The sequence below is a fragment of the Lissotriton vulgaris genome, chromosome 2_1 (genome assembly GCF_964263255.1).
Source record: "Lissotriton vulgaris chromosome 2_1, aLisVul1.2, whole genome shotgun sequence".
Taxonomy (NCBI): Eukaryota; Metazoa; Chordata; class Amphibia; order Caudata; family Salamandridae; genus Lissotriton; species Lissotriton vulgaris.
In genome coordinates, this window is record NC_141687.1 from 1,246,580,320 (window position 1) to 1,246,724,498 (window position 144,179).

At 44.1% G+C, this 144,179-nt stretch overlaps 1 protein-coding gene across 1 annotated transcript; it reads right to left on the reverse strand.

Annotated features, from left to right (window-relative positions):
- Nucleotides 1-14,462: 14,462 nt before the first annotated feature.
- Nucleotides 14,463-108,314, reverse strand: PANX3 (pannexin 3). Its single transcript, XM_086958811.1, has 4 exons — nt 107,892-108,314; nt 101,622-101,764; nt 35,446-35,660; nt 14,463-15,692 (listed from the first exon to the last, which is right to left on the reverse strand). The coding sequence occupies exons 1-4, from the start codon at nt 108,070-108,072 to the stop codon at nt 15,029-15,031; spliced, it is 1,203 nt and encodes a 400-aa protein (XP_086814937.1). The 5' UTR covers nt 108,073-108,314; the 3' UTR covers nt 14,463-15,028.
- Between the last annotated feature and the right edge of the window lie 35,865 nt (nt 108,315-144,179).

The window sequence follows — 144,179 nt, forward strand, 5'->3', positions numbered from 1 at the left end:
CAGTTAAAGGGTATCTTTCAGCCATTTTGGTTATCTTACCATTGTCGTATCAACCCTCCCTGTTCAAGTAACCTGTTGTAACTTGTTTCCTGAAGGACTTCAGCACGTTCCCCCCTACTCAATTCATTATGCCCCATGTGGGAACTTAATATGGTTTTAGCTTCTTTGATATGTTCTTCTTTGATATGTGAATTTGTCTTCTTGGTATGTTCATCCTCCAAACCCATGCATAGCTTCCCTCTATGTCTCATTGGAGATAAAAAAAAAGTCTTCATGGTGGCCATTACTTTGGCCAGGATGTAGCGAGTATCAGGTGCTTTCTGTACACCCTCAATACACCAGCTTCTTCCCTGACATACTGGTTCTCTGCAACCATACCTTTTTTCTACCGAAGGTGGTGACACTTTTCCATGTTGGTCAAAGCATCATGCTGCCAACTTTCTTCACTCTTCTTCAGCCTCCTAAGGAAGAGGAGAGACTCCATTGCCTGGATCTAATAAGAGCACTCTACATTGATTGCACCAGAGAACACCAGGTGGATGATTGAATCTTTTTTGGGTTTGCTGTGGTGAAAAAAAGAGAAAGCAGTGCAGAAAAGGACAACCTCCTGATGGATTGTGCTCTGCATTAAGATCTGCTACGCACTGACCAAGAAGCAACCGCCTGAAGGCTTGCATGCTCATGCAACCAGAGCTAAGGCTGCAACCACTCCATTAGCTCACGGAGTCCCTGTCCTGGGCATCTGTCGGACTAAACTTTACACAACACTACTGCCTGCACAGTCAGGTCCGTTGTGACAGGCACTTTGCCCGTTCGATCTTTCAGGACTTTTTAATCTAAACCAGTTCAAGTGGAGGATTGCTTTGGTATCTATTCTAAGATAAGGAATCTGCGGCTAGAAGTCTCTATCGGATGTGCAAGTAATTCTTTACATGTTAGAGGCTTTATCTAATGGAGATTCCTTAACAACCCTCCCAACGTACCAGTTACTGCGAACAGGTTTTTATGCCTAGAAAGTTCCCCGCAGGTTCTTAGTATCTGCACACTGGCACATCAATCTTCTGACATGGTTCTGTGCGTACAGGAAAAGAAACTGAAGTCAGTACGCTATGGTGGGCACCTTTATAGGAAGGGCACACATCACTTCTGGTGGGGACGACGACAACGCGGAGCCAATTGTCGACACCTACTGGCGTGCAGAGGTACTGCTCAAGAATGTAAGTAACTTAATCTTTAAGTGCAAATGCAGTCAGTAGTATCATATTTTAGCTTGCAGAATAGTTCACCTATTACATTTCTGCACACAGAAGTTATTACAATCCCTCGAGATCTGTGACAGTTGTATTTTATTGCAGCTTTTGTCTAGCACATAGTACCACTATGTGGGCGCACTGAAGCACTTATTTATATGTGTAGCATGCTGCGCCATGTTGGGTGTGTGGTTAAAACGGTGTTTGTTGTCTTTGTTTTGTAGTTCTATATGGGAACTGTTTACATGTTGTGCGTGAAGACCACTCAGGTATTATGTTCTCATGTTATGGGATGCAACACGTAGGATGATAAGGTGTGGGAAACAGAGGTGCAGGTTTATGGTTTTCATTGTGCCGGCAGCCTTGAACAGCTCTATAGGTCCTTTTATGGTATTACTTATCGTCATAGTCTGCTTAGCCTGTTACTGCATTGGGTTGTCCAATCTGAGATTTTGTGTATAATTGTTGTCCTGAACGGGCATGGTTGGATATTGAGAGAAGCAGAGAGATCTGTTGGGATGGGCATTTTTACTATCATTCAATATCTGAGTACCTTTACAAGATGTAAAAACGTGGCCAGAGTCTATAGATATTTGGACCTACAGTAGTGGACTAGATTAAAGTCCTCTGAATTGTCCAGTAGTGTATAATAGATCTCTACAGTTAATTGATGTCTGTTCATCTGATGATGTTTGTTTTTTGGCTGCACAATGTGGTGTTTGACAACCCTCATGCAAGATATAACTCATGTGAATGTAAGATGTCTAAAATACAATTGGCTGCTGACCACTGGGTATTATCGTCTTAGTATTAATGTGGGGTATAAATGTTAAATATAAACTTACATAACTTTACAATGCCCTGAGGAAGCATAGGTCAGCCCTTCTTAGCTCACCTGCATATCACAAGTAATTTGCTGGTTAGTTTGTTTCCAATCTGTGAGTTGTAAGCTGAAGGTTGAGCGTGAGGGTGCAACTGTCTTTCCGTGTTCTGTTGCTGTGATGTAACATGGTGTAGTAATCTGGGAAATAAACATGGGTTCAATTGTTCAATTGTCTTTTGAAGTGTATATACTACTGGATGCTTATAATGCTGGTGGGTAGTGAGTTTCAGAGCTAAGCTCCTTGTGCTGAGAAAGCTGTGCCCCCTTTCTTGTGGTAAGGAGCACCCCCAGATTTTTTGTGGATTTTTAAAAAGTTATGGATTTACCCCACATGTAGGAGTAACCCTATGGGATTTTCCCTGGAGGTTGTGTGAAGCTAACCTGTAGTCTACTTTCTGCACAGACATTCCATCAGAAAGACCTATCTGCACAACAAAGATTAATATCAGAGATACACCTATGTTTTGAAACAAATCTTAAAGAAAGATGGCAGAGCATATGAATTGATTTTAATTCTTGGACTTTGAGAAGAGTCAAAGGTGTAGACTCTAAAGTTCACTCTGCAAGCAAGACATACAGATACAGAATCATATTTTTACAATGGAAAAGCATATTTAGTGCAGGATGAAAGAAGCATTGGCGATGCCTGCACTCATAAAGGGAAACTGCGCATCTGGCTTTCATACACCTCTCATCCTGCAATCACAGAGCCACATGTCACACCGAATGTAATACACCTATATAGACACATAACTTACCTTTGCACTCACAGGAGCATATTGCTTGCCCTACAATCACACAGGTAAACCTCACCATCCACGCATACAAGGACACTGCTGACCCTGAACTCATAAAGGCACAATTCTTAACCTGCACTCGAAAAGGCACATACCTTTCTACTCACACTGGCACACTGCTCACCTTGCACTCACATAAATACACCTCTTACCCTACTCTGAAATGAGCACACCACTCACCATGCACTTAGAAGGACATGCTGCTCACCCTGCACTCCATGGAACATACCTCTCACCCTGCCCTCTCCTGAGAATACCACTCTCTCTGCACTCTTACAGGCACAGTGCTGATCTACTACTCATACAGACACACTGCTGCACTCACACAGGTACACTGCTCACCCTGCACTCACACAGAAACCCATCTCAACCTGCACTCGCATGCACACACCCTTCACCCAGCACTCACAGAGGCAACCTCTCAACTTAGTATGAAAATCCCCCCTTCTGCACTCATACGGGCACACTGCTCACCCTGCACTCACATGAGTAAGCTAGTCGCCCAGCCAAACAAACAGGCAGACTGCTTACTTTGCAATCATAATAGCACATCCCGCACTTTGCACTCACACATGCTCACCCCTTCCCACAGGGAGACTCGTGCCCTCACACAACCACACAATGTATGTATGTATGTATAGGCATTTATATAGCGCACTACTTACCCGTAGGGTCCCAAGGCGCTTCGACCGCTGCGAAACCCTTCCTGGCTTCCCTGAGAGATGGTTCCTTAATGGGTATCTCCAGGGTGAGACCAGGCATCCCCGGCGGTCTGGTGGGGCCGTTAGTGAAGATGAGGCAAGCTAATGCCCAGAGTTGCCGAGTGTGATCGCTGATCAGAGAGGGCACCGAGGCGAGAGAATTATCGAGTCCGCTGACCCTGGTCCAGAAACCTGCCGCTCCGGGAATCAAACCCTGGTCCCGGGCCGTCCTCTGCTCTCGGGTCTGCCGCCTCTAACCAGTGAGCCACACTACTTCACAATGAAACGTGCACTCCTCAAACTCACCCAGCACTCACACAGGCACCTCATCCTAAACGCACACTGACCACACTGCTCTCACACTGGGGAGTCAAGGAACATGGATGTGGGGGTGCAAAGATGGAAGGTAGAGTGGGTACCATAGTAGGAGGGCAGGGAACACCAGGACAGGGATAGGAGGCAAAGATGATTGTCAGTATTAGGGGAATAGACTGGAAAGGGAAGGAGGTAGAGTGTTAAACAAGCATTTGCAATGCAATCATTCTCGCCTTTGGGACCTTATATTTATTTAGTTATGCAGCACATTAGCCTGGGTGCTGAAACATCTAATGTTCTTTAACATGGAGGGAAAGTAAGCGCCAAACTGCGTGACACACCAGGTATGGGAACACATGGAGAGAAATATTGCCTTTCAGCAGGAAATGGTATAGTCCAAAGCTCTGTTTTTTATGTAAAAGTCAGTGATTGAAATTAAGTACAGGCGAGTAAGATAAGAGACCAGTGAAAGACAGAGCCAGAGAGGCAACATTGGAAATAAAAGTACAAAAGGGGGGAGCTGGTTGAGAAGACGGAAGATGTGATAGATAGTACAGATTATGGGAGCAGGTGAAGAGAAAATAATAAAATTATTAAGTCGGTACAGACAGATATCAAGTATTATCGTTGCAAGGGGCAGAGAAGAAAAATGGGGACAGTGTGCTTCACATTTTGCACTTACATTCAAACCTTTCATCATGTTACTTTGCCTTTAAATGGATACCGATATTGCTCACTGTTACTTCCTGGATTGCTTACATAATTTGAAAATGCATTTAGAAAGGTAACATATCCTCAAATACCCCAGTAGCAGAAATTCACAGGTGGAAACTGGCGCACTTTAGCAATTAAAGCATCATGTAGCCTGGGGTTTTATAGCGTGGATTACTTATATAACTTAAATATGCATTTGGAAAGGGAACAATCTCCTTAAATACTCCGTTTTCAAAAATTCACAGAGGGAAACTGGCACACTTTTGAAAGTAAACTATTATATAGCTGGGTTTTCATAGCCTGAATTACCTATATAATTAAAAAATGCATTTGGAAAGGGAACATCTCCTAAAATACTCCACTAGCAGAACTTCACAGGTGGAAACTGGCACACTTGGAAAGGAAAGTATCATGTAGCCTGGGTTTTCATAGCATGGATTACTTATATCATATACATATGCATTTGGAAAGGGAACATCTCCCTGAATAATCCATTTGCAGAAATTCACTGGTGTAAATTGGCACACTTTTGCAAGTAAAGTATCATATAGCCTGGATTGACTCCTGTCAAGTATAGTAGCTCGTGAAGGATGCCTGCAAGACTGAAAGGAATGTTTAATGTAGAAATGTGTGAGGGACAATATTGGTGAGCTGTGTTTGAAGGGGAAGTGTTCATCTATTTTTCCACTGTGTGTGAATATGTGTCGATCGCTTATGTTTGTTGTACCTCCGTTGAATGCGTACATGTGGAGACGCGGGACAAGAAACCATAGTTTTTATGTCCATTTTCAACAGTAACTGCGCTGTGTTATTTTAAGTTGCCCTTAATGAAAAGAACACGTTTTAAAAACAGAGTTTTAAAAGAAAGCAACTTTTAGTCCAGAAAAAAACATGCAATTCGTTTTGGTCGGGTGTCTGCAGTGAGAAACGGCTGCTGCGAGAGAGCCTGGCACGGTGGTCTGCGATGGGGGCCCTAGTAGGTGGGCAGCCGCTTCGGAGTCTCCGGTGGGTGGGGGGGTCATGGGATCTGCGTGCAGGCTGCTTGTTGTCAGTCGAGAGCCGCCACGGGGAGCGCACTTAGCTCGGTTGCTGGGTCAGGTGACCATCAGGTTGCAGCAGCAGGCGGCTTAGGGACATAGAGGGGGCTATTTGGTCGTGTGGGCTGGTGTTGGCAATACACAAAAGAGGGGGAGAGAAATGCTGCACGAGCGGCCTGGATTCTTGCAAGTAAGAGAGAGAGTGGGAGGCTGAGGGAGGTGGATGGCTTCCATGGAGGAGGCACACACAGGGTTGGAGGAGGACAGGGAAAGCAGAGGTGGTGGGGGATCGCAGAGGAGGTGGAGGAATGCAGTGGGGGAGGCAAGAGATGGAGTTTAAACAGGAGGTTAGTGGCAGGGCGAGCACACAACAGTCTGCTCTGCATTAGAAGCAGACTCTGTAGTTTCGCAGCCTCCCCTGCATTCTGAAGTGTTCGTGCAAGACCAGCAGACGGCTGGAGGCTTTGCACTGGTCTGCCGATCGTGAGTGTGGAGTCAGCCGCTTCCACTTCTGGACCGTCTGCTACTCCTGCACTGCACTTCATCTGTGGTCTGCCGGTTGAATACTCCGGAGATCTGCTGTCTCGTCCGTGTCCACACAGGCGGCAGAGCCAGACAGGTAGGAAGCTATCGGTGCTCGGTCTCACCCCCTTGGCCGCACACTCACTCTCTGCAGCCGGCAACTTTCACTTTAACTAATGTGAAATGTGCAGAGTGAAGCAAACCCCCGGGAGGCCGAGAAGTTATGGACTGCAGGAGGGGACGGGGGAGACACAGGAAGAAAATAGTGTTGAAAGTAAAGGGGCCAGTAGCCATGGAAGGATACAAATGACAACATGCTTGTCATATGGGAGGGACTTACAAGCCTAAAACAAATCGGAAGGCAGCATTTAGGACGTCACCCAATGAAAAAGATGGGCAGAGAGTGAGCGGAGCTTTCACAAAGCTTCCACGCTATACTGAATACTGCATGCCTCGCAAAGCGCACAACACATGCGCTGCAACGCTAGGCTTGACCTAAAAAGGGGAGGTCGGAGATAAAGAAGAACAAGCATTGACATAGCAAATAGTTCTCACCTTTGGGACTTTATACATGTTTAGCAGGAGCTATTGGGCTTTGCCAATGTCTTTAAGCTATCTTGTAGAGCATTGTGGCTGCTGTGCAGCATGTTGAAAAGTTATAATAAAAAAGTGTTATAAGCATTTTTGCTAACTCATAAATAACCAAGTAGACATTATGTACGGCTGAACAACCATATTATTCATCCATTCATTATTAAGTTTATTCGATTTTTCCAATAAAAATCATGAAAGCAGAAACAATACAAAGCTGGTATGTATCATCGTACACATTTCATATATGATACACAGACACACATATTCATACATTGTTATACACAGTGGTTTACTCAAAGTTCGGATCTTGTATTGTGTCCTTAATGTAAAAGTTAATGCTTTCCTGCATCCAATTACGTTCCTTAAGAATCGTGCTGTGGGCCTTGTAACAACCCTATTTGCCAATGTCTTTAAGCTATCTTATAGAGAATTGTGTCTGCTGTTCAGCATGTTGAAAGGTTATAATCAAAAAACTGTTATACATATTTTTGTTACCCTATATATAACCAAGTAGACAATATGTACAATATGTACTACTGAGCAACCCTATTAAACAAATAATTAACATAAAGAATGTCTCCTCTCGTTTTTTGGTCCTTGAAATGCTGGCAACTTCTTCCTGCCTGTTCTAATTGCAAATCTTACTTGAAGAATCCACATGGCTATCCAGAATTTTTTTAAAGGACAGCTGGCATAACTTCCCAAAGCCAGGTAGAGTACTTCTGTTTTCATAAGTGCCCCTTTAAAAGTTATAGCTTTCTGTGCATATTTTGCTGAAAATGAACCCTTTGGTACATCATTTCAAACTTTTCTTCAGGAAGGCACTATGTAAACCTACCTGAAAACAGAAGGATTGCTAATAGCCTGTTTGTTTTGTTCACTAACCACCACTATTGGCAAACTGCTGCTATGAAACCTGATAAGAGAGTGAGGTTTCATTATTGTTAACGGCAGGGTTGACTTCTTAAATAGGGCGCTGCTAAGTGACCCTGAATCATTTCTCTTTCAAGCTGCAGATGTCACCACTAATCCTCCACGTTCAAAGGGGAGTGGTTGCCTTAACCTAACTTCACTAGGGAGGCAATACATCTCACACAGTCTGCTAATCTCATTCTAACTGCTGCAGATATGTACACATAATGTACTTTATGCAGGGTCACTGGAGTTATGTGATTTTAGGGCTGCAGCATTCTGCACTTAATTATGGGGTTTCACACTCCAATCATAATCTACCATTTGCTCCCTAATTTGGTGATTTCATGTAAAAATAGTTTGCTTCTACATCAAACGGCCCATCAATTACATGACTGCTGCCATACTGCAGTTGAGTTGTTGAACTGGTTAACTATTCAAGTCTGCTGTTTTTGATGATAAACTTGAACTAATAAAATTAATTTTTTGTCCGGACAGTATTAATAAGACAAAGGCAGAGATTTATGATGTTTGATTTAAGTACACGCCTCTGGTCAGTTGTTCAACAGGAATCTTAGTGAAAGGGCAGTATGATAATTAGAGCAGAATGACCAATCCTTCTCAGTTTTTACAGTCTCTCTCAATACAATGTAGAAAGTTGTGAAAAATAAGTAACTATTGTCTCAAGTTTACATTTACGCAACCATGCACTTTGTCATACCAAATCAGTCAGAAGTGGTAGTTCAATCTGGGTGAGCTTCCAAGTCATTTGTTGCATAGCTCCTAGGGCCAAACCCTGTTACTTCTCGAAAAGTTAAAGTAATATGTTGGGGGATCTACACAAATACTAATAACAAGTCATGTTGTTTTTTTGTTTTTTGTTTTGGTATGACGAATATCTGAGACCACCAGCGACAATCTGTTCTGCTTAATAAAATGTTAACAAATCGGACTGCATTTATTCTTTAAACAAATAAATAACAAAGAAAACAGTACAGCAATAACTGGACTCAAGTGCAGCCCCTCTGTTTTAGAAGTACTGGTGGCTGAATCAGCAGTTCAATGGGATGACCCAACCTCTTCATTTTATTGGATGCAAAGGGGTTAGTCTACACCAACATTGCCGAGCTTATACTTGAAATCGAAAGCGAGGTCTAGACTTTTAGAAGAGGCTCAGTGTTAAAAAAACAATGAAGACACAGTGTGTTATTTAAAAACTAAAACTGCACCAAAGTGTAATAAAAATACAGGTGAGGCAGCTGAGCAAATTTACTTTGTATAAAAAATGAGTAGACTGCCTTTAGAGTCCCCTCGGGTCTAATCCACTTCGCATACTAGTGCACATGAAATAACACCGGCATCGTCTGTAAGCGAAAGCGTGATCCAGCCTTATAGAGGAGGCTTGGTGTAACAAGTTAAGTGGGCTGTTTTGGGGTAACCCCAAATAAACAAAATTACCACAAGATAAGCTCTTTCTTGTAATGGGATTAAAGCGAACAGTAAAAAGTCTGAAAAACTAGATAAGCATGGTATGGTCATGCGACGAAGACGAGAATCATAAAGCTACAAAACAATATATGTATTTTTTGCTTGAGGAAGTGCATTGGTCTTGTGCTTGTTGTGCTCGGGAAGGGCGATGTTATCGTGGATCGCAAACAAGCTGCGAAAAGTTACCAAAAAAGGGTGCTCACAAATTATCCTAAATAAGGTGAAGATTGAAAGCGCGTGTAACAGGGGCAGTCCATATGGGAGGTTACAAAAATCCAAAAGGAGGAACTAGTAAGCGTATTCACCAAACAAAAGCTGCAATTTACAAAGAACAGTAAGAAGGACCAATTAAAAAGATGGGCGGAGCTTGAAGCCTATATTGTAGCTACAACATATCTCAAAGAACAGCAAGCATACGCTGCCTAGCCAAGACCTAAAAGTGGGCAATGAGAAGAGGGTATTAAAGAAGAGATGGGTAGAGTGTACACAGGGCTAGTTAAAGAGAGTGACAGAGGGTACATTGAAAAGACTGTGAGGTGTGGTCTCCGAGGATCGCATTTGAGATCCACCATGCCTGAGGGAATTGCCCCCAGACACAGATACAGGTCAAAACAGGAAGGGGGGGGACTAACGCTCAGTAGCCTAAAAAGGAGAATGATGCAAGGTACCTGAAAGGATTTGAAAAGAGAATCCTTCCATAAGGGTGTGTGAATGCTTAAACAGTTACCGTCAACTTGAGAGGCTGTACTACTTCAGGAAAATGGTGACAACATTGCCCTAGAATGGAACTTTGACACAGGGTCTCTATAAAAGGGGAGGAAGGCACCAACAGCAAGGCCACATCTGATGAAAAATAAGGGAGTAACAGAACGTGGTGACTAAGCCCCTCTGAATGAAGTCATGGACAATGAGCTGACCTCATTAGACATGCTTGAACCAGAGAACATATATCACCCTAGTTCTGCTGATTGGGTTTGATCCATGAAGATAGCAGATTATGCGGCCAGAGTTATCCGACACCCTAGATAAAGAAGTCAGGGCAAGGCTGGGGCTGAAATGCCAAAGACCATCATGGGGCGGCAAGGAGACTTTGACACCAGATAACAACTCCAAGCTGTGTATAATTTGCCCCAAGTATACAAAAGGTACCAAGAATGGAATTGATTGCTCATAATGGCTCTGCCCAGACATACTTTTGGACGTGGTTGGCCCTCTCAAAAAATCCTAGATCTGGCTAGCGAAGCCAGACCCTCTGGAAATCATTTGCCCTCAGATGTAGTCTCTGTTTGTGCCTAGCGTGAATGTGCGTGTTGGTCTACACCAACGACACATTGTTGGTGAAAAGCTGCAGGTTCCTCCCTATAAAGATCAACCCCAAGCTGAGGGATCTGGCCACTTTGGTGCTAGGGTCTATAGCCCAACGGAACCTTTTTGGAGATCCCTTTGACAAAGAGCTGGGGAAAATTTGTTGTAACTTTCCTGCCCTGGACAAAGTGCAGACATCTATCAAGAATGTCTTCCTCTGAATGGTTTTTGCCAGAGCCTGAAGAGGAAGGGCCAACTTCTCTGGCTGCCCCTTTAATCAAAGCTCATACAGGGGCATGACAAGAGGAATAACAGATGGCAAGATACCCACCAAGCAGGAACCTCCTTCCCTTGACAAGGCTTCTCGAGAGACACAGGTGGAAGAGAATCATTCAAGGGTACCAGTGCTCCAGGTGGATTTCCCGTTAAAGACTATAGATTTATTTTTCTTCTAGAAATGGGGGGCGGTCGAAGGTGTTTCAGGAAACGATGGGAGGATCTGATGAGCGACCCATGGATCTTGGAAATTATTCAGTGTTTCCAAAAATTAAATTTTATGGAACCCCCACTCAGACTTTTTTGGATTAAGAAATGAGCCTCATGGAGGTAAAGGAAATCCAAAGGCACAATTTACAAAAGGGTTTCTAAGCAATATTTTCCTGATCAGGAAGAAAGACAAAGGTTTCTGACCAGTAATAAACCTAAAAGATTCGAACTGGTTTACCACAACTTAAACAAGACCTATTGAGAGTCATGCTTATCACAGGAGACCTGTTGGTCAGACTTAACCTGAAGTATGCCTATGTAATGGTTCCCATCTTTCACCCACATGCGGGATTTCTTCAATGAAAGTAGAGGCACTTGGTGTATTAAGGTTCAAGCATTGCAGTTTTTGATGGCCTCATCTCCTGGTGCTTTACCAAGTTCCTATGTCCTGTATTGGAATACTTGAGGACAAGATGCTTCAGACTGATAATATGCATAAACAATCTCTTACTGATGGCTCAATGTCAACAGCAACTACCATCCAATCTGAACATGACCATTGCTCTGCTGCACGACCTGCCTGGGACTCTGCGTAAACAAAGAGAAGTCGGAACTGGTCCTGAGCCAGACCAAGATGTTTCTAGAGTGTTTCAAAGATTCAGTGAATGCCAACCTCAGTCTACTAAAGAAGAAGATTCTGGCAATAAAAAGGAATTGCGGACCGTCATTTGAAGGGCCAGTGTATCCTTCAGACAACTAGCCAGAATTGTGAGTCTTCTGTCTGCTTTGATTCAGACCATCTTCCCAACCCCCCTTCAATACAGAGCTTGTCAGAGATTGAAAGTAAGTAACCTCATGAGAGGTGTGAAGACATCGGAACTCATGCAACCATCGTCAGAAGACAGAATGGGGGTCTGGTGGTGGCTGGATCATATGGATGCATGGAATGGGAGGGCAATCATCATAACCTCCCCAGACATAGTTATAAATTCAGTTGCCAGCCAGGTGAGGAGACATCTCCTGGGAGTAAGATGGGCAGAAGATGAGCTGAAACTCTGTGCCCTTAAATGAATTGAAACTTTCCTTTTCAATAGCTAGGAGTTTTTACATTAATGTGCACAATCATCATGTCATGAGACTTCTGCAGGCTATAGCTCTGCTGTCTCATTTCACATGACAAGGGTAAAACCCTCTCAATCAACATTACAGTACACTGGCAGCTCCTCTGCTAAGGCAGAGGAGCGTCACCTCACAAGAAAAATAAAATTATTACAACAATGTTATTACCATTTTTTTTTCATTATTGGCTATGCACAGCCGGTGCAGACGGGAGGGCGGGGCTGTACTTCCCGCAGAGCAGGGGAAGGAGTGGTGTCACTCTCCTGAGTGTGTATAAGGGGTTTTGCCAGCCGTCTCGGGACAGCCAAACCCCTCATGTGGTCTCCACCGGGCTGTATTGTTCAGCCTGTTGGAAAACATGCCCTGCCTCCCATTCCCTGGCTGAGCGACGAACAACGGTGCTCAGACCTATCACAACGCTGTATTGCAGCTTTGTTATTGGTGAAAGGAATTGGGAGCCTGGGTGCTTCCTGGTTTGCCAACCTGAAGAGGATGAGAACAGAGGAAAGCGGCTGCCAGCAAGGTAAGTTTTTTTTGTGTACTTTGCCTTTTCCCCTTTTTTCTTATATTTTTACCCCCCACTCCCTCCCCACTCCACGACTACTGCCCAGTAGCAGCCGCAACTGTTGCAGTATGTTGGAGTTTGCTGCTTGCCGGGCATAGTGTCATTACGTTTGCTCACAGTGGCCATAACAGGTGAGGGAACACTTGTCATGAGCCAATAGGAGTGGAACAAGCAGATGGTGTACTAAAGGTATCCAAAAGAATATCTCTTATTCTGTTAGTCACATAAGCTAGAGCAACAGGGGGACTATCAAGTCAAACCTAAAAAGCATGGTGCGAATCATGAAAAGAAAATATACTGGACCTGATTTAGGCAAAAATATAAAAGTACAGGTGAACTTTCTTTTACATTCTTTTCCGTTCTCAAACATTCAAATAAATATTTGCAGTGGACTCCTATCCCTCCTGTGCGAGTATTTGCATAGTATAGATTTCTGCACAGGGAAAATAAAGCTCACTTTACTAAAGTATTTTTTCATCAGCAGGGATTTTTTTTCCTGCACCACATGTGGGGGTAATTAATTCCCTTTCCTATCTTGGAAGCAGTGTTTTCAACCATTTCCACGGTGGGCAAAGATCTTATCGCAGTTTGTGAATGAACACACAACCGTACATGAGGCAATTTTTGAGACATTATAAAAGTCGCGGCTGGCACGACACGCGGTTGGGGGGAGCGGGTGAGGGGAGTTATTTTAAATAAATTTTAAAAAATGTAACTTACCTTTGGGTCCCGGTCCGCATCCACCTCCTCCACACAGGAAGCAGGCAGCCTCCCTTCCCTTAAGCCGACGACGATTGCACAGACGTCTATGGGGAGGCCATTTGTTCCATGTAGGCTGCATGCAAGAGTGCTAGAACCCTTTCTAGACTTTCACACTTTCTCCAAGTGTTTTATGTTAGTTTTCTTTTCTGTGAGAATATGCCAAAGCACCATTGTTCGCTCCTGAAACCTATAAGCAAATTCTGGACTTGACATGTGGGATGACACTCGAACGTTATGGCCAGTAGCAACTTATGTTCTAAGTAGAACATATCAGTATGTAGGTGGGTGGACAGAACAAACCAGCATGTTGTTAGATAGTCTGCAGGTAAGTGGAAGCTGCCTCGCTTTCAAAGGAATTATTAGTAGTATAGAGAGTGAGAATGTTGTTGGTAGTGGCTCAGAGGTGTCCAGTGCTGGTCCAGGAGGGCCAGATCCATGCCAAACATTTGGGATATCTATAAAGGACAAATGTGCATGCAATTAACTAAAAGGGACATAATTTCAATACATTGTATCTATCTGGAGAAACTGGTCTGGATTTGCCCAACCCAAACCTACGTTCCACACCACTGCTTTTTATGGTTGGGTACAGGTGTTTAAAGGGCAGTCAGCCAGTGCCATTTTAAGGAACATGAAGGCCCTGGGTAGTACATACCATAGGAGTCCCTGCCTGGAACAGATTTGCATGTATTGCCCATTTTCTGCTAATCGAAGCCCCATGATGACAAATAATATTGAACATTACTTTAGGCTGAAATGGAGAAATAAGCAGATGTGAGATAGAGAGGACATTCACTTTCCTAGGGCGGCCTTTGGAAGGTGAGGGCCCTGGGCAATTACCCATTTAGCCCATGCCTTAAAACGTCTCTGCAGCCAGCTCCTCCTTCCAGTATTACTCAGACACGGAGTACTCCGTTCGAAATGTTACATTTCAAGCTTTTATGTGTTACCTTCCAATTTATAAAAGCAGTTTTTCATAAAAACACTAAACACATAACTTAAAAAGTTAAGAAATCTAGGGACTGATTTATTGTAAAGATCATCACAAAATAACTACTTTTGAACCGCATTTGAATTCGTATAATGAAGAAGGGTAAATGACCCAAACATATATGTTCTGTACACAGTTGCTGCTAAAGTTAACATTCCCTTACTACAGCTTTGTTACATGGATATGTTAATGAATACCTCTATATAAAAAGATTAGCATTTGGCTGGGCAAAAGTCATACTCTATGAATACTGCCCTTTCTTGGCCTGATATTGAATTGAGTAGAAAATGGCTGTGCTCAATTTGCAAAAGAATCCACAGGTGAAATCACCTCCATATACTATAAATTTGGTGGAGGACATGTGATTAAAGGAGCCACCAGGTGAATGACGTTACAATATACCTCTCAATCCAAACGGCAGCTTTCAACAAAGTAGCACTCTAGAATGCTTCTGGTTGGTGACTGTTAGTGATGCACGACTGGGTAAGGAGAACTGTTTTTTTCTATTCACTCACTAGCACCTTTAAGCACTATTTGAGGTTCTACCCATCGCTAATTCATGCCCCTTGTCTCTCATGGCAAATTTTCTAAATCCCATCCAGATGTGTGCCGTCTGATTCTGCGGTATCAAGCGCTCCGTCCATGAGTTTAGGTTTGGTTGTGTCCATGCCGGCTAGGAGAGTCATGAAATCCACCACTGTGTCAATGTTTTGGTCAGCAGAGGCGGTGTCCTTCAAGGTACACAATACCGTCAAGCGGCTAAAAGACTTGAGTTCTGAAATATTGGCACGGAGAAAAAGAAGGATGATATTCAGGTCGTTGACAGGACAGCCAAGCATTTGCTTACTGAGCAGGTCAAAGGCTGGTAGCATCTCATAGACCCACAAGAAGCGCTTGTCCCACGTACAGAGTCGAACCAAGTTGTAGATTATCACAGGCGCTAACAGGACATAGACAACGCCGGTGGCTATGCTGATTATCTGGAATATGGACAGTGAAACTAGCTTGCAATTGATTAAGTCTGGCACCTCCGTTTCATCCTTAAGTAGTCCAGTTTTTATGAAGCAGGCAAATTCATCTTGGTAAAAAATGGTCATATGGAAGTGTCCCAGGTAGAGACAGGTAGCAACAGTGAAAAGCAGCAAAGAGAGATTCCTCACAAAATAGCAAGCCACGAGGTAATGGGTGCGCTGTTTACAGGTCAGGTATCTCTCCAGCAGAGGAAATTCAAAGTACCTTTCGCTGCGTGCCCTGAAAAAGAAAAAGAAATGGTAGATGTATTAAGAATGCACACCGGCTGCTTTTTCAGAGGGGTAATCCACCAGAATATCACCTAGAAAAACATTGTGGTGCCAAAATAGCCAGCACTGAAATATTATGAAGGTAAGTCAATATAGTTTTACTACTCTTAATTGTACATATACGTACTTCGATTAAATATTTAACTTCAATGTACTTCAAGGTAGTCGACATGCAACATTTAAAGGCGTTCTATTTTAAGATATATTTACTATAATCATCCTCTAAAGTTTTGAGGTTTTGCACCACAGGTCCCTTGAACCATGGAAACTCTGTAACAGAATATCAAAAATAAAAACAGATCAGGTAACAATGCCCTGAAATGTGGTAAAACGTGTGTTTCTGGCTGTCCCACTTGCTATGCCTCACAGTGTAACCCTAAATCCTAGATCAACATTAAGCTGCATGTTTATTACTGAATCTGCGTATTATTTTCAGAGAATTTAAAGCAGAACTTTAAAGATTCCTGCCAGGATGAGTTTAATTGTATTTCTTCTTCAAAATCTACTATCTACTATGTACAAATGTGTAAATGTACAAAACAATACAAGCAGGTATGAATCATAACAGCGAACCATGCATTTAGGTCCAACTTAACCATTTAAGGTTTCTGGTGATAACTTGTGCTTTAATCAAAATCAAATCAAAATAATCTTTATTCGATTTAAACAATCAAATTATAAAAGCACAATACATAAAAGTTGACATCATATTTTACACGTCCGTAAGCATGCTAAATCTGAAGATACAGCCATACTGGATACAAATAAGCATCATAGATTAAAATTACATTGTTTTTCTGCTTCTGATCACGCCCTTCATGTTTTTAGTTAAATGAGGAATAAATACTTCATAAAAAAGGCAGGACGACATTGTCTCAGGCCTAACTTCCTTAATATTGGCAGAATCCATCTTTTCCGAAGTAAGATATAAAATGTGCAGAAATACAGGGAATGTATAGTTGACTGGGTCCATATGTCATCACATGGACAGGAGCATAAAAACAAGACCAATCATTCATATTTGGAAACAATATCAATCTATAAAAATTGCCTAAGTGAAATCTAGTCAACAACATCCTGTCATAGCCTCCCTTTGCGATTGTTAAATATGGTTGCACCCCTGACTGTATTAGTAGCAATTGGTTCTCTCTAACCGATGGTTTGATTATGTTAGTAGAGAATCTAATAGTCTCCAGATTGGCTATACAAGCAATCTTTAGGTATTTCCGGATTTCCTTGAAATTAAAGAAATGCAGGCCGGGATGGAAAAATATTCTAGGGTATCCCAGGTCGGCCATAACTTTTTTGATGTAATTAAGCCATGGAATACGAGTCAACCGTTGCAACTTGACAGTCATGTATTACATCGCGGTTAAAACCGGTAGTGAGCCAGGCCATATCTTATGCCTTAGTAGGATCGGCTGAATTCTAATTAAACTGGTATATACAGAAGTCCGAGTTCCGCATGACAAATATATGTTGCTGTACTGTTGGGGACCGCTAATAGGTATCTCAAAAAACATTCTTGACTAACTGTAAAGATTGTACATCAGCGCAGCCCCAGATTCCGGTTCCACACATGGCTGTGGAGATACATTTGGCTTTATATATTTTAATCAAATGAATAATAGGTAGTTTTCCTTCCCAGTTTTCTGGCAAAATTCACCAATGCTACAGTAGCTTTTGCAAATAGCAGTTTTCTTGATGTTATGGCGTTTGCCCAAGAGCCCCTTTTTTCGAAGGCAATTCCCAAATATGAGACGCAATTGGTAAATTCGACCTTATTATTGTTGATAAAAATATCCTGTCAACGCAAACAAGGTAACTGTGGGTCTAAACGCTCTAATAGTTAAGCCCTATCCGACCAAGGCCTCCTAAAGGGTTTTCTAAACGTGTGGGAATATAATTAGATCCAAACACAATGGGATACCTTTAATAGTATGAAAAATACCCATCAGTTACCATTCGGTACCTCCCTAGTCATCATATGGGACCTTCCACACAATGAAAAGTAAACCACGCAGTCATCTGCGACCATGCGGAGGTGGAAGTCCCAAAGAAAGGATAATGTATTGAGCGCGTACCAGATAACTGAAATGGCAGTGCATAAGTGTGTGGGAGTGAAAAAAGTGTGAAGGTAGTTAAAATTGAGAACTAGGAGGAAAAAAAGGAATTTATTAAGTACCTCTCAAGCTTCCAACCCGTAAAAACCAGTGCAAATACATAGTAGTTTTAACAAATAGCTACTATATCAATAGGTCAACATGTTTCAGAAGTCTTAGGACCCATAGAGTTGTCCGCTGCTTTCGTCAGGACCATGATTTACTACTGCCAGTGATGAAAGGGTAAAAAACAAAATGATATCACTTGTAGGTTCTAGGTGTACAATAATCCTCCTTTTTGGTAGGAGGAAAGTACTACGCCTCACCTGGCAGCGGCTCATGTAGGTGAAGCACCGCTCTGACCGTTGGTACTCCGGGCGTCCCTCTGGGCCGTCAGAGCGGTGCTTCACCTACCTGAGCCGCAGCCAGGTGAGGCGTATTGTACACCTAGAACCTACAGGTGATATCATTTTGTTTTTTACCCTTTCATCTCTGGCAGTAGTAAATCATGGTCCTGATGAAAGCAGCAGACACCTCTATGGGTCCTAAGACTGCTGAAACATGTTGACCTATTGATATAGTAGCTATTTGTTAAAACTACTATGTATTTGCAGGATCACTGACAAAATATCGACCTACAAAATATCGATCTACAGGAATATCGAGTCAAAAATATCGAAGGCAAGAATATCGACATCCTATCTACAACATGGTAAGTACAAAAATATCAAAAATATAATATAGATGTTAAAAATATCGTTATTTAAATTTTTTAAATATAAATGTAAAATAAAGTAAATAACACCAATAAATAAAATCTACCTAGTTAAAAGTATCTAATAATGTTTAAAATTAATAAATAATACATATATAATAATAATACATTAATTAAATATATACAGTAAATATATAATATATATATGTACTGAACAATAAGTTGTAATAATTATTTTACTAATTTATAAATTAATAAAAAATATAAATTACAAATACATTTACAAACAAAAAACAATAACATAAATAAAATGTAAAAAATATAAAAAATTAAATATACTTTTAATAGTTTTAAAGTTAAATATATATAACGTTGGATAGCTTAAGAGTAAAGATTACTATTCCCACTCCAGAGAGTGCAACAGTAGAGAAAGCGTTGGATAGCGTACAGGTTAAAAACTTACTATTCCCACTCCAGAGAGTGTAACAGTAGCGAAAATGTTGGATAGCGTAGGGGTACAAATTACTATTCTCACTCCAGCGAGTGCAACAGTAGGGAAAGCTTTGGATAGCGTAGGGGCATAAATTACTATTCCCAATCCAGAGAATGCAACAGTACAGAAAGCGTTGGATAGCGTAGGGGTAAAAATTACTATTCCCACTCCAGAGAGTGCAACAGTAGGGAAAGCGTTGGATATCGTAGGGGTAAAAATTACTATTCCCACTCCAGAGAGTCCAACAGTAGGGAAAGCACTGAATAGTGTAGGGTTAAAAATTACTATTCCCACTCCAGAGAGTCCAACAGTAGGGAAAGCATTGGATAGCGTAGGGGTTAAAATTACCATTCCCACTCCAGAGAGTGCAACAGTAGGGAAAACATTGGATAGCGTAGGAGTAAAAATTACTATTTCCACTCCAGATAGTGCAACAGTAGGGAAAGCGTTGGATAGCGTAGGGGTAAAAATTACTGTTCCAACTCCAGAGAGTGCAACAGTAGGGAGTCAAGTCAAGTCAAGTCAAAACATTTATATAGCGCACTACATACCCAGAGGGTTTCAAGGCACTTAGGAAGGGGAGGTGGATTATTTGTCAAATATCCACGTTTTAAGCTGCTTTCTGAACGCTAGGTGATTCTGGGTGAGGCGAAGGTAAGCGGGGAGTGAGTTCCATGTTTTGGCAGCCAGGTATGAGAAGGATCTGCCTCCCATGGTGGTCTTGTTGATGCGAGGTACAGTGGCGAGGGCTTGGCTGGAAGAGCGAAGTTGGCGGGAGGGGGTGTAGAAGGACAGTCGAGAGTTGAGGCAATCTGGTCCGATGTCGTAGAGTGATTTGTGTGCGTGGGTAAGCAGTCGGAAAGTGATCCTCTTATTGACGGGTAGCCAGTGGAGGTCTTTAAGGTGACCAGAGATGTGTTCGTTGCGTGGGATGTCTAATATGAGCCTGGCTGAGGCGTTTTGGATTCGTTGTAGTTTCTTCTGGAGTTTAGCGGTGGTACCTGCGTAGAGGGTGTTTCCGTAGTCCAGACGGCTCGTGACTAGAGCGTGGGTGACTGTTTTCCTTGTTTCGGAGGGGATCCAGCGAAATGTTTTTCTGAGCATGCGAAGAATGTTAAAGCAGGAAGAGGATACGGCGCTGACTTGTCTGTTCATTGAGAGTGAAGAATCCAGGATGACGCCAAGGTTCCGTGCGTGGTCTGTCGGGATGGGTGCATTTCCGAGGGCTTCCGGCCACCAGGAGTCGTCCCATGCAGAGGGGGATTTACCTAAGATGAGGACTTCTGTTTTGTCTGAGTTCAGTTTCAGACGGCTTTGTTTCATCCATTCGGCGACTTCTTTCATTCCTTCGTGTAGGTTAGTTTTAGCGGTGCTGGGGTCTTTGGTGAGAGATAGGATCAGTTGAGTGTCATCCGCGTAAGAGATGATGTTGAGGTTGTGTTGGCGGGCGATGGCCGCGAGGGGGCTCATGTATACGTTGAAGAGGGTGGGGCTGAGTGAGGATCCTTGTGGAACGCCGCAGATGATTTCAGAGGTCTCGGACTTGAATGGTGGGAGGCGGACTCTCTGGGTTCTTCCGGTGAGGAACGAGGTGATCCATTCCAGTGCCTTTCCTTGGATTCCGATGTTTCTGAGGCGTTGTAAAAGGGTGCTGTGGCAGACTGTGTCGAAGGCTGCAGAGAGGTCGAGGAGGATGAGGGCGACTGTGTCTCCATTGTCCAGTAGAGTTCGAATGTCGTCTGTTGCTGCGATGAGGGCGGTCTCAGTGCTGTGTTTGGCTCGGAAGCCGGATTGTGAGGGGTCGAGTGATTTGTTGGCTTCGAGGAAGGCGGCGAGCTGGTTGTTGACAGCTTTCTCGATGACTTTGGCCGGGAATGGAAGAAGCGAGATGGGGCGGTAGTTTTTGAGTTCGGTGGGGTCTGCTGTTGGTTTTTTCAGAAGGGCGGTGAGTTCGGCGTGTTTCCAAACTTCTGGGAAGGTAGCGGAGTTGAAGGAGCAGTTGATGACGTCTCGGAGGTGCGGAGCTATGACGGAGTCAGCTTTGTTGAAGATGTGGTGGGGGCATGGGTCTGTGGGGGATCCAGAGTGGATGGAATTCATCAGGCGGATGGTGTCCTCAGTGGAGATTGGGTTCCAGGCGCTAATGGTGTTAACGGGGGGAAGATGGTCAGTTGATGGTAGGGTGGGTTGGTCTCCGGGTTGGTTGTCAAAGCTGTTGTGGATGTCAGCAATCTTGTTGTGGAAAAAAGAGGCTAGGGAATCGCAGAGGGTTTGAGAGGGGGTGATGTCGTTGGAGTTGGCCGAGGGGTTGGAAAATTCCTTGACGATGTTGAACAGTTCCTTGCTGTTGTGGGCGTTGTTGTCAAGTCGATCTTTGAATGCTGTTTTCTTGGCTTTTCGGATCAGTTGGTGGTGAGTACGGATGGCGCTTTTGAAGGCGTCCTTGTTGCTGGTGGATGGGTCTTTTTTCCAGGCCTTTTCAAGGGAGCGGCAAAGTTTCTTGGATTTCTTGAGGTCGTCGTTGAACCATGAGGCCTTCTTGGTGCCAAGTTTGTGTTGACGTTTTTTCAGTGGTGCTAAGGTGTCGGCGGTGTTGGATAACCAAAGGGTGAGGTTGGAGGCGGCTTCGTTGGCGTTAGAAGAGAGGGCTGGGGAGGTTTGAAGGAGTGATGTGGAGATCTGCTCTGTGGTGATTTTGTTCCAGTTTCTTCGTAGAGTTGGTTGGAGGTGGATGATGGGTTTCGGCTTGTTGTAGGTGAAGTGAACGCAGCTGTGGTCAGTCCAGAGGAGATCTGTAGTGTGGCTGAAGGAGACATGGTTGCTGGAGGTGAAGATGGGGTCGAGAGTGTGGCCTGCGATGTGGGTGGGGGAAGTGACCAGTTGTTTAAGTCCGAGGTTGGCGAGGTTGTCTAAGAGGGTGGCGGTGTTGAGGTCGTTGATCTTTTCAAGGTGAAAGTTGAGGTCTCCCAGAAGGATGTAGTCTTTGGAGGGGAGCGCGTGTGGGGTGATGAAGTCCGTGATGTCTTCACTGAATTTTGCGCGGGGTCCTGGTGGTCTGTAGAGGAGGGTGCCTCTGAGTGTGGTCTTGGGGTCGATGTGGATCTGGAAGTGAAGGTGTTCGGAGTTGGCGAGGTTGGCATCAGAGCTGGTTGAGATGCGGATTGTTTTCTTATGGACGATAGCTATTCCACCTCCTGTATGGTCGGTGCGGTCCTTGCGTGTGATCTTATAGTCATCAGGGATAGCGATGGCGATGTCAGGGGCGGAGGAAGCGTTCATCCATGTTTCTGTTAGGAAGGCGACGTCAGGAGAGATGGTGTCTAGTAGGTTCCAAAGGTCAATGGCGTGCCTGTGGACCGAGCGGGTGTTGAGAAGGATGCATTCTAGGTGGTTGGGGTCGGGAATCTGTGGTGTGGTCGTAGCGGGGATGTTGTCGGTGCCGCTAAATTTGCAGGAGAAGCAGGAGAACGGTCCATGGGTGTGTCCAGGAGCGGCTTGGACGCAGTTGGGGGCGCGACCGGGGTTAAGGGCTAGGAGGGTGGCGGCATCGTAGGTAACGCGGGGGGGTTGGGCAGCGCGAGGGGCAGGGAGTCTGGCGCTGGGCGCGGTCCAGGCGCGGACGGGCGTAGACGGGCTTACCTTTGGCGCACCTTCGGCGCGGGTTGGGCGCGGTCGCTGCGCGTGAACGCTGCGCGCGGGAAGAACTGTCATATATGGATGGTGGAGGGGGAGGGGCGAGGGCGGCTCAGCTGGGAGGCGTGGCGGGCTCAGGGGAACACAACAACAGCAGGGTCAAAATGGAGGGGAGGTCAGAGCAGGGCGCCGGGGGAAATCACACACAACAATGCAGTCAAAGCAATGTAAGCGCTGTGGGATAATAGCGCTATGAAATTACGAAGCTTACAAAATACTGGCGCTATGCAACTATTACAACTTGGCTACAATGCGCTATGCAGATATCACCACTTGCTTACAGTACAGCAATACGATACCACGCTGTGAGGAGCAGCGAGGGGAGCGATCACTCAGGGCGGAAGCAGCGAGTGAATCACAGGGCTGTGAGGTTTGGGGAATGCTTTTCAGTGCTTGTGGGAGGGCGGCTCAGCTGGGAGGCGTGGCGGGCTCAGGGGAACACAACAACAGCAGGGTCAAAATGGAGGGGAGGTCAGAGCAGGGCGCCGGGGGAAATCACACACAACAATGCAGTCAAAGCAATGTAAGCGCTGTGGGATAATAGCGCTATGAAATTACGAAGCTTACAAAATACTGGCGCTATGCAACTATTACAACTTGGCTACAATGCGCTATGCAGATATCACCACTTGCTTACAGTACAGCAATACGATACCACGCTGTGAGGAGCAGCGAGGGGAGCGATCACTCAGGGCGGAAGCAGCGAGTGAATCACAGGGCTGTGAGGTTTGGGGAATGCTTTTCAGTGCTTGTGGGAGGGCGGCTCAGCTGGGAGGCGTGGCGGGCTCAGGGGAACACAACAACAGCAGGGTCAAAATGGAGGGGAGGTCAGAGCAGGGCGCCGGGGGAAATCACACACAACAATGCAGTCAAAGCAATGTAAGCGCTGTGGGATAATAGCGCTATGAAATTACGAAGCTTACAAAATACTGGCGCTATGCAACTATTACAACTTGGCTACAATGCGCTATGCAGATATCACCACTTGCTTACAGTACAGCAATACGATACCACGCTGTGAGGAGCAGCGAGGGGAGCGATCACTCAGGGCGGAAGCAGCGAGTGAATCACAGGGCTGTGAGGTTTGGGGAATGCTTTTCAGTGCTTGTGGGAGGGCGGCTCAGCTGGGAGGCGTGGCGGGCTCAGGGGAACACAACAACAGCAGGGTCAAAATGGAGGGGAGGTCAGAGCAGGGCGCCGGGGGAAATCACACACAACAATGCAGTCAAAGCAATGTAAGCGCTGTGGGATAATAGCGCTATGAAATTACGAAGCTTACAAAATACTGGCGCTATGCAACTATTACAACTTGGCTACAATGCGCTATGCAGATATCACCACTTGCTTACAGTACAGCAATACGATACCACGCTGTGAGGAGCAGCGAGGGGAGCGATCACTCAGGGCGGAAGCAGCGAGTGAATCACAGGGCTGTGAGGTTTGGGGAATGCTTTTCAGTGCTTGTGGGAGGGCGGCTCAGCTGGGAGGCGTGGCGGGCTCAGGGGAACACAACAACAGCAGGGTCAAAATGGAGGGGAGGTCAGAGCAGGGCGCCGGGGGAAATCACACACAACAATGCAGTCAAAGCAATGTAAGCGCTGTGGGATAATAGCGCTATGAAATTACGAAGCTTACAAAATACTGGCGTTGGGTCAAAATTACTATTCCCACTCCAGAGAATGCAACAGTAAGGAAAGCGTTGGATAGCGTAGGAGTAAAAATTACTATTCCCACTCCAGAGAGTGCAACAGTAGGGAAAGCATTGGATAGTGTAGAAATTAAATATAACAAACTTATAAATAATTGTTCTACATAAAATAATTAAAATATTTATTTTTAAATAACTACATCATTTGCTAATCCCCATTGATAATTTCTGAAAACATAATTACAATTAAAAAATTATTTAACAATAAATGAATAAATACCAATAAATATTAATTAATAAATATAAATAACCAAATAATATTCAACACTAAAATATTTTTCTAAACAAAAAACATTCATCATGAAAAATTGATTAACAATTAAAAAATGGTAAACAGTACATTTACTTTTGAATAAAAATTATTTTTTATTAAAAATTATTTACAAATTAATAATATAAATGTCCAATTAATAAAAATTAATTAACAATAAAAATTATTATTTACCAATTACAAAAAATTAATTACCAATTAAAAAAATTAATTATCAATTAAAAATTGTAATTACCAATGACAAACCTTAATTACAAATTACAAAAAACTATTGCCAATTAAAAAATGTAATTACCAATTACAAACCTTAATAAACAATTAAAAAAAATAATTACCAATTAAATTAATTAATTACCAATTAATAATTAATTAGAAATACAATATTTATCAATACCTATCAAAAATAAATAATTACTTAATTACAATGAAATTACTTCCCACCCTATTCCCCTATAACCCCACAACCCGCTACAGAACTTAAACACAAAAATTAATTAAAATTAATTTACAATTACTAAAAATATACAAATAATTTAATATAATAAATTACTTCCCGCCCTATTCCCCTATAAACCCACAACCCGCTCCAGTACTAAAACATGAAATTAAATTAAAAATAACATTTTTAATATATAATAAATAGTACACATATAATTTAAAACAAATAAACTACTTAACAAACACATATAACACATACATATAAAATACATAATAAAATACATAACAACAAACAATTATCGATATTAGTAACATCGAAATTAGTGACATCAATATAATTCATATCGATATTACTAACTTCGATATTACTTACATCGATATAAAAAAATTCGATATTACTTACCTTAGGGTCGATATTCTGTCCAACGATATTCTTGACCTCGATATTCTTCACCTTCGATATTTACAACTGGATATTATGGTAGGTCGATATTAGGGACTCGATATTTTGACTGTGCACCGTATTTGCACTGGTTTTGGAAGCTTGAGAGATACTTAATAAATTCCTATTTTTCCTCCCAGCTCTCCAATTTTCACTCCCTTCACACTTTTTTCACTCCCACACACTTATACATTGCCATTTCAGTTAGCTGGTACACGCTCAATACATTATCCTTTCTTTGGGGTTTCCACCTCCGCATGGTCGCAGATGACTGCGTGGTTTACTTTTCATTGTGTGGAAGGTCCCATATGATGACTAGGGCGGTACCGGATGGTAACTGATGGGTATTTTTCATACTATTGAAGGTATCCCGTTGTGTTTGGATCTAATTATATTCCCACACGTTTAGAAAACCCTTTAGGAGGCCTTGGTTTGATAGGGCTTAACTATTAGAGCGTTTAGGCCCACAGTTACCTTGTTTGTGTTGACATTAGTTTCTTGGAGGGCTCATTAAAGATTCCCTCGGACCCTTTTTCACGGCTTTGTTTATAGATAAAAATATCCTGGCATTTTACAATGTTGTTACCACACTTCATAACATATGTTTTAGTAATATTTACATTTAGTGCTGGATTTGACATAAAAGTTACAAAGCTAGAAACAACTCTCTTCAATCCTATGACGACGCATCGTCCGCGTATAATAATGCTGAAATATGATGATTGCCAATGCAGGAGGAATCCTGACATTCCCTAGACAGTACTGTGCTTAGACTATTTATATACAGTGTAAAAAGGAAAGGGGCTAGCACACACCCCTGCCTTACCCCCTTCCTGACAGGGAATTTGTAACTACGCTCGCCTGTTTTTAAATATCTGACACTGGCCTGTGCGTCTTGATTTAATTGCCTTAGGAAATTGACAAGTTGGTTTTCCACACCCAGGGCCTCTAAGATGTGGCCCCCTTGGCAGAAATAACCAGAACCTTTGGCTTCTGTCCAGTGTCCTACGCTGATGATACGCAGCTACTCCTCCCCTTTAAACATCTTACCCCTGAGATTATACAATCTTTCTCTGATGGGATGAAGGCAGTAGCGCGATGGATGTCTTCCAGCTTTCTCCAATGCAATGTTGGGAAGACCGAGGTGATGCTCTTCGGTAAAGCCAGGATCCAATGGTCTCCTGACTGGTGGCCTCTAGACCTAGGCCCAGTCCCTGAACCCAAATCAATAATTAAGAATTTGGGGGTACGTCTGGAACCGGAGTTGACCATGAAACAGCATGTTAACGTCACTGTAGGATCATGTTTCCACTTGATAGGTCTCCTCCGCAGGATATTCCCTTTTCTCCCTGACTCCCACAGAAGAACTCTAGTTCAGGCTTTGGTGATCAGCCGTCTAGATTACTGTAATGGTCTTCTAGCAGGAGCTAATGAAGAGGTTTTAGATCGTCTGCAGGTAGTACAGAACACAGCAGCCAGGCTGGTGCTTAATGCACCCCCCAGATCTCCATCTAAACCTCTATTGCGTAAACTTCATTGGCTGCCCATACGTTTACGAGTAAAGTTCAAGACCTGCTGTACTATTCATAAAAGTCTTCATGAATTAGGACCTGAATATTTGTCAAAAAAATGTGTCCCATATGTTCCTGCCCGTACCCTTAGGTCCAGTGAACAGCTGCTATTAAATGTACCCAAGATCAGTAAAACCAGGCTAGGCGGCAGGGCCTTGTCTGTGGTGGGTCCCAATTGTTGGAATATGATTCCATTGTCATTGAGACAATGTTCTAACCATCTTCGTTTCAGAAAGAACCTGAAAACGTTTCTGTTTAGCTCATTTTAGCTAATTTCCCTTTCTTCAGACTTCATCCTGAATAAATACATTTTAGATATCTTGCTACCTCTATAGCTTCTTAGGCCGGCTGTCATAAGCGTGGAGATACTCCTCTGGGAGTCTATTCATAGTGCTATAAAAACCAGCAAATAAATAAATAAATAAATAAGATGTTCCAGAGTTTAATATGGCTAATGCAATTGAATGCCGAACTCAGATCGACATATGCCAGAAAAAGGTTTCTGCCTTTCCCTTTCGTGCATTTGCCCCAAATTAGATTCAAATTTAGACCTTGTTCGATAGTGCCTAATACTTGACGGAATCCGTATTGCAGTTCCGTGATTACACCCATATCCCCAGCCTATGTCTGCAATCTATTTAATACAATTCGCCCAGCCACTTTCACAAAAGAATGCAAATGTGAAATTGGTCTGTCGCATACTGGATGGTTACGAACACCCTTTTTGAAAATAGGTACGAGAATTGACTCAGACCATGTGGGAATAAAATCCTGCTTACAGCATATTTTTAAAACAGACAATAGTGGACCCCAGAGGAAGAGAATGGTTTGATATAAATCCACAGGGACTCTGTCAGGGCCAGGGGCTTTACCTCCCGCACTTGCTTTAATTTCAAGTATGACTTCATCCACAGTAAAATCGATGTTAATTGGGAGACAATTCCCTGGCTGAGCTCCCGGGTCATTACAAGAAGTATCTTTATCACTTTCACTATATAATTTTGAGCAACGAGTCACCCATTGACCTTCACTAATACATATCTCAATACTGGGTTGGTTAATGTGAGCCAGGAAAGTGGCATTTACAGCTTTCCATAAGCCTGTGATATCCTTTAATTTAGAGGCTATTTGAATGGCTCACCGTGCTTCTGATCTAATAGCCTTCTTACGCACTTTAAGTGCGGATCTATATGCCTTTCTGGCCATCTTGATTTCAGATTCATCTCTAGTTGGTTTCTTTAATGCATTTTTCAGTGCTGCATGGGCTTTGGAACAGTTGGTATCAAACCAGCCCGTCTTCTTACTATATGGTTTGTTGTGTTCTACTAATAGATTCCTCTTTATCTCTAATGATATAATCAAAAAGGAATAAAAAATGTCGTGGACTGTAGCAGTCTCATCAAGACAAATTGCAAAATCAAGTTCGCAGTCGGTTAGGAGAGTCTTAGTTAGTGCCAGTTGGTCTGTTCTGGTCCACTTAATTGAATATCCATTAAGTTTTTTCAGGGTGATGTCCTGCACTGGGTGTTCGGAATGTTTTTTTTTATATTTAACACATTAGAAGGAAGATCTACATTGACACTGATAGGGAAATGGTCACTAAAGGCGACAGTGTGAGTTTTAAAATTATGTATTCTGCTTGCATATCTATTGGATACTAATATGTAGTCAATAATAGAATGCATTCCTTGTCCGTTAAAGGTACAGCTAAATGATATTGGGGCAAACGTAGTTCGTTAGCAAAACCCAAATCAGCGGAGTATTTAATAGTGTTTAATTGGTCCCCAAATGGAGAATGTAAGAAGTGGGTAACATCTTTCCCATCATCAGACATTAGACCACAAATACCTCTATCATCATGAGTACACAATACAGAGTTAAAATCCCCTCACCAGATTACACAGATATCCGTATGTATCTTCATCTGCATAATGTTCATTTCCTTCTGTAGGTGTCTCCAAACCACCCCTGCCTGATCTTTCGGAAAGTTGTTATAACAGTTCCGAAGAGGGGTACAGTGTGTGCTGTCGATATATAATTTCAGTACCTGGTAGAAAGTGTAAGTAGTAAGTAAGTTTGAGACCGTAAAATCTAATTTTATGACATTCACCCTTTGAGAAACAAATACATAGACATCCCTTCTTCCTCCCACGACTGGATGATGACGCTGGTGTGTGAAATGTTTTATAACCAATAATGTGCAGCATGCCTTCTACACAGGTTTACTGAAAACATAATAAATCAAAAGCTTCTACAAAGTCTATAAATGCGGTGTTAGAAAGTTTAGCGTGCAAGCCTGCCGCATTCCTCCCTGACCTTGATTGTTAGACTCCGTGCTAAGTTTACCAGTATCTGAACTAGTGTGGTGATTGATAAGTGGCCTAGGTTTGTAACAGGGAACAGGGATGTTTGTGTTGTTTATTATGTTTGTATCGGCGGGAGGGAGTTCCATCGAGACATGTAGGATCAATTCAGATGTAATATTGTGCATCACCTCCACCCTATTTGGAGGTGTGCAATTACCCGGGATATCAAGTCAATCAATATCTTCTAGAGTGAGCAATATATCAAATCTATTCTGCGTGGAAAAACTAAATATGTATATTGGGACACCGTAAGGACCTCTCGGCCGGGGGTACATCTGCATCCGGCTTGGTGGAGGTTAAAAATATCCGAGCTGTAATACATTAATGTCCCTGGTCGAAATGCAATCATTGTCAAGTCTGGACCGAATCTCTTGTGTCAGTTGTGGCGTTCTGAATGTCAGAACTATGCAATCTCCAGGGAATGTTTTTTCCTTCTCCCTTCCCACTCGACTCTTTTAGCCATCTTAAAGTCTCCAAACAGAGCTTCTTTTTGCCCCGTTTTAGTGCCAAGCCGAAAGAGAGCCTTGTTTCTCAATGCTTCCCATATTTCGGTCGCCTGTGGTGGTATATGAGGGACATTGGCCGGGACTATAGTATAGGGAGTTACCACGAGTGGCAGGTCCAACCTGGTGCCTTCCTTTACTGGAAGAATTAAACTGGAAGAGCCAATAGACGGATTGGGCCCAGTATCAGAACGGGCCTTTGTCCCTATAGAAGTATGGCCGTGGCCATTCTTATTTCTTGCAAATAAATTCAAAGAATTTCGACCAGTGGCAGTTTGGTTGTTCACATGAGGCTCTGGTAATCCTTGCTTAATATGCAGCACAATGTGGTAATCCCCCTTTGGCGAATGGTCAGCATGGAGAAGCGGTGCTTCATTATGTTATGTTATGTTAACGTTTATTTATAAAGCGCGCGGCTACTTCCAGGAGTGTCCCGGCGCAAAAACGCCCAAATATCACGTCACATAAAGCACAGCCGATCACCACCAAAGAATCACAGCTGAAAGACCCATGTCTTAAGACTTTTCCTAAAGGAAAGAAGATCCGGACTCTGTCTGATCACAAACAGAAGTCTATTCCACATCCGAGAGGCAATTACATGAAAGTATCTGCCCTCTATCCGGGCACATGACACTCTAGGAGTGATGATCAACAGTTGGGTCGAAGATCTCAAAGTGCGCTGTGGGAGATATGGCTGGAATCTATCTCTAAGATACGGGTCTCCGATCTTATGGAAAGCCTTAAAAACCAGGACCAAGGCTTTAAACAGAATTCTTTTCCGTACTGGAAGCCAGTGAAGAGAGGACAAGAGCTGGGTCGCATGGGTTCTAGAACATGTCAAGAAAATGGCTCTGGCTGCCGAGTTCTGAATCACTTGAAGTCGACTCAGAAGATATTTAAGAAGACCAACATAGAGGGAGTTAACATAGTCCAATCTGGACATTATCAATGCCTGAACCACTGTCTTCCTGTAAGGGAACGAAAGCAATGGCAGGAAATTTCGCAGCATTTTCAACAGCCCGAAACAAACCCCGACTACCGAGTGTACTTGGGTCTTCATAGAAAGGGTGGAATCCAGCCTAACTCCCAAATTTTTCACTGAGGAAACGGCCGACACAGGGGGCGACATTATCTTGTCCAGCTGCCTTGTTCAGTGTATTAGTCATGGAGTTATTAGGGAGATCCCCTATGCATCTCTTCAAAGTGTCTTCAATGGCTATTACACTTGTCATTAAATTCTTTAGGGCATCAGCAAATGTTTTTTGCAGACTGTCTATTTTGAAACAAATTTTGTCATAATGCTCGGTATGGCTAATTTTGCATGTGGTAGAAGTTGATGGCCCTTTTCCCCCAGTATCAAGTTTAGATTTATTATTAGTTTTCTTTCGCTTTTTAGATACTGTATTGGGTCTAGTTATAAGTGTTTCACTAACCGGAAACACCGGTGGTACCTCTGGGTTCCTGGGGTGCTTAGATGGTGGTTGTGTCTTGCGTTCCTGATCAGATACATATATGTGATCAGACACGTCCTTAACGCACCCGTTCGTAATATTTGGGGTGTTTTGGTTAACTATAGTATCAGGGTGCAAGGTACTTAGAGCGGGATGCTCTGAGTTTAAAGGTCCTGTGAGTCCCTCTCCGCCATGATACCTTGATTAAGCATTACTTCTACTGACTGGATTTGTTTTGTTATGGCTCCCATTGCACCCGATAAATACTTCATTAAGGAGTTCTGAGAACCCCCTGACGCCTGTAACATACTTTTGGACTTTCTTTTACCCATTTGCGCTCCCACAAACAATTTGACTTGACCTCCTGTAAAAAGAAGCACATAGGTAATATTTCTGGCAAACAAATACTGTAAAGTTCCGGAAAGACCATATATGTAATTAACAGTCAGTGGTAATGTGTGGCAGAACGTATTACGTTAGTTCTAATAATCTCAGGCTCAGACAGAAGGAAATGATGTAGTGTCTTCACAGTCCCCTTACTAATCGCTGATTTCAGCTCACTTTTTACGATCAGCACGTGATCCGGACTAGAGACTGGCCCGGCTCAAGGAGTTTTTATTTGGACCGGCCAAGGATGCATTCGGGTGGGCCACTGCGGGCCTGATTTGTCACTTATATGTCTAGCCAGGCCTGCTTCAGGGCCCTCCTTTATCTCTCCTTAGTCTTACAAGGCCTTGTAAAACGCACTCTTTTCCTTCCAAATCTCTTTCTAAATGCGATCATCCTCAAAAAGTGTTTTTTTTCCATGTAATGTCCCCTTGATGGGAAGAGGTGGTTTCTGAGGTGGGAGTATCAGGCAAGTGACACTGCTCGGGCATTGACCCCATTGACCTCCTCCTTGGATTCCATCACTGCCACCCTCCACCAATGCTCATTATCTCTCTGTATCTCCCCCTCCCCCATTGACCTCCTCCTCGGACTCCCTCACTACCTTCCTCCGCCAGCACCCCTCATCTCTCTGTAGCCACTCTCTCATATGCATTCATTTATTGTATAGCGCTACTCATATCAGTGTAGGGTGTCACAGTACTTTACATAACGCACACATTATACAGAGACTAGCTATCATGCAAGTATGTCAATCAGTTTACAGGGAATGTCACATAAGGCAATGAGGATTACAAGGTGTAGGATTGACGTCATCCGTACTGGTGGGCAGTATATTTTAAGAGGGTTTGTTCTGGAGGAGCACAAACGCACAATTTAAAGCATACTCCAGTGGCTAGGGGCTGGCTTTACTGACCAAAATGTATATCTTCCCAAACAAACTCTTTTTAGCAACATTGGAATAATGAAAGACTGGGGAAGTTCTAACTATATCACAACACAATAAAAGCTATGTTCTAACTATACCATTCAGGTTTGCATGCAGCTCTTTGATGACGGTTCATAGGTCACTGTCCTATGATAGGTTTGTAACTTCTGAACTGCAAGGAACACACAAATCTCTTTGAAAAAGGCAGTAACCCACTGAGCTATCCACAGAAAATACAGTTTATTTCAAAACTACCAACAGGCAAATTATTGCTCTCCAGCAGGATCATAAATCACCAGAGTTATCTTTTAATTTATTGTTAATGAAGCATACACGAAGTATGTGTCTTGCTGGGCATGCCCTGATTTTAAAAAGAACTAATAGCCACACATTCTCTTACCTGCTCGGTCCGTCCTCACAGCCGATCTGATAAACTGCTGCAGGGCCATGAAAGGTGAATCAGGATAATCAAACTCTTTTTCTCCAGCGTGGAATAGAAAAGGAAATATCCACGCAGCAGGAAGGTTAAGGTTACCCGGTGCCAAAGAAAGGTTTGGCCCCTTCCCATGCCCCTATTGTACCTGCACGAGTGGGTGGGGACACAGCCAACCTTTCTAAAAGGAGATGCGTGATTGGGCGTGCCTGAGAGAGAGACCCCAGGCCCAATCACTCATCTCTCAGAACAGGAAAGAAAACAGCGTTCGGAGGAACGTTTTCAATGAAAGTGGTCATTTTTTACGGGCCTTCGTGCCAGCACTACCAGGGCCAAGGCTCACGTTTGGGTGGGACTGGCCCACGCGGCCCACCCTCTAGAACCGGGCCTGACTGGAGATTGGATGAATTGGGTTTCGATTTAGACAGCAGACTGGATAGCGTCCTGTGATATACAACAGGAGGTTTTGTAAACTCACCCTCTGATGACCCCTGGAGCAGACCTCAAAGATGTGGCTCAGCCCAGCCTCGTCCGGTCTTTGACGGGCCCAGGCACGCCCCACTCAAGCCCCGCAATGCAGGAAGCGTTGGCGTCTTTTAAGGCGCTCCTGCGCTCGTTCCCAGGTGCTGCTGCTGCACTCGACCCCTCCCTCATGGCCAGACACCAGGGGGGAGCTCTCTAAAGTGCAAAATACTGCATTCCGAAAACAAGGACAGTAGGTTAAGGTACGAAGCAGTCCAGATTTAAAGATAAATGAAAGTGCTTTAATAAGATTGTGGGTACTGTAATAGGTTGGGGTTCTCGTAATAATTCCGTTGTGAAGCTTTTTGATCCTTAAGGATAGTCTTGCCATTCGAATCTCTACTTGATCACATAATAGACTAGATCTAGCCTCTTGGTGAAATTTAGAGGGCCCAATTCACAATGAAAGTAATAAATCAACCCTCGTAGATTTACACCTACATGCCAGTGCAGATTTAATACATTTTAAAAGTCACAAACTTTCCCAGGAAAAGACATGGAAAACTGCACTAGGTTCAAGTATCCATGCATAGACAAGGAGGATCATGAGACACTACCAGCGGAACATCGTTTCATACTGTATAGGTTTCTTTCCGTCAGAGAATGCCACAGAGGGCAAATGGGATTCCTCGGAAAACAATCTTTTTTATCTCAGTGAGGACAAATTTTCTGACAGAGATCCTCATTTCCTAAACCGCCGCCAAATCCTGGGTGATCCGTGCCCATTCCCACACTAAAAGGAGAGTTATGCCAGCCGTTGACTGTAGTGAAAATTCAACCCTTTCCAGAGTGTATAGGGGAACAATAGTAATTTGTGAATACTGACAAGCCTCCACGTTTTTGGGCATTCACAAACTAACAAGGCTAACTACGCGTAGGATCAACCACCTCATCACCGCTTAAGTGTGATTTAGTGATTTATGGGTGTGGGGAATCTGTACCAGTGGAAGAGATCTCAGCACACTTAAATGGATTTACACCTGAGAGCAATGTATTTGTGAATCCCAGGCAGCTGTAGAAATACTCAATTCAATTGTAAAGTTACATTTTTGACTGAATTTACCTTGGTCAGTAGGGCACTCGTATTCTAAATAATAAAAGCACAGCACATGTAGTACCTTGCATTTAACTTGACATATACATATCTTAATCTTCTCCCCTTTCTGTTTACAATTTTTGTAGAATCCTTGGTGTCAAAAATAAATTTTTCCAAAGTGTCATTTCAAAATATAAAGTGGTTTAGCATATTGACATGAGATAGTGACTTATTGTCACGCTCTAAGATTTCTGCATCCATGTGAAATTTGAAAACAGAATGCTCAGCCATATGTTCACTTATGCACTGGAGGTGACCGGGACCATTTACAAAGCAATAAATGTTTCCTGTTGTAAGATTAATTTAACTAACGCATCACTCCAAGACCATGGGATACAGCGCTGTAAGACAATACATATTCTAAAAATAGAACTCAAATAAGCTTCTTTACTGTTATTTAAGAATTTGGTAAGAATCCATTCACATCAGTTTAATAATATTTTAAACAAATATATATTGACTGCCGTTTGATTTGCTTTCATAACTTTACAGGGCAACAAAATCTATCACATTCAATCCAACTTCTACATTCCCCTACAACATCAAAACAAATTAATTGTGAAATGAAATTCTTATATACTTACTTTTCAAACTCATCCCAGAATATCTGTGGGTCTGGGCATGACTGCTGAATTTTCATGATATGCTGTACCAATCTAATGGATCGATTGTAGGATTTGTCCAATTCGTCAATTATAAAGAGAAGATCTGAGTTTAACGATGGAGCAGCAATATATCTCCAAATCAATGTAGGCAAGTACATTGCTACTGCAAGCACGAGTAATGAGTATGGAAAAACCTGCACAAATTTAGAAAAATCTTTTAGGGTACAGCATGAAGATACTGATCGGACAATCAGTGAATTTATTTTTTAGGTGCAACATAATCAAAAGAATTCACAAAGACATTTACAATATTTACAAGATTGATATCAGGTGGGGTTTGCAATGTATCTCGTATTGCTCTATATCGCTGGCCCAAGAGGGCTCCAAACACCAACATTTATAAAGTAAGATCACCTAGTTTCAAGTGGGAACATCAATGATAGGTGAGCACTTATTGATTTTATTAGTTTAGTGGCCCAGGATTTCTCACAACTAGATAATCTACAAGCAATAAAGTCTGTTACTTCAATTAGTTTTATTAGAGTGTAATGACCAAGTAGAATTGAATGAAGAATCTTCTATTAGTGAACAATGCTGACTGTAACAAAGTTTCTTCTAAGTTTGGTGTGAAACAACATACCATTATTTCCTGTCTATTCTATTAGATATCATAGATGTAGCTGAATCTGTTAACATCTAAATTAATAACAAGGACCAAACACATGCACAACTTTACCATGGGCCTTTCCACCTCTGAATCCCCACTACCAAACCCTTAGATTACATGTCATACATTGATGGAGATGTTTCTGGACCTTTGCTACTTTATATTTATACAATTTACAGAGTGTGAATCCTGCAGAAATCAAATATGTCAGTGTTGGAAATTACCCTCTCTGCAGAGTCACCCCCAAACAGGAATATTTAATTTACTTATATAAGTCCATAGTGAAGTGGTATATCACATACCCAGGGAACTGTTTTTTAAGAGCCCAACCCCTAAATTTCCTATGCTTGAGAGCGGGTAAGCACCAGTGAGGGAGCGTTCCAATAAAATAAGGAGAAAAAGAAACCTCAATACGTAAAATTACCTGGCTAGCCAGGGCTGGCCTGCCACAAAGGATGTCAGAAAAGGAAACACTTTAATATTCAGAGGACCATATTCTGAGATCAATCGCAACTCCTTCACCTTTTACCTCAATCACTTTAAGTACAGAAAAAATAACAAGACTGAGGAAGAAACAGATGCGAAACAAATTTCATTGATATTTTCTATTGGAGCATCTAAAAGCAGGAACAATCCTTTTGAGACTGAAAGTCAAGAACACACCAATAATTTTTACCAAAGACCTTGAGTACAAAGAAGGTTTTAGTTACATTTGTACAAAATATAGTAGAGATTTGATTGTACACTCAATTGAAACCACCCAAAACATCTGTTAAAAGCAATTTGATGAGATTTTGGCTCTGGAACAATCCATTAGAGACAGTCAGACAGTAGCAGAAGCCAAAACATTGCTGAAAATAATTGAGAAATAAATACATGCATTCAAGGACAATATTATAAATCTCAAAAATAATAAAATTGAAAAAGACAAAGAAAGCTCAACTTAGCGACAGTATACCCATATTTAAGAGAATATTTTTATACAAGACCAGGGTCATGAAGAGTATTACCAGACTATCATGGGAGATTAAAAACTTGGGGCCAGATGTAAGTAACCAATACCAGTCGGTAACGTCCGAAAATACCGAATTTCGGCCTTTACCGACCTGTATTTGGCTTTTGAGATGTAATTTCCGAATCGGTAAATTTACCGAATCGGTAAATTTACCGATTCGGAAACCTCACCGAATTGTTAAATTTACCGAATCGGTAAAGTTTCAGATTCAGTAAAGTTTCCGATTCGGTAAATTTACCGATTCGGAAATTAGGAAATGGTAAAAATTACTATTGAGATGTAGGTAACCTCTTAAATACCGAATTTGCATGAAATTCGGTATTTAAGAGTCGGTATTTACCATGGAATAAAATCAGGTGGTAACCAGGTGCAGGCTATAAAAAAGGGCCCAAAATGCAACAGTTTCACCAGAATGGCGGCATTCTACATGATTGCGAGGCGGCTACGGCTACAGGCAGAAGGAGAGAGGGTCAGGAGAAGGGAGGAGCAGGTGTACAGGCAGAGGATCACCCTATTCCAACTAACTGAGCCAGAGATCCTACAAAGGTACAGGCTAGACCCCCAAACCATCCTGGACCTAATCAGTGACCTCCACCCACTGTTGGACCACCCAACCCCAAGGGCGCATGCCATCCCACCCCATGTGCAGGTGCTGTGCAGCCTACACCTGCTTGCATCTGGGAGTTACCAGAGTGTGGTTGCTGCCGTAGGTGGGGTGTCCCAGAGCTGCCTGTCCCGTTTTTTCAGGAAATTTCTAGACGCCATGTTGCAGAGAATGCATCATTATATCAGCTTCCCTGCAACGTATGCAGAACTGCTCAGGACTAAGACAGACTTTTATCAGATGGCGCATTTTCCCAACATCATTGGGTGTATTGATGGCACCCACATACCAATATGTCCACCTGTTGCCACAGAGTACATTTATAGGAACAGGAAGTCCACCCACACCATAAATGTACAGGTGATCTGTGATTCAAAGTACCTCATCACGGACATAGTAGCCAAATTTCCCGGGAGTACCCACGACTCTTACATCTTCCAAATCAGTGGGATCTACGCATGCCTGACAGCGGGGGAATTTGGCGAAGGATACTTGCTAGGTAACACACTGTGTGAAACCCCCTTGATACATATTGCCGATGGATGTGTTTGTGTGCATGTGAGTAATGTTTTTTTCTTGTTTCAAATAGGGGACAGTGCATATGCCCTCCGGTCCTTCATCCTAAATCCCTACCTCAACCCTTCAACACCCAGCCAGAGGAGATACAACAGGGCACACAAATCTACCAGAAACATTGTGGAGCGCACCTTTGATTTGTGGAAGAGCAGGTTCCACTGCCTACATAAAAGTGGAGGGGCCCGCCAGTACACACCAGTCACCTGCTGCAAGATGATTGCAGCCTGTGCAATGTTGCACAACCTTGCAGTTAAGAAGGGCACCGAAGTGGAGTTACCTGATTATGAGGACCATGATGACAACCAAGCAGTGCCTGAACCTCACACATCTGGAGTTGCAACACCAACTGATGGCAGACACAGACGGGAAGAGATCACACAAACTTTTTTTAAGTAAGTAAAGATACACAGTTAGGTGGAGTATGCAACCAACATAGTTTAATTGTGTCACTACGTAGGTTTCTAAAGCACAAATATGCAACACAAATTATTTACATTCGATGATGTGAGTACTGGGTCACTTCCCCATGAACTTAAATACTCATTTGCGCCCACGCCTACCACTGCCGGATGTTTGGTGCTCGCTGTGCTCACTTTGCGTTTGGGCTGTAGCCTCAGCGTTGTGCCTGCTGCTCCTCCTTGTCTCTACGACAAGGGAGCTTGCCATGCTGCTCCTACTAGTGCTCCCTTCACTCTCTGCCACATCCAGAGCAGCAGTTTGTGCTGTTTGTGCATTTATCAGCACCTCAAGAGCACTGGTCATCCTGGCTATGCCCCTAGTGACCTCATTACTGTTTTGGGTTAGTCCCTCCTGCATGTTTATGCTTCTCCTGCATAGCAGGGATGTGGCTGTGGCCAGGCGGTTGAAGGCTTTATTTTGTTGATGCACACGCTGCCTTTCCTTGCTCCTTGATGCAAATTCATTGTCTAGTTTGGTGCACAGGAGCTGCACCGATTGTGATATTTCACGCATCCCTGCAGCCATCTCTTTGTTGACATCTACTCGTTCTCTGATGCCCTTTCCTATGTCTTCCATGTTGTTATTCAGGTTCCTCATTTGGCGTTGGCAAGACATGATGGCCTTTCCCTGCATCCTCTGGATTTTTACCATGCTCCCCTCCAGGCCACAGAACACACTTGAACCCTCCACATGTGCATCTACACTGCTTTCTTGGACTCTGCGGCGTCTTTCGCCAGTACGGGACACCTCTGCACTGGACTGCAGTGTGACAGAGCTACCATCCCCAGCCAAGGTGTGTGTGTCTTCCCCCTCCATGTCACCAGCTGATGAGTCCATTTCCAATAGTGGTGCCACTACATGCCTCCTGCTTGGTTGTGATGCAGGTGTTATCTCATGCAGTGATGCTGGCATATCTGGGGATGACAGCAACAGAGGGGATTGTGAACGTTCTGGAGACGCCTGGGGACACCTGCAACTCTGGGGCTACTTGGTGCACCTGTGTCCTGTGATACGTTCTGAGCACTTGGACCTGGCTCCTGACTCTCATCCCTCTCTGGTGCTGTGCCTTCAGTCTCCTGGGAACGCATGTGAGATGTGTCACCTGTGGACATATGAGCCTACATTAGCTAAGCGCTACTGTCTCACAGACACTACAATTAAATCTTTTTAACTTTCGCTTCATTCTGTCTGCAATAATTTCCCTAATTTGCTGGTTGCTGTGCTGTATGACATGGTATTTCATTTCCTGACTACATGTCCCATGATGCATTGCTCCTGTATAGTGCTAGCAGTACTGGACTGGGATTCACTTAGCCACTAAGGGTAAAGGTAAGAATGATAGTGTGGGGGGGATTGCTGTGCATGCGTCTTACCTTTTCTGCTTGCAGCTCTGGCTGAGCTGTCTACTTCTCCCTGTCCGCAGACGCTGTCAGGTTCAATGGTTGAGGCCACCATCTCCTCCAGGTCAGTAAGGGGGGGTGCTGGGTTCTTCCCTCCACCAGTTTTGGTTTCCCTGCTTTTGGTGTTCAGCCAATTTTTTTTTTGTTTGGCTCCTGAGGTCTTTGAGCCAGGCGGTTGAAGGCTTTATTTTGTTGTTGATGCACACGCTGCCTTTCCTTGCGCCTTGATGCAAATTCATTGTCTAGTTTGGTGCACAGGAGCTGCACCGATTGTGATATTTCACGCATCCCTGCAGCCATCTCTTTGTTGACATCTACTCGTTCTCTGATGCCCTTTCCTATGTCTTCCATGTTGTTATTCAGGTTCCTCATTTGGCGTTGGCAAGACATGATGGCCTTTCCCTGCATCCTCTGGATTTTTACCATGCTCCCCTCCAGGCCACGGAACACACTTGAACCCTCCACATGTGCATCTACACTGCTTTCTTGGACTCTGCGGCGTCTTTCGCCAGTACGGGACACCTCTGCACTGGACTGCAGTGTGACAGAGCTACCATCCCCAGCCAAGGTGTGTGTGTCTTCCCCCTCCATGTCACCTGCTGATGAGTCCATTCCCAATAGTGGTGCCACTACATGCCTCCTGCTTGGTTGTGATGCAGGTGTTGTCTCATGCAGTGATGCTGGCATATCTGGGGATGACAGCAACAGAGGGGATTGTGAACGTTCTGGAGACGCCTGGGGACACCTGCAACTCTGGGGCTACTTGGTGCACCTGTGTCCTGTGATACGTTCTGAGCACTTGGACCTGGCTCCTGACTCTCATCCCTCTCTGGTGCTGTGCCTTCAGTCTCCTGGGAACGCATGCGAGATGTGTCACCTGTGGACATATGAGCGTACATTAGCTAAGCGCTACTGTCTCACAGACACTACAATTAAATCTTTTTAACTTTCGCTTCATTCTGTCTGCAATAATTTCCCTAACTTGCTGGTTGCTGTGCTGTATGACATGGTATTTCATTTCCTGACTACATGTCCCATGATGCATTGCTCCTGTATAGTGCTAGCAGTACTGGACTGGGATTCACTTAGCCACTAAGGGTAAAGGTAAGAATGATAGTGTGGGGGGGATTGCTGTGCATGCGTCTTACCTTTTCTGCTTGCAGCTCTGGCTGAGCTGTCTACTTCTCCCTGTCCGCAGACGCTGTCAGGTTCAATGGTTGAGGCCACCATCTCCTCCAGGTCAGTAAGGGGGGGTGCTGGGTTCTTCCCTCCACCAGTTTTGGTTTCCCTGCTTTTGGTGTTCAGCCGATTTTTTTTTTGTTTGGCTCCTGAGGTCGTTGAACCTCTATTTCAGGTCCTCTGTGTCTCTGGTAGTCACTCCCACTGCATTCACTTTGTTAAGTATGTCCAGCCAGAGTTTCCTTTTGGTAGATTCTGCCACAGTGAGGGACTGCCTGCCAAACAGTTTTTGATGCACCTTCAACACCTCCTCAACAAGGACCTGCAGCTCCATGCTGCTGAATTTAAGTTTCCTCTTCCTCTCTGGCTGCTCTTTGTCTTTGCTGCTTGCCATTTTTCAGATTTAAAAGTGCACTAAACTGTTTCTGCTGCTCAGGGACTCTCTGGTCCAACTGCCTCTCCAGAAGCTTCTAATTAGTTGCGGCTGCCTGTGTAGCTACTTCCTGGTAGGGATGGGGAGGGTGGTAGCACCTGATTGGCTGCCTACTTACGTTTCACTTTTGTTTGCTTTCCGATTCAGTATTTACTGATTCGGTATTTACCGAATCAGTATTTCCCATTCATTCCTATAGGCCAAAAGGCCCATTGGAATGAATGGGAAATACCGATTCAGTAAATTCTGATTCGGTAAATACCGAATCGGTAAATACGGAATGACCGATGACCGATTCCGATTTTTACCGATTCGGTAAAAAATACTGATTTTTTACCTACATTGCATTTACGGACTTATAAATACCGAATCGGTAAAATTCAGTATTTAAGAGTCGGTAAAATGCAATTACCTACATCTGGCCATAGACTCCTTACTATTTCATAAACTTCATCATCCCAATCTACCGGAGAATCGTACTCTGGAGCAGATCCCTCAAATCAAAACATACAAAGACAAGGTTCTTTTTAAGCCAGAGGCCAACAAAAAAACTGAGGATGATACAAAATACAACCATGGAAGATGCCAATGTTATAACAATTCAAAAAAACTTTAGTAGTCAATTTTTCATCTAAAGTTTAAACAAAAGAAAAATAATCTATTCTTGAATTGGGTCTTTCATTTGTGCCTTCCAAACTTACAGACTATGTATGATTAAAATCTGAAGCCCTGGAATTCCTCAAATAAATAAGACTCAAGACCTACTTTGCTAACAAAGAAGATTGTCGCACCGAGGAGCCAACTGCCCTAAGTAAGAAGTCAAACTTCCGCCCACCCTCAGATACTGTGCCAAAAGAAATTATCGCATTTGAGCAAGTGATATTTTCATCTTTAAAACAACTTGAAAAAAATAAGTATTATAGTAAAAATAACTTAACAAAAAACAAGTTAATGCCATTCAAGAACTACACAATAACAGTACCACAGTCACAAAACAAGCTGATAAAGGTGGAGTGGTAGTCCTATGGGACAAAGATCAATATCTAATGGAAGGAAGAAGTCAAGTTTATATTTAGGATTTTTATTGTCAAACTCCAACTGATCCAACGAAAGAAATTCAAAATGAAAGTTCTAAAATCTTGCAAGAGGGATTCAACAAGGATTTTTTAGGCCTAAGGAATTTCAGTTCTTAAAGAAATCAAACCCAAGGATCCCTGTTATTTACTTTTTGCCTAAAATTCATGGCGATGGAAATAATCCTCCAGGAAGACTGCTAGTCTCCTAATGTGTTTCCATTCTGAAACCTATTTCCCAATATGTGGATGTATTTTTAAAACCTTTCTTCATGGAAGTTCAATGTTACTTGAGAGAAACAATGCCTTTTATCAATAAAGTGTAAGGGCAACAATTCACCTCAAATAAGCTTTGGATGGCCACTTTTGATGTAATGTCATTGAGTATGCAAATTCCTAGAGATGAACCATTAGAGGAGAAGGAATTATACAAAAATGACAGCCATAGCCCTAAAAAAGAACTACTTAAAATTTGAAGATTAATTTTTTTTCTAATTTAAGCAGACTGCCATGGGTTGGTTGTTCTTTTGCGCCGGAAATGGTAGCACTGTTCATGGCACTATTTGAGGATGAACTTATTTTTAACAACAATCTTTACTCTATCTATATAACGAAATAGCTCAGGTATATAGACATCATTTGGTGACAATTGCTTGGTGATGAAGAAAGTTTGTCAGCCTTCCATGAGTGACTTAACAACAAAAAGCCCAACTGTAAAGTTCAGTAAGTCAAAAAGTTGAAGTCAATGTTACAGACAAAACGTTTGTAACAACATTCCACCATAAACCAACTGGTAAGAACAATGCATTACACTACACAAGTTTTCACCCTTGAAACATGCAGGACAACTTCCCCTATGAACAATATTTGAGAATCAGAAGAAAGTGCACCAACAAAGAAGATATTTGTGCAAAAGCCGCTATTCTGATAGATAAATTGAAAGAAAAAGGCTATCCATATAAACTCCTGGAACACTCATTAAAAAAGCTTGGTAAACACCAAGACAGTGCCTTTTAGTCCAAATACTAAAAAAAAGTGTTTGAAAAATCGGTATGTGGGTATAGATACTGTCCACAAACAAACAATTTCAAAAAGATAATTAGCAATAATTGACATTTGATAAAGAATTCTGAATGTGCACTTGAGTGTCCACTTTTTGCCGTGAAAAAGAATGCAAGTCTTGGAAATCATCTTATAAGTGCATGCAGCACCCAGAAAACAAGAAAAGGTGCTCTGAGAACTCAGTGAAACCTTTGGAAGGCCAACATAAATGTGGTAACTGCGTAGCCCGCAGTCAAACAATTGAGAGGGAAGTGTTCCAAAAGGATCACATCAAATTGAAGCATACCTGCTTTTCAAACTGCAGAACTAAAAATTTAGTGTACACAATCATCTGACCATGCTTAAAAACTTTACATTGGTAAAATGATTCAGGAAATAAGACGGCAAATAGTACAGCATAAGTCACATATCAGAGCAAAAACTATGACAGCCCCTCTAGTTAACCATTTTATCTCAAAAGGCCATACCGAAAAAGACTTGCAATGGGCAGTATTAAGTGTACTGTTATCAAACCCAAGGGGCAACCTGGAAGCAAATCTTATGAAAAAGAAAGTTTATTTAATTTTGATATTCAATACAGTAACTAACGGTCTCAATGAAATTTCTAAACTACATAGATTTTGAGTGAAAGCTAGTTCATGGTGCATCTATCAAGGTGTGATACAACTATTTCATTAGTTCAAGAAATTTCAAAACACTGGAATAATCAGCAATAAAATTAAATTTAGAACACAATAAAGAAAATGTTTACTTTGGATGATCTTTCCATCAAAAACGAGTAAATGTGGGCGTGGCTAGAAGCCAAGCATGGTGGCTGTGTAACAAAGGGGATCCGTGGGGAGAGCGGCCCGTCCGGTAAATCCGTACACTAATCTGATATCAGCATACCTCTGAGGGCAGATCCCGAAGTCGGGAACCAAGCGGCACCGTCTGGTGCAACTACATATGAAATCCGAAGCCGGGAACCGGAGAAGTGCGACGTCACCCACTGCGGCCTGCGCAACAACTGAGAGCACCGGCCTGGAGTACCCGTTTGCCCGACCAGAAGTGAGGGCGAGGCGGGGGCATCAGCCGGAAGTTGACCCTGGCATCTATGGCTGGAAACATCCTCGCTGCCACGCAACTCAACCGATAGCAGTAACCGGAGCGCAATACCAGCGCAGACCTAGAGGGGTGAAGCCAGAACACCTGCGCAACGCCGAAGCCTTGATGGGCGATCGAGATATCAATCGCGCTCCACCGTCGTGACCTGAACGGTCGGACTTGGCGGGGGAGACACGAGGCGGCACCAGATCCTGCCCTGTGCATCTGCCGCCATACACATGCTCCTCCCCCCTCCCTCCATGAACAGTTACCGAAACTCAGAAGGCGCACACTGTTATAAGGTGGAACACCGGGGAGTCAGGGGGTACGTGAGACTCAGACGGTGGTGGAGGGCGTCCACGCCCGGCGGCACCGACCGGAATATAACCAAACCCCGCAAATACGCCGCAACACCCGGTGGGGAGGCGAGTCAGTACCACAGCCAGAAGGGAACCGTAAGAGGGCTCGAGCCTAAAGAGACGTACCGTACTTCGTGGACCGGAGCCCTGCATGCCAGGCGGCCTGTCGGTGGTGCCGGAGGTGGGTGCAATACCACTGTCACGAAGAAAGACACTACTCGGGCAGTGCCTCCCTACCAAGAACCTACTACAACTGCCCCTGATGGCGGCAGGACTCGACCTGCCTTGGGAGACCGGTTTTCCGAGAGAGACACGCAGTTGCAGACCACAGTAGCACTTATCTGAGGGGAGCCTTCACACCGAGATATTCGCTGAGGCACGACTCAGAATACCAAGAACGATACCTGAACAAGGGACATGTCACCTGTCTCCTGCCTATCTGGAAGAGCAGGTACAATGGCAGGCAAGGGGTCGAGAAATAACGCGACGCAGGCGAAGTTGGATAAATATGCCTATGATAGGCATACCCCGGCACAGGTAGAAGGTCGCACCTCCACAGGGAGAGGCCCAGAAGGTGAGGGGGCCAAAAAAGTTACGCTGGAGGACATAATGAAAACCCTATCCAATGTACAGACAATGGTGGGGTCAATCTCCGCAGACGTTAACCTGCTGCGTGCAGACTTTCATAAAATGGCAGAGCGAGTGGCACAAGTGGAGGTGGCCACCAAGTCCCTGGTGGAAGACACCTCTGAGCTACAATTGGCGATGGAGCGCATGGAGGCCGTGAATAAACAGCTGCAAGAGAAGCTTGATGATCAGGAAGGGCGCTCGAGACGAAACAACGTCCGAATCCTTGGAGTGCCGGAGACGGAAGGCAGACAAGCAATGGATTTATATGTTGAGGACATGATCAAAAGCAAGCTACAACCCAAAGGACTGTCGCATTTCTTTTCAGTGGAAAGAGCACACAGAGTACCAGGGGGAGCGCCACAACCCGGGGCGGCTCCGAGGCCGGTACTGGCCAGACTACTCAATTTCAGGGACATGGATGCTATCCTTCAAGCTGCAAGGACCTCACCACCAATCAAGATACAAAACTCGACAATTGCCTTCTTTCCGGACTACACGGCTGAGGTGTCCCATCGCCGTAAAACTTTCATGGATGTGAAGAAAGCGTTGAGAGCGAGAGACCTGCCTTACTCGATGCTGTTCCCGGCAAGACTGAGAGTAGTTGCCAACAACAAGACATGGTTTTTTGACACTCCTGATGTGGCACAAGACTGGTTGGAGGGGTGGCGACAAGTAGGAGCTCCGCGCCGGACCAACAAAAATCAGCGGGACCAACAGGGCGAGGACCTCGCAGAAGCGAAGGCATCGGGCGGAGCAATTTGGAAAACCCGTCGGAGGCGGGATCGGTGGACGGCGATCAGAGACCAAAATCCTGAGAATCCAGTTCTCGCAACAATAACAATTGTCCTTTGATAGGAAGGGCGTGATGCCCTTGTGTTCCGGACAGGGAGAAGCTAAGGAGGGCAGGAGGGGCCGCTGCCTTGAAAGGACTCCTACCCCAGCAAGCAAGTACACTGGTTTGGGATGGGGATGAGCACTCTGCTAATTTGGGGAGGCGGGCGGTTTTATGTCCGTGGAGCAGGGAGGCAGGCAGGGGGGTTGGGGAAAGGGATTTAGTTGTTGTTGTTCAAGTTACACACATTCCGGCAGGCTACGACAGAAAATACGTGCACACTACTCCACGGGGAAGCAGATTTATCATACTGATGGGGATGACAAGGCAGGTCACACTCAGAACACCCCATTATGGTACAACACTCACAATCTACCACACATTGTGGTACGATACAACCGTCCACAGTTCCACCTCTACGAATACTAACCTGGAATGTAAGGGGGTTGGGAGACAAAATCAAGCGAGGGCTGGTACTGCAGGCTATCAAGCGACAAGGCCCAGCATTGGTCCTGTTACAAGAGACGCACCTCACAGGGTGAGCACATCAAGCACTAGACAGAAGGGGCTACCGAATGGCAACAATTTACCTCAGGGTCTAGGGGGACAGGTATCCTGATGAAGAAGTCCTCTCCTTTCATTCTCTTGCAGACCAGGGTGGACGACCAAGGCCGCTTCGCGGCGGTTCACGGACAATGAGAAGGCCGACTCCTGAACGTTGTGTCGGTTTACATACAGCATGCAGTGAGCTAAAAAACGGTGATGGATCAAGCCCTGATCTTTGGACTGGGTAAGAGTCGTCTGCTTAATTCAGACACTCTGTTCATCACCACCCCCTTTTCTGAATCATTTTTGTCCACCATAAGCGTGGAAGGGTATACTCAGATGTGAGTCCCTAGCTCATTGCACCATCAGGATTCAAGCAAGCCGGGCCGAAGACGGCTGAAATGCCAGAAACCGGTCCCCGGTAGCTTGTTTCCTTCCCAGTATAAGAATGGGCTTGGTAGTTTGGTCTGCCCTGTTCCCATGATGCACTGGGCCAGGGTCAGACTAATTTGCATATAGCCAAGTTCTGAGCTGGGATGGTGCAGTGAGCTAAAAAACGGTGATGGATCAAGCCCTGATCTTTGGACTGGGTAAGAGTGGTCTGCTTAATTCAGACACTCTGTTCATCACCACCCCCTTTTCTGAATCATTTTTGTCCACCATAAGCGTGGAAGGGTATACTCAGATGTGAGTCCCTAGCTCATTGCACCATCAGGATTCAAGCAAGCCGGGCCGAAGACGGCTGAAATGCCAGAAACCGGTCCCCGGTAGCTTGTTTCCTTCCCAGTATAAGAATTGGCTTGGTAGTTTGGTCTGCCCTGTTCCCATGATGCACTGGGCCAGGGTCAGACTAATTTGCATATAGCCAAGTTCTGAGCTGGGATGGTGCAGTGAGCTAAAAAACGGTGATGGATCAAGCCCTGATCTTTGGACTGGGTAAGAGTGGTCTGCTTAATTCAGACACTCTGTTCATCACCACCCCCTTTTCTGAATCATTTTTGTCCACCATAAGCGTGGAAGGGTATACTCAGATGTGAGTCCCTAGCTCATTGCACCATCAGGATTCAAGCAAGCCGGGCCGAAGACGGCTGAAATGCCAGAAACCGGTCCCCGGTAGCTTGTTTCCTTCCCAGCATAAGAATTGGCTTGGTAGTTTGGTCTGCCCTGTTCCCATGATGCACTGGGCCAGGGTCAGACTAATTTGCATATAGCCGAGTTCTGAGCTGGGATGGTGCAGTGAGCTAAAAAACGGTGATGGATCAAGCCCTGATCTTTGGACTGGGTAAGAGTGGTCTGCTTAATTCAGACACTCTGTTCATCACCACCCCCTTTTCTGAATCATTTTTGTCCACCATAAGCGTGGAAGGGTATACTCAGATGTGAGTCCCTAGCTCATTGCACCATCAGGATTCAAGCAAGCCGGGCCGAAGACGGCTGAAATGCCAGAAACCGGTCCCCGGTAGCTTGTTTCCTTCCCAGTATAAGAATTGGCTTGGTAGTTTGGTCTGCCCTGTTCCCATGATGCACTGGGCCAGGGTCAGACTAATTTGCATATAGCCAAGTTCTGAGCTGGGATGGTGAAGTGAGCTAAAAAACAGTGATGGATCAAGCCCTGATCTTTGGACTGGGTAAGAGTGGTCTGCTTAATTCAGACACTCTGTTCATCACCACCCCCTTTTCTGAATCATTTTTGTCCACCATAAGCGTGGAAGGGTATACTCAGATGTGAGTCCCTAGCTCATTGCACCATCAGGATTCAAGCAAGCCGGGCCAAAGACGGCTGAAATGCCAGAAACCGGTCCCTGGTAGCTTGTTTCCTTCCCAGTATAAGAATTGGCTTGTTAGTTTGGTCTGCCCTGTTCCCATGATGCACTGGGCCAGGGTCAGACTAATTTGCATATAGCCAAGTTCTGAGCTGGGATTGTGCAGTGAGCTAAAAAACGGTGATGGATCAAGCCCTGATCTTTGGACTGGGTAAGAGTGGTCTGCTTAATTCAGACACTCTGTTCATCACACCCCCTTTTCTGAATCATTTTGTCCACCATAAGCGTGGAAGAGTATACTCAGATGTGAGTCCCTAGCTCATTGCACCATCAGGATTCAAGCAAGGCGGGCCGAAGACGGCTGAAATGCCAGAAACCGGTCCCCAGTAGCTTGTTTCCTTCCCAGTATAAGAATTGGCTTGGTAGTTTGGTCTGCCCTGTTCCCATGATGCACTGGACCAGGGTCAGACTAATTTGCATATAGCCAAGTTCTGAGCTGGGATGGTGCAGTGAGCTAAAAAACGGTGATGGATCAAGCCCTGATCTTTGGACTGGGTAAGAGTGGTCTGCTTAATTCAGACACTCTGTTCATCACCACCCCCTTTTCTGAATCATTTTTGTCCACCATAAGCGTGGAAGGGTATACTCAGATGTGAGTCCCTAGCTCATTGCACCATCAGGATTCAAGCAAGCCGGGCCGAAGACGGCTGAAATGCCAGAAACCGGTCCCCGGTAGCTTGTTTCCTTCCCAGTATAAGAATTGGCTTGGTAGTTTGGTCTGCCCTGTTCCCATGATGCACTGGGCCAGGGTCAGACTAATTTGCATATAGCCAAGTTCTGAGCTGGGATGGTGCAGTGAGCTAAAAAACAGTGATGGATCAAGCCCTGATCTTTGGACTGGGTAAGAGTGGTCTGCTTAATTCAGACACTCTGTTCATCACCACCCCCTTTTCTGAATCATTTTTGTCCACCATAAGCGTGGAAGGGTATACTCAGATGTGAGTCCCTAGCTCATTGCACCATCAGGATTCAAGCAAGCCGGGCCGAAGACGGCTGAAATGCCAGAACCGGTCCCCGGTAGCTTGTTTCCTTCCCAGTATAAGAATTGGCTTGGTAGTTTGGTCTGCCCTGTTCCCATGATGCACTGGGCCAGGGTCAGACTAATTTGCATATAGCCAAGTTCTGAGCTGGGATGGTGCAGTGAGCTAAAAAACGGTGATGGATCAAGCCCTGATCTTTGGACTGGGTAAGAGTGGTCTGCTTAATTCAGACACTCTGTTCATCACCACCCCCTTTTCTGAATCATTTTGTCCACCATAAGCGTGGAAGAGTATACTCAGATGTGAGTCCCTAGCTCATTGCACCATCAGGATTCAAGCAAGGCGGGCCGAAGACGGCTGAAATGCCAGAAACCGGTCCCCAGTAGCTTGTTTCCTTCCCAGTATAAGAATTGGCTTGGTAGTTTGGTCTGCCCTGTTCCCATGATGCACTGGGCCAGGGTCAGACTAATTTGCATATAGCCAAGTTCTGAGCTGGGATGGTGTAGTGAGCTAAAAAACGGTGATGGATCAATCCCTGATCTTTGGACTGGGTAAGAGTGGTCTGCTTAATTCAGACACTCTGTTCATCACCACCCCCTTTTCTGAATCATTTTTGTCCACCATAAGCGTGGAAGGGTATACTCAGATGTGAGTCCCTAGCTCATTGCACCATCAGGATTCAAGCAAGCCGGGCCGAAGACGGCTGAAATGCCAGAAACCGGTCCCCGGTAGCTTGTTTCCTTCCCAGTATAAGAATTGGCTTGGTAGTTTGGTCTGCCCTGTTCCCATGATGCACTGGGCCAGGGTCAGACTAATTTGCATATAGCCAAGTTCTGAGCTGGGATGGTGCAGTGAGCTAAAAAACGGTGATGGATCAAGCCCTGATCTTTGGACTGGGTAAGAGTGGTCTGCTTAATTCAGACACTCTGTTCATCACCACCCCCTTTTCTGAATCATTTTTGTCCACCATAAGCGTGGAAGGGTATACTCAGATGTGAGTCCCTAGCTCATTGCACCATCAGGATTCAAGCAAGCCGGGCCGAAGACGGCTGAAATGCCAGAAACCGGTCCCCGGTAGCTTGTTTCCTTCCCAGTATAAGAATTGGCTTGATAGTTTGGTCTGCCCTGTTCCCATGATGCACTGGGCCAGGGTCAGACTAATTTGAATATAGCCAAGTTCTGAGCTGGGATGGTGCAGTGAGCTAAAAAACGGTGATGGATCAAGCCCTGATCTTTGGACTGGGTAAGAGTGGTCTGCTTAATTCAGACACTCTGTTCATCACCACCCCCTTTTCTGAATTGGTTTACATACCACCAGCACTCCACACAGATGCCCTGCCAGCACTGGGAGACTTCCTGTTGAATCTCCCAGCAGGAGATACCATCATTGGGGGGACTTCAACTCAATAGTATATTCAGCACTAGACAAATTCCCGACACGGACCCCTTTGACCGGTATCTCCGGCCTCCGGGGTTTCCTGGGCGCAATGGGTTTGGAGGATATCTGGAGGCACAAGCACCCCACCACGAAACAATAAACCTATCATTCGGCAGTTCACAACAGTTTGTCCCGAATCGACTATTTCTTGATGCTCGGGGACGGTATGCACAACATAGACACCATAGATATATTGCCATGGGGCATATCCGACCACTCTCCGATAGTATTGACTCTCTCCAGCAGGGAGAAGACTCGTAAAAGAATTTACCCCACATACCCTAATTATTTGAAGATCCCCGTATTTAAGAAAGACCTCAAAAAAACAACCACATTTTATTTTGACGAGAACGTAGGGTCGGTGGCCTCTCCCTCCCTACTTTGGGCAGCCTACAAGACAGTCCTCCGGGTACAAGCAATAGCCTCCATTACGGGGTACAAAACGTCACAACAGCAGGAACTCTCCGATCTAGAACTATCATTGCATACAGTAACCATGGCACATATGGCGGACCCCACGGAGACCTCGGCACACACTCTGCAGTTACGCCAGCAGCGATATAAGGAACATCTTCCGCTACGGGTAGTCGACAATATCTCGGCCACAGCACATAGAGTATACGATGTGGGTGAAAAAGCTGGAAGGATGCTCGCATGGTAGGATAAGAAAGGGGGGGTACTAGAGGCATACAGCGGGTACACACAAGGGAGGGGAAACTTCACACGCGCCCTGAGGAGATTGTGTGCACATTGGCAGAGCATTTCGAAGCGGTTTACACACCGGAAAGGACAGTCACGGAGAGCGAAGCACTAGACTCCCTCAGTCACATCGTGACTCGCACACTTCTGCCGGATGCGGTCAATGAACTGGACTCCGACCTCACGGTCGAAGAAATACAACTAGCTATACATGCGATACAATCAGGAAAAGCACTGGGCCCGAACAGGATTCCCATAGAGTATTATAAGCTCATGTCTGACACGCTTAGCCCTCCGCTAAGGGCAATGTACACAGAGAGCCTGTCGGCTGCGTAACTACTGTTGGACCAAAGAACCGCAACGATAGTGGCAATCCCGAAACCCGGTAAACCACAGGCGGACTGCTCGTCCTACCGCCCCATCCCTCTTCTTAATGCAGAAGCAAAAATTCTAGCGAAATTTCTAGCTAATAGATTGATGGCCCATCTTCCACTGCTGATACACCCAGATCAATCAGGCTTTATGCCCAACAGGAACACTGCTCTCAATCTCAGGCGTGTACATGTAGTTCTGGCTCGGGCCCCCTTATTATTAGAACCGGCAGTAATCCTTTCCCTAGATGCCAGGTTGGCATTCGACATGGTAGAGTGGGGACACCTTTTTGCCGTCCTGACACACATGGGCTTTGGTCCCAACTACATGGCTTGGATATGCCTACTGTACACCAATCTCGTAGCTCATATCACTGCCAATGGCCACATCTCACGCACATTGCAGCTGGCGAGGGGCACCCGTCAGGGCTGTCCCCTATCACCCTTGCTGTTCGCTCTTGTTCTGGAGCCGCTGGTGACGCTAATTAGGTCGACTCCCTTACTGAAAGGGATTAGCTGGAAAGAGGGATGGGAAGATCGTGTATCGCTCTACGCTGACGATATGTTGGTATACTTGTCAGATCCAAACAGGAGCATACCGCCACTTCTCACACTCTACGATGCCTACGGGAAAACGTCGGGCTACACTTTGAACTGGTCAAAATCTGTACTCTATATCCTGAAGGGACCAGAGCCCTCCCTCGCGGCTGACTGCCCGCTTGTGCGCACCACGGGCTCCTTTAAGTATCAAGGCATATATATCACCGACAGTCCAACGGACTTCTTTGAAAAAAACCTGAAACCACCCCTGGAACGTCTGCGAAACGACGTGAAACACTGGGCATTATTGCCCCTAACGCTCCTTGGCAGAGCGGCACTCTACAAAATGATGGCTCTCCTGAGATTTCTGTACGCACTAGAGAACACCCCATATCTGGTCTCGCCGCGATACTTTCAACAAGTAACGGCTTTGGGGTCCAATCTATTGTGGAGCAACCGCCCGGCACGCATTGCACACGTTAAATTGAACAGAAGTTGGTATGAGGGAGGGATTGCGCTGCCAAACCTGCAAATGTATTACTGGGCAACACAACTTAAGACTATTAAGCAATGGCTTCATGTACCTCAGGAGGATCCAGCCTATCGGGCTGACAGGGTACAATTAGGCACGGACAGCATGCTAGCGGTACTCTACAACAGAGGCCAGGCCGCAAAACTGATAGGGCCCACGAAGCACACGACCACGATATGGCATGCAGCACAGGTAAAACTGGGTTGGAAGGGAACAATTACTAAACTCGCCCCACTCTGGGACACCAAGGCATTGGGACAACTGAGGCATAGCAAGGGGTTTGCACAGTGGGACAGCATTGGAATATCTATGGTAGTAGATTTGTTGGACAAGGGAACAGTGATCCCATTCGCCCTACTCCCGCAACAATACAACTTAGGACCGAACAAAACTTATAGGTATGTGCAGATTAGACACGCTTTGCTACAGGCCATACCGCCAGACACAGACGGTCTGGAGTCCTCCCAGCTGGAGGACAGGTTAGTCACTGATTACATGCAGCATGGGGCTACCTCACTTACCTACCAAAAGTTGACCAATAACCTAGCAGACCCTACACTGAAATTACGAGAGAGATGGGTGGAGGAGGTGGGCGACATGGATGATACAGAGTGGAATGAGGTACTGGCGTCCCCGAGGGAGGTGGGAATTTCAGCCATGTTTAGACTGGTACAACTCAAAATCTTACACAGGATATATTACACTAGAACCACTCTCCACAAGCTGCAACGGGCGCCGCATCCCTATTGCCTCCGTGGATGCGGAGAGGAAGGGACACTATTTCATACCCTCTGGGAATGTCCGTTGGTAACCGACTACTGGAGGCAGGTGATGCGTACTATTTCCCAAACACTTAAGGTTTCTCTGACACTAGAGCCACATAGATGTATTTTGAACGTGTGGGAGCCGGTGAACAACCTTTACAATGAAACTTTTACAATGCACTACCATTACAACGCGGTCATTACAACGCAAACCATTACAACGCATTGCGCTGGGGGGCGCTCTAGGATAGGGAATAAGTTTAATTTTCTATCCAACACCTTCCCTAGTGTCCACGGGGACTGGAGTTGGAATAGAAAATTTAACTTTTCACTATCCAGCACCTCTAAGCGCTATGCGTTGTAAAGGTCTGCGATGTAAAAACCGCGTTTTAAAGGCAGGCGTTGTAATAGCCTGCGTTGTAACGTCATACATCCGTGGGAGCCGAATGACTAATCCAGATATGGTCAAATATGGGGCACATTGGGCATCATGGTGGCAAAAAGGGACATAGCGCAGAAGTGGGACGCATCAGAACTACCTACTTTGGTGCTGTGGTGCAAGCACATGGACATGCTTATGATTACTGAACGGGCAGTATATGTAGCCAGGGCTAGCCCTCGAAAATGGAACAAGGTATGGACTCCGTGGAATGTATACAGAGGGGACATATGTGACCTATTGCCAGAAGACGATAATACCAGCTCCGACGAGGAGGAAGAGGAGGAATAGGAAGGGTATTACGGGGTAATGAACCTGCGATAAATGATTAGTGATCCGTAGTAACTGTTGCTGTAATGTGAAGCTTCAAATGTGGGGAATAGTTCTTTGCATCTTTGCAGTATTATTGTCGTATTGAATGTCAACGTGTATTTTTGTTACACAGAAAATAATAAAAAATTGTTTTACAAAAAACGAGTAAATCTGTGAGTTAGAATTCATGCTTCACCAATAAAGATTCTCTCAGGCCAAGACATCTTGAGCAAAACCAATGCTGGGTGAAAAAACGGCATAAATGAAAAATATATAATGTTAGAAACAAGCGCCAGTTTAATCAGTGTAATTATGAAAATAAATGTGAATGAACCACATACTTGGTGCAAAGATATACATCAAAGGCTTGGACCGTATCAAGATACCAAAGCGTCCCGCAATATATTGATTAGCAAAAATATGAATAGGTACAGCATCAACCAGCATGCAAACCGACACTGGAGGCGTGTTCTACTGCTTAGGTCTGACAGTTCACATTTTACGTCAGCAACCAGAAACTCCGAAAGCCATGAGAGGCGCTAAACCTGATTAAAAGAAGAAAGCAAATAACGTTTTTAACTTATTGGCAATTTAGATAGTGTTTCACCAATGAGAAAAGAGTGATATAAAGGATAAGAGCTGCCACTGAGAGCGCACAGTGCGTCTACACTGAAACTATAAATTCACCAATGAGACAGACTAGCTACGAACTTTCAACGGTACAGCCAAGATGAAAGCAATATAAAGTAGTGAGCGCATCCTGCTCTTTTATCTAAATAATACGTTGGAAGATGCAATGTTAGCTTTTGAAGTGTTTAGCAGCTGCAGTAATTAATAGCCTGACCAACACAGTTGGAGAAGTTAACCTCAGCGGATCTAAAACATGGTTTGTTAACCAATAATGTTGACGAAATACGGGCTAAAAGCTCTTTCGAGGGTGCAGCTAAACATGAAATTGAGACAAAGTCTTTATTTAAATAACAAGTCAGAAGAAGCAATGTAAGTTTATCAATGTTGTTGAAGTGTTATACAGCTGCCGTTAATAATGACTTGAACGAGACAGACAGAGACGGTCACTGTAGCGGGTTTAACACGTGGGCGGATCACTGCAGTTGCAACAGCTCATATTTAAATAACGTGTGAATATTGAAGAGAATGATCACACCAATTGAGTTAAACTCATCTCCGTGTAATTTTATAAAAACGAACATTTCTTAATCATAAATATCCTAGTGTGCGACAGCCTCTCACAAAATGGATATGTAAATACATTGAACGCTTGGTTTATTTCTATATACTAACAATTAAATCCTTCTTCTAGAAGGAAAATCAAGAAAGAAGCAGTTAATAATTTTAAGAAGATGACTCAAGACAAGCCACAAACAAGGTGAAATAGAAGAAAAATGATGAGGTCAATTCAAATGACAGAGGAAGTGACATTCAATAACTTTTTTGTAGAAAAACAAATCACAAAAAGGAATGTTGTTTGTTTCACAGAGGCTAAACCAGCCAGGGCCCTGAGAAGAAACCGTAAACAAAGAAGGGGTTCGAAACGCGTTGATAGATAAAGGTGGCGAGTGCACACTTGATTAAGAAATCTTTCTGTGTGCAAAGTGGAAAATATGAGAGCCTACTTATATAGAGTGATTTCTTAATCCCCTAAGAGACATTTAAAGAAAGAGGTTCATTTTTGGAAGTCAAAACATTGATGGTTACCTATACATACTGTATTTTTAACATTGAATATAAGACTGGTATAAATAAATAAGCAGGCTTGATATTATGTGGTAATTTTGAGGTTTAAATATACAGTGTCAATAATTTTGTAAAGTAATTCATGAGTATTTAATGTTATATGTTTTCGATTTTTGAAATGTGGCCTATAAATATGTTTAAGTGTTTATCAAGCATCTAAATGACATGATAAATCTATGTAAATAAATGCATGTTCCAAGACAATTCATTTTCCTGACTTAGATGCTAAAAGTGCCAATTTAAATAATTACTGTTTGGGTAAATTTTCATTTGTATACTTTTAGAAAGTTGGCATTTTCCTGTCATTTGCAATTTGATGCCTGCAGCCTGTCCTAGATCACATGACTGGGTGTAGTTGGCAGTTGAACTTTGTGGATGCCCCCCATACATTCACACAATAGAGGAATTAGGTGTGCCTGAACGGGTAATTTGCTGGCTGGATGGGGGCGCTGCTGGGTACAAATCCATTTGCAACTAAATAGGCTGTCCTCTACCTTTGTACAAAGGACTTGTCACCACCACATTGTCCCTGCAGCCAGCTTGGGACCAAGGCTGTGGAATCAGTAAATTCAAGTGCTTCAAAAGAAACTGTTCTATAAACTTCTACTTCAAGGAAGGCACAAGGTGTAAAAAAGAGAACCTCAGCCCCACCCTGCAGTTCACTTTCTGGACCTTCTCAAGGACTCTCAGAGGACTGCCTGCTGCTGTGGCCTACTGTGTACTCCACAAGACTGTTTTGCTGCACATCAGAGGACTGTTTTGCTGCCTGGAGCCTACTTTGAATCCTCGGAGACCAGTCCTGATGTTTTAGCCCTGCTTCATTATCTGAACCTAGCACTTCCAAAGTAATTCCAAGAGGTAGTTTGCTGGCCGCGTGTACAGAGATGAAGGAACATAAAAGGCTCCCATCATTTAGAACCCGCACTTGGACCCAGTGTGATAGAGTCTTACCCCGCCCCCAAGTGGTGCCCCTCCAGTCCCGAACCCCTGGTCATGGTGCTAAATCGTCAAAATCCCAAACTTGTGTCTTTGAAACTTTTTTGCTAAAAACTGGTCTGAGAACCGAGGAAAGACCATGACCAACTTGCTTGTCGATCCGCCCAAGGTGCATTGTCAGGTGCCCTGACATGGTGGTAGCTCCTACAATATTCTCTCTGAAGCAGCAAATCCTCTTCAGCTTTGCCTCAGTGAAGCGGTATCCAGCCTCTTGGAACTCTCGTCAGCTGCAGCCTCCAGCTTTGTCAACTGAAGATTTTTTATTTCAAAAAGAGATTGACGCGAAATGTAGAAATCTTCACCGTGGCCTCGTCCAGCAATTCGCCAACAACAACGCTTCTTGAACATTTTCTTAAAATTGTCTTCTAAGTCTGTAGGTAAGCGCTGACTGGGCCCAATCAATATCTTGTATCCGACCTGCGCTCATTCGTGGCTGGATGTATTTCTGGACTTTGACCCGGTCTCGTATGACTAGATGTCTGAGGTTGGCGATTTGATCTTTTAGGGGCTAGTTTTTAATAAAAAACTTTAAAAATTAATAACTCTGGTTCTACTGAATGGAGTTTTGTCATTTTAGTGTCAAATAGCTTATTAAAATGTAATCGATTTTTCTAAATTGGTATGGGATTTTTCTTGTGTTATTTTTTCACTTTATCACTGTTTTTGTGCCTCATAAATACTTTACCCCTTGCCTCTAAGATAAGCATGACTGTGTTTTGTGCCAAGTTACCAGAGGGTTAGCCTCAGGGTAATTTAGAGACTTTTGTGGTTCACCCTGACAGGGGTTGTGGCTTATGTTTGATCAGGTTTGGCACTGCAGTAAAGCAACAACCCAATTTCTCACAGTGACATCATAAAAAACGTATCCCTTGCCTGGGACACCTGCACTACCTGTTAACTGCTTGCCATAAAAACTCTCAAAACAAATGAACCAGCAAACGGTATGGGAGAGAATATTTACCACCCTATTGCTAATGAATCTCTCACCTTTGGATTCTAAAAGCAATGTATAGTATTTAGGTTGGTAGCTCTCCTCAATATTCTCCAGTATATGAAATAGAGTCATGTCTTCTGTTTTGAGTCCTTCTCTATATATAATGGTAAGTAAATCTTTGCCCCAATCTGCACAATAGAATTTTCCTCTTGATCCCGATGACCTATTCACATAGCCGTTGTCCTGGGATATCTGGGGTCCCCAGTATGGGCATTAGTATTATGTAACTTAGTTTAACTGTATCCTAGCTATGTAGAAGCACAACTCAAGCCATCTTCTACCAATATGATCTTCCCAAAAGGGTTCTAAAATGAAGGTCATAATCATAGATATTTCCTACTTGCCAAAGTGCCATCTATTTAATAACAACTCCATACAAGCGACTCCTACCCCATCTCAGAGACCTGACTGCACTTCCAATAGGAGGAGTGGGAAAAATGATCATTCATAAACAAACATAAAAGAAATAAAAGAACACAGATATCTATCTTGTACAGCACCCTCCTTGTCAATACTGGGCCTTCTCTCCTTTGAGGGAAAGGTTCAGCTGATATCTGATCTAACATTCTTTTCCATCTTCCTGTTATTGCTTTTAAATCCGGTCACCATCTCTACACTGTTCTTCAATCACTTCTGCCACTTATCATCTTTTCACACACTCCCTGAATTTTCTTGCAATCCATAGTAAACATGTCACTATGCCCCTTTGCATCTGCTCATCACCAACGCCACTGCTTTGTCCGAGGCCTTTTTCTTGTCCCCTTCCTTCTAGATTCCCTTGAGTATTTATGCAGGAGAATTACACATTTCTATTTCTGATGCTGAAACCTGCCTTGTTCTGTGGCATTCACCCATACATAGGCAGGTATGTTAGGAACATATAAATCTTGATTCAGTATATTTGCGAGATTAATGGGGGATGTCTAATGCTGCTACTATGAAGAATGAGGAGGAACCACTGGTAAGTAAAGACAGTCAAGTTTGCAGCTAATGTGCTATCTGCCCATTCATTGCATCCAGCACCATCTCAGGGTAATACAATTTATTTAATACACTAAAATTAATATTGAGACATCATTAGCACTCTTCAAGGTGAAGTTCCCCTTTTGGGATTTCTCAGAAGAGAATATCATTTTTTTTTGTGCCCAACTCTTCCTGTTGTGCTTTGTGGCATAGTCAACATGTTTGTTCTATGTGGTTTTTGGAATTTTGTGCCAAGCATGCTCAGCACAAGAAGATCATCTTAAACTGTAATTGGAATGTTTAATGGCTCAGTCACAAGTAAGAAGACAACTTACTGATGTCCATCTAGAACCAAGGATGTGCTTGCAAAAGTAAGGAACATCACAGGAGGAGGTGATAAATTTCAGCTATCCAGGCCCACTATCAAACTTCATGTTCAGATCACTCCTGAGATGTACAGCGCCTCAGAGAACTAAAGAAGACTGGACAGATACACAGATACCAACAAATGAAAGGACACCAGTAGAGAATACCAAGTAACCCCAATCAGGTTCGTCCTCAGCAAACATTTTAATTTCTGACTCAAGTACCAATCCACCACATGAGTACACCACAGGACAATCGGGCAGGCACTTAGAGACTCACAGGGTATCAGGCAGAGTCCAAACTGCTGGGTGCAGTGCAGGTCCAGCTGCCAACTTCATGTTCAGATCACTCCTGAGATATACAGCACCTCAGAAAACTAAAGAAGACTCGAGAGATATAGAAATACCAACAAATGAAAGGACAATAGTAGGGAATACCAAGGAACCCCAATCAGGTTTGTCCTCAGCAAACATTTTAATTTCTGACTCAAGTCCCAATCCACCACAGGAGTACACCACAAGACAATCAGGGAGGCACTTAGAGACTCACAGAGTATCTGGCAGAGTCCAAACTGCTGGGTACAGTGCAGTTCCAGCTGCCAATGGTCAGCTGGGGAGTTGCAGGAAAAGCCCTTTTGTAGCTTACTATGTCCTTATATGTTAAACAGGAGGTCAGCCTTAAGACTCTTGGAGTCCACTTCTTTGTCCTTGGTACAAGAGAGAGAGCAGGTCCAGTCCTCCAGAGTTCTTTTCAGGTTGCAGGTTCTGTCCTCTTTTGATATTCCTCAGGTCCAGGAATGTTCTGAAGTGGGTGCCTGGAAATGCCACATTATTGCCATGCACAGTTAGTTGGTAGGTATTATCCCTGTGAATTTCCAAATTAATGAGATAAACAATCTTCGGTCTAACTCTATCCACTTTGGGTATTTTCAAAATGTGTTAAGTCCTCGGCCACACTAAACTTAGGCTTTGAATTCTGGGGTTTTCTGTGGGGAGTGTAGTTAGGTAATCCTTTTGTCCGTACACATTCACCACCAAAATCCGTGGTTAGGCAGTCCTTGTACTCCAACAAACTACAGAGGTCTGGTAGAACAAATTTATTTTTTCAGCAACTGAACAGTAGATGCACACAAAGTGTGTTGCCATTCCTTTTCCCTCCTATGAAGAGTGCCCCAAATGTGAAACCCTGCAGAATTGTCAAACAGTATTTGATGCTGTAATGACTAAAAGAGGCCCACTGTGATAGAGGCCTGATTGGCTGGGGAACAAAAGATGGGCCTTGTCAAAGTGTCAACTAACGTGTGCTTGTGACAGGGGAGACCTCTTTGAACTGTGCCCCAAGTGCTATATGAAAAACTCAAGCAGACATTCAATCAGGTCTTGACACTCCAGCAGGATCTGACATAGTGATATCAACAAGGGGCCCTCTGTGATGGGGCAGGTCTGGCTGGGGGTGGCAAAAGAAGGATGCAGGCCCGAGTGTTAGCCACATCTGCTTGTGGCAGGCTAGGCTGCTTTGAAGCTAATTGAGTGCTTGTGCCCAGCCCACATGCCATCTTGCCAATGGCGCAGGAACATCTCTCCACATCCAAGGCATGTTGTCCCTGTCCTGGGAGCACCTACTGAAATGCTAATTACTGGCATGTCTAGCTAAAGAGGGAGAGCAAAATACAAATTTAGTTTCCTGGGACATCGGGCAGGGCAGAGGTCACTTTCTAAAAGTTCCATTTCCAAAATAGTTATGGAAAATCCAACTTCACCTGTGAATTGGGCTTGTAACAAATATTTTAAAAGGTAAAACAATTAAATATGTAGCTGTTTCCTAAATGAAGATAACATTTATACCACGTAATATTATATCCCGGTGCATTCCTATGGAGCAGTCAGCCCTGCTACAGTGAAAATAGTAGTTAGGGCATTTTCAATGCAAAGACATGTTTAATATTAAAATTATATGTGTCCTACTTTTTATTACCATATAGCCTAACTTATGGGCAATATGGCCTACTTAGGGATAACTTAGTAATATTTAAAAGGAAGGTTAAGGCTGTCAGAAGTGAGTTATCTCGACAGGTTTCATTTGCAGTTTAAAATGGCACTGCCAAGTTACAATGGAAGGCCTGGAGACATGCAATATAGTACCACTGCAGACGCTGGCATGAGTGCAGCAGTCCAGAGGTAGCATTTAATATACACGCTCTGGGTACACTTAGTATCATATACTAGGGACTTATAGGCAAATGAAGTAAACAAATTAGGTGTAAACCAATTTTACCAGGTTGAAAGGATGAGCACAATCACTTTACCACTGGTTAGCAGGGGTACAGTGCACAGAGTTGTATATCCAGCAGAAACAGGATATAGTAAGAAGGTAAATTATCTGGAGTGCTCCTCCAAAAAGGTCAAAACATTTCCTACTCAAATACAGCACAATTCTGCATAAAGTCCTTTTTGGTGAGCTGTAGAGATGTACAGTTATCCATTGTCTTTCCTTACAAATTGAAGAAATGGAGCAATGCCTGTCCTGCAGACTTTTTTCCATTCTGCCCCTTTTCCGGTGGGCGGCAGAGTAAGGAGCTCTTTTCAGAGCTTGATGGCTTGCCATTACACAACTATTTAAAATCCCATGGCTCCATGCTATGTATATTCCATTGTCACATGACGTTTGGAACTGGCTTGAGCATTTTGTCAAAGCTGGTTTCAAGTTCAACCTTGCTTGCCATTATGATCTGGGATGTAGAATTCACAAAATACATAACACCAAACTGCTGATAAGAATTTGGGCTTCCAAATTCTTGAAGGCAAATTATCTGCTCCCCAAAGCATTTAATCTTGCAGACCAGCAGCCATGAGATTGATGACGGATGTCCTTCAACTGGTTATACAGTGCAGGGTGGTTAGCCAATATCCTGTCTCACAACTGTTTTACACTGACAGGTGAATAGTTCACAGTGTTGCTTAGCTGAGCTTTTCATAGTTTGAGTCACTAATGACCACTGACGCCTAAACTGCATACTAGAATTAGCAAGGCTATAAAGAGATAAGGGTGATAGCTGACAGTAGCCTAGGCAGAGGATATCCCAGAATATTAGGTATGAATATCAGTGATTCCTAAGAAAGAAACTATGAAGCTGAGATTTATTCCATCCCTTACAAATACTTAGGATGTCGGGCAGATCGCCACCGCCTGCATGGCGGTGGCAATCCGCCTGACATCCATCCCAGCCCGCCACCCATTTCCCCCCGCGATATTACTATGGCGGGGGGACCATGTAGAGATGTACAGTTATCCATTGTCTTTCCTTACAAATTGAAGAAATGGAGCAATGCCTGTCCTGCAGACTTTTTTCCATTCTGCCCCTTTTCCGGTGGGCGGCAGAGTAAGGAGCTCTTTTCAGAGCTTGATGGCTTGCCATTACACAACTATTTAAAATCGCATGGCTCCATACTATGTATATTCCATTGTCACATGACGTTTGGAACTGGCTTGAGCATTTTGTCAAAGCTGGTTTCAAGTTCAACCTTGCTTGCCATTATGAGCTGGGATGTAGAATTCACAAAATACATAACACCAAACTGCTGATAAGAATTTGGGCTTCCAAATTCTTGAAGGCAAATTATCTGCTCCCCAAAGCATTTAATCTTGCATACCAGCAGCCATGAGTTTGATGACGGATGTCCTTCAACTGGTTATACAGTGCAGGGTGGTTAGCCAATATCCTGTCTCACAACTGTTTTACACTGACAGATGAATAGTTCACAGTGTTGCTTAGCTGAGCTTTTCATAGTTTGAGTCACTAATGACCACTGATGCCTAAACTGCATACTAGAATTAGCAAGGCTATAAAGAGATAAGGGTGATAGCTGACAGTAGCCTAGGCAGAGGATATCCCAGAATATTAGGTATGAATATCAGTGATTCCTAAGAAAGAAACTATGAAGATGAGATTTATATCATCCCTTACAAATACTTAGGATGTCGGGCGGATCGCCACCGCCTGCATGGCGGTGGCAATCCGCCTGACATCCATCCCAGCCCGCCACCCATTTCCCCCCGCGATATTACTATGGCGGGGGGACCATGTAGAGATGTACAGTTATCCATTGTCTTTCCTTACAAATTGAAGAAATGGAGCAATGCCTGTCCTGCAGACTTTTTTCCATTCTGCCCCTTTTCCGGTGGGCGGCAGAGTAAGGAGCTCTTTTCAGAGCTTGATGGCTTGCCATTACACAACTATTTAAAATCGCATGGCTCCATACTATGTATATTCCATTGTCACATGACGTTTGGAACTGGCTTGAGCATTTTGTCAAAGCTGGTTTCAAGTTCAACCTTGCTTGCCATTATGAGCTGGGATGTAGAATTCACAAAATACATAACACCAAACTGCTGATAAGAATTTGGGCTTCCAAATTCTTGAAGGCAAATTATCTGCTCCCCAAAGCATTTAATCTTGCATACCAGCAGCCATGAGTTTGATGACGGATGTCCTTCAACTGGTTATACAGTGCAGGGTGGTTAGCCAATATCCTGTCTCACAACTGTTTTACACTGACAGATGAATAGTTCACAGTGTTGCTTAGCTGAGCTTTTCATAGTTTGAGTCACTAATGACCACTGATGCCTAAACTGCATACTAGAATTAGCAAGGCTATAAAGAGATAAGGGTGATAGCTGACAGTAGCCTAGGCAGAGGATATCCCAGAATATTAGGTATGAATATCAGTGATTCCTAAGAAAGAAACTATGAAGATGAGATTTATATCATCCCTTACAAATACTTAGGATGTCGGGCGGATCGCCACCGCCTGCATGGCGGTGGCAATCCGCCTGACATCCATCCCAGCCCGCCACCCATTTCCCCCCGCGATATTACTATGGCGGGGGGACCACGGAGGACGGAAGACCGTCCGCCGCTTTTCCACCCGGTCGACAAGTCGACCGGATGGAAAAGAGTTTAATATGGTGGCGGTGTCTGCTAGACACCGCCATCCATATTATGATGGGAACGGACACATGCTTTCTGTGGTGGCGTTGCCGCCACAGAAAGGCATGCAGGAATCTCTTGCGGGGGCCCGTTGCGGGGCCCCAGAGATTCGGGGGGGTGGGGGGTACACCTGGTTAGTACCTATGGTACTCCCCTGCATTTCAACGTACAATGTGGCAGGCACTGCGCTCTGCCTGTCACGTTGTGCATTGAAATGCATGACATGCATTTTTAGCATTGCAGCAGGCGGTACAATGTTAAAAATGCAGGATGCGCCCGTCAGTGTAGCAGGTGCATCCTAATGGCCCCCACAGGACCCCCGCCCTTATGGCGAGCGGTCCCTTTTTACGTCGGGATGGCGGGCAGACAAAGTCCGCCCGCCATCCTAATGACCCCCATAGTGTGAGGACACATCTGACAGGTAGGGAACAGAGCTATTTTTCATTTAGGGATTACTGAGTGCACTCGATTGTATGAATTTCATGATGGGCACTCTAGTCCAGATACAACTGTTCAGTCAAGAGTGAACATATCTGCATGTTAGATATCCAGTTCATGGTGGGTGTACAATACTCTTAGTACACATTTTTTTCCATTGGTTTAAATTCAAAATTAATAGGTCGCAATAAACATGCTTGAATATGACAATGGGTTGTTGGATCTATTGCTATGATATTTTTGCTATGCGTTTCTTCTATGGGAAACCTCCATTGTTTACACCAGATTCTTAATGTGATAACTCACTGTTATGACTAAGCATGGGCTGAAAATTCGTTCCGCTCGCGGAATTTGCGGATTTTCCGCGATTTCGTGATCCGCGAATCTCGCGAAATCGCGGTAAAATCCGCGAATCAGCGGGGACGAATTTTCAGCCAAGCACTTACAGCAGTGGTTCCCAAACTTTTTTGACCCGTGGCTCCCTTGACCTAATTGGCAGTTGGCCGCGGCTCCCCACCATTTTTTTACCCGCGCACCGGATTGCCGCGGCGCACCCTATGGGAACCACTGGTCGACATGAAGAATCAAGCCTAGACGTGATAAAGAATTCAGAGAGTAGCCATCACTATCATAAAACTTTATTTGGAATCACAAAGATCTTATAAAGTACCTCTCAATGCATACAACACCATCATAGAGTAGTATAAAGCGCTCCCACTAGAAGTAACCAGGCTAGAGAAAGGCTCAAGGAGCTCTGTGGCATTACAAGAAGTTTACGTGGGGTGGGCTCTGATCATGGGCGTCCGCAGAAAATTTTCCAGGGGGGCACATGTTTAACATCATCACCATCCCCCTTGCACCCTTCTCCCCTCTGCCTTGCACCCTTCTCCCCTCTGTCTTGCACCTTTCTCCCCTCTGCCTTGCACCCTTCTCCTCTGTCATGAACCCTTCTCCCTCCGCCTTGCATGGACGAACATATGTTTTCATGCCACTTCGCCACGTTTGCCCAAATGCATTAAACTTAAATACGACACGACAGCTTTCTTCTGAAAAATGAGGTGCAATCTATCAGTGTATGAACAGGCCGAGTACAAGACAGGGGCACGCGCTTTTTTCCTAATACAGATGATAGCTTTCACTGCCGCGCGGCCAATGCTTGTTTTTCCTTCTTGTGCTCGCCATTGGGATTATTTCATTGATAACGATGCGGCGGCTGTCAAAACATTTGTCTGGAGCAGGCTGCCAGGACCGGGCTCAGGTCTAAGAAGCTGGAGTGATAGTGAAGGGCAGAGGTTGAGCCCCCGCATCACGGACAGGTCTCAGTCCACTGTCCTGCATCCACGGCAAAACTTTGTGGTCAAATCTAGTACCCTTTTTTAGGAACTACAGAGAGGTAAAGTATTTTCTTCGGTTGATGCCTTCCTGATAATGTCTGCATTGTTTAGTAGTAGAGTTATAGAGAGAAAAAAAATGCAAATAACTGGTCACTGTATGCCGCAAAAAGTCATATCTCTTTGTGGATTGTGGTCTTCCTAATGCATAAAAATTTAAGACACAAACATGTTGGGTAGTTCAATATGTCAATTTGCTGTACCACACCAATACATGTGTTCTAAAGTTAATTAAAAGTGTCACTAAAAGAATTTTTTTGTGGTCGATGTGTACAGAGATGCTGACAGGTTTAGTTTATTTTTCTTTTACAAGTTTATGGTATTTTAAGGCAAACCTACATACATACAGTAGGTACTGAGCAGAGGTTCATGGCGCAGATTGATGTTCATAGTAGTCAAGTACAATGAACCGTGACCGCTCATGTAAACATATGCACGTCAGACTCAAAGCAATGGTGACTCTCTCTTCAACTTGATATTCCAAGAGGGGCAGTGCTGTCTCCTGTGGTGTGTAGGCATCTGAATGTATGGCAGCACACGTTAGAAGAACCGTGGGCTCACATTAGTGCTGTGTATTGTGTTCCCTGAATGAAGTAGCGGTCTGTGCCCCCAAATGAGGCAACGTGCATTTAAATCAAAAGGCACTGTTTTCTTCAGTAAAGGCTTTTGGTGCACAGAATGCTTTGAAGCGGTACAGTTGCTCCAGTGGAACACTCACAACCCTTCCCAGGCAGGACCCCTGAACCCAGTACAGAAGCTTAAAAATAGTGAAGGTTAAATGAATTATCTCGAGTGAAGGTTGAATGAATGCATATTGAACTATGTGCTTAGATGCAAACGGTGTTCGTTTTGAGAAGAAGGGTTTTTGGTGTCAATGTATCCAAACGACCATGCAGACTGAGGGAAATGGCCCCTGTGATAAGAGCGCCTTTCAGAATTGTCTTAACTCGTCTCTTTCTAAGTAATTGACTGAGCTTATGAATAAGTGTTCCCCTCAAGTTGCTGTTGTTCCCTTAATCACACATTGAGATGCAGAGTGCGAGGATCCCGTGACCTGCCAGCACAAAGGAGGGGAAGGAATTGTGGCTGCAATATCAAGGTCCCACATCCTGCGCGGCGCCCCTGACTTCTAATCACGGCGCACCGGGGTGCCGCGGCGCACACTTTGGGAACCACTGACTTACAGGGTTACAGCAGCAGGTGCAAAAGTTGAAGCTAATTTTTTGTAACCTTTTACAAAAGGGTTACAAAGAAATTAACTTCAACTTGGGCACCTGCTGCTGTAAGCCTGTAAGTGCTTCCTGACGCCTCGTTGCCTACTTGCAACTATTCTCTGACCCTGCTCTGACCCTTGAAGCAGGGTCAGAGAATAGTTACAAGTAGGCAATGAGGCGCCTGTCACGAAAATTAAACCTCAACAGGAAGCACTGACAGATATAAAAACAAGCATTTGCAATGCAATAGGTCTCACATTAGGAAAGTTTGAGCTATTGATCTTGTAAATGACAATTTTTTTTATTTATGTGTTGGTTTTGAAAAAAGCTAAATTAATAGCTTTGTCATTTACAATGCCAATAGTTATAACTTTTGCAAATGTGACACCTATAGCATTTGTAATGCAACATGTTTTGTATTTACGTGACTTAGCTGTATTGATATTACAAATTACAATGGCTTTTAATTTTTTTAAATAATAAATACTTAAATAAAAGTGATTTTAATTTATAATGGCAATAGCTTAAACTTTTGTAAATAACTTTTGTGAAGATTATGTTCAGTGTATTTTATTGTGAAGAAAATCCAAGAACAGAAGTGAAATATTAACATTTTTTGTGACATTTGTAATAAAGTTTGAAACATTGAGAGAACATATTTGAACCAGTTATTGTTGAATGGTTGTGCAGATTGATGCTGGGGTGGTGCTGGGTGATGCTGTGGTGGTGCTGAGTGATGCTGTGGTGGCGGTGAGTGGTGCTGTGGTGGTGCTGATTGGTGCTGTGGTGGTGCTGAGTGATGCTGTGGTGGTGTTGAGTGATGCTGTGGTGGTGCTGAGTGGTGCTGTGGTGCTGCTGAGTGATAATATGGTGGCACTGAGTGATGCTGAGGTGGCGCTGAGTGATGCTGTGGTGGTGCTGAGTGGTGCTGTGGTGGTGCTGAGTGGTGCTGTGGAGGTGCTGAGTGATGCTGTGGTGGTGCTGAGTGGTGCTGTGGTGGTGCTGAGTGATGCTGTGGTGGTGCTGAGTGATAATGTGGCAGTGCTGAGTGATGCTGTGGTGGTGCTGAGTGATGCTGTGGTGGTGCTGAGTGATAATGTGGTGGCTCTGAGTGATGCTGTGGTGGCGCTGAGTGATGCTGTGGTGGCGCTGAGTGATGCTGTGGTGGCACTGAGTGGTGCTGTGGTGGTGCTGAGTGATGCTATGGTGCTGCTGAGTGGTGCTGTGGTGGTGCTGAGTGATGCTGGGGTAGCGCTGAGTGATGATGTGGTGATGCAGAGGGCAGAAAGGCACAAAAAGCAGTCTAACAAAGGGCAGAATAACAAGAGAAAAACGAGTCTAACAGAGGGCAGAAGGGCACAAAAAAGCCAGTCTTACAGAGGACAGAAGGGCAGAAAAACAAGGGAAAAACGAGTCTAACAGAGGCCAGAAGGCACAAAAAACGACTCTAACGGGGCAGAAAGGCACAAAAACGAGTCTAACAGAGGGCAGAAGGGCACAAAAAACGAGTCTAACAGGGGGCAGAAGGGCAGAAAAACAAGGGAAAAACGAGTCTAACAGAGAGAAGAAGGCAGAAAAACAAGGGAAAAACGAGTCTAACAGAGGGCAGAAGGGCACAAAAAACGAGTCTAACATGGGGCAGAATGAATCCCGCCCTGCGTGTTTGTCCACAAAGATGCCACCTTTTTGTGCAATACCTCTACTCAACTGGAGTACTTTCTACTGTCTAATCAGTAAGTGCTCCCTCGTTGGCTAAATGTAGAGGGGCAGATTTACAATAACTGGTGCATCTCTAGGGATGCGCCAGTTATTGTGCGCCGCAGCTCCGCCACCCATGGTGCGCCGCATTTACAATGCAGCGCGCCATGTGGCAAAAACGGCACAGATGCGTCACGCATCTTTGCCGTAAAAGCAGCGCATTGCTGGAGCTGCGTCGCGCGTGCGACGCAGCTCCAGCAATGCTCAGGGGGGCCCTATCCCCCCAATGCTGCATCAAGCCTTGCGCCTGCTTCAAGCAGGTGCAGGGTTTTGACACAGCATTGGCCTAAACGTGACTGAGTGAAATCTTGTAGTTATCCAGTATTGGGGTATCTTTCATAGATTCACATGCCTGAATCATTCCCCGTCGTCGAGGCGGGAATCCCACGGTAAATAAAAAAGCAGTGCCAAAAGCACTTTGTAGTAGTAGGCCCTAGAAAAGGCCTGAGGCCTATATTATAGTAGCCTATCTACATCATTATGCTAAAAAGACCAAAGTCTTTGCTCCAACCAATCAGCTTACAGCACCCTCTAGAACCTTCCCTGCAGAGCCAGCTCTCCTCAGATTTTCACCGCACGTCGTGGGTGAAGGGAGTCTCCCTGAGCTCTGCTCAGTTTTTTCTTCAGTTTTACTTCTTTTTGGAGTTCAAGATCATACTTCATTTCTCTGACCCTGTTAAGGCAGTAATATGGCAGAATGGCAGTAAACAAGGTAATAGACTATATTTTATGTCTAACCTTTTCCTCAATAGCTCTCACGTTCTGAGATGAGGCTATTATGGGTCAGAGACTTCAACCTGCCACTTCTGATGAGGATGATGAGAGGTCAAAGGGAGAAGTCGCGCCAGTAGCCTACTGAGGGCGCGCATAAAAGCCATAAGATTCGCCTTGAGTCTTTATAGGCACTTCTCGCAGAGGATTCAACTCCCTTTTCTTCCCTGACACTGCATCAGGGAAGTCCACTTGACCTGACATTAGGAGTATATAACGTAACTCCATGTCTACTATTACTGCCTTACCTTTATAATCCTCATCTATTATGATCGTCGACGACTGCCTTATCTTCGATGGTCGTCTACGATGACCTCTTCTACGAGATGGCCTCATCTACGATGGTCGTCGATGACCACCTCATCAACGGTGGTTGTCGACGACGGCCTCGTCTACGATGGTCGTCGACGACGGCCTCGTCTACGATGGTCGTCGACGACGGGCCTCGTCTATGACGGTCGTCGACGACGGGCCTCGTCTACGACGGGCCTCGTCTACGACGGGCCTCGTCGACGACGGGCCTCGTCTACAACGGTCGTCGACGACGGGCCTCGTCTACGATGGTCGTCGACGACGGACCTCGTCTACGACGGTCGTCGACGACGGCCTCGTCTACGATGGTCGTCGACGACGGGCCTCGTCTACGACGGTCGTCGACGACGGTCCTCGTATACGAGGGTCGTCGACAACGGGCCTCGTCTATGACGGTCGTCGACGATGACAAAATTCGTCTACGACGGACGGTCGTTGACGAGGGCCTCATCTAAGGTGATCGTCTATGCCTGATCTTTGATAGTGTCATCTACAATGGCAATGCCTAGCTACGATGGTCGTCTATGACTGCCTTATCAAGGTAGCCTCATATACATATGACCTCATTTGTGAATGGCCTATACTACACATGGCACCATCTATGAATAGTATCACCTATGGCTGGCCATCATTCTATTGCCTCATCTATGAGTGCCTCATCTACGGATGTTATCACTTATGTTAACCTCATCTATGATGGTATTGCTATGACTGTCTTCAATGACATCATCATTCTCTAGCAATGGCCTACTCTAACAATGGCCTAGTCTACCAATGGCCTAGTCTACCAATGGCCTAGTCTACCACTGGCCTAGTCTACCACTGGCCTAGTCTACCACTGGCCTAGTCTACCACTGGCCTAGTCTACCACTGGCCTAGTCTACCAATGGCCTAGTCTACCAATGGCCTAGTCTACCAATGGCCTATTCTACCAATGGCCTCGTTTACCAATGGCCTCGTTTACCAATGGCTTCGTCTATCAATGGCCTAGTCTACCAATGGCTTCGTCTATCAATGGCCTACTCTAACAATAGCATTGTATATCAATGGCCTTGTCTTTCAATGGCCTTGTCTACCAATGGCCTCATCCGCCGATGGCCTGATCTACTAATGGCCTCATCCACCGATGGCCTGATCTACCAATGGCCTCATCTACCGATGGCCTGTTCTACCAATGGTCTCACATTTGTGTTACCCTCATCTACGGATGCCCTCATTTATGATTGCCTCATCCTCGATGGCATTGTATATGGCTGTCGTTTATGACAGCCTCGTCTAGGATGGTTGCTCATGATGGTTATCTTTGACGTCGTTCTAGTCTGCATTAACCTGGCCTACATAACCATGTCTACGACAAAGTCTATGATGCGATTGGCTGCGATGGCTTCAGCGGTAACAGCATTATATATATCATTTTTAATGTAGTGGGCAGCAGCTAGATTTTGACTGCCAGCTACAGGCGAGCAAACAGAATATCTCCTTCATGGTTTTGAGAAGGTATGCAGGAAGTTTACGAGAGTAGTACCTATAATAGACTAAGTCTATTCCAGTGTTTCTGCACATAGAACAGAAATGATGTGTACCTACTAGCAGCCCATCCGGTCTGATAGGCAACTGTTCGACCAAATTTAGTAATTTCACAGCCCGCTCAACAGCAATCTAAAATCCTGCAATGCCTATTACCACACCGCCTGACAAAGAAGGGTGTCGTCTGGACCTTATGGGGAAAAATTCTCTACTTTGGCAGCAGCCTCTAGTAGAGCTGGCAATCCTTTATCCATGATCGGTTGTTATGACCGTCGAATATGGTTGGACATAACGAGTTTCAATGACCTCATTACTGAGGACCGAAGGCGGAATGCAGGAAAGATTCTGTTGGAAGGTGAACATGCCGCATCAAAACTTTAGATTGCGCCTTGAACATCGACAACAATAACCTCCGTCATTTAGCAGGGGAGGCAGGGCTTAGACGTCAGGGATGGCTTAAAGCCGCTACCTTAAGCCCTGAGCAAAGATTCTTGGCATGGCCTATGATGAAGACTTTTTGGTTGGGTAAACATTTTAAAGAAGCCCTTTTAGTTATAAAACCTGGCTCTGATACTGCACGATCATTAAGCACCCTTCAATATGGGCGCGGATCTTTCTGAGGAGCGAGATGAAGAGGTTTTCATCAAGAGGAGGAGCAGTATCAATCTCGGTACAGCCTTGCAGCCAGGCATCTTGCTGTAGATAGTCTGTCTAGTTTCTCCCGTCAGGGTGGTCGAAAGAGATTTAAGTATCAAGGCTGAGACGCTAACAGGAAGCCATGATCCCCACAGGGCTCCAATCATTTTACCCTTTTCTCGCGTGGGCCCGAAGATTTCAGGTTTTTGTTTACAAGTGACAAGGAACTATGTCAGACCAATGGGTTCTATACCTAGTAACCAATGGCCACTCCCTGGAATTTATCAAACAACCATATACTACTCCGCCCAGGGGTCCCCATCGTTTTCACAACAAATAAGTTATTTAAACGAATATTTTATGGCCTCTCTGGATGGAGAGGATGCAAATTTCTACATACCTGTCCACCCCAAACAGCGCAAATATTTTCGCTTTCACGTGGCTGGCGCCCATTATAGGTGCGGAGTGCTCCCGTTTGGGCTGAAATCGTCACCAAGAGCCTTTCACCAAGTACTTGGTACCAGTGGCACCAGCATTAAGATCTTGAGGAATGCAAGTATTCCCCTATCTAGAAGAATGACTGCTCAGAGGTCCTTCAGAACACGAAACCAAGATTGCCACAGTAGATGTACCCATCTCGTCTTGTCTCTGGGGCGGATCCTCAACGACAGCATCAAATGTTTGCTTCGTTCCTGAAGATGTGCTCTTCAACGATGCATCTCATACCCTTAGCGTGGCTCAAAATGGGACCTTTTCAGGAAGACAAACAATGGGTTCGTTCGACGATACCATCAAGGTTACGCTGTGCATGATAAATTAGGTATATTGCTGGTCGCAGACAGAGAATATAACCCAGGGTCGCACGTTCCTGCAAACCATTCCAGGGTTAGTTTTAACGACTGATGCCTCCATGAAAGGATGGGGAGGTCATCGGCAGGATTTGCAGAATTCAAGGAAAATGGTCTCAAAGACAAAGACAACAGCAGATCAACAGGCTTGATCTCCACAACGCTGTTCTGTTCCCCCAAGCATTCCTCCTGAGGGTTGAGAGTTCCTCTGTGCTAGTCCAAACCGACAATATCATCAGCATGTATTATATCAATAAACAAGGAGGAACTGAATCGGCTACACTCTCGCAAAAGGTTCAGGAATTGTGAGAAGGTGTCGCATTTCACAAGATTTTGAGAGCTGAACACGTCAGGGCTCTCCACAATGCTCTGAGCATGTCTCAGTCGGACTGTCACGAGTGGGAGCTGGGAAAGGGACAGGTGAACCCAGTATTCCAAGTTTGGGTTAAGCCGGCACGGGATCTATTTGCGTTCAAAGAGAACAAGGAAGGCCGATATGATGCCAGCAGGTTCCCTTAACAGGGATCAAGAAGGAATGCCCTGTCCATGCAATGGTCAGAAGTTTGTGCATACGCTTTTTCCCCAATGCCATTGGTTCCGAAGGTGTTTTGCAAGATGAAGCTGAAAGGTTACCATCTGATTCCGATTGCGCCCCGTTGGCCTAAATTGGTTCTCGGAACTTCTGCTATTGTTTACAGGCAAGCCCATTCGGCTACGGCCTGAGCCTACGATGTTGTCAGGGGACGGAGGCCAAGTGGTTCGTCCGGACCCACAGTCACTACACTTGCACGCACAGCTTATCATTTGTTAGAGTTCAAGGGCATCAACGTTTCAAGAAACTATTGTGAAACTTTGGCCAAATCTCGTACCCAAGGCACAATCAGGGCTTATCGCCTCAAATGGAAGCGATTTTGCGGTTGGTGTGAGGTGAATGCCATTCCCTCAATTAGTTACTGCAAAACAAGTTCTCCATTATCTGCTCTTCTAGCCAAGTGTGGGCTTAGTTTTTTCATCGAACAAAATGCGTCTTCCAGATTTAGGAAATGTTTAAAGTTTTCTTTTTTCTGCTCTTCGGCACTTGTCAAACAGTTTATGAAAGGGCTTTTCCAAGCCTTCTCTCCAGGCGAGCACACTCCCAGAGTGGGAACTCGGCATTGCTAGCGCAGTTAATGCAGTGTACATTGGAGCTGAACCATTAACCAGATCTCAAATTCCTCACCTGGAAAATTACCCTTTTACTGGCTCTTACCTCTGGAAAAAAGGGTTCGTGAGATCCAAGCTTTCACTATAAAGGAACACCTCAATTTTACATTTTCCTCGGAACTATGTAACCCTTTGGACAAATCCCAGGTCCATTCCTAGGGTACCAACACAATTTCACTCTAACGAACCGGTAAGATTAAAGACATTCTTTCCGGATCCGTCTCCTCCAGCTGAAAGAGTAATACATTCGCTGGAGGTTTAACGCTGTTTAAGATTCTAACTACAGAAAACTAAGGATATCAGATGATCCAGCCAGCTGTTCGTGGCTTATGGTCAAGCTACTCTTAGAACGGCTGTAACAAGGGCAAGAATAGCCAGATGATTAGCATCTTTTCTGCCATGACAATACTAACAAACATTTGCAGAGGAAGGTCAAAGCTCTTTCCGACTAGAACAGTATCAACATTCACAGCTTTGTAGGCTGGAGTAATTCCAGAAGATATGTGGATCTGTGACAGGGAAAAATGTCCACACGTTCACGAGACATTACTGCCTTTAGTCTACATGTCAAGAGGGTTCGGCACTTGGACAGGTGGTCCTACGCTACCTTTTTTCGTTAATACCAGTTTCTGTTACCCTTTGGCTTTTTAAATATTATCTATGCTTGCCTTTATTCATGATATGCATGAGGTTATGCGATTTTAACATGTTATATTTATATGTACTTTAGTAGATATATTGGGTGTGTGTGAGATTTACATATCCATGTTTGGACTTTATTATGCATGTCTCTTTAGTTCTTATAAATCATGTCTTAACTTTGAAGGTTTGCATTATCAAGCCTCTGGTAACAAATAATGGATGCATCTGGGAGTTGATCAGCACACGTCTCCCACCATCCGCAACCGACTGTATACTTGGTATACTGCTTGCTATTCTGATTCAGGCATGTGAATCTATGAAAGATACCCCAATACTGGATAAGAAAACAAGTTACTTACCTGTAACTTCAGTTATCCAGTATTGGTATCTTTCATAGATTCACATGCACCCACCCTCCTCCCCGGAGAGTCAGTTCTCTTAGTTCGGGATACTTGTTCCCACTTGTGCTACGAAAATCTGAGGAGAGCTGGCTCTGCAGGGAAGGTTCTAGAGGGTGCTGTAAGCTGATTGGTTGGAGCAAAGACTTTGGTCTTTTTAGCATAATGATGTAGATAGGCTACTATAATATAGGCCTCAGGCCTTTTCTAGGGCCTACTACTACAAAGTGCTTTTGGCACTGCTTTTTTATTTACCGTGGGACTCCCGCCTCGACGACGGGGAATGATTCAGGCATGTGAATCTATGAAAGATACCAATACTGGATAACTGAAGTTACAGGTAAGTAACTTGTTTTCATTTCCCTTAGCCACTTTTAGGAGGCGTTCCTGCGCAGGAACGCCCTCCCCTGCGCCGTAACGCCGCCTGATGGCACAGGGCTTAACAACGTGACGCATCTCTCAGAATCGTCACGTTGTTAATACCCAGCACCATGGCGCATCTTTTGTGCTGCCGCTGCATCACAAAAGGTCTCGGTAGAGGGTGGCAGTGGTGAGCCAGAGGGTGGCAGTGATGAACCAGAGCGTGGCAGGGGTGAACCAGAGGGTGGCAGTGGTGAACCAGAGGGTTGCAGTGATGAACCAGAGGGTGGCAGTGGTGAACCAGAGGGTGCTGTGCCCATGCACAACCGCATGGGTAACTTCGCCATGCAAACGGCCCGCGAACACGCAAAAAGCCCCGCGAACACGCGAAAAACCCCAGAAACACGCAAAAAAACCAGCGAACCCGCAAAAAAACAAAAATCTGCAAATTCGCACGAATTTGTGGATTTTGCAGAGCGCGAATTCACAAATTTCGCCATAGCAACAGTAGATAACAAAACCTATTATCCACTGTTGCTACATCATAAAGTCCTTCTAGGCCTCGTTTCCAGGCTCTCTGAGAGCCTTTCGGCACTGAGCTGCTTGTCTGCCGGAGAGGGAAGGAAGGCAAGGAAGGTGGTGGGGGTTGGTTAAGGATGGCAGGTAAGGTATTTTTTTCCCATTTGGATCCCCCATTACTCCTCTGCCCTACCTTAGCAATTGAAGGTACGTACAGATTATTTTTAGGCCATACTTAACATAAAATGAATGCGTAAAAAGGTAATTATGGAGATGTTTTTCACTTCGTGGTTCTTAGTGACATCATAGATATATCATAGCCAAATTGCTCTTGTTGTCTATTTGATGTCACTCAGAATCCCGCTGTGAAAAACCTCCCTATAATTCACTGTTACCCGTCTATAATTCTATATGTAATCCGAAGATCTTTGGACCAAACCAGATGGGCCCGTCAGCTTCTTATTCTTCCACGGTCGAGAACATAAGCCTCTTTGTGAATTGAGTTCCAGTAACAATTCAGATTTTTAGTGCAGGTCCACAGAGTGTGTACTGCTAATTCTGCTGCTATGACAACTACTACTGCTGGGACTGTTGCTATTAATAACAATAATGATTCATTCCATATGATGAAAAATCACAGTTAAATTAAATTATTAAAATTATAATCTATATTCATATTGCTGTTATTACTAACAGTAATCATCAAAATAACTATATGTGCTATCGGCAGTCCTCCTCTGGCCAAAGAAGGTATGTCTGCTCTTTTTTGGAAAAAATCTATGTCAGACCTGGTATCATTGGTGTGAGTCTCCCTTCCATTTTTTACGGATTGCCTCCTCTGTTTTTGATCTGTTTTGCTGGTTTAGATACTTTGGGCACTGCACCACTGCTATTCAGTGCCACAGTGCAAGTGCTCCCTATGTTAAATTTATGTATTGATTAGTGACTCCATGATTGGGTTATTTGATTTACTTTTGAGACCCTAGTACAGTACACCATGTGTGCCCAGGGCCTGTAAATCAAATACTGCTGGTGGGCTTGCAACACTGATTGTGCCACCCACAAAAGCAGCTTCTAAAAGTATGTCTCAGGCCTGCCACTGCAGAGCCTGTGGGCAGTCTAGTACTGCCATGTCAACTTGGTAAGTGCACCCACTTGCCAGTCCCTAAACCTTCCCTTTTCTTCATATCAGACACCCTAAGGTAGGTCCAAGGGCAGGGTGCATTGTAAGTATAAGGTAGGACATGCCCTGGTGTATGTGGCTTGTCCTAATAGTGAATTACAGGCATTTTCGTTTTTCACTATTGCAACGCTACCTGTTCCCATATACCAGAATAGGCAGTTTGATTATAACATTTTATAATCCTAACTGACCCAGGGAACATGGGAGAAATTCGAATTTAGTATGCCTGAACCCGGAATGATAAAATACATCTTTTAGTAAAGTTGGTTTTATCATTCTGTGTTTGAAAATACCACTTTTAGAAAGTAGTTATTTTCTTGCCTAACCATCCAGCCTGCCTCTGTTAGCTTGTGTAATGTGTATCTGGTTTTGTGAGTGACAGGGGTTGGGGGATTCCAGGAGACAGGTTGGGTCAGCACAAGGCTGAATAGACCTATCTGCATGCCGATGGATGGGAGGAGTAGCACCTGGGTCTGAATAGGGCTGTGCCTGCCTTCCACAATGCTGGCTCCACCTCCTGTATTGAGTCTAATGACCCTGGCCCACCCTGCCATAGGAAAGCAGGAGTCATGTAAACAAGGTGCTCCAAGACTACACAAAACTGGTTTGGACTGGGTACAGGACCCTCTGCCTTCAGAGGACAAAGGATTTGCTAGTATAAATATGGGAACCCAGACCCAAGACTTTGGATCACTTCTAGAACCAAAAGACGAACCTCTGCCAAGGAGAAGAACCAAGGAAGTTGTAGGAGTTGTACTGCCCCCATGCCAGTGCGCTGTGTTGCTGGGTTGCCCTACAGTGGTGTCTTCAGTGCCGAGCAGAGAAGAAGGAACTACTAAATGAATTTTCATCATCTTGCAGAATATTGCTCCAAGGGCTTGATTTGAGCGTGCCTCCTGACCGAAGTCTCAGGGATACCAGACTTCACCCCTTCTGTTTGCCTGCCTCTGGACCTTGCTGTTCTAGTTGCTACAGAAGGAGTTGTGCAACACCGACGTCGGCGAGTGACACATCATCTGCATTGAAGCCGTGAGCGCTGCTCCCACTTGCAATGCCGGCCCGATGCCTGCTGCTGTACCGCATCGGCTCCGAAGCCGACACCATTGCGGAGCCGATCGTCATCGTTGGTGGTCAAGAAACCATCGACATCGTGACATCGTACGAACCATGGTTTTGGCACCATCGTGACATCACCTCCTCTCCGGTCAGGAACCAACACCTCCCCTGCCTGCGCAAGCATCCAGGACACTGATGCATCATCTCCCCCAAAGTAAGAATCCGACGCCGTAACGCACCCACGATGTCGCACCTCCCCGAAGCCAGGAGCTGTCTTTCTTTTCACGTTTCCCAGCTACTGTTCTTTATGGGTCTGTTTTGACTCCTGGCCCGACTCCGCGCACCTCGCGGTCGGCGCCGTACTTTGGGATTTCTTTGACCTTGACGTCGCGATAACTCTCGTTGGGGTTATCTGTTGCTAGAGACTGCTTGTAAGTGAATAACCTATTTTTGAACTATTTAAACCTGTGTTGTCTCCCTCTGTAGTGTTTTCACTGTATTACTGGTTGTGTTCACAAATGCTTAGCACACTGCCTCTTAGATAATCCTGCCTGCTCATGCTAAGCTACCAAGGGGGTGGGCAGCGGTCATCCAGTAGTGTAATCCCCTTTCCCTGACTTAGAAGCAAGGGTCCCTATTTAGTCAAATGTGTATACCATTGCCAACTACAGACCCCCAGTTCTAACAATCTAGATGACATTTGAACTCACTTCCTGCACAGCCTGCCCTGGTACAGGGCTTTTTTGCATTGGGGCAGCAGTTCTCAATTGCAAGTCTCCACTCTCTCAGTCACCAATTCCTAGATCCAAAGGGCGGTAAACCCACAACAATGCCACCATGCTAATCTCCACAGTAGGCAAGAGCCTTGAAGGTCAGTGTGTGCAGAGCTGTCTGATCATCACCCAGGCTGGTTTATACTGTGAGAGCTGATCTCCTTCTGCATGCTTTTTATGCCACGGGAAAAGCTGAGGTCGAGGTGCTTTCAGTTTCACCCATGAACTAAGTTGTATCGGAAAATTAAACCCCATAAGAACAAGTTGTCTATTGATCTATCCCTTCATCCAGTTACCCTTCATCGGACCCTTGAGGAAAACATGCACAAAGGGGTTCCTACAAGATCTTGAGGTAACATATTACCATTACTAGTCTCTATTAAAAATTCTGATGGGATGCCATTTTAGGCTATGCACAGAGACAAGGGCTTTGGTAAAAAGAAAAAAGACTATCTGTTCCATAGGAATATCTTCAAGCTGAAGACTTATGTTCTGACACTGAACAAACGTATGACAGCCAGGGAACCCAACGCTGCACCACCTGAAGTAATCACTGTATCGATAAATCCCATTTCCTACCTCAAATTGCCAGCTGGCCATTAACTATATATCAAACAAGTTTTTTTACATGAATTTGAGAGTCAGCAAATGCATTTATGTTCATTGACAATCAGTATAATATGTAACTCTTAGATCTTCGTTGTAGGTGTAGAATTTTCTTTATTGTGGTTTTCAAAGAACACAGCCAACACGTTTCACCTTACAAAGGCTTAATCAGGGCAATAAACGCAATCCATTGGTATTATCAAGGATCCTTAACATAGAGCATAAATAAAGGAAGTCCAATGTTGCAGTAATTTTAACTTTAAATCTTCGCAGCAGTTAAACACTCAAACTCCAGTGGGTACGTTCCTCCGTGAATGCATGAGTGTTGCGTAGTCAAAGTGTTGCAAAGAACCACAGTCCAGTTGGTCCAAACCTTGGCCAAAACTCATTGACTTCGTCCAGAGTGTGTTTCTCAACTAACAAAACCTGCAACAGCAGAAGCATGCGTCTTATTCTGAGGCTCCAGAAGTTATCTAATCATGCCATGTAAGGCACTAAACAGGGTTTGGGTCCTGTCTCTTTCGGTGTCATGAATTAGACTATTGTTCTGGCCCTAATGCCACTCTCACTCGAGAAGGATAGGAAAGCAACCTGGAACAGGATTGCTGTATTCAACTTAAAAAACAGAGACTGATCCCAGTTTCTCTAAACCAATTCTGATTACCACCATACTGTAAAACTGCCAAGAGTCACAATAGCTCCTCGACCACTATCTATTCGTCAGGAGTCCAGGGTGTGGAAGGATAAAGGCTCATCGAGCTTTACAATGCCCATGTACACATGGATTGGAGGTAACAGAAGGTGATGTTTTCGAATTTAAAGCAACAGAAGTGCATAGGTTTTTGGTTTGCAAACAAAGCAGTTTGTAACTGAAGAGAGGTTTTAAGAAGCAAAGGCTGTTAAGAATAGTCTTTAAATATAAGCGTGCTCTGTTTGTACCTGGATGTGCTCGTGTTCATTTAAAAAATAAATTAAGAATTAGAAGGAAGTTAGTGGCCCACAGCATGGACGTGTATGCTTGGGTCCATCGTTAGAGGACTCAAAGTGCAAGTTTCCTAGAAAATAATTGGTGTCATTTACAACACATATATCAGCACAGAGTTATCATTAAGAGGAACTGAAACCAGAGCCCTGAAGAAGTCCATGAGGAAGAACCGTGTTGGCAACTTCTTTTAAAGAAATTAATAAAAAAAGAAGAAGAATATGAACAAAGAATTATCGTCTAAATATTTATTGAAGACTCTATATCATATGTACTGTGTGTATGCTAAAAGAAGTGTGATGGACTTTCAAGAATATGAAGAATAAGGGTGCTTTGAGACTGGGCTCCGGTCTGCACATTTGCTGAGCCTCCCTTTGTCTGGCGAGCTCGTGCCTCGGTGATCCTGGTGCCTCGAGCTCACCCTTGGATGGGGACGTGCTCCGTCTCACCGCCATTCCCGCAGGCTAAGTGGACCCTCGGAGTGAGGTTCTCCGAGGGTGCCAGTATTGTATTGTCCCCATTTGCGCGCCTCCGACATTGAACGTTTTAACAGTGCTTTAACACTGGCAGCACTGCTCGGGCCAACACCTCGATTTTGCCGTTATGAGCCTTTTTTGCTGTATCCTTGAGGCTGGAGCTGTGGTCCCACTCTGCTCAGCCATCTCTCTCTTCCTCCCCTTTCTATGAGCCCTGCTCGTCGCTCATCACCCTTCCTGACTTCCTCCTCGCCGCCCCCTATCGCAACTCCGCCATTGCCATCTAAATCTATCTCTTAAGATGACAGCTGAAGAAACTGGGTTGATGCTGCCCCGCTGCTTTTCCCACTGCCATCCCGCCCGGCTTGCCTCCCGCATGGCAGCTGGGACTACTTGGATGCTCCGGGCGGGGGTAAGAATCTACTACTTTGGACTTTGGAACTACGTCACTCTTGCACCCCACCATTTTGTGACCATCTCTGAAGGTCAACCCTGTCCCGCTCAGTCATCTTGTGACCTGGTCCATACCTCCGGCCCCACCGGGACTACTTTGTGATTTTCTTTCCTCTCCACTGAACTACGCATCGCCTAAGAATATTGCTGATACCTATGCTCCCCTCTCTCTTCTTATGTCATGTCATGTATGCTCCCCCCACTCTTCTTATGTCAAGTCCAATCCCTCCCGATTATCCGCATGTTTAATACTATAATGCATATTGTGCAAAACTGCATCTTTCTTTTGTGTACTCTGTTTAATTTTTTTTCTTACCAATACGCTGACTCCCCTGGGGCTTTCCAGCACCCACGCTGACCATCCCTGTTGCGATTGCCTGTACCTTCCTTGACCTTAATATGGCGGCCAAACTTTGACCCCGGGCCACATCTTCCCTTTCCCTCCGCAATCATTTGTTTCTAATGCTTCTGCGATCTCCTTATTCTGCCGGCGCTCTTTAACTCTTTTAACTTGCTTTTTACTGCTAAACCTCCAATTTTAGAACTTGAAGGTATCTGATTTTGATTTAGCTACATTCTATTTGACATACTACACCTATTATTTTCTTGGCTTTTTCCCACTTCCTCTACGTTAGATGTCCTAGGTTGGTAGGTGTCTGTCCGTCACCTACCCATCCGATCATCAGACACTGTGTCTTTTCTCGTCGCGCCTTTGTGTTTCCTACCTCCTCCTTCTCCTCTTTCCTCCTTCACTCTTCTTCCTCTTCTTCTACTCTCTTCCTCTCTTCCCCGAACCTCCCTCCCGTGCCTGCTTTTCCTTCCCCTTACATGAGCCATGCCTTTGTAATTCTTGTTTTTCCAGTTACTATGTACCTGAAAATGTTGTAACTATGTAACTATGTTTTTGAATCAATGGTACCTCCTCATGTAAAGCGCTCGGATGCCTCTGGGTTTAGCCAGCACTATATAAAACTTTTCAAATAAATAAAAATAAATAAAGGGTGCTGAACAATCAAAATTTGTTTATGTTTGGAGTTTTCTCCACTGGAAGTTGAAAGGGGACAAACTTCTGGTTCTGTGCACCATTCAAATTGTAATAAACCTTGTCCACTGTAGTGGTAGGTGCGGTAGCATATTGCCTAAACTGCTTTTGTATCTATTTGCCACTGGAACTATGTGGAGACCAAATTATGCAACAGGGTTGACTAAATTATGTGGCAAGAAAAGGCAAACTTTGTGGCTTAATGCACCACATTTTGTGATAGAATTACTTTATTATTTTGTCATTTCATTTTTACTGATGGTAACACTATCTGGTCAAAGCTTTCACCTCATTACTGCTAATTTAACTACCAAATACAGCAATAAGCAACTGAAAAATGGCAAGTCAACTTTTGCGAAGGGCCGTCCATTGCTGGTAAACACATCAGCACGTTTTAATAACTTTTGATCCATTTGAGCTAGAATATGAAGATAAAGCAGCATAGGATCGATTATGTAGAAAATTACGCAAATCCATCATCGTACGGAAAATATAGCAATCACAGAACCGCATCATTCTAGTGTCCCAAATATACTTTAGTTTTTATGTCAGTATTGAGAACTTTGTTATCCTCATTTATTTTAGTGTGTATGTCATGTCCTGCATGCTCACTTCTTTGCAGCTGTAAATTATAACAAGCAACTTTTCCAAGCCCACAACTTCATTTAAATGATTACAAATAATTCAAATGATTACACATAATTATTTGTTTATTAGCAAATATTCTTGAATCGATTCAGAAAAATAAAACCCTTAATTTTCAATTAAAAAGTTAATCACAGAAAAACATGATTCAATTAATATTCCCGCTCAGGATCCATTCATTATACAAAGAGCCGCACACTAAAACAATTATGATCAAGAACCAGTTTAGCACTTACATTGAACTAGCCTAGTAGTGGTTTTTAATCTAGAATTTTTATTAAACGTATTTTCTTTTAACAAATAACTTTTCTGTATTCCTTATGGAGGTGTTCCAAGTATGAAAGGTAACATTGAGTGACAGCATAGATATTGAATTCAGTGTCTTGAATTCTTTTTAGTCCAAAGGAATTTTTCAACTTGTTTGTTAACTTTGGTGCTCTGTCTCTTTGGACTCTTTGAGCCCCTCTCCTTGTTTTCAAGGTACTCAGTACAAACGTCAGGTTGGAGAGTTAGTTCTGTAGACCGTTTTTACGGCATCCTTAGTCGATAACAGAGAGTCCAATTATGGACCCATTCAAAACATTTGGTTTTTCAGGGGACCAATGTAATAAGATCATTGGTTCCACTTTGCAGACGGGTCATAAACGTACAGTTGTGACAGGCAATAATGATAAATGGGGTAAAGCATTTAACCTGAAAAAGAAATTATCATGAACAGAGCTCCATGCTGAGTTCCTCGATGAATATCTCAAAGCTGGAGTTATCCCAATCGGATTGCTAGTGAGAAATGAAACCGGCTTATTTACTGAAAATCAAAAATGTCTCGAGATCTGGACGCATATCGCAAACAGATGCAGTCGCGACTGGATCATTCTTATTGTAGAGACTGCAAAAGAAATGATTGTTATCGAGAAGAAAGAGATTGAGGAACTAGAGAAGCTTCTCAATGATAGTACAGCATTAGAGGACGACAAAAAAATATTAGATGAGCTTAATTTGGAGGTTAATGGATATAGGGAGTATTTGATCAACAAAAAGACCATCAAACGTAAGAAAGAAGGCAACAAATTTAGCCTAGAGTTAGTTTACCCATATACAACAAAGGATTATTATCAACTAACAAGGGAACAAAGGGGAGCCAGACAATATGATCCTAGACCCATTTACTCTAGGGGTGGTAGAAAGGGGGTCCCCTTCTCACACACCTCTGGCTCAAGCAGCGAGGAGGAAGGACCTTCCAATGTAGATCAAATAACTCATACTCCTCACAATAATTACGGTGATTTTTTAGATCATCGCCAGAGGAGGGGGACAAGGATAAACCAGAGACAAGGGAGGGGACAATACCAGCTAAATCCCCCCCAAGAATACAAACGGAATCCTCCCAGGAGTATCTCAAAACTCGCAACCAAAGATATTGGTGTCAGAACATGAGGTAAATAACGCTATTCCCATTATCAACTTGTCAGACAGGGTACTCACCAATTAGGAAGTAGAAGTATTAGGTAGAGGGTTCATGTTTGCAACTACGGCCAAACAAGACAAATTTACTCTTGAAAAATATTTGAGGGCATTTTTTAGAAAAATTAGATCAACTAGATTTTTGGAGAATAGGGAGTATGTAGCTCCAGAAAATATCTCAGGCCTGAAAGGGTAGTTCCTCCTGTACACCGCCTGTTGGTTCAGTGTGTAAGAATGTAGAAATCTTTGAACATGCTGTGGACACAAAATAAAAGGAATATTGAGGGATGCTTGCTTTTCCACATACCAATAATATGTCAGGAGACATTAGAGCAGCACTGAAAGGATTGAAGGAGGATATGAGCCTCACAAGCAAAAAGCAGATAAGAGGGGCAGGATGGTTGTTTTTAAAACCATAGATTATGACCAGAGGATGATGGCTCTGCTTGGTGTAGCAGACCATTATACAAAGGTTTCGCACTCTAAGTTACAGTCCTTTAGGAGACAAATTAAAGAGATTCTCCATGAGGCAGAATCCAATAATTGGGTAAGCAAGGCAGAATTTAAATTTCTTACAAATGGCAATGCAATGATTCCTGCAATCTATGGACTCCCAAAGATCCATAAGGATACCGCCTCACCACCAATGCGACCAATAGTGAGTGGGATCGGTTCCCTTATGGGCCTTTTAGTCAGTATGCGGGCTCATTCTTAAAGCCCCTGGTAGTTAAACAGAAATCTTATGTCAGGGATTTGGCGCACATAATCTCTATGGTCGAGGGCACCAGCTTTGATGAGAACAACCAGTGTCCGGTGACCCTCGACATAGAAGCACTCTATACAAACATCCCACAAGATGACACCATTAGAGTTGTTAGTGAACTATTGACCCCTGATGTTGTTACAGGTGCCAATTAAGATTTTATCATGAAAGGTATGACTCTGGTGATTAAAAACAATATGTTCTTATTCAAAGAGGATCTCCACTTGCAGTGTAAAGGTACGAGCATGGGGGCTACCTGTGTGCCGAGCCTGGTATCCGGACCTTTTCACTTTCACTGACTTGACACGCACGCCGTGACGTATTTATGGTGCAGGCAGTTCAGTACTAGCTTTTTGCATCCCAGCAAAGAGACGCTGTGAGCAGTTGATTGAGGTTGCAGAACGCTGGAGCTATATCGGTAAGGAAGTTGCTCTAACCCTTATGGTCCTTGCAGAGGTAAAAGCGACAAGCTGGGGTACGCTTTAGTAAATGTAATTTAATAAGTAGAAGACAGTCGAGTGATGTCATTTTTAAACTCGAGTGGGACAGCTGTAAAAACGATAAGCCGGGGTCCGCTCTAGTGAATATAATTTAATAAGGAGAAGACAGTTGAGTGGTGTCATTTTAAATTTGAATTGGGCACAGAGTAATTGTAGCTGCCTTATTTGGGAGCTAATATGTAATGGGGCACGCTATAAAGAAGCAAATTATAAAAGCGTATTACACTTTCCCAATTGTACTGCAACAAATTTGAGGGAATAAAGGGAGACATAATTACCTTCCACAATATAACGGGCCACCATGAGGGGGGCATTAGCGTGAGTCCAGGTAATCTTCTGGCCACACTCCATTATGAATAAATTAAGCGGACCAAAAAAGTATTTAGTTTGCATAAATCATAAAGTTCTTCTGCACACCCGGTGGGGAGGCCACTTCAAAGTCCTGTGTTCACTTTTCTAACCTATAGCCCAAGCTTAGCAACAGGAAGCACAAACAACGGTTTAAACATAACCAACTTCCCCTGTATCATCTCTGAGGACAGCACTACAATCATAAGATGAGCTGAGAACATAGTAGGGGGATATATGAGTGCACCTAATTGCGTGATAGTATGATGGTAACCGAAATTTGTCTCTGTTTGATCTATTTTTATAGATATACAAATAATACCCTATGAGATCTGGATATCAGAGCTTCTCGTTTTAATCAAAGATACAGTTGATTTTAATCTAAGATGTAGGTGATCGAAACATGGCCCTTCACATAATGAAAGGTGAGGCCCACAGAAAGAGTTTACCTTAATTATGATAATGCATCTATCCTATGGGTGGTTTTTCTCATTGAGGTTTGTATTTGCTAACCCAACAGGCATTTGCCTTTTAAGCTGGTTTCCGGACATGACTAATCAAATCTACTAAATATACTGAGACAGCAGGAGCTAAGCAAAGGTAGTGGTTACTCACAAACTAGTATATTAATACTGTGTGGGCAACATAATTGAATGATAGAAGGTACTACTTATATATCGATTTGCATCCACAAGAGAAATGGGTGCCCAGACTAAACCTACCAAAATCAAATTTTTAATAATAAAACAATTAATAATATACCTTCACGGTCTATGAGCTGTGTATAATGTGGTTGAGTTGTGCGAGTAACATGTGGATAAAGGAACACCTTTATAGGAAATATATGGATGGAAATTGTACCTGTTGCTTTTTCCCAAAATGTAATTGTGATTAGGATGTTTTAGGATATAATATCGGCCTACAATATATGTATTGTGTAAAAGATGGCTCTTTAATACCTTGATAAAATGCTTAGGTAGACAAAACAGTTTTGTGTACACATGGTACTGTTGCATGCACTTTGTGGTAAAAAAATGTTTAATTGTAAAATGTTTCTGTTTTGTTAGATACACTGATTGAAACTAAGAAACAAAAGGAAGGAAAATTACTTTGCTAAGTCCTGAAGAAGGTGGTATTATCGATTTGGTCCCACCGAAAAGCGTCCATGCATAAAGCAATGTTACATTTGAACTGGAACAAGAAGCACAGATGCCAGAATTTATTGTTCATTGCCTTGTTCACAATACTTTCAAATTAACTTTGTAAAGGCATAGGTTGTTTGCCTCATCCTTGTTCCTTCCATGTAGCATTTGACTTTTGTCGTAATTATGAGTTTCTCTATGTAGCATTTATGTATTTTTATTATGCTTTTTAATTGCCAGAGGGCACTGTGTGATTCCGACATGTTTTTATTGTGCATTCAACTTGATGATTTGACACTGTGATTTTTAATCTAGAATTTTTATTAAACATATTTTTTTTAATAAATGCCTTTTCTGTATTCCTTATGGAGGTGTTCCAAGTATGAAAGGTAACATTGAGTGACAGCATAGATATTGAATTGAGTGATTTGAAGCCTTTTAGTCCAAAGGGAATTTTTCAACTTGTTTGCTAACTTTGGTGCTCTGTCTCTTTGGACTCTTTGAGCCCCTCTCCTTGTTTTAAATACACTATGGGCCCCAGTAGGATGTCGGGCGAATTGCCACCGCTATGCGGGCGGTGGCGATCCGCCCGACATCCTTCCCCGCCCGCCACCCATTTCCCCCCACACCATATTACTGGGAGTTGACCGGGCGGAAAAGGGTTCATATGGTGGCGTGTCTGTTAGACACCGCCATCCATATTAGGGTGTATGCGGGGACATGCTTTTAAGTAGCGGCAACGCCGCCATGGAAAGGCATGCGGGAATGTCTTGTGGGGTTCCGGGCCCCCAGGGACTCTGGGGGGTGCACATGCGGGGTACCTATGGTACCCCCCAGCACTTCACCTTACAACGTGGCAAACACCACGCGGTGCCTGTCACATTGTGCATTGAAGTGCACAATGTTAAAAATGCAGAATGCGCCCGCCAGTGTGGCAGGCGCATCCTAATGGCCCCCACTGGACCGGCGCCCTTATGGCGGGCGGTCCCGGTATTTATTTAATTGCTATGTGAATTTGGTAACCTGGCAAGATTAGACCTTGTAAAAGTTTGTTTATAAGATAACATATATTGTGTAGACAATTGGGTTTGAAGATACCGATCTTTTGCATCTATAACAAAAGGAAACGGGAAGTTTATTTTTTGGGTAAATATTTATACCCATTCCTTTTCCAAAAGAAGGGTACCTCCCATATTACCTTTTAGATTGCTGTGAGCAAAAGACTACTGATTCGTTTTTTTTAGCACGCCCATTTGGTAGATGGTAGGGGTAAGGGGTGAGGCTGCAGTTGAGGTGAGATGAGGAAGTTTCTAGGCAGAGCCTGTCATTTTGTTCATCTTTGATCACTACTTCAAGATGGTTGATGACAGCTAGGCACAGAGAACTCTTACTTCATTATACCCATGTTTTGGAATCTCCTGTTAGAGATGACATCTGAAAAATAACAACCAGATCTGGGTTTGAAACTATGGACAGTGGATCCACTTCCCCTGCCTGAAATATGTGTATAAAGAAGTGTGTTAAATCACAATTTTTACAATTCTGCTATCAAACATTTCCCCTACTGTTGCACTCTTTTGAGTGGGAATAGTAATTTGTGTCCCTCCGCTTTCCAACACTTTCCCTACTGTTGCACTCACTGGAGCGGGAATAGTAATTTTTACCCCTCCGCTATCCAACATATTCCCTACTGTTGCAATCACTGGAGTTGGAATAGTAAATTTAATTCCTCCATTATCCAACACTTACCGTACTGTTGCACTCACTGGAGTGGAAATAGTAATTTTTACCCCTCCGCTATCCAACACTTTCCCTACTATTGCACTCTTTGCAATGGGAATTGTAATTTTTGCCCGTCCGCTATCCAACACTCTCCCTACTGTTGCATTCACTGGAATTTGAATAGAAATTTTTACCCCTCCGCTATCCAACATTTTGCCTACTTTTGCATTCACTGGATTTAGAATAGTAATTTGAATTCCTCCACTATCCAACACTTACCATAGTTTTGCATTCACTGCAGCGGGAATAGTAATTTTTACGTCTGCACTATCCAACACTTTCCCTACTGTTGCACTCACTGGAGTTCGAATAATAAATTTAATTCCTGTGCTATCCAACACTTACCCTACTTTTGTACTCACTGAAGTGAGTATAATACATTTTTACCCCTCCGCTATCTAACACTTTACCTACTGTTGCACTCTTTGGAGTGGGAATAATAATTTTTACCCCTCCACTATCCAACACTTTTCCTACTGTTGCACTTTTTGAAGTGGGAATAGCAATTCATCCCCTCTGCTATCCAACACTTTCCCTACTGTTGCTATCACTGGAGTGGAAATAGTAATTTTTACCCCTCCGCTATCCCACACTTTCCCTAGTGTTGTACTCACTGGAGTAAATGTAATTATTCTGCTATCCAACACTATCTCTACTGTTGCACTTAGCGTATAATAGTTTAATGTTTTAAATTATTATAGATTTTTTTATTTTAAGATTATTTATATATATATATATATTTTTTTAATATAATTTTAAAGGTTAAACATTAAATAAAGCTAATAGTTAATATATTATTTTTACGTAAATATAGGAATATGTATACATTTTTATGTTTGTGTGTTTATATTTTTTAAATTAAGTTTATTTGTTATTTTTAGTTAAAATGTATATTACATTTTATTTATTTTGTTAAAAATAATATTAATATTTAATTTTTTTACAATATAATATTTTATTCTATATATATTTTGAAACCAATATTTTTTACATCTACATTTTTTACTTCAATATTTTTGATTTGATATTTTCATACTCACCTGTTAAGGTATTGGAGTCGATATTTTTGCAGTCAATACATTTTTTCGATATTTAGAAAATCGATGTTTGTTACATTGATATTCAGTGAACCCCTAAATACATTCCTTTCCAGGGCTCATCCTCTTCAGACCACAGACAATAATCCTACCTATTTGTTTCATAAGGTGTTGATTAGCGCAGTTCCCGGTCTCTACTAGAGGTGTCAGCATAAGCCACATCCATGACTACATGCAATTCCTTTAAAAAGAGTGGTTTGTCCAGTCGTATTTCTCTTTAGCTGTAATCCATGAAATAGGCTTTCTCTTGCCCAACACCAAGAAGTGTACATGGAGAATGCCCAGCCTGTCTTCCCCCAAACTTTTTACCCTCCGCCCAGTCACGGCTACTGCCACTACGGAGTGGCGGGGTGGCCGGGAAGCAGGAGCACTGGACTGGGAATGGGGGTGGGGATTGAATTAAAATATTTTTTACAAAACTGTTCCTGCGTCCTCCTTGCGCTTCGTTGCTCCTCTGTTTTGCTGCTCCCAGCAGTCCCTGGGACAACAGACTCCCCATCCAATACAGATGCTGCTCTCATACTATGAGAGCAGCGTGGGGATTGGCCTGAGAAGGTTAGTTTTATGCTCCGCTCAGGTACAGGAAGGCTGTGCCTTTCTCCAACCCAGCTGTACAATACAGCCGAGTTAGAGAAACCTAAGTGTGCATGTCTGTTTGGCCAGCCTAGGACGGCCAGCCAAAGAGACATTCACACTTAGAAGTTCACAACACTCCTCCACCCTCTCCAATGACCCGGCCCAGCCCGCCTCTACTTACCCGCGGTGGCTCAAAGCCAGTGGCTGAAAAAAAACAATAGTCAAATATTGTTTTCTTTTTCAGTTGCTGGCTCTGTGTTAGTGAGGCAATGCTCCTCCGCCATTGCGGAACAGCCGACGCTGCTTTTTCCTCTATTTTTGCTGATCTCCTTTTTGTGGTCTTAAGACTGCGCACTTCACCACTCCTAACCAGTACTAAAGTGCATGTGCTCACTCATTATAACATGGTAACATTGGCTTATACCCAATTTGCATCTTTAATTTACTTGTACATCCCCTGCAAAGTGGAACTACATGTGCCCAGGGACTGTAAATTAAATGCTTCTAGTGGGCCTGCAGCACTGATTATGACAGTCACTTAGCCCTTTAAACATGTCTCAGACCTTTCCATTGCATCCTGTGTGTGCAGTTTTAAATCCTTTTTGCAAGACCCAAACCTCCTTTTTGTATACATGTAAGTCGCCCATAGGAAAGGCCCAGGACAGCCCAGGGTGCAGGGTCCAGTATATTAAAAAAGTTGAATATGTATTTTTAGGTTTTACATGTCCTGGTAGTGAAAAACTCCTACATTTGTTTTCCAGAACTGCAAGGCCTACATCTTCCATTGGATAACATTGGAGTCACCTTATTACATTTAATAAGTTGTCATTTCCAAATGGGAGCAGGTAACCAGTTCATTCATAAAATCTCTATTTCAGTTGATAATAACATAAAAGATACAAACAGATACATTTTTGTCAGTGGTGTTCGAAATAAAAATTAAAGAACTATTCCTTGCATCGGTCCCAAAGGATCAAATAATTGATATTACAATATTAAAACACGAGGGAAGATTGACAGAGGACAGAATTTAACTGTTTGCCATCTTAATCAGGGGTATTTGATATATAACTAAAATGCAAGTGCATTTGTAACTGCCATGTATCGATTTGATATAATCTACACCCATTCTACTATAAACCAGTCTTTTAAGAGCCCTTTACCGCATTGTACTATAAAATCAAGATAATAAACACATTAAAAATGCATTAAAACCAGGTTTAGGAATAATACAAAATAAAAAAATTAGAATATAAGAGACTCTCAATTCCTAGAACTCCCATTCATTTGGGCTGTGCCACTCAAGGATGCAGTTACAAGCCTACGCCTGGTTGCCCAGAACTGGCCAAGGAATTTGGCGACTGCACATACATAGAGTGGTCTTGTGTCTGATTTCAAGATACGAAGAGCTTCATTAGAACTGTAGGTTCCCAACTTTCTACATACTGGTGCCAGCCAAGTCTTTCTTGGTCTGGTGTACGCTGTACATGCAAAAAAAACATGGCCTATGGATTCATGCCCATATGAGCAAGCTGGGCAGCCCTTGGGCTGGATATTATCAGCCAACCTGGAGTTAGTGTGAGCATTAATGGGTAGGCAGCCATATCCAAACTGAGTATACAGTTTCCTGTCTACTGGCTCCTTAATGATGTCGAAAAAACGCTCAAGCTGTTTTCCAGATTTAATATCTAGAAAAGCATCAGTTAAGCTACCTTGCTGTGTTTTCAGGTAAATGTTCTGCTCAACCCACGACCAATATAATTACTTGAATTGGTCCTTAGAGTATGAGGGCAGGTAACCCACAAGCTCTGTTGGGAGACCAATAGCTCCCCGGGTATTATTAATGTATTTGAAAAACCCAATTTTTTTATTTGTATCCAATGCTAAAACTTCGTTAAAAGCATCGGCATAAAGGGCCAGGTCAGGAGTGGAGACCAGCCTGTAACAAAAAAGTAAAGGCTGCGGTCTCACTTGGTCATTAATTGATCTAATACCCAAGTCCAATTTCAAAAGGGAGGAGGGGGGTACTCTGGGGAAGTGATACCAGACTCCTAAGGAACTTATTTTCCACTATCGCTAGCGAGCTGGCATCCACTGATCCCCAGAATTCTGCCCCATAAAGCACACTACTAACTGCCTTAGAGATATATAGTTTTAAGGCTGGGGCGACAGGCTTGGTATATGAAAGACAAAGCTCCCACCGCAAATCCCCGGTTAGCTGTAAACATTTCAGGGACACTTTGTCTAAGTGGTCCTTCCAAGTCATTTTGTCAGACAGTTTGATGCCTAAGTACTCAAAAGAGCTGACACTCTCTAGCGGGACGTTGTCTAGAACCAGATTTCTTTTAAAAGACTTGCAGGGGTTCATCATCATCAATTTAGTTTTCATAGTGGTAATGACCAAGCCCTTCATGTCACAAAAGGCCTTAAATTGGTTCAGGAGCTTTTGAAGGCCCATAGGGGTCTTAGACACCAAAAGTGTATCATCGGCAAACAGTAGTGTAGCTATTTTCTGGTTTGCCAAGGAGGGAACATCAGCCTTAGTAGAGCACAGGAGATCAGGTGGGGGCCAAGACGCACCCTTGGCATACCCCCTGCCGGATCTTAATTGGGTCGGTGAGTTGCCCCTGTTTCCCCCACCTTACACGAGCAAAATTATCGTTGTGTAACCTAATCAGAGGTTCTAAAATTTCCAAGGGCATACCCAAATTCAAAAGAACCTGCCAGAGTAGATCCCGGGGTCAGGGCCGGACTGGCAGTAGCGGGCACCGGGCAATCCCCCGGTGAGCCGCATGGGTGGGGGGATGGTTTTGGGCCCTGGGGGCCGTTTTTGTTACAGGGCCGTTTTTGCAGCATAGTCTGCCGAGCACTTTGCCAGGGCCGGTTTTGATTCCCAGTCCGGCCCTGCCCGGGGAACTAGCTCAAACGCCATTTTGAGATCTATAAAGGCAAGATATAGACTGCCTTTGCCCAGCACAACTACCTTCCATTATAGCAGGACAAGGCGGATTCCTAATCGACAGTGCTGGTCTTCCGCCGGAAGCCCGTCTGTAATGGAGAGAGAATATCATTCTCATCCATCCAAATCTGGATTTTGGTTAAAAGCGAGCGGGAGAAGACCTTTTGGACACAGTCTATCAGGCTTATTGGGCGGTAGTTGGCAGGCTTAGATCTGTCCCCTTTTTGGAAAATTGGTATCACCTCGGCCCCTTCCAAGATTCCAGAATGCTTCCCCCTACAGCAATATCACAAAAAGGGTGGCCAGTTGGCCCTATCGGCATAAAAACGATCACCAGGGATGCCATCGGTGTGTTCCTGGATCATTATGGCCCAGCGGGTGTTTGGCTCTTAGGTTATCGCCGACTGGCAGCGTCCCGTCGCCGGAGCCTGGGTCGTCACAGGAGAAGCACAGTCAGCGGGAGATCAGTGGGTATGGGCGGGCTGGTGGCTGGTTCGTTTTCCCTTCTGCGTTTTTTCAGCATTTCTCCCCTCCCACGCAGCTCCTCTCTCTGCTGCTGCTGGTGCTGAGGTGGGAATCAAGGCCCAGGTGTTAGTGATTGAATCAAGGGCTCCCTGAGATGGGTGCTCTGGCGTTTCATTTGCTCCGCTGTTGGAGGGCTGAAGAGAAAGGGCGGCCAGCGTAGGACCCACAGAGAGTGGAAACAATCCCAGTTCATGTTTGGTATTTTTGGATTTGTAATGAAAAATCCTATCTTTTGGTGAAGTCGTATTTAAAATTGCAATTTTAAAAATGTCACTTTTAGAAAGTGGGTATTTTCTCACCTTAGCCATTTGGTTCCTGTGGCCTGTCTCTGGGTCACATACTTGGTGTAGCTGAATGTTAGGCTTTGCGTGTTCCTCCTAGACAGCCACACACAATTGAGAGCTCAGGTGTTCCTGGATGAGCCTTCACTGCAGGATGGGAGCATGGAGCAGAGTACAGCCCTACTTACACTTCAATAGGCTGTGTCCTGCCTCCGCACAAAGGGCTGCATACCTCCTGTAGTTAGTCTGGAGTCAGGAAAGGGAAGACAGAATGCCTGGGGGCTTCTAAGGGAGACCTCTAGAAGCTTCTCCCCCACTTCAAAGGCACAACTGGGTATAAATACTGAACCTCAGACACCAACTCTTCAGTATACTTCTGGACCTGTGGATACTCTGCCAGAAGGGAGTACTGCTGTTCTGCTGAATGGACAGCAACATTGCTGGTCTGCAGCTCTGAAGGACTGCTGTGCTGCTGTGCTGGCCTGCTGCCCTCTTGCCTGGGTGAGAAGGACGGAACCCGCATGTCTTGAACCCAGAAGCTCAGAGTGACTCCAAGGGATAGTTAGCTGACCTCCTGATTTGAAGCCTGTGGGACACTTAGGCTTTCAACAACCTTGCACCTGCACATGGAATCTGCCATATGTGAGTCTACCCTGCCAAGTTGTGCCATCCCAGTCCTGGACCCTTGGGAGTGGCTTAAGATGCTTTGCCAGCCTCTGTGGATCAAATGGAACTGGCTAATCTCCTCTGTTGCGAGATTTAACCTCAAGCAGAACTGACGTTGCTGCTGCTGTGTGAGTCAAAACCAAGGCAAAGACCTGCATCACCTGCGCAGCTTCTTCGGAACCACCCCTGTGTGACACATAACTGGTGCCCGACCTTGCATCCCTTGTCGACAGCAGCCTCCATGATGATCTCTGCATTAAAGCTCTGCAGATCCTCGGAACCAACACATCGCATTGACTGAGCAATGCATCCTCAACACCAGACTTTACATCTCAAGCCCTCATTGAAGGGATCCTCAACAATGACGCAAGACTTCGCAATGCAGTTTCACCATACCTTGGAACCATTGCTTCAGCTATGCAATGCATCTTCGACACAGATCCTAGCACCACTCTGCAAACCAGGATTTAAGGTACTTTGTTCAGCGCGACTAACTAGGTACCTGTAGCCGATCCATGCTTCATCGCGGTCACACTGAACTTCTAACTTTGTCCCGGTCTGGCACGACCACCAAATGTCCACAATTGGTGCTTTTTGGCATTGTTCTCACTAAAATCTTTCAAATGGTATGGCTCTAGTACTACTGATTGGATTTTTGTTGTTTTAGTCTTGATTTATCTATTAAAATATACTCTATTTTTCTAAATCTGTTGTGGGATCCTTTTGCAGTGTATTTTCACAGTGTTACTGGTTGAAATATTGCATAAAAACTTTATTCTTTGCTTCCCAGTTAAGACTAACTTCTCTGTGCCAAGCTACCCAAGGGTGGAGCTCCGGTTAATTTAGGCTTGCTTATGACTTAATCCTGAGAAAACCTGTTGCTGCTGCTTGAGAAGGGTTTCACCCTCTTCAACCAGTAACCCAGTTTCTTAAAGAAAGATAATTAGACGGTGTTGCACCATATATGATAAGATTCTACTGTGCCAATTCTTAGCCAATCGGACCAAGTTTGCTCAATCAGTGTGTCCTCGATTCCTTAAGCTAATTAAGCACTAGAATCTTCTCTGATACCTTCTGTTTTGACTGTACAGGATCTCAAGCTGTTGGAATCCTGATGATCTTTGATAAACCTTTCAGGAGCTGTACCACAGGAGATTCCTCAGCCATACTCCATTGACCACCAAATCACAATGGATAAGAGCACTTTCAGCTAGCTTCCTTAACTTGACATGCCAACTATTTCATGGTCCTTACTTTACTGCCCTATCATGAAACAGGCAGCAAAAAAGATGGTGTCTAGCATCAGGCCTAGTTAATGAAACCCCTGTAACTCTGTGGCCGCTCATCCATCTAGAAGTACATCAGCCCACCATGTTACTGCCTTACAATCCCTTCCATGTTCTCCATTGAAGACCAGAGAAAAACAAGGTTTTCCAAGTGACAACAAGGAGTTGTTTGAAGGAGAAAGGTACCCCTCTAACAAATTCTACTCTTCTATGCTACCCAAGGCAGTGGAGCATCTTAGACTCAAGCACTAGATAGCACACCATCCAAGGACAACAAGAGGCATTTTTTTATTGACCAACTCATTCTGCTAGCAAACTTAGCATTCTGGAAAAATCCCATATCCAAACCAGGTATGCTTGTGACCAGACACAAAATATTCCAATTAGCAGCACAAAAGACCACTTGCTTCTTTCTCCCAGAACAGTCAGCTGTAGATTCTGCTGCCACGGCCAAGAAGAGATGTACAAGCAGCCTAACACAAAATGATGTGACCCCTGCAGAATGGGATGAAGGGCCTACGAGACATCCATATTTCACGTACATTCATAAGCTTTAGGCTGAATGAGGCCCCATGGGTCTGCAGGTCCTGCTTGACACCCCCAAGGTGCCCAACTTCTTCTTCTACAAGCCCAGAAGACAGTTATTTGAAAATCTGAATTGCTCAATCAACAGTCTAGTGATCTAGCAACAGATTACAGCAGCGTCTGTTATCTTCATGTACAACAGACATATTGGAGAAGATGTTCAGCTTCATGGAGCTTGGTCTTCATGCTCTGCAGTAGGGCTACGTGTTTTTGGTGTTCTTGCGAGAGAAATCTGTAATGAAATGCCCTTAAGCTACCTTTGGCTGTGGGAGAAATGTCTGCATAAGCCTTTCCATCCAAGGTGTCCTTGAGTTGAAATGGGTAGCTGACATCCCTGACCTTATTTGCATTATGTCATCTGCTAACCATTCCCTGGTAACTGAGAAATTGCTCTAAGGTCTCCAAGAGTCAGCTCTCGGCCTAGCTCTCTCTTGGCAGATTTAGTGCTCTTCATGAGCTGGTATTTCTAGCCTCAAAGGCCAAAAACAACAAGAGAGCCTCTTGGAATAAAATGTATCCTGGCTATGGTTCAAGGTGAGCTACTACTCAGTGTAAGTTAGCCAGCCCGGAATGCATGGGAAAGATATACTGGGCCTTATTTATGAGAAGTGACGCATCGCTTCATGAAAACAGCAAGGGCATCGTTTTCTGCACGAGGAAAATAAATGTTTCCAATGGAACACGTTTTCCTTAACACGTTTCGGAAGGGGTTCTATTATTTTCCCACCCTGCAAAGGGATTTACTACTGCCATGGACAGGAGTACATTTCCAATTATTTTCAGGTTAGGTGCAGTATTATTGTGTTTTATTGAAAAGATTTACGTGACACTTTTAGTGAATACCTTGTGCTCATAACTCGAACGACGATCCCTTGCCCGTGAAACCACACGTTAATGGATTTGTGATTCAGGTCGAATTTTAACTACAGTCTCACTATTTCCATCTTCACCTCTAGGAGTCACTTAAACTACTCTACAGATGGTCCTATGTAGGAACATGTGGGCTGACAATACTGGACACTTCGAGTGGTCACTTTTTCTTTAAAACTGCCATATCACGCCTTTGCAACGTTTACAACAATTGTAATGAAACAATTTAAACTACTCAACAACAGAGTCTGCAAAAGCAAATTTAGTTTTTTTTGGCTATCCGTTCAAGAAACAGATTACATTCTGGTTTTCGTCATCCCTTTACCCTGCCTTTATGTGTATTTTTGAATTTGGTTGCTAGTAATTCGAATGACCTAATTGAATCAGTCTTTAACTTTCCAGACTCGAAAATTAATTAAGGTTTTGCAAATGTTTTGTAGCATGCGAATCTCGATTATTTTTCTTCACCCTGCTCGTTTATTTTCTTCAGGGACACTGGATGGCGCCAAAGTTCTACATACGTTTCTACCGTGTAACTGGCAATCAGATCCGTGCCAGGAAACCGTTTAAGTGCTCTTTGTGAATACATTTAGATCAGTCCACAGTGATTATTTGTAACGAAAATTAGAAAATGCATCAATACCTAAAATATCCGTTGCTGGGGCCACGGGTGCTGGGCGACTTGCACCGTAACCAGGTGTGCATGCCCAAACTCTGTGCTTCCTGGGTTGGGTGTGGGGTTGTGCGGGGTAAGGGTGTGTGTAAATGGCTGTGTATGGAACACGGGACAAGAGGCCATGCACTGCGCCTAAATCTTGATGCAACTGGGTGAAGGTTGAGCACAGCTGGTTTTGGGGGTGCTGGATCTGTTTGGGGGGGGGGGGGGGGGGGGGGGGCGGGGTAGGGCACTAGGCACAGCCAGAATTTAGAAACCACGTGCGGCCGGTTCAGGGCGCTCGAGGGCTGCACACGGTTCTAACGGAGCTGTGTTTTTGTTTAACCATGACTTCTATTTACTGTATGAGTTTTCATTCATTTGTTGTGTGTTCTTTAAATGATATGCTTGAACGAGTGGAGCTACTACTGCCATGTAGACTGTTCCCTATCAGCCCTGCCCAGCATCCAGTCTTTCTGGTGACAGAGTCCAGAGTCCACGGGGCAGGAATGGAGGCCGCTCCCACCAGGCTATAACCAACAGTATCCTAACAGCAACTGCATCTATTAGGTTTTCTAGGCTGCAGAATGTGAACAAACTAATTGGTTGAACTTGATAAAAAAGCCCTCCTGAAACTAGGAAGATGCATAGTAGTACATATGTTTACAAGACCACATTTAAACAGGCTGTAGCATCTGTAATTGATTATTGGCTCCAACTCTCTCTCCCAAAGCCAGCAACCAAGACATACCTTTTGATTCCAAAGCGAGACTGGGCTCCTTTATTTCATTGACAGACTCAGATTCAGTGCTTAATTTGAGCCGGTGGTTACCGAAGTGCAGCACCGGCACTTATTTGTCAACACTGGTGTGTGGGACGTCTGCCACAAGGTGACGCTGTCTAGCTAATTTACAGATGACCATAAGAGCAGTTAATTAGTAATTCTACGTACAATAAAATTACTATTATCCTCTGCCCAAGCCATTCTTTTAGGGTTGGGGGGCCTGAAATAGTCAGAATTATCACGCTTATAGGAGTGAGATGGTTACTAGTTGTTACTATCTTTGGCAGCATGGCACGGGCAATGTGTAGTGCAAGCCTCAGTGGCCTCCTGACGGGACCCCTGGCACTTTTTTTTTTTCTTTTACAAATTAAGCACTGCTCAGATTTCCTATATTAGCTGATTAATACAAGAACATCCGTCCCCACCAGAACTCTATTTGTGATGAGCTGGACTATTGTAACTACTTACTAAAAGACCACTCCAGTTTTGCCCTTGCTTTCCACAACCAAATGAATCAGCTTTGTCCAACAAATGCTATAGCTTCTCACTACATGGATGCTGGAAATAAATAGATTTAGTTTAAAACACAAAGGTATTGCTTCCTTTGTGTACCTAACCTTAAACAACACCTTGGAACTTCAGAAGAAAATTATAGTTAGTAATGTGACAAACAGCACAGGCCGGCATACTTTATCCAGTATAATATGCTGACCGAGCTTCTGAGTAATACCATAATCATTTATCTGTCTCAGGTTTTCAACTTACCTTATGTATCCATAAAGATCTTTCTGCTGGATTGCCGCTGGCATCAAATTCATGGTGCAGCAGCGAATCCCAGCAATACTTGTCAACATAAACTGTCTGCTTTGCAGTAAAATTAGTGGGAGTGAAACAGCTGATTTGAGAACCTGCAAAACATACAATAATTCCAGGTTATTAAAACTCACTCAATTACACTGGAGATATTGAAATACAAAATTATTATTAATACTACACAGTCAATTATAATATTGCTTATTGTGGTTTCTTTGTCCGATATGTTATGTTTATCTTTTGTATTGCAAATAGAACAGCTGATTGACAGAATATTGAACAATGTCAAACATTCACACCAGTACAGATATCTGGGCCTAAATCCATCGAGTTTGTGCTCACCATGCCATTCCAGTTCAAACCCAGCCAAATGCAAGTCAGTCTTAACCCTGCTCCCTGTGGGAACAGTCCATCCCGAACTGCCAGGACAGGTCCTCCCTTGACCAGAAACAAGCATCTTGGGACCAGTTCCGGAGTTTCACCCCTCACCAGCTAGGCTAGCTTGATTCCAGTGGCATTGAGAACATGGTCCCCATGTTTGGGCATACCTGCCTGACTTGGGGTGACAAATACAAAAAGAATAACCAATGGACAGACTGCTTAACAATATCAAAAATTCACCCTAGTACAGAGATCTAGGTCTAAGTCCATCGTTTTTTTGCTCACCATGCCATTCCAGTTTAATCCCAGCCATATACAAATCACATGGGCGAATTTTGCGGATCTCGCGTTCGCGAATTTTGCGGATTTGCGAACTAGCAATCCGCAAAATCCGCGAATTCCCGCGAATTTGCGGATTTTTTTTTTTTTGTGTTCGCCCGTGTTTCTGCCAGTTCGCGAGGGTTTTTACAATTTCGCAATTTGCGAACTTACCTGTCGGGTCGCAAGTTTTGCGAACTTGTTGTTTCTACGTGTCCAGCCTGTTTGGGACACTCTTCTTCATCACTGCCACTCTCTGTCACCACTGCCACTCTCTGACTACTCATGCCACCCTCTGGCCCACCCATGCCACCCTCTGTTTCATCACCACACCCTCTGGTTGTCCAGTGTACATTATTTTCGGCAAAGCAAAGCACACCTTCCCTGCCTCAAGTGACCTGAATTAATTTGGGGCTGATTAATGTGTCACAGAATATTTTTTTAGCTGGCACCTGCTTCCTTAGTGCGCCCTGATTAGTGATCTTTTGCACTTGCTAAGTGCTTTCATTGTTGCAAAATTAGTTACAACACCTGCCCTGCCCCAACTGACAATAATGAATTAGGGGCTGATTAATGGATTTTAACTTCCAGCCTGGCTCCTGCTTGTCTCCCTTAGCTGTAATTCAGGACCTTTGTGGCATATGTGTAACTATTCTGAGGTTCAGAGCAGGGTCACATAATAGTTGCAACTGGCAACTGAACTCTGGAGGGGCCCCTCAGGAAGCACTACAGGAAATGGCTACTAATGATGAGCCTGAACTTTTGAACCTGGCAAGTAGTTTCAGTTTTGCTAAGATCGTATTTCTGCAATTTAGCACTTATTCGCGGGGCGCGAAGTTGTACTGGGAAGCCGCGAACTCACGCGAACAGTGCGAGCAGTGCGAGCAAAATCCGCTGCTCGCGGATTTGCGGAATCCGCGAGCGAAACGGATTTTCCGCCCATACCTATTTTGACCCTGCCCCCATGAGAACAGTCCAGCCCGAACTGCCAGGCCTGGGCCAGAAACAAGCATCCTGGGACTGGTTCCGTGGTTTTGCCACTCATCAGCCAGGCTAGCTTGATTCCAGTGGCATGGAAAGTACAGGACCCACATCTTTCAAAACAACAACACAATGTTCCCCGAATTATAATGGTCAAATAAGAAAAAACTCAGAGTAAGAAAAAGGCATGGATACTAGGACAACAGCGCATAAGAAGGAAGGCTTACAAAATGGAAGGAGAAGAGCATGAATCAGCACTGCGACATTTTTCAGATTCACAATGATCTCTCTTTCATGCTCTTGCATGGATTTAAGATTCTTTTCTGCTTTGTTTCACATCTTAGCACAACATGATTCCTACTGCTGTAATATTCCAATAACAGTTTGCAATTGTGTTTCTAATATTTACATTTGAGAGACAATGCTGAAGAATTTGTTTCAAAGTCTCGATGGTTAAGATACTAGGTATCTATAGATATATTCTTGTGCCCACCCAAAATCTAAATATCCACGAAATACTAGACCCTTATGAATATTAGCTGTCCTAGCCCCCACATCATTCAATTTATAAAATACTACATTCACATGTAAGTAAACTGTTCAACAATGTCCAGCTTGACTTACAACCCTTCCAGTTTGGGAACTCTTGATTGAGCCTTGTGTCACCACCACACCAGTAACACTACACAATGACCATGCCATATTCGTCCACAGACCATTCCACTGCAAAGGGTGGTTGGTTTATATCCTTACCAACATGTAACTCAAGGCCTTGATTGCCCTGAACTTCTTAGTCAGCCCCTTCTGCCTTGAAAATTATTCTGGGTATCCTTACATGCTTCAAACTGACACAGTATCGTCATATAGTGACGACCAAGTACTGATTTTTGGTGACAACAACCTCTGGGTAAACCAACTGAATACCTAATTGACTTTCGAGTGTCTAAGCTTATTCCACTCCCATGAAGCTTGTTTCCACTCTTCAGACCCCATTCACACAATGGTCATTGACTAAATCCGGTCTTTGCCAGAGTCACCTTGTCAGACTTCTATATTCATCCCATTCACCCACAATGACCGCACCTACCCCTATTCTAAATGCCCCTCTCCCTGTCCACCATCTCAAACCCAAGAAGAACAAGGAAAGCCTTCTGATCAACTGAAAGCTTGACTTCTTCATGACTTTTTGAGATCATAAGGTCAACAATACAGAATCTACAACCTTCACAACATCCTATCCATGCTTCTCAAAGAGCCCCATAATGATGTATCCGCCTTCCATAGTGCCATGTAAAGATCATGACATCCAGCCCTGACCTCACTAGGTACAGCCAACTCTGCTCTACTTCAGAGCCCATGAAGGAAATGCCAAATGCTTTTTCAGAGAAAGCACCTGACAACTGCAATCCACTCTCCACTCAATAATCTAAAGCTGTAGCACACGACCATACAAACTTTACTCAGCAAACCTGGTGCCAAATCTAATATACCCCCCCCCCCCCCCAGGGCCATGGTGGCACACTCAATGAACGCAAACACCTTTAACATACCATGGGAAAGCTCAATGCAACCCACTGCTCTCACATCTATTCACTCTCCCTACCCCCATGACCCGCTGAATTCAACCTCGCCCAAATGACACAGCAACACACTCAAAACCATCTTATCTGATCCCCTTGAGTCTCCCAAGCTCTCAATGACAATACCCCAGCCACCCTCACTATAGAGACCTCTTCGCCGTCATTACCCCCCTAAATTCTCACCAGCTCATTTAAGCAGTGTACCATTACTTCCCCAGTGGACTTCACTATATTAGACATGAACCACATTATTGACACCCTACCATTATGCATATAAATCCCAGAAAATACATTTTTTTGCCGTAACTCATCACTTTCTCAAAACATACCACAAATTCTACCAATGCTACTAGGTCTTTTGTTCAAAGTCTAGCATCAATACCACTCTGTTTAAAATATGGAATATCATCCCCACACAAATGGATCAAAAGCCTACCAATTGTCATCTTCATAACCTTACCGCTACCTTCACTACTATCTCACCTCCGAAATGAACAGTTACTGTCACACAGAATCGGTACTGGTGGGTTCTGTTCTTTTCTCATTGTACTTGAACAACAAACAAAAAATCATAACTTTTGTTGTTTAATCGACATGGCCAGTAGAGGCCCACACAAGGCTTGTGTATCCTGAATGTCCTTTCAACAATTTATGTTGAAAGGAGAGAGCACAAGTACTTTAGCACTAGTTAGCAGTTGCAAGGAGAGAGCACAATCATTTTAGCACTGGTTAGCAGTTGAAAGGAGAGAGCACAATCACTTTAGGACTGGTTAGCAGTTCAAAGGAGAGAGGACAAGCACGTTTGCACTGGTTAAAAGTGGTAACGTGCAGAGTCCTAAAATCCCCCAAAACGGGCTCAGAAAACAGGAGAGTAAAGGAGAAAATTTGAGGGATGACACTGCAGAAAGGGCCAAGTCAAACACGGGTCTACAATGACACTAACCTCAGCCCAATCACGCATGTCAACTGTCAATCAATCAATCAGGAGTTTTTATAGCACTGCTAGTCACCCATGAGGGTCTCAATACTCTGAAGGGGGGGAGGGGGCTGCTGATCCGTCTGGGCGTGGAGGTTCAGTCGAAGAGCGAGGTCTTGAGATTCTTCCTGAATTTGGTCAGCGATGAGGATTGCCTGAGGTGGAGGGGCAGGGTGTTCCAGGTCTTCGCGGCGAGGTAGAAGAAGGTTCTTCCTCCAGTTCTGGGCTAGTGAATCCATGGGATGGTGGCCAGGGCAAGCTGGGTGATGCGAAGTTGTCAAGCGAGTACATGGTATGTGAGGCGATGAATCAGCTATGGTGGTCCTGCGTCTTGGATAGCTTTGTAGGCATGTGTGAGGAGCTTGAAGGTGAGTCTCTTGTTGACTGGGAGCCAGTAGAGCTGTCCGAGGTGTTGTGTGATGTGGCTGCTGCGGGGGATGTCTAGAACCAGTCTGGCTGCAGTTTTTTGAACTTTCTGTAGTTTCCTGAGCTGTTTGTAGAGTGCGTTGTCATAGTCGAGTCTGCTGATTATGAGTGAGTGGGTGACTGTCTTTCTGGATTCTGTGGGGATCCATCTGAATGTCTTTGAAAGTTGGCAGAGCGTGTGGAAGCAGTATGAGGATACAAAGTTGATCTGGTGGTTGATTGTGAGTGAGGAGTCCAGTATGATGCCTTGGTTTGTGCGTGGTCCGTGGGGGTGGGAGGGGTACCCAGTGTGGCAGGCCACCAGGAGTCTTCCCGGGCTGAGGGGGCGAGTTCCAGGATGACTACTTCGGTCTTGTCCGAGTTGACAAGCACAGATGGAAAAAGCAAAATGCCATAGATTGTTTATGTACAGGGAGGTCCCCCTTCCTGAACATAAACAATCTGTAAACAAAAGTGCAATTTTGTGACTTTCATGTGTGCTGCATGAAGCAGCACACATAAAAGTAACAGAATGGCATTGATTGTTTATGTGCAGGAAGGGACACATTCATACACACAAACAATCATCCCCTGCATGCAGACACCCTTGCACTATGGTGCAAGGGTGCCTGCATTGGCGCTAAGCTGATACACTTAGCACCAGCGCAGCGGGAAACGCAAGGCTGCACCACATTCTTGTCAATATGGTGCAGCCTTGTGTTTCTGAAGTGCTGGAGTGAGGCGTTAAGCCATGTCAGCTAACGCCTCACTCCGCCACTTCCTTGTACAAATACCCCAAAGTACCCTAAACTTATTACTGCAGAAATGCAGGCATATAGACAGAGTTTGCATTGTAGAGAACTCCATCTGCAAGGGACTCGGGAGCTGTTGTTTTCGTTTGCAAATGGTCTTTCTGCTCAGCCAGTTCAACATAAATGATTTGATATACAAACCCTCTTACTTAAACGACTTTCAACACTTCTGCCCCCCTCTCTTCATAGGCCTGTCTGTCCTCACTCTATCAGCCTCGGAAGGAAATATGTCTGGGCATTTAAAAAGTGATTTGTTTGGCTATCCGGCTTGATGTAGAAACACACTATGGGCATTGGTGTTTTCTGTATAAGAACACGCATTTATCATACTCCGATCATTTAAATATTTAATTTGTTTATTGTGTTTCCTTATAGCTCTCCCACTGGCAGGTTTCATAGTTTTATCAGAACCACATACTATATCTTGGGCCAGATTCACACGAGTTGCAAAAAATAAATGAACCTTGTATTCGAGCAATTTTTTTTTACCTGTGCGGTCATTTTTGCAAGTGAAAAAAAATTAAAATTTCACTGAATGACCGAACCCAAAAAAATGTGGGACCTGCTGAGCATTACATCTGTTCTAGACTTCTAGGCACCTGCACAATATTTCCAGCACTACTAGGTTTTATCAAAACTCTTATGTTTCGTATGCATATACTCTTATAAATTCAAGGTGACGCCTCTGGATCACCGCTGTCTGCGCTTCCCGGTCCAAACACAGGCCAATATTCAAAAACTTTGCATAACGAAGCGCAGAATAACGTACCTGTCGATAGTTCCCGGGCAAAGGCGAGAGACACGAGGAGAAGCGGGAGACCCACCGAGACAAACTTGATGACGCGGTCCGTGTGCAGCTCCAGGCGGAAGCCCTTACTGCGCGAGGCCTTGCGGTCAGGCAGCAAGGCGTCGGAGAGCATGTACTCCGCTGCGGTGTTTGCAATCGACATCTCTTCGGCGGGGTTATCCCTTTCTTCGACTAGAAAAAAACCCGAGAGCTCGGAAGAAAATTTTAAATTATACTATCTTATTTTCCAAGTAGTAGGGTAAGATCCGTTGTGTGTGGAGGTTTAAATAATAAAAAATATTTGACAAATCTCTTTGCGGACATTACCTGCCCATTTAAAGCACTGGTTTTCTTGTTAAAAGCACAGTGCTGGGCACAGGGTTTGGAAGACACCCTCTTCCTTGAGCGCTCAGAGCCCTAAATGAACTCTCCAATACTGTGAGCATAAAGTCCCCTCAATCGAAAAGTAGATGTAATTGGAAACAGGCCTCCTTTCATGTCAGGGCGGTAAAAGTGAGGCCTCGGCCCTAAATTTAGAAGTAATGCTAAATAGGCCGTTGTGGAGGCGATGTTGAACATGCAATTGAAAGCTGCACCACAGCTGGCGCGCACACCATCAGAGCCACATGTCACACAATTACAAGAAGATGGTCTGTGGTTTTACCCCAGCTTATAATAAGCTGCATATTTATAGCAGAGCTAATGCTGGGGTGGAAACCAGGGTTGGACGGCTCAGAAAAAGACCGGGTAGCGATTTTTTTTCGTGCAGCCCCAGTGGATGCTGAGTTTATTTGATAACACACTACTTACGACACACTTTTATCAACCAAACCCCAACCTGTGGCCCTCCCCACATGAAAGGCCTGTGCCATAGGGATGCTACCAGCGTGTGTGACTGGGTGGTTATCATTTTTGTTTTTGGAATTTAAACTGATATAGTGAAAATATAAATGCAAGCAAAAACGTTAAAATAAGCACCAGGAAAGACAAAGTGTACACGTGACTTAGGGGCATATGTATCAAATACCGTTATTACGATTCTCAAATAGTGATTTTTAGAGATTCGCTATTTGAGAATCGCAAAACGGGATGTACTAAAAAATGCACACAAATATTTTGCGATTCCATGGCATTCCTTAATTGCGATTTGTAAATTGCGAATCACAATTAAGGATTACCTTCCCATTCATTCCTATATAGGCCCATAGGAATGAATGGGAAGACATTCGCAATTTGCGAGTAGCCATTATGTACTCGCAAATTGCGAATGGAATTTCAAAGGTGCAAGGGTGTCATAAGGACACACTGTTGCACCCTTGAAATGAGCATGTGTGCACATGTGGCGCACATACATGCTCTAAGGTGGAGGTCTTCAAACTGTGGGGCGCGACCCTCAGGGGGGTCCTGGAGTCCTAGGAAGGGGGTCGCAGATTCCCCAGCTTCACTTGTCCCTGTAAAAAGACAGCCGTCTGCCGTCCTGGGATGGCTAATTGAGATCATTATCAGCTGTTTGCCTGAATGAAAGGCAAATGCGCTCTGATGAGCCAGAGAAGCTTTGCACAGATTTAACAGGCTCGGGCCTTCCACAGCAGTGTGCACTGGGAGAGACACCTGGTATCACACATCTGTGTGTGATGTAAACTCAGCCGTGAGAGTGTCAGTTTAAATAATGAACTGACCTCTAATCTGGCATGCTGAGGCGTGACTGTCAGATCACAGCAGACGTCAGCAGCGAGCGTTCAATGCATACAGCTGCCTTAAAGCCAGGCCTGATTTTAAAAGAAATGCTAAATGTTTTAAGCAAACTGAAGGACGGGCGCTTCGCATTCGTAAGGACATTTGTATAGCGCATCATAAAATAGCTTTTTTTAGGAGCTGCGTCGTCCCCTTGATTATGGCTGAGCAGTCGATCAAATATTTTAGTTGATCAGGGGAACAAGTAGTTCGATAGCTTAGAAATGCAGCACACAGAGAAGATTTCATTGGCAGGACCGCAAACAACCCTCAATGGACCAAAAGACATGCCACTAATGGAAACCAGAAGATTCAGAGAGCTTTGAGGGGCCTCAGCGAGTGAAGGAAAGGGCAGGCCGGTGGCCCCTGGTGGTCTTGGTGCGTCATCCCTTTGCCCAATTCGTGAGAGTGTCTGCAAGGACGCCACATGCTTGCACACTTTGCCCAAGACGCCCCCTCTTTGTTGTTTTCAGAATCCAGACCTTGCTCCCTATTTCACACTGACAAGATAGCTCAGCGGGTCAATCTCACACTTTCCAGTCATGAGGCTTTCAGGCAAACGAGCCAAGCACGCAGTCTGCTGAATAAACTCTCATGTCCCTAAGCGCCTCGAAGAGTAAGAGTGCCTGCTCCCATGCTTTCCCATTGAATCACAACACACTGTGTGCAAACCACAACATTCAAACTAGGCAGGCCTTTCTTCCTCAAACAAGATAAGATAAGATGGGTACAATGTTCACCAAAGACTAAATGTAGTGGTGTCCGCTGTAAAAAATGGTCACATTAATATTATTAAAATGCCTAAATGAGGAGGAGCATGTATACATCAATTAACCCTTGCCTCATGGGCTGCAGTATCTAGGTGTGATCCAACTAATATTAACGAAGCCATTACATAAAGCCGAAATAATTGGTCATGGGCCATTTAAGGGCTGAACGTGGCACGGGGACAGCGCCATTAATCTTCAGCCCGGGCTGTTAGTGCGGTGTGGGGCACTGACTGTCCTGGCAGATTGCTCAGTTTAATTTCCTGCATAGCGAATGGGTCTCGTCTTTGGGACCTTATAAGTGTTTATCCATGCAACACAACAGTTGATGTTGTTGCACCCAGGATATTGTGCTGGATAACTAAACACTTGTAAGGTCCCAAAGACGAGACCTATTGGCTATGCCAATGCTTGTTTAAACATGTTTTTGAAGTTCTTGAAAGGGTTTGACATCGAAGTACAGAAAAACAGAGAGAGAGCCCATTAGGAAACTGTCACAACACTTTGCTATGTTGCTGCACTCTACGCCACTGCACTCTACGCCACTGTACTCTACGTCACTGCACTCTGCAAAACTCCACACCAGTGCACTCTACACCAGTCCACTCTACGCCACTCAACTGTATGACACTTCACTCTACGCCACTGCACTCTACGCCACTGCACTCTTCGCCACTGCACTCTGCAAAACTCCACACCAGTGCACTCTACACCAGTCCACTCTACTCTATGCCACTCAACTGTATGCCACTGCACTCTACGCCACTGCACTCTATGCCACTGCACTCTACGCCACTGCACTCTACGCCACTGCACTCTGCAAAACTCCACACCCGTGCACTCTACAACAGTCCACTCTACTCTACGCCACTCCACTGTATGCCACTGCACTCTACGCTGCACCACTCTACTCTATGCCGCTGCACTGTATGCCACTAGACTCTGTGCCTATGCACTGTACTCTTCATCACTGTACTCTCTGCCACTGCACACTATGTCACTCTGCACCACTCTACGCCAATGCACTCGATGCCACTGTACACCACTGCACTCCACGACACTCCCTACCCCCTGATTTGTTACATTTGCCTCAAATTGTAAAGCGCTCTGATATCCTTCGGGATCAAGTTTGCGCTATATTAAACTTTATAAATAAAACAAAATAAAACCATACCTATGAGGCAGTGCAAAGTCACCCTGCATGGCTTTGCATTGCCTCATATGGTGTAATCAGTAAGACATAGCAGTGCAAGTCACTGCGTTGCTTTACTCTGCGTCAAGGAGGTATTCCATGGGCTTTGCGTGGGGTTCCCACGCAAAGCCCATGGATTTTGGTGCTGCCCCATATTTACAAAATCACGTAAACCTGGGGAAACTCCAAAAACTGACGCCTCTCCAGTGAAGGCGTAACAAGGAGCAATGTACTAATTCCTCCTCATTCTATCCTCTTTCCATGTGTGCTGCATTCTGCAGCTCTCATAGAAATAGGAAAATTCCCCTCAGGATTGTTTTGGTGAAGGAAGGTGCCTCTTCCCGTACAAAAATAATACTGCCTACGTTAGTGGCAGAGTGGGCTAAAGAACTGTGATGGATTAAACCCAGATCTTTTGACTGGGTGTGAGTGTTTGATTGGTTCAGATGATCCGTCCATTACCACCCCCTTTTGTACCGCTTTTGGCCGCCATAAGTGTGGCAGGGTATGCTCAGACGTGAGTCCCTTGCTCACTTTGCCACTGGATTCAAGCAAGCCGGGCGGAAGACGGCTGGAATGCCAGAAACCGGTACTCGGAAGCTTGTTTCCAGTCCAGGGAAGGCATGGCTTGGCAGTTCGGGCTGGACTGTTCCCATCAGGCACAGGGTCAGACTGATTTGCATATGGCCATGTCTGAACTGGGGTGGCAGAGTGGGCTAAAGAACGGTGATGGATTAAACCCAGATCTTTTGACTGGGCGTGAGTGTTTGATTGGTTCAGATGCTCCGCCATTACCACCCCTTTTTGTACCGCTTTTGGCCGCCATAAGTGTGGCAGGTTATGCTCAGACGTGAGTCCCTTGCTCACTTTGCCACTGCATTCAAGCAAGCCTGGCTGAAGATGGCTGGAATGCCAGAAACCAGTCCTTGGAAGCTTGTTTCCGGTCCAGGGAAGGCATGGCTTGGCAGTTCGGGCTGGACTCTTCCCATGAGGCACAAGGTCAGACTGATTTGCATATAGCCATGTCTGAACTGGGGTGGCAGAGTGGGCTAAAGAACGGTGATGGATTAAACCCAGATCTTTTGACTGGATGTGAGTGTTTGATTGGTTCAGATGCTCCGTCCATTACCATCCCCTTTTGTACCACTTTTTGCCGCCATAAGTGTGGCAGGGTATGCTCAGACGTGAGTCCCTTGCTCACTTTGCCACTGGATTCAAGCAAGCCGGGCTGAAGACGGATGGAATGCCAGAAACCGGTCCCTGGAAGCTTGTTTCCGGTCCAGGGAAGGCAAGGCTTGGCAGTCTGGCTGGACTGTTCCCATGAGGCAGAGGGTTAGACTGATTTGCATATAGCCATGTCTGAACTGGGATGGCAGAGTGGGCTAAAGAACGGCGATGGATTAAACCCAGATCTTTTGACTGGGTGTGAGTGTTTGATTAGTTCAGATGCTCTGTCCATTACCACCCCCTTTTGTACCGCTTTTGGCCACCATAAGTGTGGCAGGGTATGCTCAGACGTGAGTCCCTTGCTCACTTTGCCACTAGATTCAAGCAAGCCGGGCTGCAACGGCTTGAATGCCAGAAACTGGTCCTCGGAAGCTTGTTTCCGGTCCAGGGAAGGCATGGCTAGGCAGTTCGGGCTGGACTGTTCCCATGAGGCACAGGGCCAGACTGATTTGCATATAGCCATGTCTGAACTGGTGTGGCAGATTGGGCTAAAGAACGGTGATGGATAAAACCCAGATCTTTTGACTGGGTGTGAGTGTTTGGTTCAGATGCTCCGTCCATTACCACCCCCTTTTGTACCGCTTTTGGCCGCCATAAGTGTGGCAGGGTATGCTCAGACGTGAGTCCCTTGCTCACTTTGCCACTGGATTCAAGCAAACCGGGCTGGAGACGGCTGGAATACCAGAAACCGGTCCTCGGAAGCTTGTTTCCGGTCCAGGGAAGGCATGGCTTGGCAGTTTGGGCTGGACTGTTCTCATGAGGCACAGGGTCAGTCTGATTTGCATATAGCCATGTCTGAACTGGGGCGGCAGAGTCGGCTAAATCACAGTGATGGATTAAACCCAGATCTTTTGACTGGGTGTGAGTGTTTGATTGGTTCAGATGCTCCGTCCATTACCACCCCCTTTGTACCGCTTTTGGTCGCCATAAGTGTGGCAGGGTATGCTCAGACGTGAGTCCCTTGCTCACTTTGCCACTGGATTCAAGCAAGCCGGGCTGAAGACGGCTGGAATGCCAGAAACCGGTCCTCGGAAGCTTGTTTCCGGTCCAGGGAAGGCATGGCTTGACAGTTCGGGCTGGACTGTTCCCATGAGGCACATGGTCAGACTGATTTGCATATAGCCATGTCTGAACTGGGGTGGCAGAGTGGGCTAAAGAACGGTGATGGATTAAACCCAGATCTTTTGACTGGGTGTGAGTGTTTGATTGATTCAGATGCTCCGTCCATTACCACCCCCTTTTGAACCACTTTTGGCCGCCATAAGTGTGGCAGGGTATGCTTAGACGTGAGTCCCTTGCTCACTTTGCCACTGGATTCAAGCAAGCCGGGCTGAAGACGGCTGGAATGCCAGAAACCAGACCTCTGAATCTTGTTTCCGGTCCAGGGAAGGCATGACTTGGCAGTTCGGGCTGGACTGTTCCCATGAGGCACAGGGTCAGACTGATTTGCATATAGCCATGTCTGAACTGGGGTGGCAGAGTGGGCTAAAGAACTGTGATGGATTAAACCCATATCTTTTGACTGGGTGTGAGGGTTTGATTAGTTCAGATGCTCCGTCCATTACCACCCCCTTCTGTACCGCTTTTGGCCGCCATAAGTGTAGCAGGGTATGCTCAAACGTGAGTCCCTTACTCACTTTGCCACTGGATTCAAGCAAGCCGGGCTGAAGATGGCTGGAATGCCAGAAACCGGTCCTCGGAAGCTTGTTCCCGGTCCAGAGAAGGCATGGCATGGCAGTTCGGGCTGGACTGTTCTAATGAGGCACAGGGTCAGATTGATTTGCATATAGCCATGTCTGAACTGGGGTGGCAGAGTGGGCTAAAGAACGGTGATGGATTAAACCCAGATCTTTTGACTGGGTGTGAGTGTTTGATTGGTTCAGATGCTCCGTCCATTATCACCCCCTTTTGTACCGCGTACGTTAGTGCTAGGCAGCAATTTGTGAAGGGAAAAGAACTGGAATGCACCGTATTTCATACTTACAGTTTATTCCTGCCCTTTCACATTGGAATTGGGCAGCGCCGCAAGAAGACTTGCAGCGCTGTCCTTCACTAATTTCTCATAAATAAGGCCCTTTGTTCTCAGCTACACCCCTATGCTCAATGACCTGTGGTTTGGATATGCTCATATAATGTTATAAGTAAACTCCCATTCTATCCTCTGGGACAACTAGCCTTTCCATAGTGAAAAATGAAACACACTGTAATTCACTGCCAGAACATGTCACACACCAGTACATGTCTTACCTATAACATACACAGCACCCTGCCCACAGGGGTACGTTGGGCTTAACTTAGGGGTGACGTACATGTAAGAAAAGTGAAGATTAGCAGCCTGATTCATCATTCTCCCGTTTTGCGAGCCCCTAATAGCGATTCATAGCAAATCGCTAATAAGGACTCGCAAAACGGGATTCAAGTAGAAATTGCTTAAAGAAATGCGATTCATACATATTCCTTATTTGCGATTAGCAAATTGCTAATCGCAAATAAGGAATAACTCGCCATTCATTCCAATGGGCCAAAAGGCCCATAGGAATGAATGGGGAGTATTCCTCATTTGCGATTAGCAATTTGCTAATCGCAAATAAGATAGCGATTTGAAGGGTGCCAGGGGTGTCCAAAGGACACCCTGTAGCACCCCTCAAATGAATTTTTACACAGGTGTTGCACACACACATATCCAAAGGACATGTGTGTGTGTAACATGCAACTCAGAAAAATGCATTTAAATGCATTTTTCTGAGTTTTCGCAATTTACCACGAGGTCTGACCTCGTGGTAAATTGCGGCCAGAAATTGCGAATTCGCAAAAAAAAATTGGATGATGAATTGCATTTAAGGAATCTCAAATAGAGATTCCTTAAATGTAATTCCTCGCAAAATTGTGAGATCGCAATTACCGATTTCTGCATTTGGGATGCTGAATCCCAAATGCAAAATTCGCACTCGCAAAGGGCCAGATTCTCAGAATCTGGCCCTTTGCAAGCCGATTTCGCCTTCATGAATAAGGCTGTAGGTCTTGGCGAGTGGGTGCACTTGCCAGGTCGACATGGTAGTTACAAACTTCACGCACACACTGCAGTGGCAGGTCTGATAACCCTTTTAAGGGCTGCTTGGGTGAGTGGCACATTCAGTTCAGGACCACCAGCACCATTTGATTTTATAGGTTCTGGCACCCTCAGTGCACTTTACTAGGGACTTACCAGTAAGTCAAACATGCCAATCATGGAAACACCAATCCATAATACAATTTATAATAGGAGCACTTGCACTTTAATACTGAATAGCAATGAGGAAGTGCGCAGAGACAGTGAACCAGCAAAAACAGAGTCAAAACTAGGTCAGAAAGGGAAATAACAGGAGAAACATGCCAAAAGATGGCAGGTATGACAGGGGCATTTATAGTTATCGATATATGTTGATGATGAGAAGAACCAGTTTCTAGAAAATGTTGTCAGAAGGGGGTCCTTACGCTTAAACAGGTTTGACAAGGGGGTCTCGACATCAAAAAGTTTGAAGACCACTGCTTTAAGGGCATGTATGCTCGCCACATGCCACTTTGAAAAATGCCAAAAAGTGCATTTTTCTAAGAAATCGCAAATTACCACTAAATTGAAGTTGGTGGTAATTTGCGATTTCTTAAGGAGAAATCACACATCTTGGGTGCTTTCCACATCGCATTTAAGGAATCGCAATTTGCAATTCCTTAAATGCAATTGCAAAATAGAGAATCACAAATTTTGCCATTCTCTAATTTGCGATGCCCTTTTGGGAAGATATATCCCAAGAGGCCTTTTCCCGTTCGCAAATGGTCCGATTTTGAGAATCGGGCCGTTTGCGAATGGGAAAAGGCCCGATACAGATGCCCCTTTGGGATTACTTTTAGAAATGAGGAAAAAGGACATTTTAGTGCCACAGAAAAGTGAAGTCGGGCTGAAACGGGCTGGAATGCCAGAAACTGGTCCTCGGAAGCTTGTTTCCGGTCCAGGGAAGGCATGGCTAGGCAGTTCGGGCTAGACTGTTCCCATGAGGCACAGGGTCAGACTGATTTGCATATAGCCATGTCTGAACTGGGGTGGCAGATTGGGCTAAAGAACGGTGATGGATAAAACCCAGATCTTTTGACTGGATGTGAGTGTTTGGTTCAGATGCTCCGTCCATTACCACCCCCTTTTGTACCGCTTTTGGCCGCCATAAGTGTGGCAGGGTATGCTCAGACGTGAGTCCCTTGCTCACTTTGCCACTGGATTCAAGCAAACCGGGCTGGAGGCGGCTGGATTGCCAGAAACCGGTCCTCGGAAGCTTGTTTCTGGTCCAGGGAAGGCATGGCTTGGCAGTTCGGGCTGGACTGTTCTCATGAGGCACAGGGTCAGTCTAATTTGCATATAGCCATGTCTGAACTGGGGCGGCAGAGTGGGCTAAATCACAGTGATGGATTAAACCCAGATCTTTTGACTGGGTGTGAGTGTTTGATTGGTTCAGATGCTCCGTCCATTACCACCCCCTTTGTACCGCTTTTGGCCGCCATAAGTGTGGCAGGGTATGCTCAGACGTGAGTCCCTTGCTCACTTTGCCACTGGATTCAAGCAAGCTGGGCTGAAGACGGCTAGAATGCCAGAAACTGGTCCTCGGAAGCTTTTTTCCGGTCCAGGGAAGGCATGGCTTGACAGTTCGGGCTGGACTGTTCCCATGAGGCACAGGGTCAGACTGATTTGCATATAGCCATGTCTGAACTGGGGTGGCAGAGTGGGCTAAAGAACGGTGATGGATTAAACCCAGATCTTTTGACTGGGTGTGAGTGTTTGATTGATTCAGATGCTCTGTCCATTACCACCCCCTTTTGAACCGCTTTTGGCCGCCATAAGTGTGGCAGGGTATGCTCAGACGTGAGTCCCTTGCTCACTTTGCCACTGGATTCAAGCAAGCTGGGCTGAAGACGGCTGGAATGCCAGAAACCAGACCTCTGAATCTTGTTTCCGGTCCAGGGAAGGCATGACTTGGCAGTTCGGGCTGGACTGTTCCCATGAGGCACAGGGTCAGACTGATTTGCATATAGCCATGTCTGAACTGGGGTGGCAGAGTGGGCTAAAGAACTGTGATGGATTAAACCCATATCTTTTGACTGGGTGTGAGGGTTTGATTGGTTCAGATGCTCCGTCCATTACCACCCCCTTCTGTACCGCTTTTGGCCGCCATAAGTGTGGCAGGGTATGCTCAACGTGAGTCCCTTACTCACTTTGCCACTGGATTCAAGCAAGCCGGGCTGAAGACGGCTGGAATGCCAGAAACCGGTCCTCGGAAGCTTGTTCCCGGTCCAGGGAAGGCATGGCTTGGCAGTTCGGGCTGGACTGTTCTCATGAGGCACAGGGTCAGATTGATTTGCATATAGCCATGTCTGAACTGGGGTGGCAGAGTGGGCTAAAGAACGGTGATGGATTAAACCCAGATCTTTTGACTGGGTGTGAGTGTTTGATTGGTTCAGATGCTCCGTCCATTATCACCCCCTTTTGTACCGCGTACGTTAGTGCTAGGCAGCAATTTGTGAAGGGAAAAGAACTGGAATGCACCGTATTTCATACTTACAGTTTATTCCTGCCCTTTCACATTGGCATTGGGCAGCGCCGCAAGAAGACTTGCAGCGTTGTCCTTCACTAATTTCTCATAAATAAGGCCCTTTGTTCTCAGCTACACCCCTATGCTCAATGACCTGTGGTTTGGATATGCTCATATAATGTTATAAGTAAACTCCCATTCTATCCTCTGGGACAAATAGCCTTTCCATAGTGAAAAATGAAACACACTGTAATTCACTGCCAGAACATGTCACACACCAGTACATGTCTTACCTATAACATACACAGCACCCTGCCCACAGGGGTACGTTGGGCTTAACTTAGGGGTGACGTACACGTAAGAAAAGTGAAGATTAGCAGCCTGATTCATCATTCTCCCGTTTTGCGAGCCCCTAATAGCGATTCATAGCAAATCACTATTAAGGACTCGCAAAACGGGATTCAAGTAGAAATTGCTTAAAGAAATGCGATTCCTACATATTCCTTATTTGCGATTAGCAAATTGCTAATCGCAAATAAGGAATAACTCGCCATTCATTCCAATGGGCCAAAAGGCCCATAGGAATGAATGGGGAGTATTCCTCATTTGCGATTAGCAATTTGCTAATCGCAAATAAGATAGCGATTTGAAGGGTGCCAGGGGTGTCCAAAGGACACCCTGTAGCACCCCTCAAATGAATTTTTACACAGGTGTTGCACACACACATATCCAAAGGACATGTGTGTGTGTAACATGCAACTCAGAAAAATGCATTTAAATGCATTTTTCTGAGTTTTCGCAATTTACCACGAGGTCTGGCCTCGCGGTAAATTGCGGCCAGAAATTGCGAATTCGCAAAAAAAAATTGGATGATGAATTGCATTTAAGGAATCTCAAATAGAGATTCCTTAAATGTAATTCCTCGCAAAATTGCGAGATCGCAATTACCGATTTCTGCATTTGGGATGCTGAATCCCAAATGCAAAATTCGCACTCGCAAAGGGCCAGATTCTCAGAATCTGGCCCTTTGCGAGCCGATTTCGCCTTCATGAATAAGGCTGTAGGTCTTGGCGAGTGGGTGCACTTGCCAGGTCGACATGGTAGTTACAAACTTCACGCACACACTGCAGTGGCAGGTCTGATAACCCTTTTAAGGGCTGCTTGGGTGAGTGGCACATTCAGTTCAGGACCACCAGCACCATTTGATTTTATAGGTTCTGGCACCCTCAGTGCACTTTACTAGGGACTTACCAGTAAGTCAAACATGCCAATCATGGAAACACCAATCCATAATACAATTTATAATAGGAGCTCTTGCACTTTAATACTGAATAGCAATGAGGAAGTGTGCAGAGACAGTGAACCAGCAAAAACAGAGTCAAAACTAGGTCAGAAAGGAAAATAACAGGAGAAACATGCCAAAAGATGGCAGGTATGACAGGGGCATTTATAGTTATCGATATATGTTGATGATGAGAAGAACCAATTTCTAGAAAATGTTGTCAGAAGGGGGTCCCTACGCTTAAACAGGTTTGACAAGGGGGTCTCGACATCAAAAAGTTTGAAGACCACTGCTAAGGGCATGTATGCTCGCCACATGCCACTTTGAAAAATGCCAAAAAGTGCATTTTTCTAAGAAATCGCAAATTACCACTAAATTGAAGTTGGTGGTAATTTGCGATTTCTTAAGGAGAAATCACACATCTTGGGTGCTTTCCACATCGCATTTAAGGAATCGCAATTTGCAATTCCTTAAATGCAATTGCAAAATAGAGAATCACAAATTTTGCCATTCTCTAATTTGCGATGCCCTTTTGGGAAGATATATCCCAAGAGGCCTTTTCCCGTTCGCAAATGGTCCGATTTTGAGAATCGGGCCGTTTGCGAATGGGAAAAGGCCTGATACAGATGCCCCTTTGGGAGTACTTTTAGAAATGAGGAAAAAGGACATTTTAGTGCCACAGAAAAGTGAAGTGTAAGGAGGTCCAGTACCCGTGTCACAGATCATAACCAGAAAGGGAGGTGATGTCATATAGGTCACCTTCCGTCAGTCCTGGCAAAGAGCACTGTGTACTAAGGCAATTGCTGTACTGCTTTTTATGGTCCCGCGTGCGAGTGTATGCGCTAGTGCAGTAATACTCAAAGTACAGCCCGGGGGTTGCTTGACCCTCCTGACCATTCCATGTGCCCCCTTGGTGAGCAGCAGCACTAGCCTGCTGTTTACTTGACTCAACACTAACATTCAAAATGGAAGAACATAAGCGTCATGCACCACTTAACTTAAGAAACTCCTTCATTTTTTAAAGACTTCTTACAACAAACCTGTAAAAATATGATAGTATCTTCAAAATTCAAAAAGGTGTGTTCAATTAACATGCATAACCTTTCCACCTTAGTACATCCAGTGATATCACTGCATAACATCGTAGTTTATTAAATCAAACACAAAAGAAGGAAAAGGAGACTAAGCGAGAATAAACTATTGCCTAGCATTACACAATTTGGCCAAGTGTATCCTATGCCACTGCACCTACAACAGCTACTTTGCACCACTGCAGTTTACACCACTATACTCTACAACATTCTACTCTATGCCACTGCAATCTACGTCACTGCACTCGGCACCACTCCATTCTACTCTGCATTCTTTGTCACTGCTCTCTACGTCACTCAACTTCACACCACTCTATGCCCCTGCACTCTACTCTGCACCACTCCACTCTACATTACATCACTGCACTGTACGCCACTGCTCTTTATGCCACTCTAGTCTGCATCACTCCGCTCCACTCCCCACCACTCTACTCTATGCCACTCTACTCTGTGCCACTCTGCTCTACACCACTGCACTCTACCCTGCACGACTCCACTCTACCCTGAACCCCTCAACTCTATTGCACTGTGCAGCACTCTGCTCTATATGATTGCCCTCTGACACTGCAATCTACTCTGCACCGCTTTACTCTACGTCACTGCACACTGGGCCTGTGCACTCCACATAACTTTACTCAAAACCACTGCACTCTATGTCAATCTACTCTGCTCCACTGTACTTTACAACCCTTCACTCTAGGCCACTCTACACCACTCTACTATACTCTACTCTACTCTATGACATTCCACTCCACTGTACTCCACTCTGTGATGCCGACTTTTGTATATATTTACAACAAGGGGTGGTGAGGGACAGAGTCTCTGAATTAAGCAGAAAGCTCTCACCCAGTCAAGAGATCAGGGCTAGATCCAACACCGTTTTTTAGCTCACTGCACCATCCCAGTTTCAGAACCTGGCTGTATGCAAATTAGTCTGTTCCTGTCCCAGTGCATGATGGGAACAGGGCAAACCAAACTACAAAAGCCAATTCTTACACTGGGAAGGAAACAAGCTCCCGGGGACCGGTTTCTGGCATTACAGCCGTCTTCGGCCCGGTTTGCTTGAATCCTGATGGTGCAATGAGCAAGGGTCTCACATCTGAGAATACCCTTCCACGCTTAGGGTGGACAAAAATATTTACAACAAGGGGTGGTGAGGGACAGAGTCTCTGAATTAAGCAGAAAGCTCTCACCCAGTCAAGAGATCAGGGCTAGATCCAACACCGTTTTTTAGCTCACTGCACCATCCCAGTTTCAGAACCTGGCTGTATGCAAATTAGTCTGTTCCTGTCCCAGTGCATGATGGGAACAGGGCAAACCAAACTACAAAAGCCAATTCTTACACTGGGAAGGAAACAAGCTCCCGGGGACCGGTTTCTGGCATTACAGCCGTCTTCGGCCCGGTTTGCTTGAATCCTGATGGTGCAATGAGCAAGGGTCTCACATCTGAGAATACCCTTCCACGCTTAGGGTGGACAAAAATATTTACAACAAGGGGTGGTGAGGGACAGAGTCTCTGAATTAAGCAGAAAGCTCTCACCCAGTCAAGAGATCAGGGCTAGATCCAACACCGTTTTTTAGCTCACTGCACCATCCCAGTTTCAGAACCTGGCTGTATGCAAATTAGTCTGTTCCTGTCCCAGTGCATGATGGGAACAGGGCAAACCAAACTACAAAAGCCAATTCTTACACTGGGAAGGAAACAAGCTCCCGGGGACCGGTTTCTGGCATTACAGCCGTCTTCGGCCCGGTTTGCTTGAATCCTGATGGTGCAATGAGCAAGGGTCTCACATCTGAGAATACCCTTCCACGCTTAGGGTGGACAAAAATATTTACAACAAGGGGTGGTGAGGGACAGAGTCTCTGAATTAAGCAGAAAGCTCTCACCCAGTCAAGAGATCAGGGCTAGATCCAACACCGTTTTTTAGCTCACTGCACCATCCCAGTTTCAGAACCTGGCTGTATGCAAATTAGTCTGTTCCTGTCCCAGTGCATGATGGGAACAGGGCAAACCAAACTACAAAAGCCAATTCTTACACTGGGAAGGAAACAAGCTCCCGGGGACCGGTTTCTGGCATTACAGCCGTCTTCGGCCCGGTTTGCTTGAATCCTGATGGTGCAATGAGCAAGGGTCTCACATCTGAGAATACCCTTCCACGCTTAGGGTGGACAAAAATATTTACAACAAGGGGTGGTGAGGGACAGAGTCTCTGAATTAAGCAGAAAGCTCTCACCCAGTCAAGAGATCAGGGCTAGATCCAACACCGTTTTTTAGCTCACTGCACCATCCCAGTTTCAGAACCTGGCTGTATGCAAATTAGTCTGTTCCTGTCCCAGTGCATGATGGGAACAGGGCATAAATAACGGTGATGGATCAAACCCTGATCTTTGGACAGGGTAAGAGTGGTCTGCTTAATTCAGACACTCTGTTCATCACCACCCCTTTTTCTGAATCGTTTTTGGCCACTATAGGTGTGGCAGGGTATACTCAGACATGAGTCCCTTTCTCACTGCTCCATCAGGATTCAAGCAAGCCGGGCCGAAGACGGCTGAAATGCCAGAAACCGGTCCCCGGTAGCTTGTCTCCTTTCTGGTGAAGAATTGGCTTGGTAGTTTAGTCTGCCCTGTTCCCATGATGCACTGGGCCAGGGACAGACTGATTTGCATATAGCCAGGTTCTAAGCTGGGATGGGGCAGTGAGATAAATAACGGTGATGGATCAAACCCTGATCTTTGGACAGGGTAAGAGTGGTCTGCTTAATTCAGACACTCTGTTCATCACCACCCCTTTTTCTGAATCGTTTTTGGCCACTATAGGTGTGGCAGGGTATACTCAGACATGAGTCCCTTTCTCACTGCTCCATCAGGATTCAAGCAAGCCGGGCCTAAGACGGCTGAAATGCCAGAAACCGGTCCCCGGTAGCTTGTCTCCTTTCTGGTGAAGAATTGGCTTGGTAGTTTAGTCTGCCCTGTTCCCATGATGCACTGGGCCAGGGACAGACTGATTTGCATATAGCCAGGTTCTAAGCTGGGATGGGGCAGTGAGATAAATAACGGTGATGGATCAAACCCTGATCTTTGGACAGGGTAAGAGTGGTCTGCTTAATTCAGACACTCTGTTCATCACCACCCCTTTTTCTGAATCGTTTTTGGCCACTATAGGTGTGGCAGGGTATACTCAGACATGAGTCCCTTTCTCACTGCTCCATCAGGATTCAAGCAAGCCGGGCCGAAGACGGCTGAAATGCCAGAAACCGGTCCCCGGTAGCTTGTCTCCTTTCTGGTGAAGAATTGGCTTGGTAGTTTAGTCTGCCCTGTTCCCATGATGCACTGGGCCAGGGACAGACTGATTTGCATATAGCCAGGTTCTAAGCTGGGATGGGGCAGTGAGATAAATAACGGTGATGGATCAAACCCTGATCTTTGGACAGGGTAAGAGTGGTCTGCTTAATTCAGACACTCTGTTCATCACCACCCCTTTTTCTGAATCGTTTTTGGCCACTATAGGTGTGGCAGGGTATACTCAGACATGAGTCCCTTTCTCACTGCTCCATCAGGATTCAAGCAAGCCGGGCCGAAGACGGCTGAAATGCCAGAAACCGGTCCCCGGTAGCTTGTCTCCTTTCTGGTGAAGAATTGGCTTGGTAGTTTAGTCTGCCCTGTTCCCATGATGCACTGGGCCAGGGACAGACTGATTTGCATATAGCCAGGTTCTAAGCTGGGATGGGGCAGTGAGATAAATAACGGTGATGGATCAAACCCTGATCTTTGGACAGGGTAAGAGTGGTCTGCTTAATTCAGACACTCTGTTCATCACCACCCCTTTTTCTGAATCGTTTTTGGCCACTATAGGTGTGGCAGGGTATACTCAGACATGAGTCCCTTTCTCACTGCTCCATCAGGATTCAAGCAAGCCGGGCCGAAGACGGCTGAAATGCCAGAAACCGGTCCCCGGTAGCTTGTCTCCTTTCTGGTGAAGAATTGGCTTGGTAGTTTAGTCTGCCCTGTTCCCATGATGCACTGGGCCAGGGACAGACTGATTTGCATATAGCCAGGTTCTAAGCTGGGATGGGGCAGTGAGATAAATAACGGTGATGGATCAAACCCTGATCTTTGGACAGGGTAAGAGTGGTCTGCTTAATTCAGACACTCTGTTCATCACCACCCCTTTTTCTGAATCATCGACTTTTGTATGCCTACAGATATGAATCTGCCAAGAAGCATGTTTAAGTGGATCTTACCTATTGCGCACTCTTTGAAGTATATGACAATGTTTTTTAAAATGATAGAGACAGAATTGGTAGGTAATTGTATTGATGTAAAACATGATCCGTGTATCGATAGCTTCGAATAGTAATTAGTGCTATTTTTAATTGTAATGATTTTAAATAATTGTAAAATAGGTATGTTTGTAGTGTAAAAAACATTTTTTACAATTTTTTACAATTCCGGTGCTGTAGGATTGAATATACAATTTGATATGCCTCTAACTATTAAGTAGGGGATCTGGTTTCCATTTCTCCAAAACCAAGAAGCATTGTAATTTATATATGCTACCACAGTCAAAGGCAACAGTTTTAGCAGCTCTAATAATGACGCAGACATATTTGCTTGAAAACACTGCTTTATGTAGATAACATATATATGAGAAACATAACTGAAAAACATATACGTAGATTTTATGGACTAATTTGCAACATGTAGAGGCAGTTAACGTGTATTAATATCACAATGCACTTTTGTGTGCTGTTTGTCTGCTTTTATACTATACATAACATATTAGTCCCAGGGGCGGATGCTTAAATACTTCAATTTCTGCCTCAGTTGCTACCACATATTTTTTTTACCAATGTTTAATCCACTAAACCTTCAAAGAGTGTGACCCTCGCTCTCTTAGAGGGTCAGGCAAAACCAGGCACTTTCAATATGCACATGTGCTGGAACGCATGTGGTGGCTGTCGCAGGATTTTTAGCTCTTACCTGATTTCAGCCATGGCCACCGCGGCCTACAGCACTGTAAGGCATTGCCCAGATAGCGCACTGCAGCCTTGCTGACTGAAAACAGACTAGGAACATTCTGCATAAACAAGGGTTTCCAAGGCTGTTTGTCAATCAGCAAGGTTGCACTGTGTACCACTGCACTCCACCAATTTCTGAACTTGTCAGTGTGTGAGGTGGGAAAAAGCATCCATGTTCCCACCCCATTGTGGCAGGAGCTGACAAAGGTTTGAGGTGCACATGAGGTTGGCTTCCCATGACGTGATCTGCAGCACCCATGCCTCCTGCTAAAAGCAAGCAGCAGACATGATCAGACCCGAGGACGTCTGGCATTTAATGTCCCAGGCAAGTGTAGTCACTCAGTGATACGGAGGGAGGGGGTCTAGAGCAGCCTTTAATAGGCTGTATGATAAAGATGCTAAGCTCCAGAAATTTTTTTTCACCTAAAAATGTAGCCCAACCAGGCCCATATTTCTTATCATCCACTCTGGAAACTCTAAACAATAAACTGTGTCACTCAATAAAAAAGAAGTGTGTGACAGGAAATGCCTGCCAGTACCGCCTTCAAAACACTTAAAGGGGAGGAAGGTACAGGGATTTTTTTTTTAACTCACCCTGTATCTGTCATTTTTTCTTTTTGCTTGGTGTCTAGTTGCAAGCTTTAGCCCTTTATGAATTGCAAGCGTTCCCAACTTTTGAACTCCGCAAGTCTTACACTGCAACAGTGTTGCTGATTCACCTTCCGAACTCCAGCCTGGTTAGTTTGGGTGTGCTCTATCGCCCACCACATTCCTACCTCAGACACCTATATAACCAATTTGCCCTGCGAAATTTCATGTGCTTTTTTTCTGTCTATACTCACAAAAGGTAACCGGATGATGTATCAGAACAACTCACCAGAAAGTCAAAGGGAGGGAGGGAGGGAGGGACAGACACACACATGTGTTAAGACGAGAACCCTCAGTCACCTAGGGTGGCATGCTTCATCAATGGGTTCCCTCTTACACACTGGGACCGCAAAGTACCCAGTATGGGCTACAGCGCGAGGTGTTTGATATCATCCAATGTAGGGCAGAGTGAGGGGCAGAGGGCAAAAAAATTGAGTTAAATGTGAGTTAAAACTATCTCCTGGTGGGCAAGATTAATCTTTATTAGTGTCCCCAATGGATAGGTTAACCTCATGGCTGCTGCTGACGGCCAACGGCCATAGCGTGCACTACCTTTGTAGTGCTGCGCACGTCCGTTGGCCGTCGCGGCCCCGCCCGCTCAATAGAATGTTCCGTACTAGCGCGGATAGTTCGGCGCGGTTAAAAAAACTCAGTGAAAATAGGGATATGGATATTCCCTAATAGGAACAGGTCGACATGTTTCTGCCTTAGTAGACCGGAAGGGTTCTTGGCATTCCCCGGGACCGTTCACTATGTCATTCTGCTTAGTTTGTGCAAAAATAATAATCTTAAAAATAGGTTACCCTACTTTTACTGGTATGGAATTAGTCTGTGGTACCAGCTTGTAGTCAGGTCCACATTCTGCCAAGATATAAGAACACACATAAAACCACAGTATGCATATAATAGGATCCCAATATTTACAAAACACGAGTGTCCCTCACCAGCACTGCAAAAGTGTGTGAATACAAACAATTTGATGTATATAGTCTCATCAATTCGGGACTATTAGTCAACATCCAACTTCATAAGTCCTTTCGTAGCAGGTATCAGGACTCTAAAGGTATACAATTTACAGAAACACATTGTCAGACAAAGCAAAAGATTCCTAGTCATCTCTGCCTTTGAATCTGGATCACACTACACTCAAGATATGGGCAAAATGTTATGTTCCACACTACATTAAAATATGAACTACTGTCACATAGCAGAGTTTTGCTCCTGTTATTTCTATAAAGCCAGTTCCATCCCACTCGCTGTATGTGTAGGCAAGCGTGTGTACACCCGTAGCTCTCCAAATGGAGCTGCAGAGTTTCGCTCTTGTAATGTTTATTAGGCTTGTCTGCGCACAGTTACAAAATGGTACTTGCTCGTAATCAGGGTCGGACTGGAAACCAAAACCGGCCCTCGCAAAGTGCTCGGCCGGCCATTCCCCCACCCCCTGCGAGCTCTTTGCCGGGGCTGGTTTTCGGCCGATTTTGTTACAGGGCCGATGCTGCAAAAACGGACCTGTAACAAAAACAGCCCCGGGGGCTCAAAACCGGCCCCTACCCTTGCGGCCCACCGGGGAATTGCTGTTCGGGCCTGCTCGTAATCCGGGACACACTCCGATAGGTGTCTTACGTTGTGTCCTGTCTCCTGCAACATCAACAAAAGGCTGAAAGGGGATTGATAACAGGTGCCTGGCACCTTCGATTTAAGCGGTGTTGCTGATTCACCTTCTGAACTCCAGCCTGGTTAGTTTGATTGTGCTCTATCACCCACCACACTTCTACCTCAGCACCTATATCACCAACTTGCCCTGTGAAATTCATGTGCCTTTTCTTCTGTCAATCAGTAGGCAATGAAGGGTTTCTGATGCACCACCTTTTTGTTTATTTTTGACCTTCTCTTTCTTGAAGGGGCACTTTTGCATTTAGTTTTTCAAAATGTATATATACATATTTTTAAAATGTGCCTTCTGTCATGCACGCTGTTGAATTACTAAGGTACATACTGTTTATTTTGGCAGCAGATCATTAGAAGTTTTGCTCAGTGAAATTTCATCTCTGGTGTTCCTTGCATTCCTTAAAGCCCTTCTGAATGCCCTAAATCTTTATTTAGGCTGATTTATGGACAGAAACATGTCGGCACCACAGAGGTACGTGAGGGCCATGACACTAAATAGCATTCTCTGAAGATACTCTCATAGTATTTTTTACTAATTTGAAGGATATCATATAATAAAGTGATTCTTGTGGTTTATCCCAAGATATTTTTAGTGAGGAAAACTGGATCCCAGATTAATGCCCAGATAAATAATTTCTAAGAACTCCCTCAAAAGTAGTCTAGTCCGCTCTGGTTGTACCATCTTACCAGGGTGATATGATGTGGCCTATGATGAAGCATGTCACATTACGCGAGTGAGCCCACCTCATCCAATTCTTGGATTAGCCCATATTTAAAGTAAGTAGATAGCATAGGTAGACAGAGAAGCTCTCAGAGTAGGTACTAACAAAACATAATTTTACTTATCCAACCGATTACCTCGTCTCTGTGTGACTGCATCTGTTTGCACTATCGCAGACAGGAAATGGCGTAAAAGTGGGTAAGTTTAGCCCTAGGAACTTTTACCCTTTTGGCTAGGAAGGGGCCAGAAGCCACACCTAGCCACAATCTAGTGGCAGGCATAAATGTGGCACAGCAAGACACTATTTTTTACAAAACTCTGGACTTGTGGAACAGCAGAGAAAAATGACTGAATCTGCTGTGCAAGACCTGTTTTAAACCTGAAAGGCTGTATGTGCTCCCACTTGTACCCGGGATGTTGAAGTGAACTCCAGAGTTCAGTTGGCTGACCTCCTGTGTGGGTACAAGCTGTAAAAGGCCTTTTTCTCTGAAGTGTTCAGCTCACCCTGCTGGTGGCAAGTACTAGAGCGAGTCATGACCTCCTAAGTGCTGTTCTTGAGGTTCAGGGACCTTTGGGTGTGCTAACTGGCCTCCACCTACCAATCTTAAAAACCTGGTATTAGGAAAACATTTAAACGTCAAGACCTTCAGAAGATTGGAATAAACCTGCCGAGTTGAGCAGCCAAAGGTGCGACCTTGCTGGACTGAATATATAGGTTTCCTCTGCTCTGGGTTTTTCCGCTGCAGCAAATCCAGTTCAGTAAAACCTCTAGCAAGAAGGTATCAGCCTCCTGGAGACCTTGTTGGACACAACCTGCAGCCTAGCCTCGAACTCTGAAAAAGAGGCTATGTCCAATTGGTAAAAATTGTGACTGGGCGAAGGCGCCCAAAAGTATGCGCCTTCAAGATGACATCCACGGTCATACATTTTAAATGCTCCACTTGGAGCTTTTCTTTCCAAAGCAACATCCTCACTGGGATCTTGTCCAATGCCTAGCTGATGTTGTGGAGCCTTCCTTGGGTGCAGCCTCCAGCCTTGCCCTGTTAAAGGATTCTAATTTTAAGAAAAAAGACCTGGTCCAAAGGTAAAACCTCTGACAAGGTCGATTCTGGTTGATATCGCTGATATACACTTAAGAGCTGTCTGCCCGAAGCTACACCTTTGTCACGGTCTGCAGTGGGTATTGACTACCATCTGCACTTTGTGCTTTCTGGTGCAATTTTTATGTGAATGTTAAAAAAAATCATATCTCCGGTTCCTCATAATCAATTTATGTAATTTTGATGTCATTTTGCTCATTAAATTATTCTCTGATTGTTATTGTGTTGTGCCTTTGACTATTTAACTGTTTTGGTACTACAAATTGTTTTACACATTTTCTTTCGGTTAAGCATGTCTGCTCTGTGCTATAGCTACTAGGGGTTGAGCTCAGATGGTCCCTAATCCACTCCAACTAATAAATCACTTTCTCATAGTTCTTCTTTCAGGTTCTTTGAAAGGTGGATAGATAGTGTTTGGTTCCATCATCAGACACAAATTTGGCCACCTCCAGTGAGTGGTGTCATTGAGGGAATGGGAGATGCGTGAGAGTGTGCAACAGAAAGTGTTAAACCCCGTGTCTGTTTGCCACAGGGTCCATCAGCATGCCCACGTCCTGCTCAATGTGGCACATAATCACTTCAACACTTCACCCCTGCTCTCCGAGTTCTCTCCCAAAAAAATCAGCTGGCTCTCCAAAGTCTTCTTTTTTTGCAAAGCTTCACCTCCACCCTTGGAGCCACAAAGGCATCAGAACCAATAGCCCTCTGCACAATGTGGCAATTAGTAGTGATTAAATTGATTTGTTAAGACTGCATTAGACTTGTTTTCTGTTTATTCTTGCCACCAAGGCAATATGTGCTGCTTAAATTGCTCTAACCATATGTGGTAAGCCACCCAAAGAATACAAATCTCCCTTCACATTCTACCAGACTGTGGGGCCGATTACTATGTCATTTGGAAACTCTTCCGACCGAATCGGTTTCAGAATTTTTTCCAACCGACTCCGGTTCTGCGAGTCCGACCAGCAGATTACGATGCCTCCGAACATTGTTCGGTCGGACTCGCATTGACTTCAATAGGAGCCTGTCTTCCGAATGAGAACACAGGCTCCTATTGAAAAAAGGGCTGGTTGGGGAAAACCATGCTCCCCGTGACGGGCCCTCCATGGTGCCTGCCACAATGTACATAGTTTAACAGGGGGGGTCCCTGTGTACCCCCACAGACCCAATCCGGAGACCTCAGGGTGAAGTGGGCCCTGCTACGGGCCCACAAAGTCAGATTCTGACAGCCATTTAGTGTCGGGCAGACCGAATCAGAATGGCTGTCCGAATTGGTCATCGTAATCACTCATTCGTAAACCGTGTCCATAGAGCTGTACGAATTGGCTCACGAGGACTCGGGCTGTCCGAATGCCGTTCGGAACCGGTTCGGACAGCCCAAATAGTTTCCTTATATTGTAACCGGTCGTCCGGAAAGGTGTCCGATTCGATTGGAAACTTGAGGCCCCGATTCACAGAACTAACTTGAGACAAAATCCTAAACTTACTACCATTTGTTATTCACAGAAGGCACTTACTCATTTTGGTATTCACAGAAGGCACTTACTCATTTTGGTATTCACAGAAGTCAGGATTCCTAACTTTAGGACTCCTAAATGCCTTCTGTGAATACCAAAAGTCTTAAAGTTAGAATTTTTCTCAGTTTAGGAGTAGTAAAGTTAGGACCCCTAACTTTGGGACCCCTAAATGTCTTCTGTGAATACCGAAAGTCTTAACGTTAGGATTACTCTCAGTTTAGGAAATTAGGAGTAGTAAAGTTAGGACTCCTAACCTTAGGACTCCTAAACTGAGAAAAATCCTAACTTTAAGACTTTCGGTATTCATAGAAGGCATTTAGGAGTCCTAATGTTAGGAGTCCTAACTTCTGTGAATACCAATATGAGTAAGTGCCTTCTGTGAATACCAAAATGAGTAAGTGCCTTCTGTGATTACCAAAATGGTACTAAGTAGGAGTTTGTCTTAAGTTACTTCTGTGAATCTGGCTCATGGATTCACCAAATCCGAATTCCATTCGGAGCCTTTCTGGACGGCATCATAAGTGACCCCTGTATTGGAATGATCCTGTGTGCACGTATGGGAGTATTGCATTATTTTCACTATTGCTTTTTATTGATGTGGGTTTCATATTGTGAGGTAGAAGATCTGGCTCCAGCTGATGACAGCCATCAATAGCAGTTTGCCAATTTATTCAGATTTTTTTGATTATCTCCCGTTCTTCCATGGGAACAAGGTATGTAATTGCAAATGTTGCATGAATGTTTTGGAATATGCATGTGGTATAATTAGGGCTCCTGGTTTTATGGCATTTCTTTTTTTGTCATTTCCGTCTGTATTCATCCATATTTATTTTTTGTTAACTTTATCTGTATTTATCCATATTTATTACGGGTTTTGTGAAAAAAAGTAGAGCTGAAACTGGTATATTTCTACATTTATTTAACCAATAAATATGCAGTCATGGTTGAATGCTTGCCAGATTTCAGTGATATGAACACCCACAGAAGATAAATCAATTCACTTGTATGAAAATATGCACATTTCAGTATAAGTCTTGTGCATAGCTACTGCTGTTTAAGCCTCTTTACTAAAATTCCTTTCTTTTTGCACCTCCTTGTCTATCAAGCGACAGTTACCAGCCTCTCAGTCTTGGCAAAGTGTATTTAAATTCACTCAAAAAGAACACAATCTAACTTTTTATCCACATTTAAAAATAAATACATACAAGAAAATAAATGGTTTTCTGTCTTTATTTATCTGTTAAAATCAGTAACAACGGAAAAGAGGGAGCCTTAGTTATAATGTAATAGGAAAATATGAGGAACATTTATTTATTCCAATTAAATCATATACTTCTTTTTGATTTGTGGATTTTTTGGGTCATCTTTTAAAAAACTGTGAAAAACATTACATAAATGGAATTTATTTATGAATAAACAATCTTTTTTAATGTAACATTTTAAAATTTAGTAAGAAACTGTAAAAAGTAAACAAACAGAGAAAAGACATACAACTCCAGTCTTTGGTTTTTTTTATTCAACAAAATCAAATAAACAAAAACAGGATATAAACAAAAAAACAAACAAATAACATAAAAAGTCAATCATGGTGAATGAAACTAATATCGAAGAGCCAAAATTGTTTAAAATCCAATGTCCAAAATTCACCTGCCATCAAAGTGGTACATGTGTCCACAAAATAGTCCATAGAGTGAATGGTAGTCTCACACTGGAGGAAATTAGGTTTCATTAGGTCTATGGCTGATGGTGGTCTCGCCATCCTCTCCTGGTGGTCCTGAGAGGGGCTAGTGAATCCACAGTTGCAGGGACTGAGGTGGGTGTAGGTTTTCCCTCTTGTGACAGGGCCTTTCTGTTGCTGGGAGAGATCTAGTAGGCCCAGATGTTCTTGGCCCACAGAAATGGGAAGATGTTGCGGGAAAAGCCCTGCACATATGGTTAAAACAATCTTGCAGGACCCGTCAGGGAGCACACATTCGTGATTTTCCATCTGAACATTGTGCTCCCTCTTCAACTGCTTCAATTTGTGAATCTCTATAAGGACCTGATTCATCATGTCTTGGGATTGATTGGGGGATCCCAAGACATGGTCGATGGTGACCCGGGTGACAATACACCCAGTGGCCTACCCTTGCTGTCCCACAGATTCTATCCCACAACCCTTACCCCCACTATCATGTGCACTTGACCCAGTGTGCCCGATCCCACTGAGACTTACTGTAGCTATCTGCCTCTGCAGACCAGATGGACCAGGCTGCTCCTCATAATCCAGACTTGCAGGAGTGGGTTCCTCTCTGAAGGCTTGTTCCTGGTCTGGAGTGGCGGTATCATCAGTAGCAGTGGCAAATGGTTGTCCACGTACTTTGGGTGTTGAACCTATTATAGATTAAAAAAAAGAATAATCTGGATGATGCCTTAAATGAGTTTGTAGGAAAAAATGAAGCAACGTTAAATGAAAAAGTGATTTATGAATATGATGAATATACCTTGCAGTAGTATTATGATAAATTAAAAAAACTGTTTGAATTACAGACAAAACTACTTCTAAAAATCAGGTAAATGATGTCCTCAAATGGAAAAAATAGGAAGTATAAATAAAATTTTACAACTATTCAACACAACACAGTAGAAAACAAATATACAAAATTAACCATTCCAAGGCCTAGCAGAGTGGAAATCTGTTAATTACACATCTTAGGGGCCGACTCCGATGTCGCTGGGAGAAGGCTCCGTCCAACTCAGATCCGGAGGGCTTTCTGACCGACTCGTGCTCCGGGGATCGGAGCGCCCGTGTACAATGCAAACAAGCGCTAATGGACACGGGTTGCTCGGAACCCCATTGAAGTCAATGGGAGCCTGTTGTACGATGCATACATAGGCTCCCATTGATGAAAAAGGTATGTTGCGCACAAGGGTGCCCCCTTTAGTGGGGATGCTTCTGTGCCACCTGCACGTACATGCATGTGTAGGGGGGACCCATGACTGACTCGTTGGACTACGGGTGAAGGGGGATCCGGTGCAGACCCCCAAAGTCCACTTCCCGGAGCGATTACATGCCGGAGGCACAGATTTGATCCGGCTGTCCGAATCGTGCATCGTACTGGCTCGGTCGGAAATCGCCTTAATTGCAGGGCACGGTTTGCTTACGAACAAGACATACGGAGCGATTCGGACCTGGAAACGTTTCAGTCGGCGATTTTGCGTTTCTTGATCGTACTTGCTCGCTTGTACAGCTGTATGAGTTGGTCGGAAAACACGCGTACGGCTCATACTTTTTCCAGCTGGATCGCGTTCGGAACCCTTCGAGCGAGCTTGGAATCGACCCCTTCAAAGAATAAATAGCATTAAGCATCATATAAACATTGTGAAGTACATTTATTATCAAAATAACTTACATTTAGCATAAAACATAACATATAATATCATTTTTGGAACAACATGCTTTGATTTGTGAAACAAATAACTTCAATTGAATACAATTACAAGAAAGTGACAACATACAATATTAAACCAAAAAATACTTTTTTAACCATAGCATAAAATAGAGATTGATAAAAACGTAACACTTTAACCTATGTGAAAATATGAAAGAAAAGAGAGAATGACAACAATGTTATTGCAATATTATTTTCACAAAAAACACAAGGCATCATGGTAGTTGTAGTCTTTTCAATTAAACATCAACAACACTTGCACAATTGTAAGTTGAATATACCTAGTCAAATATATGCAGTGAAGATGAACAGATATTTGCAGTATAAAACACACATATGAAATATGTTAATATGTGAAAAAACACTTACAAGCACCATAACGTCATGTGAATTTAAATGGAGATTGAAACCTGTAACCTTAAGTAGAATGAAATGCATTCAAACAAACAAAGAAACAAGGAAAAAAAAACATGACGAAAAACACACACATTGACAACACATATTAGGAATTGGTAAAATGAGAGAAATAACAATATTGCTACAGTTTTTCAAAAGCAATTAATAGAAAATATTTATATTTGGGTATGTATGTTAAAATAAAGGTGTGCAACACATTAGCAACAGCTTTAAATAAAAAGTAAAAACAGCTCTAAGGTTTAGTGAAACTTTAAAATCATAACTTACCAGTCTCAACTCCATCATGGATTCTTGTCAAGCCTTCGGGACGAAGGATCTGCAAGAACTTTATGTCCCAGGAAAAAATTTGTAAGGGGGCGCTGGGAGAACAACCACCAGTTCTCTGGGCCCACAGATGACGCTTGGTTACCAAGGAACGCACTCTCCTCTGCTGGTCATTCCACCTCTTCCTTATTTTTTCCTGTGTGCGCAGGTTGTTTGCGACAGCATTCACTCTGTCAACTACTCTGACACACATTTGCCGTTTTTTACGAGCTATAGTTGCATTTTGTGCTTGGGCTCCAAACAAATTTGGCTCTACTGTAATAATTTAATTCACCATGACTGACAATTCTCCCTTAGTAAAACAGGGATTTCTCCTCCCTGCGCACTGAAATAATAAACTTGAATGTAATATCCCACAAAATTATTAAAAAAGAGAACATTAACAAGAAAAAGAGAAAGCAAAAAAAATATCTGACTTCACTGAACAAGTGCTTAGGACCAAAGCTCTGCTGCAGTGGAATGGCAAAGGATCATGGTGTGAAATGGAGTGTGTTTTATAGTGAGATATGCAGGTGGAAGCAATTCCCCAGAACACATAAGGTGTGTAATGCTGGCATCCGTTCAAAAGCCACAGGAACAGTAAAGTGTTAAATGCATCCCATGACAGAACCCCCCCGTCAGCAATCCGGCACTAGAACAATACCAGAACAACTGTGAAATCTAAATATGCTCTGTGCAATCCCACCATTCTGACGGCAGTCAACTAATGTTTGCCAACAGAGGAGTCCACTGCATCGACAGTGGTGAACCATTTACACAACATAAAACATCAGTCAGCCGACATCTAAATATGGTGGGTGGGAATCCGCCAGCTCAATGGATTACTTGCAAACTCAGCCATGGAGGGACAACGGGAGTCCCGCCAAGATCTAAATCAGACCCTAAATCATAATTTGAATAATGTTGGAGCTGTCCCATTCCATAGAAAAGACTCATAAAACTACAAGACACCCATAAGTAGAGGAATATGATGATTTGTAATACCCTCTGCTTTAGAGGCAGGCAATTGCATGCAAACATAACAGTCCCTAGCATCCGCAGTGTCAAAATATTCAAAAGCATTATGGATAAACATTCAATGTATAGTTTCCTCAGGATGTATCTACATGCAAGTCTTTCTCATCCATTGAAGGTAAACTACTGTCAGTCGGAAGTGGTGAACTCCTCTACTCTTCTACTCGGGGAGGGGTTGGAAAGCTCAACATTACAAGCAAAGCAATTATTACCAATGTCACAACAAATACTCCTGTGGAGTGGTGTGGCTCACTGGTTAGAGGTGGCAGACCCGGAAGCAGAGAATGGCCCGGGATCAGGGTTCAATTCCCGACGCGGCAGGGTCGTGGACCAGGGTCAGCGGACTCGATAATTCTCGCCTCAGTGCCTACTCTAACCAGGGATCACACTCTGCAACTCTGGGCATTAGCTTGCCTCATCTCTATAACGGCCCCCCACATTCGCCGGGGATGCCTGGTTTTACCTTGGAGATACCCAGTAGGGACCATCTCACAGGGATAGCCAGGACGGGTTCCCCTGCGGTCTACAGCCCCACGACGCCTCAGGACAGCAGTGCGCTTTACAAGACACAATTCATTACATTACATTACATTACACATAAGCATCTAATTCTACCAGTATTAGTACTAATCTCCATGATTTCTCTGAGGCCAGACCAGATGGTAGAAGATAGCAAAACAGTCCTCTTGGTCGGTTTCCACCCATGTGAACAGCAAAACAAAGTTTAAGTGCCTTTTCAGCAAAATATGCACAAAGGATCTTTGTGTGACTTCCTTAGCCATATTCCATGTTCTTCTAAATGACACGCTTAGGCTCCTTCAGCAGACCCGGGCCTTGGTTCTCTTCTTAGTAGTCCTTTCTAACAAATATACTGTTCTAATTCACTAACGATCCCATCCAGAATAAATTAACTCAGTCTGTTTAGTGGCAATGTGATTTCAAAGCTCAGTTTATCCACAAAGTTCAGTTAAAGGAGTCTCAGTTAAATACAAATTGTTATAGCAAAATTTCCAAAACTCTCTCTCCCAGTCATTGACAGCCAGGTATGTCTATTCGGGTGAGGCGTATCTTCGACAGGGTATTCTTGCTCTCTTTAATCTCATTACTGCCCTTCCTTACCATTGTCACTGGGGCTATATCCTTCAGTATCTTCTGGGATAGTGTATGGCACACATGCGTCAGACAAACTGTGGAACAATTCAGCTTTCACAAAAGGTCTCGTCCAAGCAGATTTACAGGATTTGGATCATACACCACAGATTGGTGCTTCTTTTCAAAGGACCCTAATTTGACAGGTGCTGCTTGTGAGACAAGGCTAGTCAATTGTTTATATGCAACTCCTACAACTTGGATCTGTTTTCCCGAGAGTGGAAGGTTAGGAAGCGCTGCTGGTCTCACAGTAGAGTGGGTAGCACCAGTATCGATCAAGAATGAACAGGGTGGCCATTCACCTTCCCCAAATGCACCACTCTAGTCTACCTCTGAGGGTGCACCAAGTATGGAATTCTCCTACCCTCTCGGGCATCATCATTGTAACAGGTTTAAACTGTCTGAACTGAAATCCTTATCTGTTTGTCTGATAGTATACTGCCCAGAAATACCCTGATTCACAAAAGGATTGGTGTTTACACTGGGAACCTGATTCGGGTTAAATCTGTGATCATTTGCATTTAGTTGTGGCATTGGGGCTTGTGGAACCTACATTACCTGATCTTGGGTTATGTTGAAAAGTTGTACTCTCCGCCTCTGTAATTGCTGTGTCTGAACCACATTATTACCTTGAGATTGTACAAATCCAGCATTCTGAACCTGATTCACATTTGCCATGTTACCAGCATTGAGTCAACATTCCTTCTTCCAATGCCCCAACTTGCCGCAAACATGGCAAGGGTTCATGTTCTTTAAAGTAGGCCCATCAATTCTTGTACTCAGATCAGTCGGGACGGGGAACATCCTTTACAACGCAACTTTTACCACGCAGACCCTATACGACGCAACTATTACAACGCATTCCATTACAATGCATTGCGCTGGGGGGCGCTCTAGGATAGGGAATAGATTTAATTTACTATCCAACTCCTTCCCTACTATCACGGGGACTGGAGTTGGAATAGTAAATTAAACTATTCACTATCCAGCACCCCTCAACACTATGCGTTGTAAAAGCATGCGTTGTAAAACTTGCGATGTAAAGACATGCGTGGTAAAAGCATGCGTTGTAATGTCATACATCCAGTCGGGACACCACAACCTCTACCTTGGGGTTGAAATCAATTTCCACCTTGCATTACAGGAACTACCTGTTGATACACTCCCTGCAGGTGGCCAGCGTTCTAAAAAAAAACCTGCTGATTCTGACCTCGCTGTGCAGCTTTCATTTGTGCCACCATCAACTTTTCTTTCAATTTCTTATTTTTCAATTCCAATTTACAATATTTTGTGTATCTCAATATTTCATCAATTGGCTTTCTTGGCCAACAAATACAATGCTGATTAATCATCATGTCAATTTCAGATTTCAAATATGCACAAACCTGAACACAAAATGTCCCATATCTTTAGTCTCAATAGTCTCAATCCCAAAATACTGCTTAAATTACTGAAAAAGTCTCTCATAATAGGGATGTATGGATTCCTTGGACTCTTGAGTTGTTTAGTCAATCTCGATCCAATCAATGTCTTTGGGAGATATTTTCAAATTAAAAAATGTAATCACATGATAATTCTTTTGTATTACCACTAGTGACTGAGATTTTGATGTGGAATGTCTCATAGGATCTTTCTCAGGCCACTCCACAGCAACTTTGCCTTCGACTCAGAACTCACCTGGAACCACAATTTCAAATAAGATATTCAAATCTATCCATAGAACATTTGATATCTTTACAAACCGTCAACCTGTCTATACCATTCCAATGGAGTTTCTCTAAATTTCGGAAAATCATTTGTGAATGACCCAAGATCACACCTATTCCAAAGTATGTGGACATATCCTCCAACAGACACATATCTCACTGGAAGCATGTGTATATCCTCATCCTGTTCCCTCTGGAGGTAGCTTTAGCCCTACTTTCCGGGTTCCTTTTTCTTTAGTCATCTAACTTTCCATATATCTAGCTTACTCCACTTTCAGGTGTTGGCAATTCATTCCTTAAGCTGTCATTTCATTCCTGACGGTCTCATGGTAGCAAGATTCCAGTTAGTTAAATCTTAAACAGTAACTTCTCTGTAAGGCTTTGGATCTCCAAGTTAATTTTGTATTTGTGAGCCAACTCAGACAAACTTTCATGAGCATGCCCAACACGTCTAGTAATATGTTACACATGAAAAATAGCTCATCATCGTGATAGGCGTTTAATTGGGACATGTCAAGGTTTCCAAGTATCATTTTCTCTAATTCTAGTTTCAGTTTGGCTCCATCTACCTTAATCTCCCTCACTGGGGGTTGAGTATTTCTTCCACTTGGTTTGGGAATCCAACTACCAGTTGGGGTGTCTGTACCTTTGAATCAATCATCGAGTTCTCAGGCAGTAAGACCACCGTGTTCTACTGGGGTAATAAAAATTCTCTCTCCTTCAAAAGATCAATGATTTGCATTAAGTGGTGAGTTCAAAAGAGACATGTTAGAACTTGGCAACCCATAGGTATTATAGTATTGAAGCTACTGTGATGAACCTCTGGAAGCACATTTGTGTTGACTATGAAAAAAGGTGGCAATCTTTGGGACACCCTTCCAGTTGGGTGAAACCCCTTCTGATTTAAGGTAGGGTCTGCACTTGCAGCACATGGGGTATTCCCTTGTGTCAGAACCAAAGGAATTTGAAGAATTGGTCCAAATGTTGAGCCTACAGGATTACTAGGTAATCATTCCAATGGGAACAGCCAAAGTTTGTGTAGTATTTCAGGCCAATCCAGTTTTATATAGAGAAACTACAGGACCGATTGTAACAGGAACAGTCAGTGCAGATCTGGGGCACACAGGATAGGTGAATTGGAAGGGACTATCATCACTGAACTCTCTCCCATTGAATTAGAACCTGCATGTACTGGTGCCATACGCACATCAAGCTTCCCACCAGCATGTGCATTACTCGCTCCTCCAACTTGGGTCACCTTGTATGGGGGTGGGTGGTATAACAATAATTTGTTTATAAATTCTTCACTTAAATCAGTAACACTATCCTCAGATGCATTCTCCACGTCATCTGTCTCTATCTTCTTTTTCTTATCCTTTCATTTCCCTTTCCCTTCTTTCACACTCATTAATGCAGGGTACAGTCCAGCTCCCTCAATCATGTCAGTTCTCCATGTTTTCTGTTCTAAATCCCATTTAGCATCCGCACAAGTGCGTATGGCTTTCTTGACCCTTCCTTGAAATTTCGCTCTCTGCCTAAGGTGAGCTGCATGTTCCCAGGCATTAAATGCTTCATATTGTGTAGGTCTAGGAGGTGGTTTCATGTTATGCAGTGTCCTTCTTAAATGTTCAATGATTCTCAAATTGATCGTGCCATGATGGGGAAACGTCGAAGGACCATCCTTCACAGTAATCTTATGCCATTGTTCAAGCCAAATACACTTATGGAGACCCATGTTTCTTGCCGTATAAGGACCTGATGTATCTTAGGGTAATGCCTCTTCCCCCTTTCTCACAGGTACAGTCACATCTTCCCTCATTAGACTTTGTGAAGTTTTAAGGAATTACATTTTCGATCAAAAATATGTAAAATTCACAACTGACTTCGTGTTCTGTCGTGTTTATATCTAGGACCCTAATTCAATATTCCCGATTTATGCCCTTGTGAGGTTATAATCAATAATATCCTGATAAAGGCATAAGAATCAGATCCATATTCAGTAATAGTTCATGCAGTCCAAAGCACAGCACGGCTACTCCCATCGACTCCTAGAAAGCACAACGCGTTCTTGAAACATACCAAGCCTCCAGCAGCCCCGGAAAATCCCCCCTGCTTTTGTTCTGATTTGAACAAGAACTCCTGAAGTCCAGAAAGAACTGTTAGTTCTTAGTGACGCCTTATGTCCAACCTTACGTTAAACCAGGTATAAAATACCAACAGTTGCCTTAAGCAAACACATGGTGGTTTGGAGCAGAGCGGCCATCTACTTGCCCGAGAGCCCAGCTGATGTGAAGGCCCACGGAATTCGCCCCTCCCGTTTGACGCACTGAGAGAGACGCTATCTTTTTCTCCAGCCGAGAAAATCGAGCTCCGGTGTTTCCAGCCTACCCTTGCGGGTTGCTGGGAGATCGAGTCCTGAAGAAAGAGATACCAGACCTCCCAAATTCTATTACCAAGGTACGGAGCTGACTAAACCCTTGAGAGAATTCTTGATGCAGATTCTTGACAAAACAATCTTAAACAACTTAACTTAAACTGCTACTTACTAATCCCTTCCTATGTATTAGGCTTAGGTCAGGTACACCGGGGTAGGCTTAGTTAGAAGCACCAGTTGAGTACGTTAGTCAATGTATTTGTGTATGTATATATTTTATCCATTTTAAAGTATCATATGGCTAAGAAACCATATCAATGCTTTTACAGTATTATTTCATAATACTACTTTTACTGTACGCACTTTACTTTACTTTAAGTATTGCAATTGTGGCAATTCATTTCTCTTGCATGAGAAAGAAGACTGCTCAATAAATAACACCATTTATTGAAAACGCCTGTCTCTCTATTTCTCTGCACCCTGGTGAAACTAAGTATGCACTGCTGACTGAGTGAAATAGCTGTCTATTGTTTTCACACAACTTTAGAGGTACACTCTTATTCTGAGGGAGCAAAGTTGTCATGTTTATGCGGTTGTCGGAAACTGAATCCCTTCTTGTCTGAGCCAGGGAAGTTTATCCCTCCCTATTTCATTTAAGAAAGTTTCCAGTGACCTCTGAGCTACCTGGCACAAACCTAAATTAAGTTTAACATAGTCAGTAGAGACCTAGATGACCTCAGTCCTACGTCTACACTGCTGTTTATGTTATTCCAATGCACAGAGCCTATTGGGAAAATAGGAACTACACTACATGGCGCCCAACGTTTGGTAAGGCGATAACCTAACGCAAGACACTAGAGTAACTCAGTCGTGCTTTTTCACACAGTCAGAACCCCATTTTCCCGTAAAAACTCCAAAAGACGTCCGGAGTGGGTGAAAGGTTAATATTCGCTGGAACTTAGTAGGATGAGAATCCTATGAATTAGTTTTTGGTTTGATCAACGTTGAAGGATACAGTGTTCCAAAATATTGTGCCCCTAATCTTTGTTTCCTTGAAACTCGATCTGCAACAGAAAACTTTCAGTCAGTAAAATGTCAGATAGTGACGAAGAGAGGGAAAGAGAAGCCTTAGCAGCTCGACTCTTAGAGGAAGACACCACCCCCCAAGAAAATGACCAGAGTATTATAATCATTCCGGTCAATATAAGAAGAACTATAACTCTTAAACGTATAGAAAACAGACTGACACCACGAGGTGGTACAGTCATATTCGTGGTAGAGGCACATGAAAATCGGCAGACAGAGGTATTCTATTCATGGATACATTTTCCTGCAGCACACGCTGTGACAAAAGACTTCCACTATTACAAAATAGAGGAACCTCCGGATGAATACACTCCTTTCGAGGACGTTGAAATCCCACTAAATTACCAAGAGCACCTGCTCTGGTTTAATGGCGCCCTAAAACATATTATTCACATCACCAGGTTCGGTCCACTAGGTAGACCAGAAGCATCGGGGCCGGTCCTATGCAACTATGCAACACACCCAGACTACGAAATAATGTCAAGCGAAGAACTCCTAGTTAAACTAAAAGAATTAGCACAGGCATATAGAGAATTAGTTCAATTGGCAAGGGATGATATAAAGAACCTCTAGAAGTTGAAGGAAACAGATATAGCAGAACAACCATTTGAACTTGCCAGAATCATAGAAAAATCATATGAAGAGCTAGGAAGAGATAGTTTGGGTGGGAAAACGGTAAAACCACAACTGACTAAGAATCCTGAAAAAATATTTATTAAAAATAATTTAGAACTCCAAAAAAGAGCTGGGATGGTAATAAATAATCCACTCCCAGGGAAAAACATTATCAGTCCAGAGGAAGGTCTCCTCAGCGGAGAGAGAGATCTCCAGGCTGAGAAGACAAGTCTCCCCAAAGGGAGCCCTCTGGAAAAAGATATAACCTTAGGGATAGGGATAAAATAAGAAAACCTGACAGATATCAAGATGTTGATTCACGTCCCTCTTAATCCTTTTCACTCAATCTTTCTCGATCTTCCTCACAGAAATCGGAAAGAAGAGGACGGTCAGAACACAGAGAAGAGCGCGTCAAGTCCAAAGACAAGGAACCTGCTCATCAAAGTATTAAATCACAATATCCCAGAAAGAAGGTAGCAAGTATTAAGATTAAACATGCCGAGAATTCTGAGGACACAACTGAAAAACGGAGAGTGGGCACAGACAATGCTAGACAGCACAGCGGAAGTGACCATAGCTCGCAAGATCCTGATGAATCTTCTGGAGACAGTGGACACAAATGAATACATTCAGG

Bases quoted from the DNA above. Each gene is read 5' to 3' on its own strand.
- PANX3 (XM_086958811.1), bottom strand. From the start codon at position 108,072: ATGTCGATTGCAAACACCGCAGCGGAGTACATGCTCTCCGACGCCTTG. The intron at 35,661-101,621 runs GTAAGTTGAAAA...AAATTTGTGCAG, and splicing joins GATCTTTATGGATACATAAG to GTTTTTCCATACTCATTACT. The intron at 15,693-35,445 runs GTAAGTATATAA...TTTCTTTTTCAG, and splicing joins TTCTGGGATGAGTTTGAAAA to GGCACGCAGCGAAAGGTACT.